This window comes from Sorex araneus, chromosome X, assembly GCF_027595985.1.
Source record: "Sorex araneus isolate mSorAra2 chromosome X, mSorAra2.pri, whole genome shotgun sequence".
Taxonomy (NCBI): domain Eukaryota; kingdom Metazoa; phylum Chordata; class Mammalia; order Eulipotyphla; family Soricidae; genus Sorex; species Sorex araneus.
Window position 1 is genome coordinate 205,561,746 of NC_073313.1, and position 144,179 is coordinate 205,705,924.

At 39.7% G+C, this 144,179-nt stretch overlaps 2 protein-coding genes across 13 annotated transcripts in view; one reads left to right on the forward strand and one right to left on the reverse strand.

Moving 5' to 3' along the window:
* The first annotated feature begins 11,490 nt into the window (after positions 1-11,490).
* On the forward strand, positions 11,491-68,070 carry DYNC1I2 (dynein cytoplasmic 1 intermediate chain 2). Of its 9 annotated transcripts, none has more exons than XM_055121963.1 (18): positions 11,491-11,639; positions 13,525-13,641; positions 19,479-19,596; positions 27,769-27,786; positions 28,514-28,604; positions 35,365-35,424; positions 37,760-37,875; positions 49,477-49,566; positions 49,773-49,935; positions 50,040-50,139; positions 50,566-50,691; positions 51,728-51,874; positions 52,224-52,337; positions 52,767-52,900; positions 53,921-54,065; positions 62,866-63,006; positions 65,063-65,188; positions 67,428-68,070. In XM_055121963.1, exons 2-18 carry the CDS (start codon positions 13,534-13,536, stop codon positions 67,539-67,541), a joined length of 1,911 nt encoding a protein of 636 aa, XP_054977938.1. In that variant the 5' UTR covers positions 11,491-11,639; positions 13,525-13,533; the 3' UTR covers positions 67,542-68,070. The 9 variants fall into 9 exon arrangements, with proteins under 9 accessions (XP_054977938.1, XP_054977945.1, XP_054977937.1 ...); XM_055121962.1 differs by lacking the exon at positions 11,491-11,639 and adding an exon at positions 11,736-11,890; XM_055121964.1 differs by lacking the exon at positions 11,491-11,639 and adding an exon at positions 11,736-11,890 and having other exon boundaries at positions 67,431-68,070.
* Positions 68,071-84,117: 16,047 nt separating this feature from the next.
* Positions 84,118-144,179, reverse strand: part of SLC25A12 (solute carrier family 25 member 12) — a 201,645-nt gene continuing 141,583 nt past the window's right edge. For 3 of the 4 annotated variants that reach the window (XM_055120201.1, XM_004601148.2, XM_055120202.1), the window contains exons 5-18: positions 136,537-136,676; positions 132,299-132,445; positions 129,218-129,356; positions 128,504-128,597; positions 125,153-125,237; positions 114,530-114,611; positions 112,147-112,305; positions 108,017-108,069; positions 107,715-107,795; positions 93,161-93,301; positions 90,677-90,815; positions 87,516-87,674; positions 87,286-87,376; positions 84,118-85,192 (exon numbers count right to left, since the gene is read on the reverse strand). In XM_055120201.1, coding sequence (XP_054976176.1) covers positions 84,991-85,192; positions 87,286-87,376; positions 87,516-87,674; positions 90,677-90,815; positions 93,161-93,301; positions 107,715-107,795; positions 108,017-108,069; positions 112,147-112,305; positions 114,530-114,611; positions 125,153-125,237; positions 128,504-128,597; positions 129,218-129,356; positions 132,299-132,445; positions 136,537-136,676 — 1,712 coding nt within the window. In that variant the 3' untranslated portion in view covers positions 84,118-84,990. Of the gene's footprint in view, positions 85,193-87,285; positions 87,377-87,515; positions 87,675-90,676; positions 90,816-93,160; positions 93,302-107,714; positions 107,796-108,016; positions 108,070-112,146; positions 112,306-114,529; positions 114,612-125,152; positions 125,238-128,503; positions 128,598-129,217; positions 129,357-132,298; positions 132,446-136,536; positions 136,677-140,355; positions 140,460-144,179 lie in introns of all 4 variants that reach the window. The other variant, XM_055120203.1, reaches the window with a different exon arrangement.

A 144,179-nucleotide genomic window follows, 5' to 3' on the forward strand; every position in this document is an offset into this window, starting at 1 on the left:
CATATAATTGGTAATTGACAGGAACTAAAGAAAATTCCTATCTGGTTTAGTTTAAAGTATGCAATCATTCCACCTCTCCTTAGTGTCTCAGAACAGAGCAGGCCTTAGAATTCCTCGGCACAGCACAGAGGTAACACCAGGTGAACACCAGGTAAACCTTCAGCCCTGGCCTGGAGACATACTGACCACAGTAGTGACACATCTAACTGATCAGGTCTTGTGAACTGAGGGTTCTGATAAAAACTTCAGTGCATTTCCTGTTCTCATATGGACAGACAGATGCTAACTCTGGCGCTTGCCTGATTCATCGTGGAAATCACCCACTTTTCTTCTTCCTCACTAGTTTCAGTCTCTTTGTTGTTGTTGTTTTTCTCAATTCTTCAAACACTCCAAGTTCTTTCATCCTCTCCCACTGTAGGACTTTTGTACATGCCTGTACCTGCTGTTTTCACCTGTACCTACAATGTTCTCCCGTATCGTAATTCCGTATCTCCTCCTACCTCTTTCACACCCTGAGGGATTCGTAGTCGGAATTGAAGCCTCTGAGAAGTGTATTGGAGCATATTGGGTTGCTCATAGGATTTCCAGGAGAGAATAGCTAGTTTGAAAAATAGAAAGGAACTAAGCAAAGACAAGCAGACAGAATTTCAGGCCAAATCCCACCTAGAACCAGTCCAATGACACCCCATGGCCTTTAATACAGATGACAAGTTCTCTCTGAACAAGGAGATCCTGGATGCACGTCTCCAGAAACAGAACACAGCTGCCCAGTCTGCGCCACTTAAGCATTTCTGCTCGACATTTAGGTATCCCTGACTTCTGGGAAGGTCACTCTTAATTGTGGGAACCTGGATCACATGACCCAAGCTTGAGAATATAGGAGGCTAGGAAGCAGGACTTGGAGAAATCTGCCTCCTACAAGATTCCTGGAGCAGCACAATCCTCCAAACAGGAAAGAAATCCAGATGCTAAGCAGTCCCAAATTCCCATTTTCCCCTTGCTGGCCATTTTATGATTCATATTCTTATTGAACCAAGTTCCCAGAGGCTTTTCCTTATCCACCCAGTCTTAGAAGAATTTTGGTCCATAATTATCTGCGTAGAGTTTGTTCCTTCACAGCACATGTCACAGCTAATCAGTATTTATTTGAATTACACAGTTCATGAGTACTGGAACCTTGAATAGATTCTTTCCATTTTTCTTTTCAGTACCCACGGTCATGTGTTGCAGAAAGTGCTAATTGTCACTGAATGAATGAATGAATAAATGCAGAAATACCTAGAATGCAAAGACTCTGCTTAATTTTCATTAGGTTAAATGCAGCTGTACATTGAAGTGGGGGATTCCACAAATTAGGCTGAGAATTTACCAAATCATTTTGTAGCTATGGTTATAGTCTTATCACCACATGCAATTTAATATTACATAAAATTTTCCATCTATCTTTCTTATTAGATATATAATATTTATCCAACAACTATGTTTTTATACTATAGACCTTCACACAATAGTTACTGCTCCTACTTGGTCAATTTCTCTTATCTAAAAACATAGAAGTTTAAAAATATTTGTAGGGTCAAGGAGATATCTCAAGTGGTAGAGCACATGACTAGCATTGCAAAGCCCTGAGTTTAATCCTCAGTACTATATGCTACCCCCAACTTCTTCAAGAGCAGTCCTGGTCCCTCAAGCACCATTAAGAGTGGCCCCCTTTTAAAACTTGCTTTAGTAAAGGTACGTATTACTCCCTATAACAAGTCAGATACAGTCTTGTACACTGTTTCATGCAAGTGTTTTTTAATGGAGAACTTCATGCTAAGGATCCAGAAATGGCATTGATGTCTAATTTCTTTCCATATAAGTCAGAATCTACAGTAAATATGTCTTTTATTCACCATCAGCTTTACAGTAATAAGTGTAGTCTCTCACCACTTCTTTTTTTTTTTTTTTTTTTGCTTTTTGGGTCACACCCAGAGATACTCAGGGGTTACTCCTGGTTTTGCACTCAGGAATTACTCCTGGCAGTGCTTGGGGACCATATGGGATGCCGGGGATCGAACCAGTGTCGGCCGCGTGCAAGGCAAACGCCCTACCCGCTGTGCTATCGCTCCGGCCCCCATCTCACCACTTCTAAGCAAACTGGTTGCTGGTCCTGTACCTCCAAATTTTGAACGTTACTCTGGTCTGGTATTCTACCATAACAATCTGAAACCCTGAAGGCTGGGTCTTGGCATGTTTTACCATAACTAAGTCTTTGAATTTTATATAGATCAATATAAGTATATTTATTTATATGTTATATATTTAAATATATGAAACAATATATTATACATTTATAGTAGTGATTTAAAAATCATGTCAATAATAACAACATTTATTAGATGCTTATCTATCATAGTTTCTAAATACTTTTCAAATATTTTTTCACCCTGAAACTCTGAGATAAACAGACTAATCAAAAACCAAAATTTTTAAAAACAGGGGTCAGAGAGATAACAGGTAAGTTGCTTACCTTGCATGTGGCCTCTTAGCATCTCATGTTCTATTGTGAGAATCTCATATGTTCCCCTGAGCACTTCAAGGAATAACTCTTGAGCAGAGAGTCAGGGGTCAGCCCTGAGCACAGTTAAGTGTGGTCAAACATACACACACAGGCACAGATATATTTTGGCATGAACCTTGTTATTCTTTTAAGTCTTTTGGGTTTTGCTTGCAGATCTGTTTACTATGTATATATGTATTTCTTTTCATTTTTCCTTAACTAGAATTCAATATAGTATTGAAGTTTAAATTTGAAATAGCACATCTCAGTTTGGTTTTGTTGAGAAATTGGATGCACCAGATCATTAATTTTTCAATTAGCTGGTGATTTCATTCAATTAGCTGTTAATTAATATAATAAGGTATTAATAAATATCATATTTATATAGGTTTAAACAATTAATTATATATTTGGTAAAATATACATGGTTATCATTCTAGAAAATATTGCCATTAATTTATGAAAACCAACCAAACATTCTCACTCTCTAATTTCCATTGAAATTTTGTAATATGTACCTTTGTTGAGATGCATTATTATTTGCCTGAAGCCAGAAATTGCAGCTAGTTGAAACCCAAAACTTGATGGATAATACAAGAGCTTTATTCTATTATCTGAAGCAAAATTTCTTTATGGGGACAGAGGTTACAATGCATATGTCCAACCCCAGTTGGAGTAATAAATGCATCCTGGGCTCTAGCATTCAGTGTCTGGACAAGTTTGTCATGAATCACCAAGAGTTACCCCCCAGGCCTCTTAAGATGCCTTATTCCTATTTTCTAACTCAGGAGGCAAATCTTCTGGATAGTCTTCTGTATGCCCCGGTTTCTTTCTAGTTGGGTTTGGCCAGTGGGCAACGCCAGGAGGAAATGAGAGGGACAGTAGCTTCGTGGAGCGTATTTACTGCTGGTTCTCTAAAGGATTATCCTGAGATGCTGCTTTTCACCTTCTCCTCGTCATTTAAGCCTCAGCTGCTGGGTTCCGAGATTCATTTGTGTGTCTCTGGGATCATGACTATTAAGTAGCTTAAGAAGCAGCCAGAGGGGCCATGTCCGCAGATGGCATCTGATGAACACGTGTTTAAGTTTGATTGCTGTAGATTTGATCTCATGCTCTCAGTGTTGTTGACTCTATGGTTTGGATATATAGCTATGCCATTCATCTACACCACCAAGCCCCTGCCTTCATCCTCTGCCCTACCCTGTTACCAGCAACTACTTCTTATTTCCCCTCTCAATTATTTTCCTTCTCTATTCTTCTCCTTCCTATACTCTGAGGTCAAGGGTGATCCAGGCATTCCCCACTTTAATACCTTGCATTTCCTCATTCAGTTATTCTATATACCAGATGAAAGCGAGATCATCCTGTGTTTGTTCTTTTTCTGCCTTACTTAACATGAAGTAACCTCCAGTTTCATTCAAATTGCTGTGAAGTGCATGCTTTCATCATTTCTTGCAGCTGTATAGTATTTCATTGCATATGCATCTGTGCGTGCATGTGTGCGTGTGTGCGTGCGTGCGTGCGTGCGTGCGTGTGTGTGTGTGTGTGTGTGTGTGTGTGTGTGTGTGTGTGTGTGCGCGCACCATGACTTCATTATTCACTCATCCATCATTGGACACCTAAGTTGATTCCATTTCCTAGCTAGCGTGTAACGTTCTGTCATGAATAATGGTGTGCATATGTCATTTTTAATGAGTGTTTTTGTATCCTAGGGGACAGATACCCAACAGTAGAATTACTGTGTTATATAACAGCTCAATTCTTACTTTTTTTTTTTTTTTTGGTCATTTGAGTTTCTTTTTTTTTTTTTTTTATTGTGGAAAGTTACAAAGTTACAAAGTTTTCAGGTTTAAATCTCAGTTATACAATGCTCGAATTCAATTCTTACTTTACTGAGAAATCTTCCTACTGTTTTCCATAGGGGTTGAACAAGGAGCAAAACATGACAACAGCTAAATGCTTGACACAAGTACCGTTCTCTTGAAATTATATTATTATCTTTCAAGTCACCCTAAGTGCTGGTCCAGTTATTACCTTAAATTTGTAGCAACTGATTCATTTTACAGACTATGTATGACCAGTCCCTGGTTATTACCCCAATTCTATCCTTCACCTTCTGTATCAATCCTTATCTTCCCCTTAACATTACTTATTTTTCCTCCTAATGTAACAGTTCTTTGAGACTGGGGCTATCTTGGTTGAACTTTAGCATGAATAGTACCCAGTGTCTGGATTCTCATTTCCTGCTGCCACCTTTCTCTCCTGAAGATTTCTGTTGGATCTAGTCTAGCAGGAGTCGTGCCTGGCTCCTACAGCCAGGTTAGTGCTAGAAATGATCTGGGAAATATGAAATCTGAAATGGGATGATTTTTTGAGTGGTAGCTTAGATGGATGAAGGCATAATGATTTGCTCATTGGCTGGAAGAGGGGAAGAGCAGGCTTGCTAGGAAGATGAGAGTTCAGTTTTGGACATGCTGAATTTGAGTTGTTGGTGGAATCTCCCAGAGATACCTAAAGAAGATAAAGTTACATTATATAAACAGTCTCAACATGCAAAAATATATGTTCTGGTGGATAGATATTTGTCTGTATATTTAAATATAAAAATGCTCATAAAATATATATTCATAAGTGACATTGTAAAAAATTGTTCATAAGTATTTAGGTGTGTACAGATGCAGATATATTAGAAAATAAAACCTTTTATAAACCAAATAGCTTAATATGTTGGAATATGCGGTCTGGTGTGGTGGAGCCCTGGGTTCAATCCTTAGCTCTGTACAGTCTCCTGAACACTTCCAGGAGTGACTCTCTAAGCACTAACCTAGGAGTAGCCCCTGGGCATCTCTAGGTAACTCTTAAGAACCAAAAAACATTTTTTAAATGGAAACCAAGCATCTTCCAATCAACATCTTCCAATGCTGATCACTGAGAAAACAAAAGTTCTTTTTCCATTATGCAAATATGGACTTCTTGTCAACCAACAATTCACTCATTAGAACCTCATGTCTAGAGGAACTAGTAGATCTTGACCACTAAGAAATTTTCCTGCAGTCTATAGGGCCAAATGTTCACTATTTATTCAGAGATTAATATTACAGGCTAGTGGTTCTAAACTGAAAATTTATCAGTCTGGGTCTAACTTGGTCTTTGCATGTGAGTCATGGTTGTTTAACTGTGCTTCTCCTGGCGATTAAGTAATTGTTATTTTCTTCCCCTATATTTGAAACACAATACATTGATTGGTGGACCATTTTTTAAAATGAGAAAAATTCTCTTCTACCACAAGAACTCAATCAATACCAGAAATTCTGAGGGAGAAAGAGATATCTCCCTAACACATGGCAGGGGGTGTATAGAGTCCTTTAATGGAGCACTCATAATTCCCATTACAGTTAATGGGAGTTTGGTGTGTGGAGCAAGAAGCACACAGTCTTCCTGTCTCTATCAGAAAAGGATTCCTTTTGTGTTGATCTCCCAGCTGTGTTTTCATTCTACCTTTTAAAACCATTACACCTAACAGAGTTTGGAGTGCATTATAGGTAACTTTAAGAAGCCATTCATTATCTCCTCTCTCTTAACCACATAATAGAGTGTAGAAAAGTGAGAGCACAGTATCCACACCATGCTGAGGAGAAGAAACTTGCCTTGAATTTTTGAACCTTCAGCCTATTTTCTGTAATGTTCAGTGGTGAATCACTCTTAAGTGCTCCATCATTCACTAGGATATGTGCTTCCTGCCAAAGGTTACCAGATTACAAAAGTATCCTCAGCTCAGAAGGGACACATAATTCACCATCACCTTATTTTGACACTAAGAGAGAAAATATGTGCATCAAGACAAGTAGAGGAAATAACGGGGGAAAAACCATATTAAGTTAACAATGCAGCAAACACTCCAAAGGTAAAAATGCAGGCTAGAACAGTAATAAGGATAATAGAGAAGTAATGCTGTTAAATTATGAGGAGAAAAATTTTTTGGTTAGATCACGAACACTCCCTAAAGTGAGGATAGTTTCCTAAACAGCTTCCTTCGGTATGAGAAGAAATGGGAAAGTTAAGATAGTTCCCAAAGTTGCAAGAACATAGGGATCCTTGTGTTTCTAAAAAAAACAAGGTATTTCCTAAAGATGAAATGATGGTATCCAGAAAATAATTAAAAGCATAACAATATAAACTTGCAGGGAATTAATATGCTAAAGATGAGTCCATCTATCCCAGCCCCAGAAAACCACCAATTTGCTTATTGTCATTTATAGTTCTGCCTTTCTCATATTTTACACAAATGCAATCACACTATGTGAAAAAATCATTTACGTCTGTCTTCCAATAAACAATTTTTCCTCAAGACTTGCTCCTAATATTTCTAAGACCCAGGAAAGGGTACAAATGGAAGATCACAAAATGTAGAGATATATTAAACAATTAGAAACTGGGTTGACTATGTGATCTGTACTCTTACTCCACTCATCATCCTTATATACATAGCATCTTCTACCTACTTGCTCTGTTTCAATCTCCCATTATTTACTTGCCTTTTTTTTTTATATCTAAAACTAGAGTTGCAGTAATAGTACAGTGGCTAGTGGTTTGCCTTGCACACAGCTGACCTGGTTCTATCACCAGAGCCACCTTTGAGCCCTGCCAGGAATGAACCTGAGCTCAAAGCCGGGAGTAAGCCATAAATACTGCTGGGTGTTGCCTCCAAACATAAAACCCCCAAACCAAAAAAACTTCTGCTTCAAGTTCTCCACACTTGCTATTCTCATTCAATCATTCAATTCACTGCCCCCTTCCAGAGAATCTTCTCATGCCCTCAAGTGACTGAAGGAAAAAAAACAAAACAAAACATGAATAGTATAGGAACTTGTCATTAATCCAGGCCTTGAAGATTCACATAGGGTGCAGGGAATTGAATGTGGGTCAGTTGAATGCCTGGCAAACACCTTACCCACTGTCCTATTGTTCCAGCCCCAGGAAACCTACTAAGTGCTAACTTCAAACTCCTGTCTATCTTCAGCTACATACTATCTGGCAAGGGCCATCAGGTGTACACTTAGGCACCAACCTGAAAATCCAAATTCCACCCAAAGCCCCACAGAATCTTTTCATGGCAACCATTTATTGTAGTCTGACCTCAGGAGAGAGTACAGGGGAAGCATCCTGCTTAAGAAATTGGACAGAGGCTTGAATCCCTTTGAGCTGGGAATTTCTGAGTCCCGGAAGTGTCTTCACTTTAGGAGTGTCTTCTAGAATGAAAAATGTTGATTCCAAGTTTCTGGCCTTATCCTTAGTCATGCAGATTCCTTGTGGCTGAGGAAGGTCAGAGATGATACCAAAGAATTGGGTCTCTCTTGCCTGGGTAAACAGTATGACTTTCTTTAACTTTGTTTAATTATGTTCAATTAATCCATCAAAATGTCTTATTAGAGTAATTAATTTCTAATTACTGACGTTCCATTTGCTCTCAATGGAACGATCATCTCTGAATGCAGCAGCGATGTGTTCCTGGGTCGAGAACTCAACATGAGAAACGACTTGGCACCAGAACTGCACAGGAGGAAGAGAGCAGCATGGACCACCTTCAAGAGCATCAAAGAAGTGGTTAAGAGGACAAAGAATCTCCGGTTCTGGGCACATCTTTTCGACTCCACTGTTCTTCCTGTTCTAACATACGCCTCAGAGACTGGGCCCTACGCAAACAGGATGAGAATGCTATTAGGGTATCCCAAAGAGGAATCGAAAGAGCTATGCTTGGAGTATCATGTTTCACTCAAGTGAGACACGGAATCCAGAGTTCCAACCTCTGTCTCCTTTGCCAAGGTGTCGAAAATCAAATTGGGGGGACATGTAATGCGATTCAGAGACGACGGCTGGACTAGAGCTGTTACCGACTAGATTCCATGGGACGTCAAAAGACCGAGTGGCCACCCACCAACGAGATGGTCAGACTTCTTCGTCAAAACCCTGAATGAACGATTTGAGGATCTTCCTGTTCCTGGAGAGAGCAGATATCATTTGGCTACACTAGCACCTCAACAGGGACGAATGGAGACATTATTGGCGCCCTCGAGCAAATCAAAGATAAACGGGATGACAAATGATACAAGTGACAAGAATTTCTTAAAATGCCCTCCAGACACTTACTACTGTGTTTGTTTTTCTCATCGTGTATACATGCAAAAATGTCTGAGGTTTTTCTTTCATTCAAAGATTTGGTAAGCAAGAGTAGACTCTTGTTACTTGTTGGAAAATGTATAAGCTTGAGCAACAAAGATCCAGTTGCACATTTAAAACAAAAAAGAATTTCTGAAAGTCTGAAAACTGGAATTCTCAACATATAGAATGCTAAAAGCGCTAGAAAAAAGTAGTCCTTTTTCAAATCTGTTTTTTAAAATCATATTTTAGTCCCCTACCTTTTTTTTCTTAACATGTTGTCACATTTGTTTTAATGTGTTTGGATTGTTGGGAATTCCAAAATATTAAGTCTTGGTCGGTCTTAATTTGCTATCTGCTGCTTTGGTTAGTTGGCTCTTGTTTTGTGGAGCTTTCTTTTTGTGTAAGATTTGTGATTTTTAAGCTTAGGGTTTTTGTTTGTTTGTTTTTATTTTTTTCCATATATGGAATTCTTCAAAGCCTGGAATAAGGATAAATTCCTACATAACATTCGTGCTTGCTACTTAACAGTCACTTGAGGGCATGACAAATCTGGAACAGCTTTATTTATCCTATTATTTACTTGTTTACTTCTCCCCTTCCCTTAGCTGTTGTTGTTGTGATGACTGGTGGCTGCAGTGTTTACTGGGGACTGCACACTTTAAGCTTTGGTGACTCACACACTGGGTTGTGTGAAAGTCACACACTGTTGTGGCACAGGAGGATCCCCAATGCTGGTGCTGCCAAGGATCACACTCAGCATGTGTGTGACCCAGATAGAGCCAGAAGAAATTTATGGCCTTATATTTGCATGCTATCAACTGGACTTATCCCTGGGCCGTTGAGGCAACTTTTAACTAACATTCCATTCTTGTTTCTATGAACCATCCAGATGCTAAATATTTCAAGGTAAAACTTCATATGAAGGCCCATTTGTGCCAGCACATTCACTTGTCTCCTATTTCTACTACACTCAGTACCATCACTGTTGGGCAATTTTCGAGAAGAGGGGTGAATTTGAAACACAAGAATACATTGGAAGGGGCTGCAAGGAGTAATTCCTGAGTGCTGAGCCAGGAGTGACCCCTGTGCATCGCCGGGTGTGACCCAAAAAGAAAAAAAAAAGAATATATTGGGAGGGCCAGAGTGATGGGATAGTGGGTACAGCATTTGCTTTGCACATGGCAGACCCTGTGCATCCTGTAGGGTCCCTGGAGCACTGCCGAGAGTGATCTCTGAGTGCAGAATCTGGAGCAAGTAAGCCATGAGCACTGCTGAGTGTGGCCAAAAATCAGGAAGGAAGAAAGGAAGAAAGGAAGAAAGGAAGGAAGAAAGAAAGAAAGAAAGAAAGAAAGAAAGAAAGAAAGAAAGAAAGAAAGAAAGAAAGAAAGAAAGGAAGGAAGAAAGAAAGAAAGAAAGAAAGAAAGAAAGAAAGAAAGAAAGAAAGAAAGAAAGAAAGGAAGAAAGAAAGAAAGAAAGAAAGAAAGAAAGAAAGAAAGAAAGAAAGAAAGAAAGAAAGAAAGAAAGAAAGAAAGAGAGGGAGGGAGGAAGGAAAAAAAGATTTTATTGAGAGATTTCCTTTCATTTATTTTCAGAGTCCCAGAAGAGGATTTGGGCCACATTCTTCTCTCCTTGAAAACAGAGAGATGCATTTTAGCTATATATATATATAACACTCTGTGTCATTCCTGGCATAGGGTAGGTATTCAATACCATTTTTTTCATTTAAAAAACCAAAAACTAAGTATTAGAAAGGAAGAAATTTTAAAAAGTATATTTACAAGTCTTGGTAATTTCAGATTATAGGGGAAAGTCCTGGAATCTGAAGAATTGTTTCCCTATTTTGTTTATTTATTTCTATTTTGCATACAAGTAAAAAAAGATAAGCAAAAGATGGGATGGAGACTGAAGGACTTAGAATTTGAGTCCTAAAATCTGATCGTCAACATGGGCCATATCCTAGAATATAAGAAAGACATCTTTAATGAGCTCTAATTCTTGTCAAAGTCTGCTTTATTAAAATAAAAATATTTTTGATGTGTATCAAATAATAAAATTCTGACATATTGACATGTAATGACATATTTGCCCTATGAAAAATCTAACAACCATGGAAACCATTCTTAATTAGTTTAGATTTCAATAGCATAAAATGCTGTGCAAGATTTAGGGGAAAATAAAAATGCTCCCTACCACACTGTAACCAAATACTGGGAAGTTATTTTCCAGGCCAAGTAACACATTCTTCTTCAGACTTTGCCTAAGAAGTTACCTAAAACTTTTCTATATATTTTTTCTAAAGCTAGTATATACAGTCTATGATGGTTGGAGGGGCTGCTCCGGATTTGAAACGTGTGCTGAAAGTAAAGGACCAAATATAATGGCCTCGAAGCATCTGTATTGCAAATCATAATGCCCCAAAGTAGAGAGAAAGGAAGAAAGAAATTGCTTGCTATAGAAGCAGGGGAGGGGTGGGATAGAGGGGGTCAGGAGGGATACTGGGGACATTGGTGGTGGAAAATATACACTGGTGTTCTATCATTATAAGTCTAAAACTCACACATGAACACTTTGTAACTGTATCTCACAGTAACTCAATTAAGGAAAAAAAAAGTACAGGGGGAGAGAAAAAATAAAAATATTAAGTGCTAGAATCTTCCCTTTGGAAATCTTGAGGAAAGGCCTCTGGGAACCCAAGACTCTGAAACACTACAAGTCCCAGCATACTTTGCGCTCAGCAGTGACCACAACTCCCAGAGTGCAGTGCTCGCAGCACGCAGTTTCCCTTGGAACTGGGGCTTGTAGTTCTTTCTAGTCACGTCACCCGGTCAGGCCTGGGTGGTGGTTGCTTAACCCGTGCAAGGATATTTAGCTTAGTCTTGCCGTTTTGGGGGGAGTCTTTGGGCTCCTGGGCTCATCGCTCGGCTTCTGCATTGAGCAGGTAAATCGCGCCAGAACTCCCAGTCCTCGGGGGCGGGGGCGAACAGGAGCCCGCCTGGTTTCGAGAGCGGCGGCGTTCGGGGGAAGTCTTTTGTCCCTAAGCTCTCGCCGTAGCGGCCGCCGCCCATCCCTCTTTGTGTGCTTCGGGAAGCCACTAGTGGCGGCGACTGTCGGCACTGGGGGCGAAAGGCGAGGGACGTTCCCGGCAAGTTGCTGGCGGGTGAACTTTTCTCCCATCCCGCCGCCTGACAGGTGGGTTGCCCGCTCAGCTCCGCAGGCCTTGCGCCGCGTCCGCCCCGTCTCGCGCCGCGACTCCGCGGGCGGCGGGGCAGTTCCTGCTGACAGCGCCCCTGGGCCGGGAGCAGGAAGGAGAGGCCGGTGCGGGGACCCTGGCCGGCCGGGCTGGGAGACTCGCACCCCCGCACCCCTGCCTCGCGGCCCGCCCACGGTGCGCCCAGGAGCCTTGTCGGGTGCCCTCTGGACCCCCCACCCCCCGCCACCCACCCCAGCTCCGGGCGCCGCGTCCCGGACCGCACCCTCTTGGCCGGGATCCCAGCGTGATGTGACTTAATTTCGCTTTGCTCCATCTCATAAATAAAAGTCATCACTGGCAGGGCTGGGAGCGTCAATTCCTCACCCTGGGTGTCCACGGGGTCGCGTGGGAAAGAGGGGGAGGGTGATGTTTCCCAACGCGGAGGTTACAGCCCCGCATTCCAGGTGACACAGTTTCCCGGGAGTTTGGAGAAAGTGAACATGTCAGCTCTGGAAGTTCCGGCCTCGGAGGTTGGGGCCCGGGGCCCAGTTGCGGGTCCTGCACGGGACCTGGTGGCTGGGCTTCCACGACGAGTATACTTAACTTTCACCGAAGTGTGTTTGATAGGTAATAAGGGTAGCTTTTGTGTTAACTTTGGGCTTAACATCACTGTCGCTTGGAGCTTGGAGAATTTAAAGGACTTTTCTCTCCCACCTCCTAGTGCTTGTATCAAATTTCTAAGAACAAACGCACGGTGCTGGTAATAGATTTCTTCCTTGTCATGCACCCTAAGAACTGCCAGAGTGCCAGTGAACATCCTCGGTTTGGAGGGCCGCGCTCAGTCTTTTTCTCCAGTGTGCTGGTGTTATCAAAACAAGACTATCAGATTGTTGGGTTAAATGTGAGCTTGTGGAAATTCAGCAGTTCGCTCTGTGCTAGCTGTTCTGTATGCAACTCACAGTACTTTTTTTATTTTTTGGTCTGTTTTGGGGCCACACCCGGCAATACTCAGGGGTTACTCCTGGCGACCATATGGGATGCCGGGCAAGCACCCTATCAGCTGTACTGTTGCTCCGGCCCCTAACTCGGAGTACATAATAATTTAAGAACACTCTAGGTCTTGTAACATATTTCCCATTATTTTAAAAGTAGAGTTTATTTAGTACACCACATTGGCATGGGTGGATGTGATGTAGAAGGCAGCCAACCTCCATGAACGAAATAGAAATACAAAAGGCTTAACCTGTAACAACATCTTAGTAGTCTCTTACATGGGGCTTAATGACTTCATGATGAGGTACAAGAATCTTCACTGACTTTCTTCTAAGGAAACACTTTTTGGTCATTCTGTTAACAAATTTTTGATAACACGCAATATAAAATAAATTATTGAGGGCCTGCTCTGAGGGCAGGTTTAAAGGGTAGTTGGGAAAATTGGAGAGAATGGTGGAGGGAAGGTGTAAGGGTGGTGGGATTGGTGTTGGCATATTGAATGCCTGTAACAAAATAATTAGTTAATTTTTTAAAAAAGTTTATTCTCTATATGTAATTTTGCATTGAGCTACATGGTCTTTACTTTTTTAAAAGCTTTTTTTTAAAAAAGTGTTTTAATTGAGTATATGCTTTTTTTAAGGTCACAAACATGTCGGACAAAAGTGAATTAAAGGCAGAGTTGGAACGGAAGAAGCAGCGGTTGGCCCAAATCAGAGAAGAAAAGAAGAGGAAAGAAGAAGAAAGGAAAAAAAAGGAAGTAAGTTTGATTTTTCCCTCTCTCTCTCCCTCACCTCTCTCTCTCTGTTTTTGGGCCACACCCAGCGATGCTCAGGGGTTACTTCTGGCTCTGTGTGGGATGCTGGGGATTGAACCTTGATTGGCCACATGCAAAGCAAGCACCCTATCTACTGTGCTATTACTCTGGCACTAATTTTATTTTCCTTAAAGTAAACTTAAGGGGCTAGGGACATAGCCTAATCAGGACTGGGCACATGCTTTACATGCAAAAACCGTAAGTGTGAGTCCCAGCACCACAGTAACCCGGCACCATTTGGTGTGGTGTCAAAACCAAAAATCCCTGGTGTGGGGCCCGAGGAGGGATAGTACAGTGGCTAGGGTGTTTGCCTTGCATGTGGCCAACCCTGGTTTGATCTCTAGCATCCCCAAGTACCGCCAAGAGTAGTTCCTGAGTGCAGAGCCAGAAATATCCCCTAAGCATTGCTGAGTATACCCAAAAAGCCAAAAAAAAAAGTCCTTAGTGTAAAATAATTGAATTTTATTTAAAGCTGCTACACCTTTATGTAACACTTTCAAACTAGAGAAAAATACAGTTGTTGAAACCACAAATGTAGCACTGTAAGTAAAGTTTATTAAAGAAATTAGATATGTGAAAATGGCAACTGAGAGACTTTTTATTGAATAGACATAGTTCATGTAAAAATTGATTTATTTCTAGGATTTGATTTATAAAAGTTCGGTTTAGTGTTGACTTTGCCATGTGCTTTAATTTTCTTTTTCTTTTTTATTCTATCCTGGCGATGATGCCAGAATTGAACTCAGGGCCTCACACATATGAGGCAAATGCTCTACCACTGAGCTATATCCCTGGCCCTACTTCAGCTTAGTTTTGATTTATGAAAGTTCAGCTCAGATTTACAAAAGTTCAACTTAATCTAGGATTAAGTTTATTATATAAACTAGGGAATTGTAATAGCTCACTTATAAGACATGGCATAACAGTTTGAATTTTTAACTTTTTAGCAGATATATTAACCTGAACTGCATGTAATTTGTCTGAACAGATAATATTACTGGAAAATAGAAATATATAGTAGACTTATTAGGGCACGTGTTCTTATCTCTGTTATTATTCATATTTTTACTAAATAGTAGGTTTGATACTGCCAGAAAGTTGGATAAGGTATTTCTTTTCTGTTGTTTGACATCATCATTTTGTCCTATTTAACAAATAAGTATTGACCCTGAGCTGGAGATATTTTACTTACTCTGCTATGTTGAACTGAGCTTGCATGTTGGTAAAAAACTAAGGCACGCTGAAGGACGTGTGCACTCGAGGGCTCACCGGGCGGCTCTGTCTCACCGCCCACGTTTGGTGCTCTGGAACCGCTGTGTATGGACTGGATCTGGACAGCCGTTGGCCAAGGACAGACGAAGGAAGAATGAGAACTAAGCTGGTTGCTGATTAGTTACCGTTTATTCAATCTTCCATCTTTCTCATCTCCCGCACTCCTAGCTCCGTCCTCTCTCTGGATCTACTGCCGCACCGTCTCTTGTCTTTCTCCTCCCTTTCTCTCTCTCTCTCTCTCTCTCTCTCTCTCTCTTTCTCGCAAAATCAACATAAGAAAGCCCTTCCTAAGGGTTCAAAGGGAACACAACCTAGGGGAGTTCCAAAGCCCTTCCTGACTCTTAAAGGGTTTTTCTCCTTTCCTTAGTCCAAACACTCATTAACATCTTAATACTAGTTATTTTTGTATGGATATAGCAAGAGATACATTGAGGTTTGCAAGGCAGCTCTCCTGGCAACATCTTGCTAGACTCAGACTACAGCACTCAGGCCAGATTAATCATTCCTAACCCTAGCAGGGTCCGAGTATAGTTATCACTGTTTGGATCATGACAGCATTTGTCCATGATCAAGCTCTTAACTTATAGTTAAGCATTAGGCACTTTGGCCAGGCCCATCTCAATGCCAGGGTAGCACACAACTCACCGCTTGCCCTGGGTCTGTCCTGTCCCTCGTCAGGACCCTGCTTTTGGGGGTGCTAGGAAGTAAGGGCAGCTGAGGTTTAGGTCAAGAGAACAAATGCCCAGGAGGAAAATATCATGCAGAGTTAAATGACTCCCAGGTTACAAAAGCATAGCATTTGCTGTCTTCCTGTGTCTATACAAAAAAGGACATTGCTCTGAAAAAACTATGCAAAGGACTCAAGGAGAAGAGAAAAACAATATTTACAAGTTAACAGAACACTAAGAAAGAAGCTACAAATAAACACAGAGGAATGGGAGCACTGTGACGGAAGTAACCCAATAAACCTAAACTACTTGAGGCTGTGTTATCCTACACGTGTTTTTACATGTTCATATATTTGTAAACTCTTTAGGTGTCATATACCTTACAGATCAGTTTTTTGGAGAATGTGGCCCACCGGAAATTCTTGGCCAGCTGGGCCAGGGCCAAAGGATGCAATGCTGTTAGGGCCCTGCAGAGCCAGGGAGGGTTGATCCACCCCTATGGTGCTAGAGGCCTTCAGAGATCCACCCACAGATGCTCAAGGGACCCTGTGGTGCCAGGAATCAAACCCAAATTGGGCACATGCTAGGCATGTATCCTAACTGCTGTGCTATCTCTTAGCCCTATGATCTATTTTAAATGGCCCTAAGATGGTTTATTTTAAGATGGTTTGTCCTAAGTGTGACATTAGTACCAAATTTTTCTGTATGAAAGCCATAACAATAATCAATACTTTTAAGAGTCTTTTAGAGAAAAAAATCAGTAGCAGAAAAAGTTTAAGTGCTGTTTATTGCAGTATCGCTATTATGCTGTAGAGCCTGGAATTTAAGATATTTCTAGCTAACCTGATCCTTTCTATGATTATTGTAAGATGATTGAAAGTCTAAGTTGCTGTTTGATTAAAAAGTAACTAAAGGACTAGGGAGATAAGCTCAGGCTGGAGTACATGCTTTGCATGTAGGAGGCACAGGTTTTGTCCCCAGGCACTGCATGATTTCCTGAGCATGGCAGGAAGTGACCCCCAAGCATGGAGTGGGAGTAAGTCTCAAGCACTGAGTGTGTGTATGTTTGGCCCAGAAATCAAATAAAAAGTAACTGTAAAAGCATGATTCAGGTTGGCAGAACCATACCACAGTAGAATCAATAGCCTTGAATTCTTCTATGGTGAGAGCATATTTGATGATTGTTTTCGTGTGTGTGTGTGTGTGTGTGTGTGTGTGTGTGTGTGTGTGTGTGTGTGTGTGTGTGTGTGTGTTACCTGGGATCAAACCTAAGGCTTCACACATGCATGGCAAGTGTCATGTGAGCATGACATTGCTGAGCGTGTCCTGGCCCCATTGATAGTTTTTTTTTAACTATGATGTTAAGTGGCATAGTGGCTTCTAATACTATAAAGTGTCGACTTTATAATAAAGTTTTTTGACTATTTTGATGGGATTTTCTGATGATTTAAATTAAATGGTACAAAATATTACTATCAAAATTTACTGTAAAAGTGAGATTGAAATGAGATTACAGCAAATAGAGCTCCTGCCTTGCACGCATCTCATCCAGGTTCGATCCCCAGCACTGAATTTGATCCCCTCAACCTGCCAGGAGTGGTCCTAAGTGCAGAGTCAGCAGTAAGCCCTGAGCACTGCTGGGATGTTCATAACAAAACAGAAATTACTGTAGGGGCTGTGGAACTTTACCTACCTTGAATGTGTGACACCTGGATTAGATCCTTGGCACTATTAAAAAAAAAAAAAGGAAAATAAAATCACGTAAATAATTGTATGAGTAATTGAAGACTTATGTTTCACTTGAGATGTTTTGATGATCTGAGACCATCAAAACTTAGCTGGAAGATTTTTTTTTTCTTTTTGGGTCACACCTGGCGATGCTCAGGGGTTACTCCTGGCGGTGCTTGGGGACCACATGGGATGTTGGGAATTGAACCTAGGTCAGCCTCGTGCAAGGCAAACGCCCTACCTGCTGTGCTATTGCTCCAGCCCTTAGCTGGAAGATTTTGCTAAAACCATGCATAAAACCACCATAAAAAAAAAATTGAGAAAAAAATTTGTTTTGTGATACAGAAGCAGACTTCAATTGTCATTGTCATTGTCATCCCATTGTTCATTTGCTAGAGCGGGCACCAGTAACGTCTCCATGTGAGACTTGTTGTTACTGTTTTTGGCATATTGAATATGCCACGGGTAGTTTGCCAGGCTCTGCCATGTGGGCGAGATACTCTCGGTAGCTTGCCAGGCTCTCTGAGAGGGGCAGAGGAATTGAACCCTGGTCAGCCATGTACAAGGCAAATGCCCTACCACTGTGCTATCACTCCAGCCCAAACTTCAGTTGTACCAAACCCAATTATGTTTTTGTCATGAGAATAAGATCCAAAGTTAAAAAAATTAAAATGAAGTTCTCCTGATAAATTTTTGATAAATGTCCTTGATATAAGGTTTCATAAATAGAAGTTAGGGGTTCTCATACTTTTTTAATAAATCAAACTGCCCTGTTGCTAAAAATCTGTTACCTCAAAAATAATCCTCCCCTGAAGGCAGATGGGATAGAGAAGGAATCACTAAATGATGGCTTGGGCCTGGAGTGATAGCACAGTGGTAAGGCGTTTGCCTTGCACGCAGCCGACCCGTCCGTGTTCGATTCCCAGCATCCCATATGGTCCCCGGAGCACCGCCAGGAGTAATTCCTGAGTGCAAAGCCAGGAGTAAGCCCTGAGCATTGCCAGGTGTGACCCAAAAAGCCAAAAAAAAAAAAAAAAAAAGGTAAATGATGGCTGGAGGAATCAGTTGAGATGGGAAATGTGTGCCAAAAGTAGATAAAGGACCAAACATGATGATCTCTCAGTGTCTGTGTTGCAAGCCATAATGCCCAAAAGTAGAGAGAGAGTATGGGAAATATTGTCTACCATGGAGGCAGGGGGAGGGTGGGAAAGGAGCTGGAGGGTAGGAAAGGGGGGGAGGGCAGGAAAGGGGGGTGTACCAGGGATATTGGTGATGGGGAATGTGCACTGGTGGAGGGATGGGTGTTTGATCATTGTGTGATTGTAACCCAAACACGGTGATTCAATAAAATTTAAAAAAAGTAAAAATTAAATAAAAATTAAAAATTCTTTCCCTTTTTAAAAATCATCATCATCATCATCATCATCATCATCCCTCTTTTTGTAGCCAGGCTCTGTGCCACCAGGGGTCAAGACTTTCACAGTACTAATAAACAGCAATACCACAGAAAATTAGAAGTTGACTATACTTTTTAAATTTAACTATTGAGAATATTTCTGGTTGTCTTTTTATTTTGTTGGTTTTTTATTTTGGACCACACCTGGTGGTGCTCAGTGGCTATTCCAGGCATGGTGCTGGGGACTGAACCTGGGCCTTCGATGTGTAAGGCAGGTGCTCTAGCTTTTGAGCTCTCTTTAAGGAAAAATCATATGGAAGTTCTTGGTTACTTATAAAAATGGATCGATTTTTAGTGTGCACACTTGGAGATTTCTTTTTTATTTTTTGTTTTTTGGGCAATGCCCATGGATACCCAGAGCTTACTCTTGGCTCTGCATTCAGGGATCACTCCTGGCAGTGCTTGGGGACCATGTGGGATTCCGGGGATGGAACCTAGTTTGGCCACTTGTAAGGCAAATGCCCTACCTGCTGTATTTTCACTTCAGCCCCTCATGTAAGGATTTCTTAATAGAACTCTGTTGAGAATGATTTTTGCTTAATAATTTTAATCTATTCAGAACTACTAAGAAAATGAACAGGTACTTTGATTAAAATAGGTTTTTTGCATAGAGTTGTTTCATACTACATGTAAACAAGTTTCTAACTTACATTTAGACTGACCAGAAAAAAGAAGCAACAGCTCCTGTGCAAGAAGAATCAGATCTTGAAAAGAAAAGAAGAGAAGCTGAAGCCTTGCTTCAGAGCATGGGGCTGACTCCAGAATCCCCCATTGGTAAGGATAAGAATACATTCATTTATAAGAGCTAAGCATAAATTCTGTTCAACTCAGAAGTACCTGAGATAAGTGAGTTGACAATATATTTTATGTATTTTTTCCTCTTTGTGTTGCCTTAAAATGTTTACTATTACAGTATTTTGAAATCCCCCTTTCCATTTATGTTAATACATAGTTCATTTGTTTGGAAGAGCTGTGAGATTAATTATATTTATTAGCATGTACCAAATCACCAATTGACTTTCCTTGTAAAGACCATAATTTATTTCAACATTTTTTGAACAACTTTTCTGATCCATCCATCATAAGGCCAAAGATGTCTGTGACTCCTGATCTTAATGCTCTGTTCCTTTTTATAAGGTAGAGCGTTTGCATTAATCACAATTTGAAAGCATATTAACAGATACTGACAGGGACAGAGGGGTAGAAGATGGTATAGGTATGAAGACAAAGCTTACATAGCCTTTTGTTTTCAGTGCTAATAGGGAAATAGTATTGGTAGCTTATTTGGGTAGTGTTTTGACTTAAACTTGTCTTTTTTCCCCATTATTCATTTTGACTAACACTGTTGACCAAAGCACTTGAAATAGTAAAGGTCCCAAGTGTAATTTCTTTCAAATTTTTTAAGATGGTTACTGTTAATAGCATTTTCTGTTGACATGCCTTTGCACCTTAGGGATCCAAAATTTCAGGGTTGATTTGTGGATTGATTCTATCTAGTCTAGGGACAAATACCAGAGATATTAGCTGCATTGTTCTTGTTGTGAAACTGCAATGTAACTGTCCTTAAAGCTGCTATTTCCTAAACATTTCAGTATATAAAAGCAGATTACTCTCATGGTCTTCACTGTTTTAGCTCATTTGCCCTTTCCATGTTTTTAGAATTTGAATATAAAAATGTATTTTATATTTTTAATAAGTGTATCTTGTATTTTGCAATATTTGGGGAGATGGTTTTAGAGCTACTTACAGTTGTGTTCAGGGTTTACTCCTGGTTCTATGTTCAGGGATCACTCCTGACAGGGTTCAGGAACCATATGGGGTGTCAGGGATGGAACCCGGGTTGGCTATGTAGAAGGCAAGTGCCTTACCCACTATGCTGTTACTCCAGCCCCAACATATTATGATTTTAAAAGACGCCAAAATACTATCTTCAACCAAGCTTATTATTATATCTGAATATTTTTCTGAAATACTTTATTATTATTGTTTTTTCTTTTTGGGTCACACCTGGCGATGCACAGGGGTTACTCCTGGCTCATGCACTCAGGAATCACTCCTGGCAGTGCTCAGGGGATCATATGAGATTCTGGGTATCGAACCCGGGTCGACTGCGTGCAAGGCAAATGCCCTACCCGCTGTGCTATCGCTCCAGCCCCTGAAATACTTAATTTTTTTCTGTAGACTTTATTCTTTTAAATTCATTTTTATTGAGATAATATTGGTTTACAAGACTACATGTCTACCACCAAATTCCCAATATTTCTCCTCTGCAACACATACAACCCTTGCCTCTTTATCCCTTCCTTCTTTCTTTTCTTTCTTCTTCCTTTCTTTCTTTCCTTCTTCCTTCCTTTCTTTTTCTCTTTCCTCCCTTTCCTTCTTTCTTTCCTCCTTCCTTCCTTCCTTCCTTCCTTCCTTCCTTCCTTCCTTCCTTCCTTCCTTCCTTCTTCTTCCTCTTTCTTTCTCTCTTTCTTTCTTTCTTTCTCTCTCTCTTTCTTTCTTTCTTTCTTTTTCTTTCTTTCTTTTCTTTCTTTCCTTTCTTTCTTTTCTTTCTTTCTTTCTTTGTCTTTTTCTTTCTTCCTTTTTTCCTTCATTCCTTCTTCCTTCCCTCCCTCCCTCCCTCCTTCCTCTCCTCCCTTCCTTCCTCCCTCCCTCCCCTTCCTTTCCTTCCTTCCGTTCCTTCCTTCCTTCCTTCCTTCCTTCCTTCCTGTCCTTCCTTCTTTCTTTCCTCCTTCCCTTCCTTCTTCTTCTTCTTTCCCTTTCTTTCTTTCTTTCTTTCTTTCTTTCTTTCTTTCTTTCTCTTTCTTTCTTTCTTTTCTTTCTTGTCTTTCTTTCTTTCTTTCTGTCTTTTTTCTTTCTTCCTTTTTTCCTTCATTCCTTCTCCTTCCCTCCCTCCCTCTCTCCTTCCTTCCTCCCTCCCTTCTTCCTTCCTTCCTTCCTTCCTTCCTTCCTTCCTTCCTTCCTTCCTTCCCTTCCTTCCTTCCTTCCTCCCTCCCTCCCTCCCTCCCCTCCCTCCTTCCTTCTCTCCTCTCCTCTTCTTTCTTTCTTTCTTTCTTTCTTTCTTTCTTTTCTTTCTTTCTTTCTTTTCTTTTCTTTCTTTCCTTCTTCTTTTCTTTCTTTCTTTCTTCCTCCTTCCTTCCTTTCTGTGCTTTTTTTTTTTTTAAGAGTTGGGTTTGGGCCACATTCAGTGGTACTGAAGGTAGTGATCAGGAGGCCATATATAGTGCCAGAAATCAAACCAAGGTTGACCAGGTACAAAACGTAAGCGCCATAATCTCTATGCTCTCTCTCTAACCCCTTCCAACCTTTCAACCCATTCACGCTAATACTTTGATAACCTTAGTTCTGCCTGGCCAAGTGAGGGTGTTCTAGGGTCACCAGGACTATACTCAGCAGTGCTGTGGGTGGGAATATAGTACAAGGGATCACAGTGAGAACCTCAGAATCTCAGTATGCTAGGCATGTATGTGACCTACCTCTTGAATTGTCTCCTTGGCCCCAATTATAATAGTCTTATCGGTTCCATGTAGTAGAGATTGAAATTTGAATATTTCATAAAGAGACATGACCTGATTTTCTTGTTGTTGATGATGATGAAATTTAAATGCCCAGAAAATTAATTTCAGGTACAACTTTGGGAGCAGTGGGAGGAGAGTGTTGTGTGGTAGGCAGTGCTGAGAATCAAGCCCAGGCCTCACACATGCAAGGAGAGTAATTTGCCACCATTGGGGGCTCAGTGGGGGTCTCAGGGCACAGCTTTCAAATGTATCACATATCAGATGCGGTAATGGTTGGGGGAAAAGTCTTGTATTATGTAACTGTTGTTTAACCATCTTGTAAAGGAGATGAGAGTACATTATCAGTCAGTCTGTAGCCTGGGTCTGTATCAGGGTATAGTACGTTGATTAGTGTAATAGTAAAGTGTAGCCTGTAGCACTGTAGCACTATAGCACTGTCATCCCGTTGTTTGTGGATTTGCTTAAGCAGGCTCCAGTAACGTCTCCATTGTAAGACTTGTTACTATTTTTGGCATATCTAATACGCCCTGGGTAGCTTGCCAGGCTCTGCCATGCAGGCGGGATACTCTCATGGCTTCCAGGCTCTCCGAGAGGGACGAAGGAATCGAACACGGGTTGGCGGAGTGCAAGCAGATGCCCTACCTGCTGTGCTATAGCTTCAGTCAAAGTGTAGCCTAATTTTAATTAATAATTATTACAGTATTTTGCTAGAATTTTAAATTTGATTAATTAAAAAATTGTTTGGATACTATGGATTTTATTGAAGAGATTAAAGGAAATTAAACATTTTGGGGAGGGGCATTAATCAAGGATGTTTCGACTTCATTATCAAGAGAAGAGACATAGAAGAGGAAGTTCCTTCCACCAGTGGTCTCAGGTTTCCTATCATATGCCCCACCCCCAACCCCTGTATCCTGCCCTCTTGACAGGCACCTTTTAAATTCAGTTGTTAAAGTTTGGGTCACTTGTTTTCAATGTTATTGACTCTGTGGTTTGGATATTTGGCTCTATCATTCCTTAACACCACCTTTGTACCTGAATCCACTTGACCTGCCCCTATTATTTCTCAGGTTTCTTTACCCCTTCCCCTCTACTCTTGAGAAGTTGATTTAAAACCCATTTAAAACTAGATTTTGGGCTGGAGCAATCAAGTAGGGTGCTTGCCTTGCATGTAGCCGACCTTGGCATCCCATATAGACCCCAAGCTTGCCAGTAGTAAGCCCTGAGCACTGCCAGGTGTGGCCCCAAAACAATAAATAAATAAATATAAAATTAAAACTTGAAATTTAGGGCTGGAATGATAGCACAGGGGGTAGGGCGTTTGCCTTGCACTCGGTCGACCCGGGTTTGATTCCCAGCATCCCATATGGTCCCCCAAGCACCGCCAGGAGTAATTCCTGAGTGCATGAGCCAGGAGTAACCCCTGTGCATCTCCGGGTGTGACCCCCCCAAAAAAAACTTGAAATTTAAAGCAACACTTTTCAGAATAGCACTGTAGCACTGTTGTCCTGTTGTTCATCGATTTGCTCGAGCGGGCACCAGTAATGTCTCCATTGTGAGACTTGATACTGTATTTGGCATATCAAATATGCCATGAGGAGCTTGCCAGGCTCTGCCATGCAGGTGGGATACTCTCAGTAGCTTGCCGGGCTCTCCGAGAGGGACAAAGGAATCAAACCAGGTCGGCTGCGTGCAAGGCAAAACCCTACCTGCTATGCTTTTCAGAATAAGGAATGAAAAACTAGTTTAAACATTTACGTTCTAGACTAGGAGTATCTGTGACCACAAGAGGGCATTATTGTATCACAGACTGTACTGAGCACTAAAGATGAGCTAGAACAGAATATACAACTTCGGGCTTTCTGGAAACAGTTTTTCCAATTTATTATCCTTTACCAACACTCCTACCCTGTACATTCACTTTTCTTTTTCTCTCTGAATTTTCTAGGCCCTTCCTGCAGAAGAAAGGACCTAGGAAGGACTTTTTGTGCCCCAGAGGTTTTCTTCTGAAAATAATGGGGCTTTATGCCATTTCATCTTTGAGATTTATGTAGTTCTGTCCATGTAAAACTATTCTAAGTGCGTTTTCAGGCCCTCTGATTGTGGACAGAGACGTGGTGTAGGGGTTAAGGTGTCTGGCCTTGCGTGCCCCTTTGGGATCCCCAGCACCTCTTAGGGTCCCCATAGCACATGGCAGGAGTGACCCCTGAGCACAAAGCTAGGGGATATGGCCCAAACTCTACCCCACCTCCAAGTACTCTACTTATTTCACAGCCCAGAATGGAGCACTGTTAATTTTCTGTTTTAGGGGGTGGAGAGAGTGTATAGGAGGTCAGGTGCTTTCCCTGCTCCTATCTGACCTGGGCTTGATCCCTGAGACCTCATACGGCTCCCTGAGCCCTGCCAGGAGTGATCCCTGAGCACATAGCTAGGAGTAAGCCCTGAGACAGCTGGGTGTTGAGACCAAAAAGAAAAAAGAAAAGTTAGGTCCTTGGAAGCAGAAGATCTAAGCAGGCAGAAAAGGTCTTCTTGGCTGATTTTTTTTTCTTTCTCATAGGACAGAAATTTCCAGTGCTATTTCCCCTTTAAAGAAAAGAGAAAAAAATTACTCAGTGCCCTGCTGGAAATCTACTATTTTTAAATGAACAAACAGAAAGCTTCCTTTCTTCCTCATTTGTGCATGAGGCTAATACCCTTGTCTTTCCAGCATCTCCCACTCAGGGACTTGGGGGGTGGTAGATTTACCCACTTGAGGAAAGACTGAGAATGAGAGTCACAGTCTTACAGTATTATTCACATGCTCCTGAATGCTGGATGCAGATCTTTCTGTTTACTTCATACTTTTTTTACTAAGAAATCTCATTCACAGATATCTGGTGAAAGCTGATTATTAATGGCATGTCATTTTTCAAGCTATTCTCCTTCAACATACTTTAAAAGTGAATCCTAGAATTAGGTATTTTCTGAAATTTGGGGAGAATGTGAGTTTAGTTAGTTTACTCTCTCTGAATGTATGCTTTTACTTATTCTTGAGGTAGTTTGTTGGAATCTGGGAGTATTGTAGTATTTGTTGCCTTATTATGTAATAACTGCATTCATTGATTTTTTTCATGACTAATTGGCTTAAAATATGGTAGTCACCAAATAACATTGCTATTCTCTTTTACCTTATTAACATTCTTCCTTTTTTAAAATTTTTGTTTTGTTTTTTGGGTCACACCCAGCGATGCTCAGGGGTTACTCCTGGCTTTGCACTCAGGAATTACTCCTGGCAGTGCTTGGGGGACCATATGGGATGCCAGGGATCGGACGCGGGTCGACTGCGTGCAAGGCAAATGCCCTACCCACTGTGCTATCGCTCTGGCCCCACCTTCTTCCTTTTTTAATGATAGCAATTTTCTTTCTTAATTTTTTCCCTTGTATATGTTATTCATTATTGTATAATGAAGGTGATGGGCTAGATAATAATTTTATATCCTCTATGAGTTCTCTATCAACTGATTTGAAAACTGTATTTTGGCAGAAAGGATCTAATTCTGAGTCCAAAGAGATAGTGTAGCTGGTAAGGCACTTGCCTTGCATGCAGCCAAACTAGGTTTTATTCTTGGTACCTCATGTGGTCCCCTGAGACACCCCCCTCATGATCCCTGTGCACAGAGCCAGGAATAAGCCCTGAGCACTGCTGGATGTGGCCCCAAAAGAAGGAAAGAAGGAAGAGAAAAGGGAGGAAGAGGAGGGGGAGGAAGGGAGGAAAAAAGGGAGGACAGAAGAAAGAAAAGGAAGGAAGGCAGGAAGGAAGAAAATTCTGGAATGGAGATTTTTTTAAATCTGATTATAAATTTGAAGTTATAACTTACTTTTGTTTCTGACTAAACAACTATTATTATCATCAACCTTTTTTATATTTTTAATATGTGGAATTTTTATTTTGGAATGGGCTAGGTCACTATATCTGCTGACATATATGTGTATGTGTGTATATATGTATATATATATATATTTACTGTTTAACATATTTTGATAAAGAATTTCAAGTACTTGGCCAGAGTAATAGTACAGCTGGCAAAGTGTTTGCCTTGCAGCTGGCCAACCTAGGTTTGTTCCCTAGCACCCCACATGGTGTCCTCCAGGCCCCACCAGAGTGATTCCTGAACGTAGAGTCAGGAGTAAGCCCTGAGCAACACTGGGTGTAGCCCTCAAACAAAGCAAACAAATAAAAACAAATTTGAAGTTAACATTTTAAGAATGTAATCTGAACCAAGCAAGGTACTATTAAACATTTTGATTGCATATTTGAATTGACAGTTCAAGTCATCAAAATGGGGATAAAAACATTAAACTGTAAAAAGAATCCCTTAGTTCAGTACAGATTGACGAGAAAAATCCTTATAATATGTATACTCTGAAAAATTATTTTCCTTAGTTTAGAGTTAGGAATATTATAAAAGTAGCGTGTTTCTGTGAAAATCTATATTCTAAAAACAATACCTCATTATAAAGCAATAGCAAGCCACTGTTAGATAATACTGCTTATCAGTTGGAACTTAAGACAAAGATATGATGTCTTTCACAGTATGAAAGGGACAAAATAATCATAGTAAGCTAAGAGAAATTAGGGGAACAGTATGTTACTTCAAGTACAAGTTATTTTTAGCTACTTTTACCAGTCTAGTGCTAGTCACATATGAACTAGATGAAGGTAATCTCGTCTTATCATTTCTGAGAAATTAGTCTCAAATTAGAAATATTTTGACTATATTGTTATAGTCTTTTGGAATTTATCCTAGGTTTAATTGTATCTCAAGAAACCTTTTAGTTAGAAAATTTTCCTTCTGATTGGTTGTCAGAGAATTTGCCATTGAAAAAGTAAGGGTGATCACTTTTATAACTATGCTTAAGATGTAATTCCATATACTAAATTGTATGTTTTGCTATATTAACAAACTCACTATCTTTACTTCAGCATGTAAACATTTAAACATCATTTTAAGAATTCAGTGAATTGACTGTTCCTCAAAAAGGACTTAAGTACATATTTCTTTAGCTTAGTTCCTATATCTTAGGAACTCACATTATTTTCAGGAAACTCTTAAGAGAAGGACTTGCAACTTAACATAAAATATTTTAGTCACTTAATATTGTGCACTAAAAAATTATTTTAAAAAGATACTGGGATTGGGGACATTTATGGTAAACTTTAACCAGAAGATGGCAGTGATGGTCCTCCTATACTCCCTGCAATGGTAATCAAACGTTTACAAATGAAATAGCATGAATATGCACGTTCAGCTGTTGTTTTATAATGTTTAAAGTGATGATTTAGGGGAAAGCATTTGCTGTTTGTTTTATATACTGTGAAAAATGTATTTTTCTATAAGAAGGGATTAAGAATATTTTGGGTGTCTGTATCTTTGTCTGTACACTTCAGTTTTTTCTGAATACTGGGGTAAGGAAGTTACCATAATCTTGCCTTGTTTCAGTTGCATGCATCACATTATGTTATGCATCATGTTTAAAGGCATGCTGTTTTATGGCCTTGTGTGCATTTTTCACCCAAATTGTTGGAAACTAATGGTTATTTTAAAGGAACCATTCCTTTAGCCATCGTAGTTTCTAAATAACTCCAAATTGGCCCTTTTGGGGGTGGTGTTTTTTGTTCTTGTTTTTGTTTTTGATGGGGGATAATGAAATCACTTGTTACTAATTTTTGTAAGAAAACATTGTTAGAAAAAAATTGACATTTAAAATTAAGTCTTAAAAAATCAGAATCATATTTCTAGAGTTTTAATTTTGGTAACCATAGCATATAATCTGGTGATTTTTTTTTTAAGTGATTCGTTAGGGGAGAAGGAATGATCTCCTTTGAAAATTAGTCTCCACATTTGGTGTTGGCTGAGATGAAGATGCATTCTTCCATAATGCTTTTTGTTTCTAATAGAAAGCCCAAATGCATTTTGCCAAAGAAATTGCATGAGTCTTCTGCATGCATTAATGTTGTCTTTCTCTTTTTCTTTCTGCTGTTTCTTTTCATTCATGTACTTTTTGTATTTTGGTTTGCCATTATTTTTTTTCTTTTTTGTTAATTATTTCATGTTAAATTACTTTTGAAACTTCATAAGCTGAGCAACCTCTCTGTGTAGTAACAGCGGATACCTGTCTGTTTCACTATTTAGTCCCTCCTCCTATGTCTCCATCCTCCAAATCTGTGAGCACGCCAAGCGAAGCTGGAAGCCAAGACTCTGGAGATGGTGCAGTGGGATCGAGGTACAGTAATTTTCTTTCACTGTTTTAGTGTGATAGAATGTACTTAATGCCTAGATACTGTCAGCGCTTTAGGAAGTTTCAAAATAGTTTTTGCCTACAATGCCCAAAAAGGGGGAGGAAATGAGGAGGGGGGAAGGGGGGAGACAGGCAGGGAGGGGAGAGAGATGCAGTATCAAGTAGCTGATGCCCACTGCAGGGAAAAAAATGGGGTCATCAGAAGGAAATAGAGAGAGAGAATGGCGGGGAGGGGGGAGAGAGAGAGAGAGAGAGAGAGAGAAGTGGTGTGGGTGATGGGGGGAATTGGGGACGCTGGTGATGGGAAGTGTACACTGGTGGAGGGATGGTGTTGGAACACGGTATGACTAAAGTCTAATCATGAACAGCTTTGTAAAGGTCTGTCTCACAGTGATTCAGTTAAAAAAGTCTTTTAAAAATGTTTTTCCATTTAAAAATTAGTTTTTGAGTTACTTTAATGATCATACTTGGTGGTTCATTTTGATCATAAGAGTTAGCTTTTGTAAAAATTATTTTATGTTAATATAGGATGCTAAGACTGGAGAGATAGTGCAGAGTTGGTTAAAACACTTGCCTTGTAAGCAGCCATGGTTGAAATTCCAGTACTATGTATGTCCCTCAACACTGCTAGGTGAGGCCCCAGACCAGACCATAGAACTAGGAGTGGCCCTGGGTACAGAGCCAGGCATAGTGATACCAAAATAAACAAAAAAATTAAAACAAGGTACTGATGCATTTTTATTTTTTTCTACGTAAGTAAATTTTATATTGTGTATTTAAATGCTTGGGTATAAACAATATAAAACTTCTCAGCTGTACTTATTATTAATTAAAAGAAATCTAAACTCACTTAAATAGCCTAATTGTGTTCTGCTAATTCATTCCTTATAATTAATATAGAAAATAATGTAGAACAGGAGCAGAGTGCTTCAGTAGGTAGGAGCACATACTTAGCATGCAAGAGACCTGGGTTCTCTTTTTAGCACAGCATGGTCCCACAAGCACCATTGCTCACTAAGAGCAGGAAGCAGGAAGCAGGCCCTGAGCACTGTTGGATGGGGGAATGAAAGGAAAAAGGGAAAGGAGGGAGGGAGAGGAGAAGGAAAGGAGGAAGGGAAAAGGCGAGAGGGAGAGAGGAAAGGAAGGGAGGGGCGAGAGGTGAGAAGAGGGAGGAGAAGGGTAATGCATAAAACATAGAGAATAAGATCTATTGCTAAGGAAACACATGTGAGTGTTATCTCCTAAACTGCTAAGTTTTTATAAACTCAGACCTTGTAAAACTGTTTCAGGTTTTGGGACCTGAGAGATAATACAGTAGGTACAGGGTTGCCTTGCACTGGCTTCCATATCCAGCATCCCAGGTGATTCCTCGAACACCGCCAGGAGTGATTCCTGCATGCAGAGTCAGAAGTAACCCTTGAGTGTTGCCTGGTGTGGCCCAAATAACAGAAACAAACAAACAAAAAAAAACAAGCAAAACCCTGTTTTGTGTCTCTAAGGATCCTCAGGTATATTGGGACTTTCTTTTCAAAACTTCAGTAAGATTTGTACTTCATTTGAAAGGTTATACTAGGAAAGGTATTATAATGTATTCCTCTTATCATACACACATATTTGCACTTGATAGAGGTTTTTATTGAGTATCATAATTTTTTTAGATTTAACGTAGTGAAAATTTGTATTCAGAATCCTACTTTTGAGTCAGAAAGTTAAATGTCATCAGGAGACTTTCTTTATACATTTTTTTAAAAAAAAACCATTTTCTGGGGATGGCTGGGCACCTAGAGGTGCTTGGCAGTTGCTCCCCAAACTCTTGTGTTCATAGGTCACTCCCAGCTGTGCTCCGAGAACCATGTCATGTCATGGCTCGGTGTTGTACCAGGGATGAAGTCTGGGCCTCCTAAAAATAAAGCAGTGCTCAGCCTGTTGGACCATTTATTCCAGCCCACATTACTTTTTTTTTTTTTTTTTAATGTTAGTTTTTGTTGGTAAAGTAGTGTTGAAAGTCACACTGGATGCCAAGTGCTAGGGAATTTTCTTTTTTTTTTTTCCTCGGTTTTTGGGCCACACCCACTGATGCTCAGGAGTATACTCCTGAGTCTGGACTCAGGAATTATGCCTGATGGGACTCAGGGGACATTTGGGGATGCCAGGGATGCAAAGGCAAGTGCCCTACCCTTTGCACTATCTCTCTAGCCCCTCGAGTATTAGACATTTGTTTGTTTGGAATTTGGCTCATAGCTAGCAGTGCCCAGGGACTGCTTCAGACTCTGTGCTCCAGAGACCCTGTGGTCCTGGGAATTGAACTCAGGCCTCTAACATGCAAAGTTGAGCATTCTCTCTAGCCCTTCCACGCAGCTTTTAATGAGACTAAAAGTTGGGATGAGGCAGGGCCACGAGACAGCACAGCAAATAAAGTACTTGCCTTGAACGTGGCACCCCCAGATTTGATTCCAGGCACTGCTTATGGTCCCTGAGCACCTCCAGGAGTAAGCCCTGAGCATTGCTGGTTGTAGCCCCCAACAAAATGTTTTCCCAGCATGGGGCATCACTCCTGGCAGTGCTTGGGAGACTGTTGAGGGAGACTGAATTTTAAGCTCCTACATTCAAAGCTTATGCTCCAGCCCTTTGAGCAATCTCTCTGGCCCCTAAACTAAAATGTTATTTTTTTTTTCTGCCTGAACCTCTCTGATTGAAGTTAGAAATAGTTATTGGGTATTTAAAAGATAAGAAAAAAGAAGTAGTAAGCTAGATAATCTAACCCCAAAAGTCAGTACTAAGACATTCACCATCTTGGATATGATATGTGCTTTATAAAACTGTCCTGTACATAGAGCCAAAATTGCAATTCTAAACTATATTTTTTACTGAAGGTAAATGTTATAACTGTTATTTGAGACAAACCAAAACACTTAAAAACTTGTAAAATAGTATTTATTATGGATTGAGACTAAATTTATGTAGTATGAATTCATTTTAAGGCTGAATTTGCTTCTACACGATGGGCCCTGCAGTGACAATAATTACCTGGGCACCCAGATGGTGTTCGGAGGGGACCTCCAGAGCTTCGCACTTAGTGACGCTTGGGGACCTCTAGGACTGCACCTGGTGAAGCTTGAGGGACCATATGGTGTGGGCTCAGACCAGGCTTGGAGGCACCTTAATCTCTGTACTATCTTTCCAGCCTCAATTTTTTAGTACTAATGGGTTAGTATTGCTTTGCTAAACACTGTTTTCCTTTCTGCAACATTGCCATAGTAAAATCATTCCCCCATATTAAAAAAAAATTAACACGAAATTTATTTGATATTACACATTTTTATGTAGATACTGCTTATTCTAAAATGCTCTGGATTTTGTTGATTTGGGGGCAGGGAGAACGGTTGGGCCACCCCAGGAAGTTCTCAGGGGCTGCTTATGGTTCTATGCTTAGGCTTCACCCCTGGCAATGCTTAGGCGACAGTACAGGTTCTGGGATTAACCCTGGGCTAGCCACATGCAAGGCCTGTGCTGTTTATCTGGCCTAGTGATCTGAATTTTGAATGGGAGTGAAAACTTACTTTCATCCAAAGTCAGCAAGTTTGATTTCAGAAGTACTGTAACACTCGTTTTTATTTTTAATTAATGTGAGTTAAAGCTCCTAAGTTTCATTAGGAAACCTAGAGACTATTAGGGTACCATTAGAAAATTCATTCTGTAAATACCTTTCCTTTGGTCAGGGGCTTCCCACACAGCAGGCCATGGGGCTTCACCCAGTGATACTCAGCTTGACCACAGGCTCCAGTTGGACCCAGGGGTGCTGGAGGCCACCAGGGCTCTTTTGGAGTTGAAGCTCATATACTTCATGTCAGGCATTCTCCCCAGCCCTTTGACTTATGTCCCTAGCCAGAGAATAAATCTTTTTTAAAAGTATTTAAATATAGGTTGCGTATTCTTCAAAATGCCATTTTCATGTTGAGTACTATAGGTGACTATTGAAAGTAATTTCCATGGCCCTTGCCTTTGTGGAACTGACTAAAAACTTCTAATAAAGATTTTTAATAACATAGATTATTAGTTTATTGGGACAGGGGCCAACTTGGCAGTGCTTAGGGCCTACTTCCAGCTCATTGCCTGGGGTCACGCCTGGTGGTGCTTGGTGATCCATACAGTGCCATGGAAGGAATCCTAGCCTTCTGCATGAAAAGCATGCACGCCAGCCCAATGAGCTATCACTCTGGCCAGTGTCATTACTTTAAAGATAATAATTTTATTGAAGACCTTTGAAGATATTGTGCTTTTATTTAAAGTATGGGAATTTTGTTTAGATTTTTAACATGCTGCAAGACAAAACATTGTAATGTCTCTAAGGATACTTTCTCTTATTAGCAAGTGAATTTAAAATTCCTTTCTCATCAGCACAATAGAAAAGAAAGTATCTTCTTTTGCATGAGGTAACCCTGTATCTTCTAAATCGATGTTCATTGTCACCTTTGAGAGTACAGACATTTTCAGGATTGCTGAGTATGTTCATTTATAGGTATTCATATTTAAACACACCAAGAGTGAAAAACTATTCCTCCAAGTCTTCTTTGATTCCATTATTGAGATATTATCAATATATTAATATTAGTACTATTTGGTATCATCTCTTATATTGGTATTCTTTGGCAGTAAAGTGATCACCTTTCTAAATATATAGTTTTTTTTAAAAAATTCTAAACATAAAAATGAATAGTATGAACTTGACTGTGTAAGATGACAAAGAATAGAAAGAAATACCACAGGAAAACACATAAAGATGTTTGACCTACTGATCCAACACATAACTTCATTCTGTTAGCTGACTCTGTGTAAGATTAGCACTCTTGGGGAAAAGGAAAACCTATGTAGACATCACATAACTTCATTCTGTTAGCTGACTCTGTGTAAGATTAGCACTCTTGGGGAAAAGGAAAACCTATGTAGACATTACAGAATAAGATATTGAAATATGTCTGAATCACTAAAAGCCAGAACTTCCTCTTGCACCTGAGCGTAACTTATGACTTATGATATAGAAGATCATGAGAAGACCGGAGAGAGATTGCAGCAGCAGGGGTAAAGTGCTTGCCTTGCCTGCTGCTGGCCCTGATTCCATCCCTGGCACCACATATGGTCCTCCGAGCAGCACCAGGTCCAACCCCGAGCACAGAGCACTGCAGGAATAAGCAAGCCCTGAGCTCTGCTTGGTATGCCCCAACCCCCCTCCCGTGCCCACCACCACCCCCAATAAAAGCCACTTGAAAAAAGTATTTCTTTGACTTTGCAGACTAGGAGATTGCATTTCCTTAGTTTCTAACTCACTTTCTCAGTCACTTCTGTTTCTTAAACTTTAGATAGCAGGTTTTCAATTGGATAATTCATGTGTTAGTTCCTTTTTCTTTCTTTGTCCTGTTTTTGATGAGTTTATCTCTCAGGCTTTTGGATTATACTGGAATTTAACCTTATGTTGCCAGTACATTCCCTTGGTAGAGCCTTACATATTCTATAGTCTGCTTTCAGTACTGCCTGTATTTTGAGGTAAAGTCTTATTTGGTTTTAGACTGAAATGACATCCTCCACAAGGAGCTCTGTGTCATTGGTAACAGATAGGGCTCTCATACTGTAAAGACTGGACAGAACATTGCTTGGAGGGTGTAGAACTGAAACCCTTCTGCTAACAAGGCCTAAGTTTGTTACTGTTGATTGCTCAGTACAAAGCAAATCTTCACTGTGGCTCTTTCTTTGTATTTTTTTTTTTGTAAAGGTTTTCTCTAGTTCAATTAATCTAATTGTTTTTATTGATACATTTATAGACAAGTAAAATATAAAAAACATTTGCTTATTTCAGCAGTTTTAATTGTATAATATATATGAAGAGTATATTCTATAAATATATATATATATATATATATAAAACAATTCCGTTGGGCTAAAGTATCTTTTGTTCTAGTGGTGACTAGATGTGATGTAAGTGTTAACCATCCTGTGTAAGCTATTTAACCATTAGGCAAGGCTAAAACACTACTGAGTATTTATTATTTAAAATTGATAATCTTCAAAAGTTTAATTTGGGGAAATCTTTTGAATATAAAATATTTTTCTCTGGGAAAATTCTATTTTTTCCTTAGAGACAGAAATCTTTAGTTACTTTCTAAGGCAGATGACATGTAAGCCCAAGGCAGTGCTTAACCCATAAATTACAGAAGGGTCACATTTGGGAAACTCTAGCTATTTTGTATCCCAGTGGAATTGTCTTTGGTTTTCTTACCGAAAGGCTTATGTGTTGACTCATTTCCTTTACCAATATGACAATTTCCTACACATGTTTAATGCTTTGGGCAAGATTTCATGTTTAACTAAGATGTTTTTACTAATTTTTTTTTCATTAGGAAGCTTAATTTTAAAGCTATTTTTATTGCTTACTTATTAATTACCTTTCAAAAACAGTAATTTGTTTGGGTTGTTGGCTCTCTTATGTTCTTATCCATTTTATTATGCAATATTAGCTTCCCCAGTCTGAAAAGACTGTCTTTTAACTATTCTGGGTGTATGGTATCTTGAACCCTTTACACTTATTGCATGCACTAGAGCATTCAGTGGTACAGTTTTTTCCATACTAATCCTAACATGTCATTTTTAATTGTGAACAGTATGTTAGCTTTAGCTATTCACAAAATGTATTTGCTTGACTAACTTATGGCCTTTTTCGCTAATGCTTCATGGTTGTCCTACAACCGTTTAGGACGCTGCATTGGGATACAGATCCATCAGTTCTTCAGCTTCACTCAGATTCCGATTTGGGGTATTGAATAGATTTATTACCTTCCCTCTTTTGTAATTAACTTGATTATTTGTGAAAATGTTCTAATTTCATTTTGCTTAAATTTCTAATATGCAGTATATAATTAAAAAATCATATGTGTTTCATTGTGACACCTCATTTATCCTCTCTGCCTGCCTTCAGTGAGAAAATGTGTATCCGATTTTCTAGAAATTCTTAGCCTACTTATTTAAGTATCCAAATTTCTCTTAGTATTTTTGTTGTAAGGATTTCTAAGAAGTATTATAAACTTCCTAGTACATTTTCTAATATGTATTCCACATGTAATCAGACCTTTTGTAGGTTTTTTTTAAGAGCCTTTCCTGGGTTTCATAATAAGAAAGTTATTTTATTTTTCTAAGTTAAAACTTGCTAACAAGGGACCGGAGCGATAGCACAGTGGGTAGGACATTTGCCTTGCACATGGCCGACCCGGGTTCGGTTCCCAGCATCCCATATGGTCCCCCGAGCACCACCAGGAGTAATTCCTGAGTGCATGAGCCAGGAGTAACCCCTGTGCATCGCCGGGTGTGACCCAAATAGCAGAAAACACAAAACAAACCGTGCTAATGATTTCTAAAGTTTTGAGAGCAGCTGTTCTCAACATGATGGCCCCAGATTCCTGGTGACTAATTTATTCTTCCTCATTAATTTTTTCTAGGCTTCCATGTAAATTTTAAATGTTTGCTGCCGCCAATTGTCAGACAGCCCTTTTTCCATTTATAAATTGAATCTTCAAAAAACATGACCAATTTCTTTTGTAGTCATGTCTAAAGTAAACATAAACTTTAGTGAAAAAAGTATAGCACTTCATATAACTGGAAGGCCTTGCTGTTGCCTTGAATTTCCTCCTATCTCTCATTGCTTCCTTATTCTTAGAAAAAACATTTTTTGGATAAGTGAGGTATTACCTCCCTACCCCTTTGCCTTGTAATCTTAGAATATTGTGTTTGTTTAGTACTGTGATTTTAATCTATTAAATTATATATGTGCTTAAAATTAGTAATTTGTTCCTTTTTGCTGTTGGTGTGACCATTTTATCCAGATGTGAATAAACTTTAATTTTATAACTTAAGGATTAAAACATGAAGTTCTTACTTCAACCTTCATTCCTAGAATGCTAGATTAATTCAATTGTATTTACATTTTTCAATTTAATTCTTTTATTATGCCTTTTTTGAAAGGCTGAAGTAGTCCTCAAATATAAACGTATTAAAGATTCATTATGGACCACAGTAGAAAAAATTTTTAAATGTACTAATTTTATTATACTTTTTTGTACAGGATTTTGAGAATGTTCTATGTTTTATAGATATATGTGTATTTATGTGAAAAAATTAAATTAGTAGTGATTTTTTTATATGTCAGATACCTTTCTTGATATTCTGGACCTTTTAGCAGTGTTTTTATTAGATATCCTTTTAAAACAGCTTTAGAATTGACAGTTTCTTTGGGAGTTTAGAAGCAGACTTCATTTTAGAATTTAGACATTTAATATAATAACCAAGAAAAGATCCCTCAGAGATTTAATAAAATATACTTTTATCCTAGTCCTTTTTCTCAGGCATGACTTTCAACTAATTCTAATATATATACATACATGTGTGTGTGTTTACATATACACACATATGTATGTATATATAATATGTACACACACATATTTCCTCAATTTAAAGTGACTTTAGTAGTTTTATGATATTCAGGAGCTCTGTGATGAAAGTATAAAATATTTGCACCGTACTTTTTCCATGTATCAGTCAAGACAGTATTAACCATGCAGATAGAGAGATTTGAGATGTTAAATATTTCACTTTAAAATCTACGTTGACTGCATATCATTTTCAGCAAAAACTAAGTAAAAGAAAATGCTTTAAAAAAATTGATTTTTCAGTCTCAAAAGTCTGAAATGGTGACGGGATCTAAAATGCATGCCATCTGAGAAGATTTATATTCCTGACTTCTCAAAAAAAAGTCTAGAATCATTCTTGCTACATATAGTTCTGAAACCAACTTTATTCTGAGCTACTCTGAGATTTCCTTCCTCTCAACTCTTCTAGTGCCCTGCATTTATTGTAAGATATTAAATTACTTGCCTTTTTAAAGTGAAAAGCATCTTGAATGATTTAGAAGTATCTTTGTTTTTCCTATTTTCTAATCTTTTGTTAATAAAATCAATGCATTGCCATCTAAAATTTTATAAATATAATGGATTTAAAATATAATTTTGGATAAGCAGTGTTTAGTTATTTTCAAAATAATGTTTTTTATAGTTATATCATTTGTTATATTTAAAATCATATGTGTTCACTTTTTTTAGAAGAGGACCTATTAAACTTGGAATGGCTAAAGTTACACAAGTTGACTTTCCTCCCCGAGAAATTGTAACATATACAAAGGAAACTCAAACTCCAGTTATGGCTCAACCCAAAGAAGGTAAGTGAATATTGTTCCTTAATAGGAAGTCATAAGTCTTATATAAAATAAATTAATTCTTTTCTGTTTTGTTTTGACTACTTGAATGATTTCTTTTTTTAGGGAAACATAAAGCTAACACTTAAAGGCTTTTGGGGTTTTTAATAGAGTTTGAATATTTAGGAATAAGTAAAGGTACGGGGCTGGAGTGATAGCACAGTGGGTAGGACGTTTGCCTTGCACAAGGCCGACCGGGGTTCGATTCCCAGCATCCCATATAGTCCCCTGAGCACCGCCAGGGGTAATTCCCGAGTGCAGAGCCAGGAGTGACCCCTGTGCATCGCCAGGTGTGACCCAAAAAGCAAAAAAAAAAAAAAAAAAAGAAGTAAAGGTAGCACTGTAGCACTGTCATCCCATTGTTCATTGATTTGCTCAAGCAGGCGCCAGTAATGTCTCCATTGTGAGTAACATTGTTACTGTTTTTGGCATATCAAATACACTGTGGGTAGCTTGCCAGGCTCTGCTGTGCCAGTGGGATAATCTCGATAGCTTACAGGCTTTCTGAGAGGGACGGAGGAATCGAACTCAGGTCGGCCACGTTCACAAACACCCTACCCACTGTGCTATCGCTCCAGTCCATAAGTAAAGGTATCAGCCTAAAATTATATTCATGTGATTATGTCTTTCAATCTTCATTTTGTCATTTATATCATCATCAAGGCAGAAAACCTTAGAAGTATTGTATGTCTGTATCCATAAGCATAATTCCCCCCCACCCCAAAGAGAGTGTATCCCACAGTAAATAAAAATCATATACCAGGCTTTCTTTATCTGTGTTTTTACTTTTTTTTTGTTTTATTTACCTGTATTCTGTCATGATTTGAATAATTAGATAGAATTATTTGAATAATTAGATATTTTAAGAGTCAGACCACATTCAGATAGCATACATTACAGTGTATAATAGCTATTTTATTTTATTAATAAATTCATCTTGTACTATGTCTAATTTATAATTGAAATTAATAATAACTATATTTGGGGAGAAACTACATAAGGTGTGTTACTGTCTTTGATTTCAGGTGGGTCTTAGAATATATCCCCCCAGGATAAGGGGAACTCCTATTAAGCATTTTTTTGTAGACCATATAATAATAAACTGTCATTATTGCTTATATTAAGGAACAAATAGAGATTCAGTTCTTAAACTTTCTCTTTTAAGAGAACTTTACTATCTTGATTATATGGCAGCCTTTGACTTGTTTTTTAGTGGAGAGGCGTATACGTGGACATGATATTAAAACTGGAGCCTCTTGATTCTTAAATCAGAAGAAGCTACCATTTTCATATTGGGCCTTAATTTTTTAAATCTCATTAGATAGCTAATGGTTAAGCATCGAGTTAATGTGATAGTTTTTATTTTTCCCAGTGAGACTAATAAATTTATGTTACATGTAAAAGAGGTTTACATGAAATCCTTACTACAAATGAGTGGCTTCTTATACAAAACTTTTAGAATCATTAAAATTCAAGTTTTTCAGATTTCAAACAAATAATAAGGCTTGTCATATTTAAATACACAAAAAGTATCTTAGATATTACTATTTCAGCAGCAAATAATTTGATTATTCAAGTAAAAGGATAACTAACCCATAAATAACTATATTTCTGGTTATGTCAGGATTTACCATCAGTGAGTTATGGTTGATAGAGTAGTTGGTTTTTAATTACAAGTCTATAATAAATTACTCTTTAACAGTTTGTGCATAAAGAACATTTTCCTCCTTAGCCAGAAAGTTTACTCCTATATAATTATAGAATAGCAAGTGCAAAGACTTTATAATTTTTTTTTAAGTTTTTCAGTTTTCAATTACCACCTTTCTCTATTAGGAGAAATAGAAATGGAAGCTCAAAGTGATGGAGTACTTGCCTAGCATCAGAGACCCTAAGTTCAGTCCCTGGTATCTCACGTGGCTCTGATTATTCCCAGAACCACTGGACTTAGCTCATATCATAGGTTTGAAGCATTGAACCCTCAGCTCCACACCATGATCTGATTGTTACTAGAAGTGGCCCCCAGATCCTAAGCATCACTGGGAAGCCCCCACCCCACTTTTCAAGGGGGAAAGGGACAAAAGTAATCTTAATTGCAGAAAGCCCAGAAATATAGCTGAGAGGATAGGGGGAGGGCAAAGAGAGTGTACAGCAGTTAAGGCACTTGGATTGCACACGGCTGACGTTGGTTTGATCTCTGGCATCACTGTGGTCCCCTGAACCCCACCAGGAGTGATCTCTGAGTGCAGAGCCAGTTGTAAGACCTGAACTGAACACTGCAGGGTGTGGTGATACAAGGAAGAGAGGGAGGGAGAGAGCGAAATCCTTTAAGTCCCTAGCTATGATCAGATCTTGGAGAGAAGGAGGGAGGGAGGGAGGGAGGGTGTTCTTTAAATTCCTAGCTATTATCAAAGCTATTATTAATTGAAATGTACCTCAAGAAAATGAGGAATACAAATGTGTCCAAGTATTTGTTTTGGTACTTAGTAGTCAAATCATTTGACATCACATATAATTTTTTAAAATAGGGACCATCCCCCCAGTGTGCTGGGAGTGAGGTTTTCACACATGGTGTAGGGATGGACTATAGAATGTTACATATGCTAGGGCTATACTTTGATGAAACACTTGCACTTTTCTGTTTTGGTGTTTGGGCCATACTTGGTGATGCTCTAGGGCTACTTCTCATGGTACTTGGGGGATGATGTGATATGCTGGTATCAAACCCAGGCCTCTTTTATTCAAAGAGTGCACTGAGCCAGTGAGGTATCTCTGCAGTGCAATTTGTAATTTTATTATATTATATACTTCCTTCCTCTAATAGTATAGGAATAAATGCTTTAACTTTTTTTTTTTTTTTTGGGTCACACCCGGCGATGCACAGGGGTTACTCCTGGCTCTTCACTCAGGAATTACCCTTGGCGGTGCTCAAGGGACCATATGGGATGCTGGGATTAGAACCCGGGTCGGCCGAGTGCAAGGCAAACGCCCTACCCGCTGTGCTATCGCTCCAGCCCCAATGCTTTAACTTTTTCCTTTGATTTTTGTTTTGCTTCTGGATATTGGCATTATGTATACAATTAAGATAGGAAATATTTGACAAATAAGGGTAGCATTTTTATTCATTATTTGGGGCCTAGGGCATTATCAGCAATGCTCAGGGACCATTTCTGGCAGTGCTCAGGGAAGCAGATATAATATCATTTTCCCGTACTATCTCTCTTGCATATATGCAGGTATTTTTTACTGCCCATGTAAATGTTTATTTTTCTGCATACTTTTTTTTTTCTTGCTATTGCTTCTCTGTTGTTTGGTAAGATAACTTTCTCTAGGTGCAGAATCCTCATCTTCTCAGAAAAAGTTACCATAGTAAACTTATTTGAGACAACTTGGGGAAAAAAAAATAAGAACTAGCATATTATTTCAAGTATCATAATGTCTATATTTTTTGGTAGCACATCAACTAAATCTGTACACTTGGAAATTAAGCATAACAACCTAAATGAAGGTACTATGGCTAATTTAAAAATAAATTAGATATTTTTTCTTCTAATGATGTGGAGATTTATCTTTAGTTATATCGTCATACTTAGGAAATGCATTTTGGATTGTTTGAAATACAAAGTGTCCTGAGGCTATTTTGGGTAATGCCTATTATACCTATAATTATATTAAATTTGTGAGACTTTTAAAAATGTTTCCTAATTATTATAGTAGTATACCACAGATAACTGGAAAAGTACAGAAAGTCTGTAAAGAGGAAATATTTTTGATACCATCATGTATAGCCATGTTGCTTCATCATATTTATATTCTTTCAAAGACTGTGTGTGTGTCTATAATCCATATGCACAGTTTTAGATCATATTTGAAATTTGCTTTTTGTTTGTTTTGCCTTTGGGAACTGGTGGGCCACTCCCAGCAATATGTGGTCAGTTTAGTGGATCAGTGCTAAAGGATGAGGTATTGGTCAGGCCCTGTAGTGCTGAGAATAACCAGAGTCACCCTGGCAATACTTGGGGTTCTCGAGGGTCATAATGATGCTTGGTAGACCATGCAATGCCCTGGATCAAATCCAGATTATGTGCACATGTGTCCTAACCTTTAAATTACCTCTGGCCCCAAATTCGCATTACTGTTTTTTAAGTTGCATATAAATTTTAAGCACTGTAGCACTATCATCCCGTTGTTCATCGATTTGTTCGAGCAGGCACCAGTAACGTCTTCATTGTGAGACTTGTTACTGTTTTTGGCTTCTCAAATATGCCACAGATAGCTTGCCAGGCTCTGCTGTGCAGGCAGAATACTCTCTGTAGCTTGCCGGGCTCTCAAAGAGGGAGGGAGGAATCAACTCAGGTCGGCCTCGTGCAAGGCAGACGCCCTACCTGCTGTGCTATCGCTCCAGTCCAAAATTTAAAAATGTGAACCTGCTAGCTTTTACTACCTTTGAGGTTATTTGCAATTTGATTTTTTTGGTTTTGGTTTAGTTTTGGGGCTTTGGGGCTTTTTGGGTCATACCCAGTGATGCTCGGGGGTTACTCTTGGCTCTCCACTCAGGAATTACTCCTGGTGGTCCCTGGGGGACCATATGGGTTGCCAGGGATCGAACATGGTTCAGTCGCCTGCAGGACAAAATGCCCTACTTGCTGTACTATCACTCCAGCCCTCTAATTTTCTTTATCCCTAACTTATGAACAAAATCAACCTTTTTCAGATATATTAGCATATTTCAGATAATTTATTTTAGTATTTCTAACAGTTCTTCAGACTTTACTTTTAAATTGGTATTTGAAAAATTTTGACAGCAGAGAGTGCATACTACATATAAGATATAGTGTGAGACAGTTATATTAACTAATCCTTTCACCAAAACTCTTGAATTAAGACATTTGTTCTAGTTGTACATGAAGAAATTGAGGGGTCAGATTCTAATAGCTAAGATTCTAAAGCAACTCTGATTCCAAGTTATATTTTATGTCTTGTGTTGCCATTAAAGCAGTGATTTTATTTTTCTTGTAAACTATAGTAAGAAATTAAATTTGGGATAGGGAACTAGTACGGTGGATATGGAGCTTGCAGCTGACTCGGGTTCGATACCCAGAATTATATATGGTCCTCCAAGCCCTGCAACGAATGATCTCTGAGCACAGAGCCAAGAGTAAGCCCTGAGAATTGTTGAGTGTGGCCCAACCTCTCTCCCCCCAACTAAAAAAAATAAAAAGAAGGAATTAGTTACAATTCAGTACAAACAAACAGATACAGATATATAACTAAAACAGAAGTTTCATCAAACAGTACCTTTCCTCTCCCTCTATTTCATTTAAAAATGTTGATCAAGAGGTACAAAGTTTATTAGTTTGTAAAAGTTACATGTAGCATGATCTAGTTAGCTAATTTATCTGCATCCAATTTTTATTTATTTATTTATTTACTTTGCTTTTTGGGTTACTCCTGACTCTGCACTCAGGAATCACTCCTGGTAGTGCTCAAGGGACAATATGGGATGCTGGGATTCGAACCCGGGTCGGTCACGTGCAAGACAAACAGCCCTACCCGCTGTGCCATTGCTCCAGCCCCTCTGTATCCAAGTTTTTTTTCTATACTGATAACCTACAAGAAATGAATGGCTCTGATCTTCTGTAGTGTTAAATAGGTTTTTTTCTTATTTTCATTGATAAGAAGGTAGAAATGACAAGCTACATAAGCTGAGCCCGCTCTCTAATAGGTGTATCTACATCACTCTTACCCTTTAACTTTTCCTGTGTGAATCTAGATTTTTATAATTGTAGTTATTTCGGGTGGCGTTTCCCAAGTGGTGTTCAGGACACCTGAGCCCCTGCTGCTGATTCCTGGCCAACTAGGGGTTCAGTGTAAGAGCCCGGGGATGTAATGCATCTTGGCCACTGGGGTACCAGAGATACTGCAGGCCTTCAGGGCTACACCTGATGAGTGCCTAGGAGCCTCCAACTTTTTACCAGGGGATGATCAGGGTACTGTGTAGTACAGGGAATCAGTCCAGAATTCATTTGCATCCTCGGATTTTACTCTCTCTCAGCTTTTAGATTTTTATAATTTATTAAACACCTGAATTATTCACTGATTCTACACATTTTTTATGTTTGCTATATATGAAGACACTAGATTATCCTTTGTTTTTGTTTTCAAATGAAGGAGAATGACAGATGTGTTCCTATACGTAAGGAGGGATGCATCCTTAGTCTTTGAAACTATTTATAAAAATGAGATCTAAAAATAAAAATGAGATCATTTCCTTTCTGCATCACTTACAATTATATTAATGTCTTGGGTTGTTACATTGCTTCCTTTCATAATTTGTGAAAGTTTTAGAAAGAGGGAAAGAAAAGGAACCCTGAAATTAAGGTTTTTATATTGAAAATATTTGTACTTAACTATACTTATACATTGCTTTAATCCAGTGTTTTTCAAACTTAGCCGGGTTGGCTCCAGTTTAAGAATTACATAACAAATTCCAAAACTCACCATGAGACAGAATTGCTGAAATGACACTCTTGAGTGTAAAGGACAGTAAATTAAACTTGGGTAGGCAGTGTAATCAGTGCAGAAGTAATAAGAGTTACCAAATTGAAGGTAAAAATTGGTCGCAGATTTAACTCTTCCTTTCCCCCCCTTTTTTTTTAATGGCTGAACCTGTTTTTAAGCTGTAGTTTTTATTCTGCCTTCTATTTCTCTTCTCTAATTCTAGTTATCTTCTCCCTTTCAAGTTTACAGTATAGGTTGGTAGTACTGTCTCTGAACTCAGGTGCTTTTCTGTCTTAAAGTACTGTCTTACCTACTGGGAGTGAAATTGACTAGGACCATGTGACCTCAGTCAATTTTTCTCTCTGCAGGCAAAAAGCATCTTATGGCAGGAGCAGAGTACCCACAGATCTACTGCAGGAAAAGTTGCTTTCTTCCTTTACCTTTAAAAGTTTTTAACTCTTACAAAAAGCATTAATTTTTCTTAGCCATTTTTTCAATCTGGGTTTTGTTGTTACTGTTTTTTTAGAGGCAGATTTTTAAGGGAGGAAGAAATTCTAAAGGAATCATCAAATCTAATCAGTTTGTTTATATCTGAGGAAACTGAGTACCAGGGAAGTTAATTGGTGAGTCCATAAACACAGTGCAAGAGCATACTAGGGCTATGATAGTAACCTGGCTTTTGATTTCCAGTGAGGTGCTATTTTCCTCATATTTTTCCACTCGTTTATCTGTGTGCGGCTTTGTAACAATTTTTAGTATTGGTTTAGTAGCCCGAAATTTTTTCTTAGATACATGTCTAACTTTCATAATGTATAAAACACTTTATGTGACTAGGTCTTAATTTTTAGTTGTATGATCTTAATATCTTCAATCCATCTTTCCTAAGTACATTTAAGTTTGTGAAACTTTTTGTCTAAAATAAACTTTATATTTTTATTTTATTTTGGCTTTGGGGCCACACCCAGTAGATCTTAGGGCTTACTCCTTGCTCTGTGCTGAGGGATCACTCCTGATAGCTCGGGGGATCTTGTGTGGTGCCAGTAATTGAACCCAGGTCAGCTGCTGTCTCTCCAGCCCCAGAATGAATTTTAAAGGACATTTTGGAATACATAACACATTTAATGAACTAGTTTTAGCCCTCAGAATCTATGAATCTTTGAACCTAGATATGATTTCAAATTGAAGCATTTGTTCTTAAACTTATGACCTCAGAAAGATGTAATACTTCTGAGATCATAGGTAACAGAATCTACGTAAATGCTGCCAGTACTCTAAATAAAATATGAATTTTTTTATATTATAAAAAGGACCATGTAGGAGGACAAATTGTGCCAAAGCAAATGGTGTATGGAATTATTCTTTTCTTATTTTTCTCCCAAATTCACATGGGAACTGCATTTGTAGCAAATTAAAAACAACAAATATATTAATGCAATAATGCTGGGATTTGATTTTCATTTCATAATAAGAATTAATTATGAGAAGTATCATTTCTTAGGTTTTTCAGATATCTTGCATATTACCCTTTTAATCTGTTAGATGTTTTAAAATAATTCAAATTGTATTTTGTTGCCTAGTCTTAGTTTAGATGTCTTTTAAATGTAATATGACATAGATAAGAAAACTTGCTCTGAGGACTCTTCCTTCAACTTAACAAAAGCCACCCATTTCACAGATGATTTAACTTTGATTAACCTACTCCATTGTAACAGATTATTCCAACAACTGGAATTTCATTCTTTGGTGTTATTTCTAGGTGCAGTTTAATATACAGAACAGCTTTTCTTTCCATCGCACCAAAATACATCACAATTTTGATGTTAACTCAAAGTAAAAATTCAATGGTTCATTAAACTTAGTCTTAGTATTCATTGACAAGAGATTTGTCATTTTAAAAGTAACTGCTACTTTTATGCATTCTTTACTGCTCAGTTTATAACCTTAGATTCCTTGTCAGAGAAAGCATGGAGTTAACCACTTAGCATATTGCAATGAATATTCATCAAAAAAATTGATGTGACATGGCAGCCCCATTTTTTAGCTTTCTTGCTCTTGCAGTCTTTTTTTTTTTAGTTTTAAAATATAGCCTATCATGTAATAGGAGTTAGCTCTAAAAAATCTTTAGAATTATGTCATTTTTTAGTCAGATAACTAGACCTTTAGAAACTTGCATATTAGTTTATACTAAGAAAAGTGTTTATTTCAGAAGAACATTCCCTAGACTGCTATTGGTATTAGATACTTTTGTCACATATTTGACATAGATAATTGTTGAAGACCAACTTTAAAATATCACATTTGCCATTTTTTCAGAACAGCAGTCATTTTTGTGTTCCTTGAAATTTCTATAAATAGGGCTTAATTATCATACTTATAAAATCCATATCAAGAGGGAAGTTATGTACATTGATTCTAAAATTAGACCTGAAAATATGAATTTAAATAGTTGCTACCTCTCATTGAAGTAAAATTAATATAATTTATATGGATAAATATGCTTGGGAAATGCCTATATAGCAAGCAAATAAAGGGCACTGTCTAGGATAACTCATCTACATTTTAAATTTCCAAATGGAAACATGTCTGTAAACGAGCTTTTTTTGTAAAATATGTAGATTATGAGGTCACTTAGCACTAAAATACTGACCATATGCATTATGACAGCAACGTGACACCTGTCACTGGAAATGGTATCAAGAAGGCCGTATAATGCAACAAAGTTGAGGGAGGAGAATATGATGTGGATAGGAAGCTGTAATTTATAATTCACTGTGTTCAAGAATGACTTGTCCAGGATGAAATCCCTATTTTTTTTAGACTTATAGTGAACCCAATTAATAAAGAAAATTAATTAGGACAACATAATAGCACAGCACAGAAATACATAGTCTCAGACTTAATGTTTTGATTAAGGAAATATTCTATTTTGAAAGTCAGCTTTCAAGTTAAATGTAATTAAGCTTTCTTACTACATTACACCTGTAGGTGATTTTATTTAGAATTTCATCCTAATCTTTGAGTAGTACGGTATGGAATTGTTACCAGTTATACTATTTTGAGATTAATAATCTATTGTATATGAGAATTCATCTAAAAAGGAGTACCGTCTTTCTGTTTCTCTGTGATTATTTTGCTCCCCCCCAAAAAAAGCTTTCTTTTTTTTTTTTTTAAGTAGCACAAAAGCTATAATTGGCATGCTTTGTAAGGAAGTGTCAATGTGCAAGAGAGTGGCGATCACTAAGAATTCTTTTACGTGTTCTTTCCCCTTTGCACTACCGCCTCCTCAGCGGGGTCACTGAGATCACTAGCTTTTCTTGAAATGGCCATTTTCACTGGCAGGTGCATTATACCCTGTATTTTCAGATTGTTTTTCCATTCTGAATGTTTGGCAGGTTGATTGCTCTGGCTGCATTGACGGAGAAAGGGCTGACAAATGCAGTTGGGCTGGCTGAAAAGACAGTGATTACTGTTTTCCTTTGTGGCTGATTGAGGCCCTTGAAAGGAAAAATTTTAACCTTCACCATTTGGTTCAAAAGTATGAGCATATATTGAAATCATTCGTGCCATTTATCCTAGTTCTGTAAACTTGTCAGAACGTAAAAATCGCTCAATTTCAAGTAATGTAGGATTGGCATACGTCATTATCATTTTGATTAAGTTGGAGGTTGTATCATTGTGTGCATTATACAGTGTCATTTAAAGCTTTCTTTCCCACAGGTACAGTTATATTTTTATTGCTTATACTATAGAGTTAGAAAGATTTTCATCACTCTCCAAATCTAACACTATGTGTGTGGTTTGGCAGCTGGTGTGGCCTACAAGCTGCATTTTGTTTGCAGGGTAAAGGCTTATCTGTAGGCCTCCTGGAGTGCGGGTAATTGCACAGGCTCGCCATTGGGAAGAGACAGGATTGGAAGCAGTCAAGCAGAAGAATGTTATGCCATCCCATCGCCACCTTGTAGCAGAAAGACATAGTCCCAGCAGTGCCATCTGGTTGTTGCTATCTAGTCAGCTGGCCTGGCTGCTGGGACCATGACTTGGCAGCTGGTTCCCATCTTTTACCATTCTTTTGTGTTTGTCATATGTATGTGTGTTTTATAATTTTGAACATGGGGAAACGACTACAAGAACTAAAGTCTCCCTATTGAATAGGCTCTCATTACTTAAGATGCGCTCTGCTACTGACGCCTGCTGCCTTTTCCTTATAGACAAATGACACCTCGTCTGTTTAGGCAATAAAAATAAGCATTTTCTTCATAAAAATCCATCTCTGTAGTGAAAGAGCAGAGTAGCAATGACTTGTGTGTTCTATAACACTTTGAAATAAGTGATTTAATGTTTCTTCCTGGTTTGGTGCAATGAGGACATTTAGTAATAAAAAAGAATCATTATAAACATTGTACTATCTATATATTATCTCAATATATATTTTTATGTTATAAGAAAACATTATTTTCAGTACTTACTGCCACATCATACTATAGATAATGAGACTTGCATTTTAAAATGACAGAATGGGAAATGTGGTCTCATAGCTATTATCTTTAAAATCTGCCTCTCAAATAGCAACCTGAGAGTTAATGTAAGCCGTCTTTGTGCCTTATGAAGACCCATTAGACACTGATGGTTTCAGATCACAAGTAAGCAGCAAGCTCTGTAGGCTATTTTAGACATTTGATTTTTCTTCATTCTGCAGCATTAATGTGTCAGCATGCTACATAAAACTATGGTGCAGTTGCATGTTGTTCTGTCTGAAATGGTAAATGCTCACAAGCCTTTAGAGATTTTTCTTGAGAAATTCATTCTATTTTCCTGTAGATTTTATTGCAGTGTGTGTAGTTATAGAATTGGTTGTGAACACTGGTGTGTGTCACACAGATATGAATAAAAACAAAGAGCTTCTACTTTTTAATTATGATAAAATCCCTATAATTTGTCATTTGTATCTGCTCTGTCTTAACGATGATTTACTTTTGGTTTTATCTAAAGAGTTGTGATACTTTCAAAAATAGTTTTCAGTTATTTTGTAAAAATGATTTTCACTTTATTGGTTTTGTTTTTTTCCAGATGAAGAGGAAGAAGATGATGTTGTAACTCCTAAACCACCTATTGAACCTGAAGAAGAGAAAACTTTACAGAAGGATGAAGAAAGTGATGGTAAAAATAACCTTTATCTTTTAAAAAGGCACTAATTTCTCCAGAAGTTTTTTAATTAGCAATATACTGATATAGAATAAAGTGCTGTACATCAAAGAAATGGATCTGGCTGAAGAAGAAGATGTGGTATTCGTTGATCCAAATTGTGTGAGTTGACACGATTAGACTGACACGAATCAGACTTCAAAAAAGCATTTATTTTCCAGCAACCCCTCATGAGCTGACTGAAGAAGAGAAGCAGCAAATTTTGCACTGTGAGGAATTTTTAAGTTTCTTTGACCATACTACAAGAATTGTAGAAAGAGCTCTTTCTGAGCAGATTAACATCTTCTTTGACTACAGTGGAAGAGATCTGGAAGACAAAGAAGGGTAAAGTTTAATTACCAAAATTATGACTTACAGAATGTTAAATTATTTTAAAATTTAGAGTGACAAGTTATAACACCACATTTGGGGTTTGTTTGTTTCTGTAGAGAGATCCAAGCAGGTGCTAAACTATCATTAAATCGACAGTTTTTTGATGAACGTTGGTCAAAACATCGTGTTGTTAGTTGTTTGGATTGGTCATCTCAGGTAAATTATAACAGTTGAATGTTGTGTCCTCATTTTTTTAATTATAATTCATAGATAACTTTAATTTTGTAACTTGGTATAATTAAATTTGTCACTTAAAATGATTGTTCTGTTATATTAATTTTGTCTAGTGTCCTTTGAAAGAAAATACTGGAAATAGACTATTTTAAAACCTACCAGTTTACTTATGGTACAATCCAGTTTTACTAATTTCAGTTATTCATGAAATCTTTTAAATAAAATTATAATATGTATTTTAGATAACTAACTTCTTAAGATACTAATTTAAATTTAATTTTAAATTGTGTTAATATCCCAGTGAGTGTAATTCTAAGTATTTTCAGAATAATCCCAAAGACAGTTAACTAAGGATGTAATACAGTTCTTATGCAGAGCATTTTTCCTCCACTTGATTTTTGCATCTAGTATCCAGAGTTACTTGTGGCCTCCTATAATAACAATGAAGATGCTCCTCATGAACCTGACGGTGTGGCCCTTGTTTGGAATATGAAATACAAAAAAACTACCCCTGAGTATGTGTTTCACTGCCAGGTAAGATGGTCTCTTAACAGTCTCCCCAAGTTTAAGAATTCATTAATGAATGTAGACAAGTGCCTTTTTTCTTTACTTGTCAACATAATGATTTCATTGGATTGGCATTTACTAAACCACCCCATATTTGCAAACAGATGTTAACAGAAAACTGAAGACTTTTCAGTTCAACATGATCTGCCTTTTGTAGCTTTTCTGACATCTCATATAATGTTTAATCACACCTAAAGTCCTTTGCAGTTGTGATTTTCTGTTATTATGATTGATTGTATAAAAGGAATCTTTCATAAAATGTCTTTTCTACAGGGAATTTCTCAGGAACTTATTTGCTGAATATACAATTAGACGGTTGGCCCACTGAATTACTTATACATGGCCTGAGGAGTTGGAACTAGATAGTTTTAAGTAGAAACATATGTTTGAAGTAGGAAACAGATGCAGATTTTTAAAGTGGATTTAGTAGAAGATTAGAATTTGCAAGCCTTTTCTGATTTCATAACTTATCTCTTCCTCATACAGTTCTGTAAAAAACTCTTAACTGAGTCTCAACTAGTATATATTCTGTTATTACATTGATCATGGAGGCTAATGCAGAGCCAGTTGTCTTCTGGTTAAGTACTGTACTCATGATAATTTTGTGCTTACTTTGATAAACTGCTTATGTATATTTCTGTAAACACACATTGCATTTGACTTTTAAGCTGTTCTGAAGCAATTCTTTTCTACTTTTTATTTTCTTCCTTATTTTGGTCTTGGGCCACACCTGGCAGTGTTTAGGGCTTACTTCTGGCTCTGCACTCAGGGATCACTCCTGGCGGGTCTCATGGAGGGCCTACTATGTGAAAGGCAAGCACCTTACCTGCTGTATTGTTTCTCCGGTCCTAGAACAGTAAATTGTTTAATGAATTTATTAACCTGTTTTTATAGTATCTAATATCTTACAATACAGGAGAAAATGTTTGGGATAATAAATTAATTTTAGTAATTTGTCAGGCTTTAGTAACTTGAACCTTAAATACAAAATTCTTACTTACAGTCAGCTGTGATGTCTGCTACATTTGCAAAATTTCATCCAAATCTGGTCGTTGGTGGTACATATTCAGGCCAAATTGTGCTGTGGGATAACCGTAGCAATAAAAGAACTCCAGTGCAAAGAACTCCATTGTCAGCTGCTGCACATACAGTAAGTTAAAAATAAGGTTATTTCCATTAGACATCTGTGTTCCTTTACCATTATATACTTAGTAGTATCCACTAGCATAGTCACAATGTTTCTTTAATATATGAATTCCCCATGATGTAGTAACCAAGAACAAAGCCCTTTTTTTCAGTATTTTTTGTAAATCTGCTTTTTTGACACTCCTCTTTTTTCTGAGACCTTTTGTTAATCAACAAAATAGCTTTATACTTTAGGTTTTAGAAAACCCTCAAGAGATCATCTTGTAATATGAAATAATATCTGTATTTATACAGTAAGATTTACTTCATTTTCTGACAAGATAATCTTTGAAAACTTTAATATCTTTTCATAGCATCCTGTATATTGTGTAAATGTTGTTGGCACGCAAAATGCTCACAATCTGATTAGCATCTCTACTGATGGAAAAATTTGTTCGTGGAGTCTGGACATGCTTTCCCATCCACAGGTAGGTTAAACTTCAAAAACAAACTTGGGGGCACTGTTATTATTTTTAAAAAATCTTTATATGATCATTTTTAATAAACTTATAGTTGTATTATTTCAACTAGTATGACAGTTTATAAATCAAAATATGTTAATACAGTTTACTATTTTTTTATTTAAACATAATTATCAAGGTGAATTTACATTATTAGGGCCAGAGCAATAGTAGTACAGCAGGTATGGCTTTTGCCTTGTATATGACTGGCCCAGATTCAATCCCTAGCACCTAATATGGTACCCCTGAGTATTGCTGGGTATGGCCCAAAAACCAAAAATAAATAAATTTACATAGTTATAATTCTTTGCAAAGCAAACACAAACAGAAATTTTTCTACAAAAATAAAAAATGTCAAGCTACTGAATGATTTCCCTGATATATTTTTCTATGTAGGATAGTATGGAACTGGTTCATAAACAGTCAAAGGCAGTAGCTGTAACATCCATGTCCTTCCCTGTTGGAGATGTCAACAACTTTGTTGTTGGGAGTGAAGAAGGTTCTGTGTATACAGCATGTCGTCATGGCAGGTAAATCTGAAGTTGGAATTATTTAAAATCCTTCCATTCGGGTAAGAGAGATCATGTAGGAGTTAAGGTACTTGGCTTGCATGTGACTGACCCCCGTTCTGATCCTTCAATGCCCCGAGGAGTGACCCCTGTGAGCACAACCAGGAGTAACTCATGAGCACTGCTGGGTATAACCTGAACACAAAACAAAGCAAAAATTTTTCCCTTGAGTAATCTCATTAAAACAAATTGCCCTTGTTTTAAGTTTAAATCTGTCTTGGATCCAACTTATTACTTGTGACAAATTATTTGACTTCAGGTATTTAAAGTTAAATACATAAATACTTTTTCAAACTAAGGGGTTATTTAGATTATATTGTATTCTTCATTTCATAGGTTATAATGTATTATGATTTCGTGTGTTTCTGCACTCATAAAAGCTATTGGTAGGATCTAGCACTCAGTAATTACAAATATGATTATGTTACATACTGACATTTAAGTTATAAATAAGATTTTCAGATGTTTATCCACTTCAATTTATTTTGACTTCAAGCTTTAGTTCAGTCTTACTGATAATTGTACAGTAATGTCACGTACACGTTTTAAATTGGCTAGTATTTCTCCTGCTGTTCAATCTGTTTTGAAATTGTCTAGCTGTACCTTATCAATTGCTTCCTTAAAAAATTGAGTGTCCAGATGTCATCTCAAATACAGATCACATTCCCTGCAAAGCTTTTGATTTAAAAGTAGCCTAGCTTTCTCCCTTACATTTAGTCTTCATTTGTCGCTGTCCCACAACCACAGTTATTGGGCTTTGGAGCTTGGCTGTATGGTTCCAAAATGTTCTTAGTGTATTAGTAGTGTCGTCATATTTACATAGAGATGTTTACTCAACATAATTTATTCTGATGTGGTATAAACTCTGAGTGGAGTTTGTTGAAATTATTTCAAAATCTGAGATTTAGATCCATAATAAAATGTATTTAATGTGTCCTACATATAAGAGATTTCCCTAATATTTTCATATTTATGTCACAGCAAAGCTGGAATAAGTGAGATGTTTGAGGGTCATCAAGGACCAATCACTGGGATCCATTGTCATGCAGCTGTTGGAGCAGTGGACTTCTCACATCTTTTTGTCACTTCATCATTTGACTGGACAGTAAAACTTTGGACAACTAAGGTATCTCAAAATTGGCGTCTGTTCAATTTGCTCCAGTTTCTGACACAAGGTGGTGCTCTAATACTATACAGGAAAAACCAAGTGCTTTCTAATAACAAAAAATACACTGATAGAGCAAACTTGGTAACAAGTTACAAAGGTTCAGAGAATTATTACAAGGGTTAAGGCAGTTGCCTTGCTGGCAGCTGACCCCAGTTTGGACCCTATTCTGCATATGGTCCCTTGAGCACACTGGTATGCTGAATCCTCCTCCCTTACCTCAAAAGTTACACAGAACATGAATGAATTACCATAGATCGTTTTCATAGAAATGTACTAGCAGATACATTAACCCTACATATACCCAAAGACCAGTCTTCCGCCTACTTCAGGCTTTAGTAGTAGTACTGCTCTGTCGTCCCTTTGTTCATTGATTTGCTCGAGCGGGCACCAGTAACGTCTCCATTGTGAGACTTGTTACTGTTTTTGGCATATTGAATATGCCACGGGTAGCTTGCCAGGCTCTGCCGTGCGGGCGGGATACCCTCGGTAGCTTGCTGGGCTCTCCGAGAGGGATGGAGGAATTGAACCCGGGTTGGCCCCCTGCAAGGCAAACACACTACTTGCTGTGCTGTCGGTCCTATTAAGCAAACAACAACCACCACAAAAAAAGCAAACAGAATGGGAGAACCCACAACTGCTTCTTTGTGACAGGCAGGTGTTAGATTGGTCCTTATACGTGGCACCAGCACCCAGCACCCATCTGGCATTCAATCCCCCCCACCTTCTCCCCTGCTGTCCCTTGCCTTTGTTGTAATTTCAGTGATGGGAGATGGCATACAACTGGTTGTGGTACGGGCACACCGGGATGCAGTGCTCACCAGGGGCTTTGCTGTAATGCCAGAATCACAGAGGGTGGTGTGGCAGGGAGAGCACCTGGCCTACCGGCAGTGCCCAGGCTGCAGCCTAGTAATAGGCCCCAACCTGGACCCTCAGGCATGTTTTAACCAGAAATAAAGATTTTCAAATTTCAGGGGCTGGAGAGATAGCACAGCGGGTAGGGTGTTTGCCTTGCATGCGGCCAACCCGGGTTCAAATCCCAGCATCCCACATGGTCCCCTGAGCACGGCCAGGGGTAATTCCTGAGTGCAGAGCCAGGAGTAACCCCTGTGCATCACCAGGTGTGACCCAAAAAGCGAAAAAGAAAAAAAAAAAAGATTTTCAAATGTCATAGGTTATCCTGATCCCCACAGTACCTCATTCGATAAACTCTAACAGAAATTAAAGAAAATAGTGCAAAGTACTTCAGCCTGTTTAAAACCCAATAATACTTTAGACGTAGGTGGTACAAACCAAATTAAAACTGAGTTACTCTGAGAGTTTCTGTTTTGTTTGCACACACCACCTGAGATCTGAGATTCAAATTACACAATTGTCACAGGCTCAGCTGAAGTGTTCCTGCAAGTTTGTTCTACATTTGGGAAGTCCTGGCTATAAAAAGAGCAGAAAAGTTCATTGCTTAAATTTATTAGGAGTTTTTCACATCTCCAAAGGCAGGAAATATATTCATGTCTCTTTAAGATAGAAAAAGGTGGGTTTTTATTTTTTGCGGCGGGGGCGGGGTGGAGGGAGTGGGCACTGTTGTTTGTTTTGCTTTAAAAAGCAAATTCTTGAGGCTGGAGTGATAGCACAGCGGGTAGGGCATTTGCCTTGCACATGGCCAACCCGGGTTCGATTCCCAGCATCCCATATGATCCCCTGAGCACTGCCAAGAGTAATTCCTGCGTGCATGAGCCAGGAGTAACCCCTGAGCATCACCGGGTGTGACCCAAAAACAAAAAAAAACAACAAAGGCTTTAGTAGTACAGAAATTTTTTACCCTGAACAAGATTTTCGGATGGGTGCAGAGTATCTAAATAGCACCTCACATAATAAGTCATCACAGAAGACAGACATTTGCTCTTGGAAAGTTTGTTGTTCAGAAAGGCCACATTATACATTGCATCTTAGGCCTCTAATAATTCCAGATAAATATATCATAACTCTAGACCATTGAAAGTTAGTTTCAAGGCAGTTCTAGGGAAAAAAGCTTCCTGTGATTTACTATGATAGGTATCATTTGACCCCATTTTAATATCAGACCACATTGGCTTTACTGTCCTCTTTTCCTGCAGTATTACTTTGTTGCTAGCATTGTTGCTTAATCAGAGTAATAGAAATTCTATAAATTCATTTGTAAGCTATATTTTCATGTTTCCATCTACTTTATTCTCAGTATTAATTTTTTGAGTAATTCATAATGAGGCAAAGTTTAGAGACTTTATTTGTTTTTTCAGTGTCTTTGAGAAAACCAAGTAGTCTTAAGAGAGCTCTTCACTATTAGAATGAGCTCATGTTTATTTATCAAATTCTGGACACAGAAATTCTTGTTCCTTTCTTTTTTTCTTGTTCCTTTTTTTTTTAATGGTTTCTTTCATCTAGTTTTAAGTTAGAAAATTTTGCCTCTAAAAATTGCATGTTTTGAGTATTTTCGGGTTTGATATTATTAGAGATTTTTAAAAGCACATTCCTAAGATCTAAAGAAGGGGACAGAGAAGTTCTAAACACCATGTCTAGCTTGTAATAGTTATTTGACCGTGTTTGGTTCCTTCTCGTCCCCTTCATGGTAATACCTAGCACTGCAGGCCTCAAGCAGCGCCTCATCCTCAGGCCATCACGATGAACCACCAGCCTGAGTTGCTGCTTGGGAGCCCTCACTGAGTTAAAAAACAGCAGCGCACAGAAAATTTTGAGAACTTATTTCCTAGTCTTCTAAGAAAAGTGTGTAAGCCAAAGAGATAGTACAGGATTTAAGGCACTTTCGTGCCTCCAGCCCTAGTTTGATTCCCAAAATATGTCTCCCAAAACAATCTCCAAAACATGCCCAGGAATGATCCCTGAGAGCACTGAATCAGGAGTAAGCCCTTAGCACAGTCAGGTGTAACTCACAAACCAAAAAGAAAGGTGTGGGGGCTAGGGATGTAGCTGAAGTTAGCAGAGCACATGTCCCACATGTGTGAGGCCTTGATTTCAATTCCAGGCACTGCATGGTCCACTGAATACAGGTTTCTGAACATGTTATCATCACCTTTGTAGTCCTTTAGACACAGGAGACATTATGTCTTTGTTAAAGTTGTTGGACAATTTTCTTTTTTTGGTAGTTGGAAAGAATCTTTTATATTTTTTATTTATTCTTATTTTTAATACCATAGCGCTTTAGTTAGCCTGTCTTCTTATATCTTTAGGATTGATGTTTCCATCTTTACATATAATACCAGACAGATTGGGAAATGAAGGGTTCATCTTGCCTAAACATGAACAAAACTTACACTATGATAGGAGGCTGATTGATGTTTGCTTTTGTGGTCCTGCACAGCTGGTTGATTGGTGGCTGGTATTTTTTGTTCTTGTGTTTTTTGCTGTATTTCAACATAGAACAGCCTCGGAATAAGAATGATGGACTGCATATCTTTATCTTTGCTAATTAAGCTAGATATTTCTTCTTCTATGAGCATCATAGTGAAAACTTATTCCGTTGATGTATGTATGCATTTCTTTCAACCCTCTCACCGCCCATCTTTTTCATTGCTAATGGCCAAAGGATGGACCATCATAGAACACAGTACCTTCTTTATTGTAGTTAAGTATGTAATACAGTGTGCAATAGTGTTAACGTTCATGCTTTCGATGTACAAACTTACTGCACCTCAATCACCATTGAAGTACCAAAGACACTCTCTATAGGTCTCTGCTAGTCTGCCTCTTCCATCCTCCTCAGACTCCATCCTCCTTCCAGTTGGTGACCTCAGTTTTGTAGTTAAAGTCCATAGGTCTGTTACTACTAGAGACTGTCCATTCCCTTGCTCTGTTTTACTATGTACCACATAGGAGTTTATCCAGTATTTGTCCTTCTCACTCAGACTTATTTTGCTTAATATGACACACCCCAGTTTCACCTATATATTGTAGCAAAAGGTGAATTTCATCTTTTCTTAATAGTCGAGTCGTAGTCCATTGTGTATATGCCACAGTTTCATTATCCAATCAGCTGTCATTGGACATTTGTGTTATTTATCTATCTCGGCTATTATACATAGCAATGCAATGAGCATAAGTATGCATATATTTATTTTTAAACCATTTTTATTGAAGTACCAGGATTTACCATACTGTTCAGTATGCTATTCATACATTTAATTCCAGTACCATACTCATAACCAGAGTGCCCACTTCACTCCACCAGCATCCCAAGAGCCCCTTCTAGCCACCTTTCCTCCCATAAAATTTCAAATCTGGGGCCAGAGAGATAGTACAATTGGTAAGGTGCTTGCCTTGCATGTAGCTGACCAGGTTCAATCTCCGGCACCCCATATGGTTTCCCAGGTCCACCAGATATGATCTTGAGTGCAGACCCAGGAATAGGCCCTGAGCGTAGCCAGGTGTGACGTACCAAAAAAAGTTCAGTTCTGTGGACAAAAATCTCTCAGTTCCTGGAGTTCTAGGGAACCCACTGTTGAGCCTTGCTGTACTCGAGCCACCAGGGCCTACCTCCAGCATTGCCCGTGGGGCCATGGCAGTGCTGAGACAGAACTGAGTGTCTTGTATGTGCTTGGCATATGCTCTTCTTCTTGAACTCTCTCCCTGCACTCCCCCACACCTCCAAAATGAATGTTTTCCAACTTTCCCTGCATGTAAATAGTTCTCTACTCAGTGAAGGATAGAGACGCAATAGTTTGCTAAGTAAATATTTTTATATCATTTTGCCTTTTCAAGGGATCCCAGTATCATTGTTTTGATCATGAAGTTTTACTTCACAGTTAGTTGTTAGCACAGTTGTTGCAAGCTATATAGTAGCAACGCAATGCTTCTGCCGCTGTGTTTGCTAAAAAACTTGTGCCACTGTGCTCACCAAAGCAATGATAACGAATAACTGTTTTTAAAAACAAACTTTTCTCTTTTTTAAATTGAATCACCATGAGACACACATATTTACAAAGTTGTTCATGATTGATTTTAGTCATACAGTAACCCAGCCCTTCAACAGTGTACATTTCCCAGCACCAGAAAACAATCTCTTTTTTAAAATATTGTTTCTATTCCATTTTGAGCTTTTAAAGTCAGTTTCACATTTATGAATAGATTTTTTGTTTAAGGCTTTGCTTCTCTTTTTAATGCTTTTCGATTCTAGAAATAGAACTGCATGGGGCCAGAGAAAAGTAGTACAGCAGGTGGCATGCTTGCGCTGCATGTAGCTGACCCTGGTTCAATTCCCAGCACCCCATATGGTCCCTCAAGCCTGCCAGTAGGTCAGTAGTGATCCTTGAGCACAGAGGAAAGAGTGAGCCCTGAGCACTGCTGGGTGTGGCCCCAAACAAAAAAAATAATTAATTAATTGAACCTTCATAAACTAGAAGTGTGACTCACTAGATATCTTTGTGTTCATCAAGATTTGACACTGTCAGGGCTGGAGTGATAGCATAGCGGGTAGGGCATTTGTCTTGCACACAGCCAACCAGGTTTGATTCCCAGCATCCCATATGGTCCCCCGAACAATGCCAGGAGTAATTCCTGAGTGCATGAGCCAGGAGTAACCTCTGTGCATCACCTGGTATGAACCAAAAAGCCAAAAAAAAAAAAAAAAGAGAGAGATTTGACACTGTCTTGGTAGCAAAACGATTTTTTTCTTTTTCATGTTTTCTATAAGGCTCTAAAAAAGTTTCTAGAAATCTCACTTTGGCGCTGCCTCAGATTTAGTTTAATATTTCTATAGCTGTTTTCTAGTTTTTGCCATATCAAGAATTTCTAAGGTACTTCAGAGTTCTGGGTTGTCAAATTGTTTTCATTACTGTTTTGAACTTAGCTAATTTTACTAAAAGGACAAAGATAGATAATTTTCTCCTTTGAATACTCAAGTTTTAACCAACTAAGACTATTTCTCATGTATTTGAAGTACACAGTTAAACTTTCAAAATTTGAAGTTTCACAGCAGAAGCACTTTGGTGAGCCTAAAAAATGGTAGCTTGTATGTGAGCTTGTAATTAACAACCCAGAGTTTAAGAATGCAAGTGCCAAAGTTAAAACCATCAATGTAATTTCTTTGAATCAATTTTCAGACTTTCAGAATCTAAATTTTTTTCTCCACAGTCTCTGATGTCTTAAGGTCTCTCCTTATATTAACAGCTTACCTGTTTAACTCTCAGATGCCGGCATTAATAGGGTTCAAGAAGCCTCTTGTTCAGAGAGCTAGAGCATGTGCTTGATATGCATAGGTCCTGGGAATCAAACCACCAGTCTTCCCTCCCCCCTACTCTATGCGGCCTCCCATCACTGTTCGACAGAGCCCTCATGACCCCCTGCACCACTGGGGACCCCCCTCCCACCCTCAAGAAATCTTAGTACTTGTTATAGAGATTATATACATAGTAGACCATTAACACAAGCAAATACTTTGCACTTGTGTGTTTCTTGGGGAAAACTGGCTGACCATCCAGACCAGTGTCCCATGGAGGCATTTATCTCTGTAACTTGTTAGGGGCCAGAGTCCAACTTGCCCGTTGCACATTTAGGGTCTGTTCTGTCAGTCTACTGGAGTTGATTAGCTAGGGAATGCTGACTGGAACGAAGAGTGTTCTAAGATACTGATACATTAAAGAAGGTCAATTTATTAACTTACAATGGGAAACAACTATCAGAAAACCCATGCTGGCCCGACCAGCTCATTATTTCCTTATAGACAATCCACATAGGAAGCCAAATTATAATCAGAAGATTGCTTAGTGAGCAAGGGATTGGAATGAAAGTAGTTTTCTAATTTGAATGTTTAATGGCATCAAGCAAAGATGACCTAATTCACTCATCTTCACATAGAGATGGCCTTGCTGTGGGTGGTAATTCTCAGAATCATGGGCAGAGATTGTCAGGGGCAGTGCTTGAATTGGGCACTATCTTCACTTTCTTGTAGGACTCTCTTTTGTATTGCCATTTTTTTTTCTTTTTGGGTCACATTGGCCATGCTCAGTGGTTACTCCTGGCTCTGCGCTCAGGAATCACTCCTGGCGATGCTTGGGGGACCATATGGGATGCCGGGGATCGAACCCGGCTCGGCAGCATGCAAGACAAATGCCTTACCTGCTGTACTATTGCTCTGGCCCCAAAATTTTTAATAGATCCCTTCTCAAAAAATTAGTACCTTCACTTGGATTTTATTGGAAGGTGTTTCTGATCTTGAAATTATTTCCTTTTTTGAAGAGAGCTTGTTGATTTTCCCATTTGATCCAGATAAAGATATACTGCTCACATATCTAAAGCCACCTTCCTGTTAGCTTTCTGTATTTATCAATAAGGAACCTTGGTTATTAGCTTGGAATTCTTAAATTACCACAGAAGAATATCAGATTGCTAGATTCATTTCCAGAGGCTTCTACAGCAAATTGCTGCGAACCGAGTGACTTTCAACAACAGAATATTTTTTCTTAGTGCCAGAGAGATAGTACAGGGGTTAAGTAAGGCCTCTTTACTTTTACATGTGGCTGACCCCGATTTGATCCCCTGCTCTGCATATCCCCAGGCACCAGCAGAACTGATTCCGAGCCAGGAGTAACCCTGAGCCTTGCCAAACATGGCCCCAAAACTGACCCAAATAATTTCTTTCTCAGAGTTCTGGGGTTTAGAAGTTTAAAAGCAAACTGTTGACAACTTCCATTATTTTTTTAAGGTTCTGAGGGAGAATCTGATCTTTTGTCTTGTGCCTCTTTCGAAACTTCTGGTGATTGCCTGGTGCTCCTTGCCCTCCAGCTTTGCTTGTGGCGTCACATGGAGTGCTCCTTGTTTGTCACTGTCTCAAAATTTTCACTCTTCTAGCACAGCATCACACTCTATTAAGGGTTCTCTGTAATGTAGAATGACTTCAGCATAACTTGATTGCATATGAAATGATCCTATTTCTAGATAACACCTTTAACTTCCTGGTGCACAGAAATTTGGATGGGAACACAATTTAACCAATATGTAACCACAGAAAAGGGGGCAGAGGTGGATGGGGTGTGTGTGTGTGTGTGTGTGTGTGTGTGTGTGTGTGTGTGTTTGTGTGTGATTGAGACAGATGGTTGAAAGAGCCAGTGTGCATGCTCTGCCTGCGGGAACCCCAGGTTCAGTCTACAGTGTGTTCCCTTAAGCACCATTGGGAGTGATCCCCTGAGAATCATGCTAGGAATAGCAAATGTATGGCAAATGCATCTGTATGACCCAAAAACATACATATATACATGACTTCTTGACTATAGTTTGTACTGTTACCACTGTACCAAGTGGACTATGTTGCTTATTGGAATGTTTTCCAGCATTCTAAAAAGCCTCTTTTGCTTCATTCTTTTGGCAAGTATATTTGCAAATCATGTATGTGTAATAATTTTAGACCTGCTTTAAGTATTATCTAAGGATTGGGAAAATAACTCCACTAGGAGAAAGAAGCCTCACCTAGGCTGTGAGGTCCTGGGATTAACCACAGCACCATGTGGCCCTCGGCACCACTAGGCTAAGTTGGATATTAAAAATGTTGCCCACTGAAAACTGGGGACATTGGTGGAAGAAAGTGGACACTGGTGAAGGGATTGGTGTTGGAACATTGTATGCCTGAAACCCAATCGTGATTAACTTTGTAAATCACAGTACCTCAATTTAAATACACATACACACACACACACACACACACACACATACACATATGGTGTATTGAATATTTGTTATATTTTGACTGTGCTAAGAATCTTCTTTTCCCTTTCAGAATAACAAGCCTTTGTACTCCTTTGAAGATAATTCAGACTATGTCTATGATGTCATGTGGTCACCCACACACCCAGCCCTGTTTGCCTGTGTGGATGGCATGGGGAGGCTGGATTTGTGGAATCTCAATAATGACACAGAGGTGAGCAGAAAAATAACAAAAATTGCACAGAAAAACAGAAAATTGGAGATTTATTGAATAATTTGTGAAATTTCTTTATCCCAAGGAATGTAAACGGGCTGTGTGATTGTGGCTTCATCACAAAGAAGCCAAATAAGCTTTGTATCCTAAATAATAAACAGCATGCTGTGCAGAGCTGAAGGGAGAATAATGTTGCCAAGAACACTGGGGCATTTCTTTTAACTTCTGAAAAGCACTATCATGTCTCTAATATCCTGGCGAAGTCTCATTCATAAAGCAACTAAGATATTTTTCATTCAGTAGGTTTAGAAAGCAAATATTTTTAGGCTGTTCAAGTCTACCCATCTTTATTGTGGATTTCTAAACGACCTCTTGAAAGAATTAAATATCATCCGTGAACATTTGTCTTCATATGACTTATTTGAATGAAGGAAAAACTCATTTTCGTTTTCATGAAGAATTGAAAACAAAATGTTATGGTACTAAAATGTAAATATATAAACCACCAAACCATTTCCCAAATGCTATACTAAAATTACTTCTTGTCAATGAAATTTAAGTGCCACTTTTATTTTTAGCCATAGATATTTGTGCCAGCTTAGGGAAGCTTAAAGTGTTTCCGGAATTCTATATTACTGTGAGCTAGTAAGAAGCAATGTGTCAGGGCTGGAGCAATAGTACAGAGGAAAGGGTACCTTATATGCATGCCACCTACTGGAATTTGATCCCCAGCACCATATATTGTCCACTTCCCGCCCCCCAGCCTCACCAGGAGTGAATCTAAGCACAGAGCCAGGAGTAATCTCTGAGCATCATCAGGTGTGCCCCCGCCCCCCAAAAAAAGGAGTTTGTCACAATTCTATCAGTAACAGTTTCTGAAGTAAAAGTCTTGGTGTGTATTCCCTTTACCCCTTTCTTCCACATCTCTTTTTGTTTTTTAAGGCATCTTTCCAAATCATTTGAAAATGGCTAGTTATATAAGGCAAAGAAGTTGTATACTTGTATTGTAAGAATTTCAACTGTATGTTAGCTGCTTGTTTAACAATTTGAGAAACATTTAAATATTGTTAGGAAAAAGTATTTCTTTTTGGATAATTGGACTTACCTCACTATACATTATAGTTGCCTAGAATTGCACCAGTTTTAATTTCTTAGCCTGGGTTTTGATGTTGAAGATTTGTGGTTACAATTAAATTTATATCTTTCCTAGATCATAAACTCAGTGAATCTGGGTAAAAATTTTTTCTATAATGATTTCATCATTCTGAGGGATTAAAATCACTTGGGTATCACTAATGTTAGAGAATTGTTATTTATCAGATTTCAAAATAATGTGTTATATTTTTAATCTTAGTCAAACACTGAGTATTTTCTTTTTGTGTACAAAATATCTGCAGCTTAAGGAGATATAGGCAGATTCCAAAAAGTTGGTACCATTGTATTGGTGCCATCGTCTTGCTCTATGCCAGGCAATTCATGAGAACTAGAGGCTCGGGAAAGACCTATACTGCACCTTCAAATATGAACTGTTTCTGGGGACAGTGGCTCAAATCACAGTTTTTAACTAGAGATGCGAGCTACAAAAGTAATTCCTATCTGCTAAAATTGAACTGTAAACTGTTTATGGGGTTTTTTGAAATTTTTTTTAATGGGTTTTTAGCCATCTGTTTTCAAATAGCTTGACTTCTTAAAGAAGTTAAAACAACAAAGAACCCTTTATCAAAGAAAAGTTCTTTCAAAATGATGTACCAAGTCATATGTGAGAATTTTTTATATAAGAATTTGAGTTATTTTCCCAAACCATTTTCAAGAATTGACTATAATGTCATTCATAATGTATCATTGAAGAGGAAGAAAGTTGGGGGAATTCTTTTCTTCTCTATTCTTTTCTTTCCTTTCCTTTTTTTTTTCTCTTTGCCTCCCACAGTTCGAAATTCCTTATTTTAATTTGTGTTTTTTGGAACATATATTGGAAGGAAGACTAATTACTTTCTTACACGTTGATAGAAATCCTGATGAAACTTTTAACATTGTACTATATTTTAAATGATTCTAGGTACCAACTGCCAGCATTTCTGTGGAGGGTAATCCTGCTCTCAATCGTGTTCGATGGACCCATTCTGGAAGAGAGATTGCCGTGGGAGATTCTGAAGGGCAGATTGTTATATATGATGTGGGAGAGGTATGAGGCTCATTTGTGTAATTTTGATACATCTCTAGCATTCACCACATTGGAGGGACAGTATCTTTGAGGCTAAAACTAGTCTTTGAGGTTCACAAATTGTATGAACCATATGTTTATGAAGATAAAACAATTTTCATCAGTGAAGTAGCTCTTGAGGTTACTTGTGTCCACATGCAACAGATCTTGAGAGCAGTTTGATATATAAGAAGTTGATGTTCTTTGAAGCATGCCTTGCTGGAAACTTAAAGGTTTTTATTTAAATATTATTTTATTGCTTATTTATCTTTGGAAACTTAATTTTTTTTTTTTTTGCTTTTTGGGTTACACCCCACATTGCACAGGGGTTACTCCTAGCTCATGCGCTTAGGAATTACTCCTCGCGGTGCTCAGGGGACCATATGGGATACTGGGAATCGAACCCAGGTCGGCCAAGTGTAAGGCAAACACTGTACCCACTGTGCTATTGCTCCAGCCCCTGGAAAATTAAAATTGTTAAGGTTGAAGAAAAAGTTTGGTGTTATAGTTAGACTTTGGGGCTTTACAGAATTGATACTAACATAAAATTTTAATTTCTTCTCTTCAGAGACATACTGGGGCAAAGCAGTAGAAATCAAAACTGATTACTTGGGAGACATGACTATGGGATATATGAATCTTGACTCAAGCCTTGTTACGAGCCATTATCATTTAATCCAATAGGATGAGTTACAAGTCTCATCTTCAGTGCTTGGGTCAGCTATACACAAACAAGTATCAGTTCTTTATTTTCTCCTTTTTAGCTCTGACTAGTGGGTTAGTCACTCTGTCACTGTGGTTTATGATTTCGCATCTTTTCTTGACACTGAATGATTTCTGGCTACCAGATCTTGAGGAGAGGAAGGTAGAGTAAATCATTTAGAACAGTCCGTTGGACTCTGCGCACATGGAAATGCTCTTTCTGCACTGGTTCCCATCTGGTCATTTCTAGAAACATAATATCTAGGGAGCACTTGAAAAGTGTCTAGTACAATGAAGAACTAAATTTAAAATAATTTAAGTATTTTTTTTTAATTTGAAGTAATTTGAATGTAAATTATCATGTGTGGCTCATAGCTTCCATATTAAATATCACTATCCTTGATCTAGTCTAATGGGATATAATTTGGAAGCAGCCACAATCTTTTTTTTTTTTTTTTTTGCTTTTTGGGTCACACCCAGCAATGCTCAGGGGTTACTCCTGGCTTTGCACTCAGGAATTGCTCCTGGCAGTGCTTGGGGGACCATATGGGATGCCGGGGATCGAACCCGGGTCAGCCGCGTTCAAGGCAAACGCCCTACCCGCTGTGCTATCGCTCCGGCCCCAACAGCCACAATCTTATCCCACAGAGGTTTGTGTCATAAGGACAATTTTAGATTTTTTCCACTATTATAGTTTTGGTCATTGGACTGCTCTAGTGAGGAAAAAATACTAAAAGCCTCCTTTTTCTTTTGCTGTTGCTACCTCACTAAGGTGATATTTAATGGGAGTGGACAGAGAGATAGTACAGTGGGTAAGACACTTGCTGTTGGCCCAGGTTTAATCCTTGGCACCACCTGTGGTCCCCTGAACATCTGCCAGGACAAAGCCAGCCATGTGTGGCCAAAATAAAAAAAGAAAAAGTTTTTTTAAAAAGGTGGCATACCTCTGTGTGTGTGTGTGTGTGTGTGTGTGTGTGTGTGTGTGTGTGTGTGTGTGTGTGTGTGTGTGAGACTCAGGGCTTCAGAAATGCAGATCAGGTACTCTACCACTGAGCTACAGCCCTGATTCTACAATATACTCTTTGATGAAGCTACTAAGATACCAAAAAAGATTGTCTTATGCTAATGCCTCCCCCAAAGAAACCAGCTGTTATGAACCGTGACGCTTCAACTGTCTTATACTAGGAGTGCTGCAAGAAGTAGAAGTAGAATTTTTTAAGTTATTCCTCCCACCAGCAAAATTCATGAGGATTTAGTCTTAGAAAGTATCACTGTTATTCTCCCTTGCACTGAGGGAGATAATGGCAAAATCATTTCAATGGCAGTCAAAACACCCTTCACAGACACCACCTTTTGTTTAAAAATGTTGTGAATCAGTGTTAGTTCCTCTAATTATGGAAAGGTTATTCGGGTCAGTTATTACTTTTTAATGAAAAAATTACTTTAAAAACAACTGAATAATAGTGGGTAAGATGATTCTTCTCTCCGGGTACATAATACCATGCCTTCCTTCCAACAGCAGATTGCTGTGCCCCGGAATGATGAATGGGCACGATTCGGACGAACACTTGCAGAAATCAATGCCAACCGAGCTGATGCGGAGGAGGAGGCAGCCACCCGAATACCTGCTTAAGCTCTTGAAAGGGGTCGTGTAACTTTAGTGGGTGGGGCAGACTCCAAGTAGATCATAAAAGTACTTGCATGCTTCTGTTTAAATGCTAACTAAAAGGAAATTTCATGGATTAACTGTGGGTTTAATGCAGCAAGCAAATCTTACAATGTCCCTTTTTATATAACTTCTTGTTCTTTGAATTTGTGTCATTTTTAATACAGCTGATTGCCTTTGCAGTGTGAAGCCTTTTCAGATTCTTATATACAGGTGTTTATTTGGTATTAGTTATCTTTTTGAATTCTTTTCAACTTTTGACACTATAACTATTATTTTTAAAGCATATACTGAATAAGTTCTGCATATTTTTAAATAATCACAAATTCCTGTTATACTGATGTTTCACTAACCATAATATGTAGGAATGTTGTTTATTCTTAGCTATAGCATGCATACAGTTATCCAGACTCCATTCTAATATTCTTTTTCTGATTTGTAATTCATGAAATGATAGCTACCTATAAATAAAAACAAATATGCTTTAACTTTTAAATTTTCGGTTTGATAATTTTTCTTACAGTCTTAATGTTTCTACTCTCTTACAAAGCGTCTTATTTTTCATTTCTTTCTTTAAGCATCTATTCCAAATAACAAGTATCAATCTCATAAAGCTTTCTACCTGAAAGCACAACAGATAGTATACTGTAGCTTTCCCATTATATAAACTGATGTGTAGATAGATAATTGCTCAGTGAAAAAATTTCTCTCTGATCAACTTTCACTCTACTCCCATATTTTATATCCAAAATATACTTAGTATAAAGAATAAGTGGAAAGTTTTCTTTTGTTTTTAAGCATTAAATATTATAATCTTATTAGCTTCCTGTTATTTTCAGTAATTGAAATTACTGTGTGCATGAACTAAGAGTTAAAAATCTCCTTTAAGAGAAATCAGGGGGCTGGAGTGATAGTACAGTGGGTAGGGCGCTTGCCTTGCACGCGGCTCACCTGGGTTCAATTCCTAGCATCCCATATGGTCCCCTGAGCACCAACAGGAGTAATTCCTGAATGCATGAGCCAGTAATAACTCCTGTGCATCGCCGGGTGCGACCCAAAAAGCAAGCAAGCAAATAAATAAATAAATAAATAATAAAGGTTAAAAAAGAGAGAGAGAAATCATGATTGCAATGGGAGTGAAGGAAAACTGCTAAAATGAAATTTGCCTTTGATCAGCTGCATCTTGAGACCCATCCCACAGCCTTGTCTATAAGCCTGAAAAGTAAATGATAGATATCTAAGTACCAGTGTTGAAATCAGCATATTTCAGGACTAGAGGAAGGACAACGATCAGACACTGAGTTTGCTTAAGTATCTCATCATTATCAAATTTTTTAAATCTTTCCCCTATCCCTTGCCTTGATTTTGACTGTTGTCCTTTTAAAGATTTGTTGTTGTTTTTGTTGTTCATCTGTTTTTAGGCCACACCTGACTCTGTGCTCAGGAGTCATTTCTGAAAATGTTCATGGAACCATATATGGTACTGGGAATCAAAGCAATGTCAGTAGCTTGCAAGGAAATTGCTCTAGTCTTTGTACTGGCTCTCTGGCCTTGTTCTTTTAAAGTTTTAAACCAGAAAAGATGGAAAATTAGAAATAATTTGAATTTGAACATTTTTGTTTTATTTCCTATTTTTTTTGTTTGTTTTAGAACCACACCTGGCAGTGCTCAGGGATTACTCCTGGAAATGCACACAGGGATCACTCCTGACAGTGTTTAGGGGACTATATTTGGTGCCGGGGATTGAACCCAGGTCAGCCGTATACAAAGCAAGCACTCTTATCACTGTACTATCTCCCCTGCCTCATTTCTTTTTAAAGTAATTCTATAGAACCAGAGAGATAGTAAGACAGCAAGGCGCTTACTTTGCTTGCAGCCCACCCAGGTTCTGTCCCCAGCACCACATTATGGTTCCCTAAGCACCTTCAGGAGTGATACCTGAGTGAAAAGCCAAGAATAGCCCTGAGCACAACCAGATGTGGCCCCCTCAGGAACAAACAAAAAAAGATAAATTCCAAATAATAAAACTACCTTTGAGTATTCCTCCATTCCTCTTGGAGAGCCCGGCAAGCTACTGAGAGTATCCTGCCTGCACAGCAGAGCCTGGCAAGCTACCCATGGCATATTCGATATGCCCAAAACAGCCACAATTCAATATGCCCAAAGCAGCCACAATGGAGACGGTACTGGTGCCCGCTCAAACAAATCAATGAACAATGGGGTGACAATGCTACAGTGCTACCTTTGAGTATTATCATAGTATAAGAAATAATTAGGTAGGCATATTGGACTTAATGCTAGTTCTAGCTCAGATACTCAAGAATGTTATTATCCCAAATTTTCCATCTCCTTGCCTCATTCTTTTGGTCTCAGAATCAAGTTTGGATTCAGTGATTCTAAATTTTTTCCAGCTTTTAAATTACTAACTATAGTTACTCCAAGCAGATTTCCATTTCTATATATTCCGCCTTCATAAGTTGGCACCCCATAGTATCTGAGAGTGAATTTTTTTCTATCAGCAGGCAGATATCTCAGGGTCACTATGTTTGTGAGTCCAAAATTTGATTTTAACAGCAAACACCCAAGGGAACAGCAACTGAGATCTGGTCTTTAGTAGGAAGCTGACCACAGGGGAGAAGGAGATAGAACTGGATTGGTCTAGGGATCAAGGGTACACTGGACAATAGTGGACAGAAGGGGATGTGCTGATGGACGACATGGTGCTGGGAATGTATTATGCATGAAACCTCATCATTTACAATATTGTAAACTACAGTGCCTAAAATATTTTTTAAAAGATTTGGTTTCATGACCTGGAGCAATAGTACTGCAGGTAGCCCACATCCCTAACATGCTAACTAAAAGGAAATAGATCTGAATTCAGTCACTGGCACCGCATGTGACCCCCTGGAGCCCACCAACAGTGATCCCTGAGCACAGTGCCAGGAGTAAGCCCTGAGCACCACCGGGTGTGGCTCCAAAACCAAAAGAATATTTTTGATTTAATTAGGATGCCACTGTTTTTGTATTATAAGCAGTCATCCCATGACACTAATAGTTTATGTACTTCAGTTCTCAGTTTGCAATAATAACTTAAAAATGGAGAAACATAATTAAAACCAAGGTTGGAAATCAAGAGATGTGATGAATCAGATGCTTCTTTGTGTGTGTACATGCTTTGGACATACCCAGCAATGCTCAGGGTTTACTCCTGAACACAGAGGACCATTTGTGGTGCCAGAGATCAAACCAGGGTCAGCCACTTGCAGAGCAAGTGCCTTCCCCTGTACTATCTCTCAGGCCCCATGTAATGTATGAACTTTAAAATTTTTCTTTCTATAAGACATTTAGGGAAGGGGGCCAGAGGCCAAACTCCAGGAGTCACTCCTGGCAATACTTGACCCAGCTGTTTAAAAAAGATTTGGTACTCAGGTCAGTGATGCAGTGGTGCTTTGAGTGGAATCATCTAATACCAAGATTGAACTTGGGGTCACTAAACTATCACCCAAGCCTTAGAATAATGGCATTTATTTTTGATGGGTGGGATGGTTTGCACACCCAGTGATGCTCTGTTCAGGGATCATTCCTGGCAGGGCTTAAGAAACCATATGGGGTGAAAGAGTTCAACCTAGGCCAGGTGCATGCGAGGCAAGCGTCCTACCCTACTAATCTCCAGCTCCAGAGCAATAGAATTTTAAACGTTTCCACGACCTTGAAATTGCAATTTTGCTGTTATTTTCTAAATAGGAAAAAAACTGTAAAATTAAGATATATATCAAAGCAAGTAGAGCTCTCCAATTATAGCCCTGTGGCTGTGATAAAAATGAGCTGTGTCAAACATATTAAAATCAAAGGTGGCAATGTCATGATCAGTCTTGGATACTTAGGAGTTAAGAACCCAGGGGTGGCCTCTCCTTGCTCTGGAGAAGTCTTGAACCCCTTCCCCCATCCCACCCCCTCTCAATTTCTTTCAATAGTACTATTTTTTTTTAATATACTTTACCTTGGTTGATGATTCAGTGATGAATTCCCATTGAGTTGTTTTTGCCTTCTCCAACTACTTGGGAGGCCAGAAAGAAATTTTTGCTTTCCTGCCATCTTCTTGGTTTGGGTAACATCTCTGGGAATCTGATTTTTGTTTTGTTTTGTTTTGTTTTGTTTTGGGGCCACAGCCAAAACTGTTCACAGAGCTTACTCTTGACTTTGTGCTCAGGGATCATTCCTGGTGGTGATTGGGAAACCATATATGGTGAATCTGATGTTCAACTTTCTTTTTTTTAATTGGGAAATTATTTACTGATAAGTGGATTTCGTGATTTTTTGTGTATGTGCATTGAAAGAAAGTCTCAAATGTGAAAATAAAAACACAACCCACATTCAGTATTTCCTTTAAAGGGGCTAGAGAGATAGTACAGCGGGTAGGATGCTTGCTTTACATATCACCAACCCAGGTTTGACCCTTGGCATCACATATGAGCACTGCCAGAAGTGATTCCTAGAATGCAGAGCCAGAAGTAAGATCTGAGCACAAAGACCTAAAATAAAAAAAATGTCCTTTGAAGTAGAGGGTTATAATTAAAAACATTCTTAACTCTTTCTTCTTCCCCCCCCCAAAAGGTAATTAACGTGCATGTACTTATTGTATTAAATTTTTTAAATTTTTCTTACACAGAAGTAATACACTTTAGTAAAAGATCCTGCAAACCTAGCTAGGATGCCAGCTGCAAGATTGTGAATAGTCGAGTTGTAATGCTTTCTCAACGGGTGATATTCTCAGACCTTTTGTTGAACTTCAGGGTGTACGTATTCTCTTTCTGCTTGCCACATTCACAGTTCCCAACTTCTTAGTGTTCGAATAGATTTTAGGTATTTAAGTTTTCAGTATGAAGCTTCTAGCCACAGATAGTTTCAGCATAGCCAATCAGCAGTCTTTTACAAACTTTTCTAAAATTGCAGTATTTTGTGTTGTTAGTTTCATAGCAGGAATCTCGGGTTTGGCTTCTTAATATTCCATTACCAGTTCCCAGTCGGAGGATGGAACAGCTTGCACTCGGGTAAGCTTTCAGAAAGGTCTGTTTCATTTTGTGAGGTCACTTATTCAGGTCTCTAGTAATGTATTATCCTGCTTCTCTTTTAATGTACTTGATTTGGGCAGAAAGCTGTGGGGCAGTGATTGTACGGGGTGTCGATCCCACCCACGCCGCGCTGAGCCTGCAGAGACCCGACTGTGCCTCGAGAAATCAGGTGTACCACTGGCAAGGCTGTGATGATAAGTCGTTTGATCTTTTGTGAATTCTATACTGAATTTTTAAAAAACTTTCTGAACAAAGTAGTAGAAATGCTTTGGAGCAAAGTCGCCTATATTTAAGGGCAGCCTTGTATCTTAAGAAAAATAACATTGGCCTAAAAAGATGCAAGTTCTATTCCTGGTTCCCCTATTACCAGCAGGGTTACCTGAGCCATGTATCAATATTCTCATCTACTAAGTTGGGGGGAAGGCATGAATCATAAAGTATCATACAAATAGGGGATTTAAATATATATGTGTACAAATATATATTTATATATGAATAAATATATATCTATACACAAACACACTTTGGGGCCATCTGAGCTGTGTAACAACAGCTTATTCTCTAAGAATTAATTGGCTTGGCTTGGTTTCCAAGAAAAATTCTTTTAATTCTAAGAAATTACCTGACAAACCCTGAGAACTCGCAGATGTTTAGAAGTAGCAGTGAACTGAGGGCAAAATATTAATTGCCCTCAATCAAAGATAGTCTCCTTACAGGTTATTTTCTCTTACTCCATTCTAAGGCAAAACTATAGCTTATGTTAATAGAAGAAAATGACCCACTCTTTGGGGGCTGGAGAGATAGCACAGCGGGTAGGGCATTTGCCTTGCACGCGGCCGACCCAGGTTCGATTCCCAGCATCCCATATGGTCCCCTGAGAACCACCAGGGGTAATTCCTGAGTGCAGAGCCAAGAGTGATCCCTGTGTATCGCCAGGTGTGACCCAAGAAAAACCAAAAAAAAAAAAAAAAGAAAAAAAGAAAATGACCCACTCTAAATTTCCATTTTGCACTCTGCCATGACTTCTATGTTCATTATGTATAAAACAAGGATTGTGATATTGAGGGGCTTAGAAAAGAGTAGGTGGAGCTCTTGATTCAAATTGAAGGAATGAGCAGAAAAATGCATGTGACTACACAGCTACAAAGTAGCAGAACTGAAATGAGTCACTTCTACTACCAGGATCTGCCCTAAGACACGTCTTCAAGTGTTACAAGTTACCTTTTCTCTTCTCTTAGGTCAGGGCCCTTGGAAGTAACACATGGTCACTGTTGACAGCCAGTGAATAGGAGGAGTGACGTGCCACTTGGGAACCTGCCTATGGCCTTCAGGCTTAGCGGAAGCCCTCAGATTACTTGTACAGGAACAGCTTTTATCTAACACTTCTAGATTGGCAGATACCCACTGGTTCATTGTATCCAAAACAGGATTTCCAGAAACAAGTCAAAACGTGACTTGGTAATGAATATCAATTGGGGAAAAAAAAAACTTGGTAAAATTACTAGCTCCCCTTCCTAATGGGTCTTATTTCCTATCGTGTGTGATAGAATCATGAATTTGTCAGTGCATTGAGGGTCATCGGCTGGATTTGGAGGACCCTTCATCGTCCACAGGCAAAAGAAATGCCCTTAGCTCTCCTAAAACTCAGGAGCTACTTCAGTAGAATTTATATCAATTGAGAAAAGAAGCTTTTGTGTTGAAAATCAGAAAAGTAGTACAGTGTAATATGAAAGAAGACTGCCACTACCTTCTCTGCTCATCTTACTTCATCTCTAAACTTTCATGCTGCAATAGGAACGGTGTTGTAAGACATTAATTGGGGAACACATCCACAGAACTCAAAAGCCCTGAGAGTTTCATTGAATATCAAGGCTTTGTGCTTCAGTAGGAATGAGATAAACTGAGAGGAGACACTTGACTACCAAACTGTAAGCTTGGTCGATGCCTTAACTTTTAAAACATGGTAGTCCTGAGCTTTCTATTTGCCTTAGAGTCTCAGATGTGGAGTCAACTTGTGTTGAAACTGTTAACCATGCCTTTGAGCAAATGGCTTTACTTCTCTAAACATATTTCCTTGTCTGCCACTTTATAGGACAGTTATAGAAGTAAGTCAAAAAAGTAGGTGAAGATGCAAGCTAAACTGTAAAGCTCTGTGCAAATGAAGGATTGCTTTGGTGATAGGTAACCTTCCACAGATTATAAATAAATTTATAGGTTCTTAGCTGCTAGAGGTTAAAAATAGGCTCTCACAACTTCAGAAAATTTTGCTATCATGTCTGCTTAACACCATAAAAGACTTTGTAGCATGACCGGTTTAAGAACAAATTGGCTCTATGTGTGCATATCCTATTGGCCCAAGATTCTGTGCCCCAAGAAGAGGCATGGGGGCGTCAAGAACATTAAGTGGCAGAGATTGAACTCAAGGCTCCTGCACATAATGCATTTGAGCCAGCCCCCTGTGCCATTTCCCGGCCCAGCAGAGCTCTGTTGTATTACTCTGACACTCCTGCACGCATTGCAATGCTGGGATCTAGCCTAATTCAGCTAGAGACCAAGCAGCTGGGAGGGCAGAGGTTATGGTTGGGGTGCCCATGAATTCTCGGTTGTCAGGGAGCTGTTTGCATCCAGCCTTGGAGGGGATGAGGTTGGGTATGAGACTTGCGTGCACGCGCGCACACATGTGCGCGCACACACACACGTGCATGTGCGTGCACTAGGCTGTGCTTTTTAGAATCTTTAATTTATTTTTTAATTGAATTCCTATGAGATAGACCCTTACAAAGCTGCTCATGATTAGGTTTCAATCAGTGTTCCATACAGTTTCTTCATCAGTGTACATTTCCTAGCACCAGTGACCCGTTTCCCTCCCATCTTCCCTCCCTCCCTCTCTCTTTCTCTTCCTCACATCCTCCCTCCCTCCCTTTCTCTCTTTCTGTCTCTCTCCCTCCCTCCCTCCCTCCCTCCCTCCCTTGATCCTGCCCTCCATCCCCCCTCCTCCCCCTTTTTGGTAGGCTAGGCTGCTTCAGTGCAGGCTTTCCCAGTCACTTCAGGGTATCAGTTATCTTACCCATGGTCTAGGTCTGATCCGTTGGTTCTGCCAGTTTCATGGGAGTTCAGGCAGGAGGAGCCACCTAGGAGCTGCAGGTAGAGCTGAAGCAGCTAGGGCTCGGGTGAGGAGGTGGGGGGAGGGCCTGCCGCCCCCCAGGGGAGATACCCAGGGCTGCAGAGTAGGAGGAGGCCACAGGCACTGCACCTGCAGCTCCTTCCCACCAGCTCCCAACAGGTAGGGGGAGGAGGCACCAACTCCAACTTAGCTGCGTTCCAAAAGGCCCCTCCCCAAGACAGTGGCCAACCTGGCACCCACAGAACTTCAGAGGTTGTCTCAGACACCCCAGCAGCATGGAGCACAGCTCCCCCCCCACACACACACACCCCTGATCAGTCCTGGCTCTTCAGCTGTTCATCTTCTGGTGACTGTGGCAGCCAACATGTCTGCACTGCAGGCTGGGCTCGGCTCCTCTGAGCTGCCCAGCTGAGTGGCAGTGACAGGCAGGGACTCTTGACAGATCTTATTTATAGTTCTTTCTACCCTCTCTGGCTTCCTCCTCTCCCTGGGAGGGCTCTGCTCTCCACCAGCTGGTGCAATACCTGGTTTCACTCCATGAATTGTTTCCCTGGAAATGTGTGGCTGAAAGGACTGAGTGCAAGCATCGTATATGGGAGCCCTAGATTCAATCTCCAGCAGCACATGCCCCCCCAAGCCCCCCAGGCTTTGTAGAATTATCCTGATCACTACCAGGTTGTTTTGTTGGAGTGTGTGTGTGTGTGTGTGTGTGTGTGTGTGTGTGTGTGTATGTAGTGATCTCCCAAGCAGTGCTCAGGAGGCCCACTGGGCAACCCTGATACTAGTAATAATTGGCCCACCAGACTGGGGGTTCTGTGTGAGAGCCCAAGGAAGTGGTGCTGCTTGGGCCCTGACATGTCAGGGATTACATGAGTTGTCACTGTGTTATGGGGGGAAGGAAGGGCTCTTCAGGACTGGTGATTCACCGTGTGTTTTGGGAATCAAACCCAGACCAGCCACATGCAAGGCACATGCCATAATCCCCTTACTAACCCCCGGCCAGTGGCACTTTGCAGTACAGTTGGGTACAATTGGATTTATTTATTTACTTATTTGCTATTATAAAACAAAACGTTTATTAATATTCTGAATAAGTTCAGCAATTACTGAAATTGGAACTTTCTAAACTTAAATTAAAACATAGGGCTAGAATGCAGAGTGCATTAGTGGGCACTAGAAACGCATGGCTGAAAATGAATTAACAGCCACCCTTCAGGCGCAGGACCGACCCTTTTTGAATGTTGTAGTCAGAGTGTGGCCACCTGCCAGTTAGTTGCTTGCTAGAAAAATCAGTCTCTGCTGGTCAAGGAAGATGCTTTCCTTCTCCTACATCTTGTTCTTCACATTCTTGATGGTGTTGAAGGGTTCCACCTCCAGGGTGATGGTCTTGCCTCTCAAGGTCTTCACAAAGGTCTGCATTTTGACCTGTCAGTGAAAGTGAAGATTCTGCAAATTGCCAATCATGCAGACTCAATGCAGTGGTAAGACCACCTACCAATGCCAGTTGCCTCTGGACTTGTACAGTGTGAACTCAGGGCATATGATACCTTTTTTCTTCTTCTTGTGGTTACAAATAAGTTATATGATTTTCTTCTTTTGTGAAAAATGCTGTTAAGGGGGCTGGAGCGATAGCATAGCTGGTAGGACGTTTGCCTGGCACGTGGCCAACTCAGGTTTGATTCCCAGCATCCCATATGGTCCCCTGAGCACTGCCAGGAGTAATTTCTGAGAGCAGAGCCAGGAGTAACCCCTGTGCATTGCCGGGTGTGACCCCAAAAGCATAAATAAATAAATAAATAAATGCTGTTAAGATTTACATCTGTGTTATTCAGAGATACTCATTTATAGTTTTCTGCTTGGAATCAGAATAATGTAGGCTTCATAGGCTTGTTTAAAAATTGTCCCCTCTTTCCATTTTTGGATGAATCTGAAAAGAACAGGTACAAAAGATAATAACAGGTAATAAATACAAGATGAGGTCTGTCTTACCTCGTCTTTTGTTTAGGTCTTTTGTTTCCTTTATTTCACCTTCTTGGTTAAATTCTTTGGAAGTTTGCTAGAATTCACTGGTAAAGCCATTTATTTCTGAGCATTTGTTTTGAGGAGGCTTTCATTATTATAGCAGTTTCTTCATTGTGATAAATATGTTCACACTTTCTGTTTCTTCCTGATTATCTTAGAATATTTTATTTCTAAAAACTTGTCCGTTGCTTCCAGAATTGCTCCAGAGAAGCATTCATGTTACTCATAATCTTTTGTATTTCCTGTTGTTGTTTTCTGTCTTTGGCTAAAATGTAATCTTTTCCAAGTAACAGCTCTTGATTTTAGTGTTCTTTTTAATTATCTTTTTGATATCTATTTATTTCTGCACTAATTTTTTATTTTTAAACTCCTGCTTTTAGGTTTTGTGTCTAGGGTCTTGGGGCCTTAGAAGTGTAGGTTTTGGTTTCTTTTTTTTTTTTTTTTCCTTTTTGGGTCACACCCGGCGATGCACAGGAGTTACTCCTGGCTCTGCACTCAGGAATCACCCCTGGCGGTGCTCAGGGGACCATATGGGATGCTGGGATTTGAACCCGGGTCGGTCGCGTGCAAGGCAAACGCCCTACCCGCTGTGCTATCACTCCAGCCCCTTGGTTTCTGGTTTATCTTTTCTGTTTGTTTTTATTTGGGGGGCCGCACTGGCATGCTCAGGGGTTACTCCTGGCTCTGCACTCACGAATCACTCCTGGCAGTACTCAGAGGACCGTTGTATGTGGGAATCAAACCCAGATCCGCCACATGCATGGCAAGCGCCCTCCCTGCTGTGCTACTTCTCTCACCCCATTTTTCTTACTCTCTGAAATAGGTTCATGAGCTATAAACTTCTCACCCAGTGCTACTTTGGCTTAATCCTAAGGGTTCTGGTTAGTCATGTCTAAATTTTCATTTGTCTCCAAATGTTTAACATTTATGATATCTTTGTTAACTCAGAAGTTTTTTATGGATATGTTTATTCTCTACACATTTGTGATCTTCCCCTCTTTATTCTTTTGGTTCATTTTCTACTTTCACGCACTTGTGATCTGAAAAAGATGCTTGGTGTGATTATTTTTTTTTTGCTTTTGGGGTCACACCTGGCAATGCACAGGGGTTACTCCTGGCTCTGCACTCAGGAATCACCCCTGGCTATGCTCAGGGGACCATATCGGATGCTGGGAATTGAACCCGGGTCAGCCGCTTGCAAGGCAAACGCCTTACCCGCTGTGCTACCGCTCCAGCCCCTGGTGTGATTTTAATCTTAAATTTACTGAGACTGGTTTTGTGGTTCAACAGACAGTATATGCTCAAAAGTTCTACAAATATTTGAAAAGAACAGAATTGTATGGGAGTAGGAAGTGTTGAGATCGTCTCCTAGGTCTGTCTCTCTTCATCTTTTTTTAGATGTATTATTATTTCCTTTACTTCATCTTCTTGGTTAAATTTATTCCAAAGTATTTACGTATCTGATGCAAATTTCAGTGGACTTGTTTTCCAGATTTTATTATGATAGTTCATTATTTGGTATTTGGATGATGTTACTATATCACCCTTTAGGTATATTACTATTAGCTTTACATATATTGGTGCTTCTGGGTTGGGTAGATATATATTAAAAACTGTTTTATCTTCCTTTTGTATTGATGCCCTTATAAAACATCAATCTTTGCCTCTTGTACCTTTTTTTGGTAAGAAGTCTGTTTTATCTGATTGATAAGAAGTTCCTGTTTTTGTTTGTTTGTTTGTTTGTTTTTTGGCATAGCGTATTTACCTTCAAGAGAAGAGAATGAAAATACTGGCATAGCCTCAAGTGGTACCACACACCCCACCCCACCACTATCATCACGACCTTTGCTAAACAGAACAACATCCATGAAGAGGCTTCAGATATAACAATGGGCAACTAAGCAAATGAACAATTTATAACTGAATCACCAAAATATTCCCAGAAAACCAATAATGTAAGAGGGCCAAGCAACACTTTAAAAATACAGAAAGACAATAAATGTATAACCTGGGGGTGGGGGTGGAGTGACCTCCCAAGTGGTGCTCAGGGCTTCAGGGATCACTCACAGCAAAACTCAGCCCACTGAACCAGCGGGTCAATGTGAGAGACAGGGGATGTGATACTCGCAGGCTCTGTGGTGCTGGGGGTTATTAGGTTACCCCAACAGTGCATGAGGATATTCAGGACCACACCTGGTTGTAGTTGGGGACCAAGTGGTGCAGGGATGAAACCTAGTTAACCTTGTACTCTCTCCCCAGCCTCAAGGATATTTAGTAACCCAAGAGTAAAGACTATTATTATCATAAAATAAATACAGGTTTTCACATAAGACTACAGTCTAATCTTTGGTATTAAAATTACGATTATTCATTTTAGTTTGGGGCAACACCTGGCAGTGTTTGGGGGTTACTCCTGGCTCTGCACTCAGTAATCACTCCTGGCAGGCTCAGGGGACTATAAGGGATGCTGGAGATTGAACCTGGGTTGACTGTGTGCAAGGCAAGCACCCTACCTACTGTACTATTGCTCCAGCCTAGATTATTCAATTTTATTTTTAAAGACTGGATAGTGAAGTAATGGTTCAAGATCAAAGCTCTGAAGAGGAAGATCAATTGTAAGGCAAGTTTCCCATTACTCAACATAGAAGTATAGATAGAGGAAGTAACACATGAAGTTTTAAGTACAAGGATAGGGTCAGAATTTCCAGGATCTCAATAGAAAGGTGATAAAAGGGGATGTAGAGGCATAAATATAACTTGGATTTAGGGGCTGGAGCAATAGCACAGCAGGTAGGGCGTTTGCCTTGCATGCGGCCGACCTGGGTTCAATTCCCAGCATCCCATGTGGTCCCCCGAGCACCACCAGGAGTAATTCCTGAGTGCATGAGCCAGGAATAACCCCTGTGAATCGCCGGGTGGGACCCAAAAAGAAAAAAAAAAAAAGAAAGAAAATGGATTTAGCTTAAATCTAAAAAGTATATAGACTGATACTACGGCTCATATCTCTACTTAGTAGAGAACCAGTTACCAGTTAATTTTTAAAATCCAAACTTTCAAACTAACCAAAGACAAATCCAAACAAGTGTCAGAGGCAAAAAAATTGGTTCAATAGAAAATGGGAAGAAAGCAGTTTTCAGGGATTAGAGAGATAGTACAGAGATTAAGGTGATTGCCTTGCATGCAGCTGACCTCCACCAGGAGTGACCCTGAGCACAAGCCAGGATTAGCTTCTATGGGCCAATCGGTGTGGCAAAAAATGCCCACCTGCAAAATAAGTATTTTTAGTTGAGTGCTAGGACAATAGAATAACTATACAATGAAAATATTCTTATATTTACAAACATGGACTGGAGTGATTGCACAGCGGGTAGGGCATTTGCCTTGCACATGGCGGACCCGGGTTCAGTTCCTTCATCCCTCTCAGAGAGCCCGGCAAGCTACCGAGAGTATCCTGCCCACGTGGCAGAGCCTGGCAAGCTACCCATGTTGTATTTGATATGCCAAAAACAGTAACAAGTCTCACAATGGAGATGTTACTGGTATCCGCTTGAGCAAATCGATGAGCAATGGGATGACAGTGATACAGTGATACTGTGATATTATATACCAAGGCAATTCCAAATAAGGCCAAATCTCAATATGAGAGGCAAAACTAAAGGAAACTATTAAGGGCCAGAGAAATAGTATAGGAGTTATGATGCTCACCTAAGAGCTGACCCAGGTTCTAGCCCTGACATTAGATGATCCCCCAAGCACTGCCAAGAATGATCCCTGAAAACAGACCCCAGAGTACATCTAGAAATGGTTCAATCCCTTCTCCCCCCAGTAAAAGAAAATAATAACAACAGTTTTAGTCTGAAGAATAATTTTTTGTAGAGAGACTCCATTCAGCAGTTCTAAGGGGAGGCAGGACCAGGGACTGAATATAGGTCCTTGTACATGCCAGGCTCTACCCCCTGAGCCTCTGGGGGAAATTGAAAATGATATATAAAGCATGCTAATCATCAAAGCGTGATCTATTTGAACATATGATATGTCACTGTCATCCCGTTGCTCATCGATTTGTTTGAGCAGGCACTAGTAACTGTCTCTCATTGAGAGACTTATTGTTACTGTTTTTGGCATATCCAATACGCACGGGTAGCTTGCCAGGCTCTGTCGTGCGGGCTTGATATTCTCGGTAGCTTGCCGGGCTCTCCGAGAGGGGCGGAGGAATCGAACACGGGTTGGCGGCGTGAAAGGCGAAAGCCCCCTTTTGAACATATGAAAAACTGAAATGTCAATATATCAAAAATACAAAAAAGACAAGTAACATAATTTTGTAACACTATTCTCAAAGTGTTGTATTCACAAACATAAAGACCCCCCTGGAGGGGTCAGAGCAATAATGCAGTGGGAGGGCACTTGCCTTGCACGTGGCCAACCAGGTCCAATCCCCAGCATCCCATATGGTTCCCCAAACATCTCCAGGAGTAACCCCTGCGCATTGCCAATCATGGCCCTCAAATCACACATACTCACCGAAGATGATATTCAAATAGCTAACAAAAATCACATCTGATATAAGGAAAAAAGCTACTGAAAACCGCAATGAGGTATCACATGCTTGAAGCTAATACACTCTTGAGGGACCATAAATTAGAAACTGGGAAACAATTGGCAAAATTAAATGCAAGGAAACTTGTGTCTTTGAAGTTGAACCAGAGCTCAGTGGTAGAACTGGCCTCAGAGACCTGGGGCTGAGTCTGACCCCAGCACCGCCCCATGTACTGAGCGTGATCCCCCCCATCCCGGCCGCTGAGCGTGATCCTTGTATCCCATCTGCTGAGCTCAGTGATGCCAGCATCAGTGCCTTTTGTGATTCCCAGAAACAATCCTCTGCAGTCTCCTGCACACTGGAGTGATAGCACAGCGGGTGGGGCATTTGCCTTGCACTCGGCTGACCCAGGGACCCAGGTTCAATTCCTCCAACCCTTTTGGAGAGCCCGGCAAGCTACCAAGAGTATCCTGCCCGCACAGCAAAGCCTGGCAAGCTACCCGTAGTGTATTCGATATGCCAAAAACACTAACAACAAGTCTCACAATGGAGGTGTTACTGGTGCCCACTTGAGCAAATCGATGACAGTGACAGTGACAATAGGAGAGCAGATTAATAAAACCTTTTTGAAGTGGTGATGTATGTGTGAAAACAAATTCATATATTTCTTGATTATTCCAATACTAAATACCTACCTAATGAAATATTACTACATGCTCTCAGATATGTATGAAATCTTTCCCATTTACTTTAGCATTATCTGTAATAGTTTTAAAAAAATGAATCAAAGTCAATAAAGGAGAATGTATAAAGAGTTATCATAATCCATAAAATGGAATGCTATGTAACTGCTAAGGAAACTTTTATGTTTGAACTGTCATAAAGTGTTCTCAAAGACATAGTAACTGAACCAAAAATAAGTAGTATAACATACACGTAGCATAACCCTAAGTTTTAGATATAAATATGTACACAAACATAGAGATGTATGGAAAACATTACAAATGTGCATTAATCTGCTAGCTGAGGTTAGCTTGGAGGGAGGGTGTGCTAAGGCAGAAGGCCCAGCAAAGTGGACTCTTACTGTTTTACATGTGTGATATAAATCTTTTGTAAGAACATACCCATAGAGGCGTACTTCTGTATTTTTAACAGGAGGTAACAGCAGAACAACTGGATTGCTATTTGTTCCATTCCAGTGAGAACCACCTAATATACTTGGAAATAACTTGCTTTCAAAGCTAATTTTTTTATTCCCAGAGAACCCTGAGTGAGTCTGTAACTGTGTTACCGGGCTGTCAGCCATCAGTTGATGAGTGCTATGTAGGATATACTAAGTGACTCAGTCCCTCTCCAAGCTTGCCCCTTGAAAGTATTTGCATACATTCTCATATCCCAGCTCATTGGCAATTGCAATGTTTTCGCAAAGCACTTTGCTAAAGTAAATAAATTCTGATGCTACCCATCAAAGCACAACCATGGCAAAGTGCTGATGTGGCTGTCAAGAAGCATGTTTAGTTCCCAATTAGTAATCACACCCTTGTCGAGTGACTTTTGGAATAAGTCATTTGCATTTGGATTCATATGGAAAAACCTAGGCCCCACTAAGTCAAGCTTTTTCATTTCCTTCTTCCCTCCCCTCACCCCACTAGAGCCCCTTTACAGATCAAACTCTTTCCCATGGAAATGGAAGGGGGGAAGCCGCATCATGAATTATTTGGTATCAGCAGTAAATCAACATTAAAAGCACTATACGCTTACTTAGGAAGAAAATCCAACTACATGTTTCAATTTTGGTGTGCATTTTATTTTGACTGGAATCATAGCCATATGAAGGAAAATTGCCAAAGTGTTCCTTAATCCTTGTAGGCCAGATCCTTGCCTTCATATGTCAAGGGAAGGGAAAAGCCAGTGTGATGCTGGAGTCTCCAGCCTGCTTCCACGCGCACGCTGATAGGACAGGAACTGTCTAGAAAGTGCCTTTTGATGAAGATCTCCACATAGTACAAACATAGCATCATCACCCACAACTGTCAGCCTGGTCCTCTGCGTCCACTGGCATATGCATTTTATTTTCCAAAAGATCTTCTCCTCAGTGATGTCAGTGCTAGGTCTCATCACGCCTCAGCAGCAAATACCCCCTTTATTTCCAGAATGCAAAACAAGCTAGGAAGTCAATACATCCAGGATTGATGCTTTCTTTCCATAAGTCACCAAGAAGAGAATGAATTTCATTTTGATACATTTATTTTTATGTGATTCTTAATAAAACACTTTCAAAACATTCTGTACATCTCAAGCCACTCAAGAACTGCATTACGTTCTATAAATGTGATTTGTTGGGATGAGGTGCCAAGATGTCTCTGTACAAAGATGTACAATATGTACAGTCACGGTTAAGTGCGAGCTGTGCAAAGCAGTCTAGAACACTAACTCATGCCAAGGCTTAGAAAACATTTCAACACATAAGACTAAAGCTTGAAACTGCGCTGTGTTTTTTCATTTTTTTTTTTTCCTGGGCAGGTGATTACCTTATAAACAAATATATGTATATGTCATATAGAAAGAGTACTCTGACTCCTCAGCTCAGGGGGCGCCGTGCAGCTGACTGGATGGTTACAGAGCTGCTCTGAGCCTTGACACTCAAGGGTCGTCTCGTCACTGAGCTGTTGCTGCTGCCACCTTTGGGTGGGACCCAGCGACACTAGGGGTTTTAAATTTGGGAAGATAAAGGCCAAACTTGTTCTCAATGCCAGCAATAGTGGCTGTGGCGAGTCTGTATCCACCAATGTGATCAGGACTGGCAGGAGGAAGGTCGGAAATGCGTGATTTAGGTGTTGGTTCTGAGCCGGAGGGTTTGCTATAGAGAGGAGAGAGGGGGAAAAAAAAAACAGTGGTTAGCTCCCCCAAGACCTGTGAAGAGGGCAGGCAGCGGTGATTTCAGTAGGACTGCCTGTGCCACGTCGAGTCTCCTTACCCTCTGTGCTGTTTGTCATGATTTGCTGCTGCTGTGAAATCAATGCATGTGTACATTTATTTGGCTTAAAAGAGCAAGGCCGGGGGGGGGGGGGGCTGGAGTGATAGCACAACAAGGAGGGCGTTTGCCTTGCACACAGCCAAGCCGGGTTCGATCCCCAGCATCCCATATGGTCCCCTGAGCACCACCAGGGGTGATTCCTGAGTGCAAAGCCAGGAATAACCCCTGCGCATCGCCGGGTGTGACACAAAAAGCAAAAAGCAAAAAAAAAAAAAAAGAGCAAGGCCTCAATTTCAATGCTCATATATAGAGATATATATGAGAAAGATCAGAAGAAAATGATTAATCTACAAAGATTAATGCCTTCTGGGAAGCAAGTTTATGGGGGTGGGGGGTAGTTCTCTTTTCTAAATCATCCACACTAAGTATAAACTATTGGAAATTTCAAATGTTATTTATTTGGGGGCCACACTTAGCAATGTTCAGGGGTTACTCCTAGCTGTGCACTCAGGAATCACTCCTGGCAGTGCTCTGGGGACTGTAAGCAAAGCTGGGATCTGAACCTGGTTGGGCTTGTGTGCAAGGTAAGTGCCCTACCCGCTGTATGATCTCTCCAGCCCCTATTTTATTTTGACATAATTGAAAATCCAACTTTTAAAACAGAACCTAAAGGTTAATACTGAAATTATTTAAGGATTTAAGTCTCGGTTTTATTACTAAATGTGGAAAATAGAAGTGCCTAAATGGTACTATCCTTAGTGTAAGACCCCTTTTTATTTAAGTAACAACTGAGCTGATTTTGTGAAACAAACCCAAATCACCTTTGTTTTCTTTTCTTTTCTTTTCCTATTGGTTTTGAGGTCACACTTGGCAATGCTCAGGGCTTACTCCTGGTTCTGCACTCAGAAACTGCTTCTGGTGGTACTCAGTGGACCATACATGGTGCCAGGGATAGAACCCAGATTGGCCACATGCAAGGCAAGAGCCCTACTTCTACATTGTCTCTCTGGCTGCAGAGACCTCACTTTTTTATTCAAAAGCATATTGTCCACTCAGTCTTTAAGCAGAAATAGGGTTCACAGGTTTATGGGCTGTGTGGTGAAGACTCAACTGTGGGATTTGATCCTCTCTTGAAGGCCAATTATTACCTGCTCTGGGTGGAACCTTTCCCATCCATCAAATTCAGTAATTTCTCTTCTTCCAGTGCGAGCTTCAAGTGGCCCAGTTTCTGACTAGAACTCACCAGTGACCATGACCATAACCACTCTTTAAACTTCTTTTGTATGTGATGGGGACTTTCTAAATTTTCCTTTTGGTGGTTCTGGAGCCATACTAGATGATGCTCAGGAGCTACTCCTGGCTTGGTACTCAGCGGTATTCAGAGGACCAAGTGGTGCCAAGCACTGATTGAACCCAGACCTCCTGCATACAAAGTACGTGCTCTAGCTCATTAAACTGTATCTCCACCCTCCCTTTTCTTTTGTGTTTTTCAATAAAGTAGCTCTAAGCACATCTACAAACTACCTAATAAATTACAAAGAGTAATGTAATTTGGAAGGTATTAAAAAAGGCTTGACTAGGGAACTAGAGTGGTAGTACAGGTAGGGATGCTTGCCTTGCTTGTGGCTGACCCAGATTATAGTCCTAGAACCCCATATGCTCCCTTGAGCCCCATCAGGAGTGATCCTCAAGCTCAGAGGCAGGATAAGACACACCTCAGGTGTGACCTAGCCCCGTACCCCCACCAAAAAAAAAAAAAAAGCCAATTATTTTCATACCTTTAAACTTTACCCAAGTAGCTGCTTGGTGCTCAGAATGATGTTCCCTGCCCACATCTTACTCTCCTGGTGCCACAGCATCCCATACTTACTGTTGTTGCAAAATACACTGATCTCATACGTGGTCCCCGAAGCCCTGTGTTGACTGCACAAAGAGGGGGCACTTTCTCTAGAAAGGAACTGCACAGCTGTACTTACTGGCCTCCAAAATCAAGGTAAAACCACCGCTGGAGAAGTTCATAGGTAACCAGGGTAACACCAAACTGGGGAGAGGACCGGAACACTCGAGCTGCACAAGAGAGAGAAGGTGTAGGGGACACCAGGATGTGTGTGAGTGCCCGGATGGCCATGGCAAAGCCAAACAATGAGCAATAGGAGCAGGACCCTGATGATGCCAGGCCGCCCTTCCAGATGGCCTTTGTGCCTACCTGCAGTCCCTTTCCAGAAGGCCGAGGGCCCTTCCTCCCGGAGTATCTTCCTGAAACAGTCGATGACCCCAGTGTAGGTGGTCTGGCCAGCACGGGCAGCCACTTGCAGTCTGGTCTTGATGACATCAGCAGGGGTCACCAGAGAAGCAGCAGGCACACCTTCCAGGAGAAAGGCACACACACTCAGCCCAGGGGCCTCAGAGCGACAGAAGCCCTGCTAACAGCCAACAACAGAGCTCACAGCTCCAATGCTCTGACTCCGCGCTTGTGAAACAGAAGCCTGTGCAGCAGTGAAAACGGCAAACACTGCTCAGTGCAGGAAGACCAAAACGCTTTTGTTTTTCTTTCCAAATTAGGAAAATCACTCTTTATTGCATAATCCCAACGCACTGTGAGAGAGAAAAGGGCAGCAAAGGACTCAGACAGTCCCCAAGTGTTCCTTAGCCCTTTTGGGTTTCAATTCCTTCACAACTTACTTTCTCTTAAGACAGGAATCTTTCTTTTCAGGTACAGTGAGAAAGATAATGTCAACTTAACAAGCCAGTAGATGGGTTGACACCAAACCACAGAGCTTGGTGCTAATGTCTGTCCCCTCGCTGTGTGGCTGAGTGTCACTGCCCATGTTCACCCACCTGTTGGAGGGCTAATCTGAAGAGGGAACTTGGAGGCCTTTCAGCAAGCATGGCTTTGTCAAGCACACATGACAAAGCCATTACCAGTGGCGCAGAGGCTCGGCTGAGTATAAAGGAACCACAGGGGAACGGAGCATCCATCTCCCAGCCCGAGTTCCCTGGGGTCATGGTGAAACTGACCAGCAGCAGAACAGAGACCAATTTCATAACCATTTATGAAACCAGACAGAGAACAAAGGAGCAACATAACCTCCCCGAGGATAGAAATTCCATTTGGGCTGAGCAGCTTGGAATCACAACCGGGCAGACGGAGCTCGAGGAGCACCCTCCCGGCCTGTGACTCTGAACCTCATTCAGATGGAATCAGGAAATTGCTTGCCTCTAGGCTGCTCTGAATTCTAACGTTCTAGGTGCTGCCTGCCAAGCTTTACTGGTCTAAAATTCACCTCTGCAGGCCAACATGAAGCATCTCTGGCAGCAAGCTTTGTTGGTGCTGGCATTTCCTTGGAAATGCTTTCTTCGTCTTGTCAACAACTGGCAAAATACCTATCCATGACTGGGCTGATCTTTTGCTGGTTTTTTCTTCTGACTGGGAAATGTTGAAGGCAACATTTTCTGGTTACCATTGAAAAGCTGAGAGACTATTGGGGCCAGAGTGCTAGTACAGTGGGTAAGGGCATTTGCCTTGCACATGGCCAACCCAGGTTTGACCTCTAGAATCCCATAGGGTTCTCCTAGCACCACCAAGAGTGATTCTTAAGCACACAGCCAAGAGAAACCCCTAAGCATCACTGGGTGTGTGACCCAGAAACCAAATAAATAAATAAAAGAATTTTCTGTTTCCTGGGAGAGTTTTTTTTCTTTTTTCTTTTCTTTTCTTTTCTTTTCCTTTCTTTTCTTTCTTTCTTCTCTTTCTTTCTCTTTCTCTCTTCCTTCCTTCCTTCCTTCCCTTTTCTCTTTTCTTTCCTTTTCTTTTCTTTTCTTTTCTTTTCTTTTCTTTTCTTTTCTTTTCTTTTCTTTTCTTTTCTTTTCTTTTCTTGTCACATCCAGAGATGTTCAGGGGTTACTGCCGGTGCTGCACTCAGGAGTTACTTCGACGGTGCTTGGGGGACCATATGGGATGCCAGGGATCGAACCCAGGTTGACCACATGCAAGGCCCTACCTGCTGTACTATCACTCTGGCCTGCTTGAGTTTCTTAATTATTGTAAGCCATTCCCTGCCATCACAAGGGAGAAGAGTGTGGCCCACCCCAACATCCTTGGAGCCAAGGTTTGCTACCATCTTCCACCCCCCCACCACTCACACACACCCCACACTTCACAAAGTACCCCAGTGGTCTGCTGTGCTTTGCCAGAAGAATGAACCCAAGGAGAGCTACAGAATGCCCAAACCCAGACAGTTAGAACCCAGTGAGCAGTACAGGGACAGAGTATGGGTTTGGGTTCCCCTCTTCCATTCCTACTAGTGATGTGCTGCAATGGGAAGCCTTTTCCTTCCTGTCATTTCTGTGTGCGGGTGCAACCAAGGACACGCAGTCCTCCATTCTACTGCATGCCAGTTCCTTCATACCTCCAGAGAAAGGTTAGACTGTCAGAGCAGATGGAATGTCTCCTGTGCCTAACTGCCTAATTTGGACTAGATGAAGGTTTCCATTTGTTCCACTGACATTTACTGAGCTCCTGTTAGTCTCCTGCTGGTCAGGCAGGAAAGGTAAGGATGAAGACACTGGAGTCCTGCCCACAATAAGCTCCCAGTCTAGTTCGGAGGATAAAACTTAAGCAAACAACCATGAATCAAGACATAGTGTGAGCAAGAGGTGTTTACCTTGCACACAGCCAACCCTGGTTTGATCTCCGAGTACCCCCTAGGGTACCTAAGTCCCATCAGGAGTGATCCTTAAGCACAGAGCCAGGAATAAGTCATGAGCACCACTGGGTGTGCCCCCAAAACCAAATGAAAACAAACAAACAAAATAGACAAGTGTGAGGGAGAGAAGAGATGTGAATGAGCCCTTCCAGCCATGAATGGCTCGCTGGGGTCTGATGCAGCAGACAGGAGGAAGGGCAGCTTCATGAAGAAAGCTCGATATTGCCGCAGACAGTGTGGCTTCCAACACAGAGAATCAGAAAGTAATGATCAGCATGAGGTACAGAGAGAGCAAGTGATTTCAAAGTGAACTTTTCTATCTCAATGCTTAGCGGGGCTACACCCAAGGTTCCAGGGGCTCATGGGGCTAAGAAACATGTTAATGATGAAAGCCCAATTTAGATGGGCAGATCTAATTTGGCTCCGAGTTGCTAAGCTGCATTAAGCTGTTTATCCACATTATGCAAATGTAATTAACTCTCATCAGGATTACAGCACATCCCACAAAGGAGAGAAAGTGATCATATTTAATTTAAGTCAGATACAAACAATAACCCTTTCAGAAAGAAAGGGAAAGAATACACAGAAATTTTGTATTTGTTAACGAGAACAGAGGGGCGGGCTCTTGGGGTTAGGAAAAAAAAACCAAAATTGTATTTACCTGCCATGGCTCCAGCTGTAAGGAGATTTAAACCTCCCACACGTCCGTTTTCATCAGCCAGAAGTAGTTTGCAGTGAGCATAAACAGGAAAATAGATTGCGGAGAAGGGAATGTCTCGGAGGAAACACGCTTTGGCACCCTGTCACACAGTGAGGAAATAGCACAAAACAGTTGTATAAACACGTGTGAATGCCCCAGAGAGCTCCAGGGTGGCAGCTGAGCTGTCCCTGAAACAGCTACTGGAGTGAAACAGAAGAGAAAAGGGAGAGTCCTGGCAGGGCACAGCGACAGGCTCCAAGCCCGAGAAAGAGGTGCATTCCGGAGTCCTGAGTTATTAACTGCGGAGTGATGTTAGCCTGACAACCAGGAATTGTCTGGCATTTCTAGTACAGATCCAGTATTCAGGTTTCCTGAAAATCCAATTCTCACACCTCCAGACTGCTTATTCGACTTGGATTCTGGTGGGTGTAAGAGGGAGAGGGAGGGGGATAGACTTGGAATTGCCAAAATAATAGCTTGATTCCAATACAGCCAACAGAGGCAGCCCCCAGATGAACAAGGTGTTAATTCAACCCCAACTAGCATGAAGCCTGAAGTACAAGGGATGAAGCTATGGATGGGGGCGGTAGGAGGAAGATATACAGGAAGGGAAAAAAGGAGCCACTTTTTCCTTCTTGTCCCATTTCTATAAAGCAGAGACTCTGGGGCACCTGCTAGCCCACCCCCAGAGGGTTTGTCTCGTGACTCGCCCCGTCAGTGGCTTCCCCAGCCAGCAGGGCAGCCCTCGCTGCTCACTGAGGAGCCTCTCCCAGCCAGAACAGTACTCCGGGCCAGGGACTCTATTTTTTAAAAGCCAAACCCCAGCTTTTAAAAAAGAAGACAGGAGGAGACTCTCTGGTGTCGTTATAGAAAGAAAGAATAGTAACTCCCTCTTATAGGGAATTTGGAAAGGGAATGTGTACAAAATTCGCTCAAGATGGGAATTCTTGGTTTACTGGTCTCCTAAGAACCCTGTAGGTGTGATTCCAATTGAGAGACACTCTAATTTCTAATTTGCAGTTGTGGAAGTCAATTTACACATTCCTATAGCGATGGATCTATAAATAAAACAGATGCTGTGGAAACACAGTTGCCTATAGGAGCAACATTTATGTATTACCCCCACCACTTATACCAAGTAAAAGAATGGGGAAAAAAAAGACTAGTTCTTGTTTAAGAGAAATAATAGCTTCTGCTCCATTACATCTGATCTGTAATGACGGGAGTAAGTATGCCTGCAGGGAAGGAATCTGTTGACTGGCATTTTGCTAAAGTACAGTACACTGGGGGTTTTGTTTGGTGTTTTCTGGTTTTGTTTTGCATTTTATTTTTGAAATTTTTTGGTTTTGGTTTGTTTTTTTGTTTTGTTTTGTTTTAGGGCGACACACAGAGGTGCTCAGGGCTTACTCCTGATTCAGTGCTCAGGAATCACTCCTGCTGGGCTCAGGGAACCACAGCTGGATGCCAGGGATAGACCCTGTGTGACTGTGTGCAAGGCAAGCGCCCTACCTTCTGTACTGTAGCTCCAGCCACTGGCTTTTGTCTTTTTATTTTTTTTTTAGGCATTCATTGCTGATAAATCCTACCACTTCGTTTATTAAAAACTTGAATCTTAGGGGCTGGAGCAATAGCACAGCAGGTAGGGCATTTGCCTTGCATGCGGCTGACCCGGGTTCGATTCCCAGCATCCCACATGGTCCCCTGAGCACCGCCAGGAGTGATTCCTGAGTGCAGAGCCAGGAGTAACCCCTGTGCAGAGCCAGGTGTGACCCAAAAAGAAAACAAAAACAAAAACAAAAAAAAACTTGAATCTTACCAAACTCAACTACCATCTCACTGTGGTCAAGTAATGAAGACAAAGAGAAGCTCCTTTGGGTAGATAACGAGAGACACTCAGACTCAAAGTAATATAAGACAAGTTTGAAGTCTTAGAGGAGCCTAATGGGAGAACCATGAAATGGAGGCATCCCAGCCTGAGATAAAGACCTGAACCTATAGATGTGGGGCTATCAGCCCTGCAAGTGTGAGGGGCCACTGTCCTTGCTGGCAACTTCATAACTAAGGGAGGATGACCGCTGATAAAGATATTTGGGTATCCTACTCCCTCTCACAGAAGTGCCCCGAGTTTTGCTTTTTTTTTTTTTCCTTTTTGGATCACATGTGGCAATACACAGGGGTTACTCCTGGCTCTGCACTCAGGAATTACTCCTGGCGGTGTTTGAGGGACCATATGGGATGCTGGGGATCGAACCCGGGTCGGCCGCATGCAAGGCAAACGTCCTACCCACTGTGTTATCACTCCAGCCCCTGAGTTTTGCTATTTTGTTTGATTTTCTACCCTACGAATTACCCTGACTGACAAGACAATCCTCCGGAGTGTGGCGAAGAGTCTGGTTGCCACATCCTTTCACTGAGCTCCACTGAGCGACGCGGGGCTCTACCCACCTTATACAGACCAAACAGGCCCAGGTCCCGCAGCACATTCAGGGCGCTGACTCTGGGCCCCGTGGTGATCTCCCCAGCTACTTGCAGGCGAATCTTTACGATTTCCAGGGGGTTGGTAAAGATGACCTGAGAGCCGCCAGCCTGCAGGCAGAGACAGACAGAAGCAGATTTTTACATCAGAGTGGGCCAGGTCTCTGAGCAAGGACAAACCAGAAGCGCCTCCCAGTTGTTGCTCATTCACACCTCCCCCTTCCCTGAACAGCTGCTCTGTCACACGCTGGGTGCTCCTTACAAGTCTGGTATTCTCAGGTCCCTCCCACCCCCAGCCACACCCAGAGTTAATCAGCTCCCTTGGGGAAAAGTGAAGCCAGATATGGCAAGAGGGAGCTCCAGATAAGGCAAAGAGACTAGATGGCAGAAAGCTGGCTGACATCTTTATTTTTTTTAACCATTTTGATTGGGGTACTGAGATTTATAATACATTGTACTCTTCACGCATATGTTATTCCATCACCATACCCATTATTTTGGAAGAGGCTGGCAAGCTCCCCGTGGCATATTCAATATGCCAAATACAGTACCAATAACAGGTCTCATCCCCCTCACCCTGAAAGAACCTTCAATTGTTGGGAAAGATGAGTCAAGGGAAGGCTGTTAAAATCTCAGGGCTGAGATGAATGGAGACATTACTGGCGCCTGCTCCAGCAAATCGATGAACAATGGAATGACAGTGATACAGTGATACCCATCATTTACAAGCTGGACCTACAATGGCTCCCTTCTCCCTCTGAGCAAGCATTTGCTCCAGCTCCCCACCACTCCTTGGAGAAATATTACAGCAGGAAGGGTGCTTTCCTTGCACATAGCCAACCCAGGTTTGGTCCCCAACACAACAAACATACAGTGCCCTGAGCATTACCAGGAGTGATCCCTAAGTGCAGAGCCAGGAGTAAGCCCTGAGAATAGCTGGGTGTGCTCCCTCCTGCAACTTTTAAAAATAATATTAATAATAATGATGATGATCACTGTCACTGTCATCCCGTTGCTCACTGATTTGTTCGAGTGGGCACCAGTAACGTCTCTCATTGAGAGACTTATTGTTACTGTTTTTGGCATATCCAATATGCACGGGTAGCTTGCCAGGCTCTGCCGTGCGGGCTCCATACTCTCGGTAGCTTGCTGGCTCTCAGAGAGGGGCGGAGGAATCGAACACGGGTTGGCCACATGAAAGGCAAACGCCCAACCACTGTGCTATCGCTCCAGCCCCAATTATGATGATGATGATGATGATGATGATAATAACAATAGTAATAATAATAATAATAATAATAATAATAATGAGAGCAAGAGGGCTGAAAGCACTGGAGCACATGCTTTGCACGCAGAAGGCCCAGGTTCAACCTCCCACTCAAATGGTCCCCAGAATACCTCTATGGGTCATCCCTGAGCACAACCCTGAGTACTGCTGGGTATAACCCCCAAACAAACAAAAGTATCCATTCCCCTTCTAAATAATTTTCATTTGCATATCCTCATGTCAACTGTAGTTGAAACACTATATTCATCTGCACGAAATCCTAATTATATTATGTGATCCTAATGTCACTTCAACAGCCTGTCGCATGTGAAATAGGAGATGTGCCACGCCTGCATAGTACAGAAAGACTATAGTCAACATCCACGCAACTCCCGGCGGCATTCAATGACATGTCAACACTTTACCTTTACCCTTATTCATGTCCTCAAACCCACAGTCACCCTAGACCCCCTTCCAGGGGGGTAGAGACAAGCCTCAACCCACTCTCCTGATAGTCCTGAGGCTATCGATACCTATCTCCAATGGTTCCAATCCTGCCCCTTTATGCCCATCAGCAGGCACATCTGCCAGCACTGGCACAAGAGTCCTTTCCTCTTCGTGCGAATCTTAGCATCCTTGATTCCCCAGGAGGTAGATTTTGTTTGTGTCCACTAAGCTTGGGGGTGCTGTACCTCTCTGAATTTTTTTGCAGGCTCACTCATGACACAATCCAGACCACGGCATATACGGGTCCCCAAATGACTCAATTTCACATATTGATTCACCTACTCTTGTTCTCATTCTCTCTCTCTCATTCTCTCTCCTCCTTTCTCTCATTCTGTCTCTCTCTCTCTCTCTCTCTTGCACTGCAGGGCAAGAGAAAGCATGTCAGTGTTTCAATCTAAGCAAACAATACTTTCAAAAGGACTGCTGGGAAAAAAATTATGTTAAAATGATAATCCAAGTACTTGCTCCCTGAGCTCATATTAAAGATCAAAGCAATTGAAAAAAAGTTTACTATGACCCTGAAACCTCTTATGAAGATAATGTTTGCAAAGACTATCTTTGGGAAAGTATGCTCTTGTTCTAAATAAAAGCAGATTCAGAAAAAAAAAAAGAATCAGATTTTATTATCTCCCAAATTTGCCACCACCAGACAACACAAGCCCCTAATGCCACTCATTAAGTTGGATATTATGATTAAATAAAACCAAATTTCTTTTGTGTTCCATAATCATTAGTAAATCAGTACTCACACAGAACTGGAGTCTCCTGACCCCGCTTCACAGCCCCTCCTCCCTCTTCTCTTTTGGGAATAACAGCTTTTACTGAGACTTGTATTCTTTTAATAAGTCCTCACAAATCTTTCTGAGTATAAGGAACAGGCTTTCCCTTTAAAAAGTAGAACTAGGGGCCGGGGACACAGTACAGTGGGCAGGGTGCTTGCCTTACATGTGGCCGACCCCGGCAATCAATCCCCGGCATCCCATACGGTCTCTCAAGCACAGCCAGGAGTGATCCCTGAGTGCAGAGCCAGGAGTAACTTCTGAGCACTGCCACATTTGGCTCCAAAACCAAAATGCCCTATGGCAGACAATTTCCTTCCTTCTTACTCTCTATCTCTACTTTTGGGATTATGGTTTGCAATACAGATACTGAGAGGCCATCATATTTAGTCCTTTATCTACCTTCAGCACCCATATCCCATCCTGAGCAATCCGGCCAACCATCTACATGTTGATTTTAATGATGCACCCCTGAGGCTAGAATGATAGTAGGCGTTTTCCTTGCATGCGGCTAACCTGGGTTCAATCTCTGGCATCACATCCCTGAGCAACACCAGGAGTAATTCCTGAGTGCAGTAACAGGAGTAGCCCCTGAGCATCCCTGGGAGTGGCCTCCTAACCAAAAACAAAACAAAACAAAAAGATGCATCCCTGAACATGTTATAACACAGGCAATGAAAGACAAAAATTATACATTTTAAAAAATCAGAATATGCCTAGGAATATGTAGATAAGTACTTGTCAGATACACTAAACTTAGGGAAAAAATAAAGATTACTATTTAAGTTGTCTAAAATATTGATGTAATACAGCACTTACAAAGAAACAGACATGGCAAATACATGAGCTTTAACTTAATTTTTTTACTTGTTTGGGCTTTTTTAGGCCACCCCCAGTAGTGCTCAGTGCTCACTCTTGGCAGCATCATGGGACCATATGCGGAGATCAAATGGGAGTGAAGTGCTTGCAAAGCGGCACATTAACCTCTATCTTGTCTCTCTGCTCCCATGATGACATTTTTTAAACTCTGAGGTTGGCCACTAAGACCATTCATGTTAAACTAGGGACAAAAATGTGCAATAAATTCAGTCACAAATGAAGAAATATCTACTGACACAGAATGAGGATTATGATGTTATCACATTTTAAGCATTTTCATTTTAAGAAACAAATACAGAAAAATAACATTTTTTCTTTATAAATTTTATCACTAATGTAATAATAGTTGGCATTTTCCACTTTGGAGAAGCCCATGTTTACTCTTGAACACACATCTCTTGCATGCCGAAAGTAGATAATGGACCAAACACAGTGTCTATGTTGTAAGCCTTAATGCCCAGAAGTAAAGAGAGTATGGGGAATATTGTCTGCCATGGAGGCAGGGGGAGGGAGGGAAAGGAGGGAAAGAAGGAGTTTACCCGGGATATTGGTGGTGGGGAATGTGCACTTGGTGGAGGGATGGGTGTTTGATCACTGTGTGATTGTAACCCAAACATGAAAGCTTGTAACTATGTCATGGTGATTCAATAAAATTAATTTTAAAAAAGGTAATAAATAGTTCATATAATCTGTTCAATAAAAGACTAAAGCAAGACCTAAAAAAAAAAAAGAACACACATCTCTTTCTCTCCCCTCACACTTCTCTAAATCTCTTTCAATAAAAAATGTTTTGCTTTAGAAAAAGTAATAGTGTTTTACAGGGAAAAATATTGCTTACAATAAGTATAAGCAATGAATACAAGCATGTTAAAAGTATAAAGTTGTGAAATAAAAATATGGGAAAACTTCTCAATTTAAAAAAGCTCCTGGGGCCAGAGCAATAGTACAGCAGGTCAGGTGTTTGCTTTGCATAAGGCCAACCCAGGTTAGACCCCTAGCATCTATAATGTACCCAACATCCCCAGCAGAGATTCCTGAGTACAGAGCCAGGAGAAATACCTGAGCACCGAATTTCACTATACCTTTTATCACAAATTCATCAAAATTTACATAGTGAGGGGCTGGAGCAATAGCACAGCAGGAAGGTCATTTGCCTTGCATGCAGCTGACCTGGGTTCGACTTCCAGCATCCCCCGGGCACCGCCAGGAGTAATTCCTGAGTGCATGAGCCAGGAGTAACCCCTGTGCATGGCCGAGGTTAAGAAAAAAAAAATTACCTAGTGATCCTAAAACAATGAGTTATGTATGGGTTAGAGAGATGGTGAAACAGGTAAGATTCTTGCCTTACACCACCCAATCTGGGTTCATCTCTGTCATTCCATATCATCCCCGAGTCCCCACCAGGAGTAATCCCTGAGCACAGATCCAAGAGTAAGCATTGAGCACAGTCAGGTGTGGCCCCAAACAAACAAAGCCCCACAAATTCCTTATAGACTACTGTCCCATTGTAAATTTTGCAAATTAAATATTTGTTCTTGCTGTTTTGGGGCCTTACCTGGGCTGTGCTCGAGGTTGACTCCCAGCTCTGCACTCGGGATCACTCCTGGTGAGCTCAGGGTACCATATGGAGCACCAGGGAGTGAACCTGGGTCAAATACATGCCAAGCAGGCACCCTACCTGCTGTATTATCTTTCCAGAGTTAAGGGCATTTTTAGAAAAACTAGTTAACATAATTATCTGTGGATATAAAATTTTTAAAAGGCTTATTTGCTTATGTACATTTGAACATAAAAACAGAGCTCACCAAATATAGCTAATAATCTGAAATCATAGAGAACTGAATGTGCACATTTTCTAATTAAACCAACTGTTTCATTTGTCATCTTGCTGCTGCTTATACTGATGCTTCTATCGGGTAACACTCTTTTTAATACCTTTGGTAAATTTTGTTTCGTTTTCTTACCAAAGTAAGAAAATTGGCTTCGAATCCTCTAATAGATTTCCCTCTTTGAATCTGATGCTCTATTTTGATGATATCTTTTTGTTTGGGGTCCACAGCCAGCTGTGTTTAGGGCTAACTCCTTGCTCTGCACTCAGGGATCCATGTGTGGTGTTGGGAGACAAACCCAGGTCAGCCATGTGCAAGGCAAACACTTTACCTGCTGAACTATCTTTCTAGCCCTGCTTAATTTTTTAAAGGAAGGTAAGCATTTATATAAAAAACTTCCATGCCTTCTGTTTTCAGAATTGTTATTCCTTTGTACAAGAGCTGAATTACAAAGACTCACTGAGAGGGAACAAATCTCATTTTGAACAAGAGTTACCCATATGCAGCAAAAGTGGAAAAACTTCCATGTAATATTGTGTCAGACACATTTGGGGGAGAGGGGCACACACCGGGCAGTGCTTAGGGGCCACTTCTTGCTCTGAGCTCAGGGGTCACCCTTGACAGTGCTTGGGGACTGAATCAGGCGTGGCCATGTGCAAGACAAATGCCTTTACCCCTCTACTATCTCTCCAGTCCTCACATACACTTTAAAAATTGAGAATAAACCAACGAACACTGACATCCAAGGTTAGAAGAAACAGATGCAATATTGCCATGTCCCCTTCCTCTCGGCAGAGGAGGCCACGGGACGGCAAGGGGATTAGGGCTGTCCAGCCTCCTCTCCTCATTATCCTCCCCCGGGGCAGAAGTCACCAAGAGCCGGAGCCAAGTCTCTCTTTCCTTCCTTCTTTGATCTATTGTCTCCAGGGCAGCAAACTATTTCCCTCCAACCACAAAATGTCCAAATTCTGAACAATTCACTATAAAGCCTTCCCTTACAGAGATTAATGAAAATCTAATTTCAATTTTGCGCCACTGCAGCTCTTTGAACAGACGTATAAAAAATGTGCATTTAAAATGTGCATTTAAAATGACCAGATTAATGAAGGCTACATTGTTGTCACTAGGGCTGACTGAGAAGAAACAGAAAAGGACAGTCACTATGTTTCACATATTATCAAATAGTCTTAAATATTTTACAAAGCCATGGAAAATACTATGTTTCTTTCTAAGATGTTCTAGGATATTTATTTTATTTTATTTTATTTTATTGAATCACCATGAGATAGAGCTATCCATGGTGGATAGCTAGCCACAGCTATCCATTACAAAGCTATCCATGATTGGGTTTCAGTCATACAATGTTTCAATACCCATCAACACCAGTGTAATTTCACAGCACCAGTGTCCCAGTTTCCCTCCCACTTCTAACTTTCTACCACCGCAGCCTGCTTCTGTGGCAGGCCTCTCTCTCTCTCTCCCCCTCTCCCTCCCTCCTTCCTCTCTCTCTCTCTCTCTCTCTCTCTCTCTCTCTCTCTCTTGCACCCCTCCCTTTTGCAGTATGGTTTGCAATACAGATGCTGAAAGGTTATCACATTCCTTTACCTACTTTCAAAATCCAGTTCTTGTCGAGTGATTTCCAACTATAGTTGCCATACTGGATTCTCCTCTACCTTAAATACCATCCGCCCCTCCCCACCCCCAACCCCCCACCACTGACCAGTCCTCCTGACCCCCGTTTTCCCTGGCCTTGGATATTAATCTCATACTATTTTTTTTAATACTAGGATATTTTTTAAATGGGGGTCCGGGGCTCAGCCCAGTGGGCTAAGCACAGGTCTTACAAGTGTGTGGCTGTGGATTTGATCCCTGGAGCTGCCCCCCAGGGGCCCTGTGCCAAGCAAGGACCTAGCGGCTCTGCTGTTTGTGCGTGTGGTCTCGGGCACAAGGCAGCCAGGTCTGTGTGAGCACCACAACTAGAAAGTGTAAGACCCCCCCAATCCAGTGATTCCACTTCATGGCATCGATTCCCAAAAAACAAAAACGCTAATTTGAAAGGATATACACACACCCATTTTCATCGCAGCATTCAGCCAAGACATGCAGACAATCCAAAAGCCCAATTACAGATAAATATATCAAGAAATTGTGGTATATATATATATATATACACAGTAGAATGCCATGCAGCTCTAAGAAAGAATAAAAGCCCGCAATTTATGCAACATGGACATCATGCCAAGTGAACTCAGAAGGAAAGGGGCAGATACAGAATGATCTCTCTCATATGTGTATAAAGATACACAGCAAGGTAGCAACACAGGGTCAAAGGCAACACAATGGGAGAAATGATCCAGAAAACTGAAGGGGGGCATGGGAGGAAGGGGGTTTGGGGTCTTTGGGAGAGTCAGGGGCCATGGGGAGGGGGAGGGACTACAGTGGTGATGGGTGTGGGCTGGAATCATGCGCAAGAGAAACCATTATTAATAACATTGTAAACCACAGAAGCAATCAAGTGTATAATCCCCAGGCAAGTGTAACTAAAGAGCTTTAAACGCCCCTGTCCAGTGTGCAACACACAGCAGGCATGAGCTTGAGTGCCACAACTGAAGTGCTGTGAGCGCTGGTGAGCAATACAACGAGAATGAGCATACCCATCCCACCTGGGCGTGCACCCCCCAGAGGGCAGCAAACCAGAATGCCCAAAATGAGTGAGTGAGTGAGTGAGAGAGTGAGAGAGAGAGAGAGAGAGAGGGAGAGAGAGAGGGAGAGAGAGAGGGAGAGAGAGAGAGAGGGAGAGAGAGAGAGAGAGAGGGAGAGAGAGAGAGAGAGAGAGGGAGGGAGAGAGAGAGAGAGAGAGAGAGAAGTGCCTGGCATAGAGGCAGGCTGGGGTCCCAGCCTTGCAGCTGAGTGTACAACCCTAGAGATCTGTGACTGAGTGTGCAAGCATCCGAGCCAAGTGTGTGTGCCAACTCTCTCATCAAAGTAACAACGGAAGGAAAGGGAAAAGAGGATAAACGGCACATTTCTGTTTCTCAGTGATGATACAAATCTATTAGGATTAGGGTCTGAATATATCATATATAAAACAGAATGCTAATGAGGGTCCTGGGAAGAATCAAAATCTCTACATGCCTATTGTAATTCCTTTTTGACATAAATATTTAAGAGTTTTTAACTAGTATGCTTATGTTTGTTCATAAAGTTAGAACCACACTGACTCCTGGAGACAGGACTTGGAGAAGCTATTTCCAAATGACTCATTAAAAAGATGCAAGTTGTAACTGCTGAGGATGACACTACTTAAGGAGCTATTACTAGATTCTTTACTCCCCAAATTAGTACATGCTCTGATACATGGGCCTCTTGTTATACGCGTGTGTTGGGGGGAGGGGGGCCACACACAGGCATACATACACTGAAGGGAGGATGCAGGTTTATAAGAGCGAAATGATTCTAGGTTTGGAAGGATGTTGACTATGCCAATAATTTTGTTATCTTAGACAGTCATCACTTTTTTATATCTTGGTTTCCTTAGATGACACCAGGGACAACCCCTACCTAGCATTCCACTGTGAGCATGTGCATGCGCAAACATACACACACCCACGCACATTCACACGGTCACACACACACACAGGTTACTACCACATGCCTTTGTCCACTCTTTTTTTTTTTTGCTTTTTGGGTCACATTCAGCGATACACAGGGTTACTCCTGGTTCTACACTCAGGAATTACTCCTGGTATTGCTGGGGGACCATATGGGATGCTGGGAACCGAACCCGGGTCGGCTGCGTGCAAGGCAAATGCCCTACCCGCTGTGCTATCACTCCAGCCCCATTGTCCACTCATTTTTTTGTGGCACTTAGACTCCCTCCAGTGCTGGACTGTTGTAAATAGTACAGTGATGGTAACTGGGAACACATATCTATCTTTGTATTTTTTATTTCAGTTTGTAAGTAAATATACAGAAGAGGAACTACTGTTTCTTATGGCAAGTCTATTTCTTTTTAAATTTTTTAAATTTTTACATGAGTCACCGTGAGGTACAGTTTCAGACTTTCATGCTTACGTTTCAGTCATACAATGATCGTGTACCCATCCCTCCACCAGGTCTATTTTTAATTTTTTGAGGCATACGCTATTTTATATAGTGGTTGAACTGATTTACATTTCAACTACAGGGCACAGATGTTTCCTTCTCTCTATGTACTGTAAATACTTGCTGTTTCTTTTAAGAAGTGGGGGGAGGCAGAAAGAGATTGTACAGCAAAGGTGTTTGCCTTGCACTTGGCTGGACCGGGTTCAATCCCAAGCATCCCATATGGTTCCTTGAGCACCTCAAGAAGTAATTCCTGAATTCCTGAGTACAGAGCCAGGAGTAACTCCTGAGCATCACGAGGTGTTGGCCTCCCCACTGCCCCCAAATTTTAAAAAATAAATACATACTGCATTTTTGTCTTTTTGATAATTCACATTCTTTTTTTGGGAGGTGGGGAGGGATGCATACCTGGCTGTGCTCAGGGTTTACATTTGACTCTGCACTCAGAGATCACTCTTGGTGGACTCAAGAGACCATATGGAATGCCAGGGGTTGAACCCGGGTCAACCATATGCAAGGCAGAGCTTTGCTTACAACTATACATACTATTGGTCGATTTCCTGATAATTCACATTCTATCAAAATACAAAGTTACCATAATTCTATTAGGTTAGGACTGCTAAGTATATATCTAAGAACAATGAGAACGTAAGTCCATCCACACAAAATTTTATCAATGAGTGCTTACTGCAAAATTATTCATAACTGTCAAGGAAAGAAAGAAACCAAGATTAACAACTGATGAATGAATAAACAAAATATGGAACACCTATTGATGGAATATTACATGAAGTACTGATAATAAAAAGCATGAAGTACTGATAATTCTACAATATGGATGAACCTTGAAAACATTATGCAAAGTGAAAGAACCTAGTCACAAAAGATCACACACTGATTATTCCATTACATAAAATGCCCAGAAGTGGTGTCTCTATAGAAATACAAAGGGTTTATTTTTTTGGTGGGGGTTGGGGGGGCCTGGTGGCTGTTTGGTAGGTTTTTTGGGTCATATCCAGCAGTGCTCAGAGCTCACCCCTGGTGGTGCTAGGGGGGAGCTCTATGGAGTGCCAGGGATCAAACTGGGGCCAGCCACATGCAAGGCAAGTGCCTTACCTGCTGCACTAACTTTCTGACCCATTGAAATAAAAAGCTGATTAGTCATTGAGCAAGGGGAGAAGGAGAAAACTGATATGGATGACTAAAGAATACCATGCTTCTTTTGCTGAGTAAAAAAGCTTTATAGTGTTGAGGTAAAAGTTTCACAATTTTATTTTTTATAAAACATTAAATATAAGCTTTATGCGGGGAATACTGTATGTTACATAATTTATGTATCAATATAACAGTAAATTTTTTCTTAAACACAGCAGGCACTCAATTAATAAGAATGAATAAATGAAAAAATAAAAAATGAAAGAGAGAAAGAAAGAAAGAAAGAAAGAAAGAAAGAAAGGAAGGAAGGAAGGAAGGAAGGAAGGAAGGAAGGAAGGAAGGAAGGAAGGAAGGAAGGAAGGAAGGAAGGAAGAAGGGAGAGAGGGAGGGAGGGAGGAAGGGAGGAAGGAAGGAAGGAAGGAAGGAAGGAAGGAAGGAAGGAAGGAAGGAAGGAAGGAAGGAAGGAAGGAAGGAAGGAAGGAAGGAAGGAAGAAGTTTGACTAAAATGGTTTGAATTTCAGTATTTTCCATCAACCAAGTACTGATACTACTGAGCTTTTAGTTTCTTCAAATCTAGTTTGGAATAATAATGAGTTAATGTCTACCAAGTGTTCATCCCAGTACAAGATGCTCAAGAAATGGTAGCTATTATGATTAATTATAATCATAAGCACATATTTTCTTTGGTGATATGTAGAAATGAAGCAAATCATGATAAGGAATTCTACACTCAAATTACACAGTGGAATATGATTGCATTTACGATTAAGTTTCATCTGGTAAGAATAATCAAGAACTATCCTTTTTCTCTGTGAGATATAAACACATCCACATTCTGGTTCTCCACACAGAAAGATAGGATCTCTAAACTCTTTACAGCTTTGATAGGTTGTTGAGTCAAATAATGAATGTACAAAAGAGTGAGTGAATGAAAGATAGCAAATATGAACCCATATGAACTTGGAGAGCAAAGTAGCCCGAATTGGCAGTTTTTGGCTATTTACTAAGTACTGGTTCTCACTGTAGTTTTATTTACTTTCACTCCGATTGAAAATATTGAGATAGTAACTATAGGATGTTCATCCCAGTTATGAGTCCCAACTGCTCGTTAGCAATCTAGCAAATTAGTTACATTAAAAACAAAAACCAGGAGTGAGGGAAATGGCACAAAGGGTTGGGAAGCAGACAGGCCTCAGGGTCCTTCTTCCCACCTCACTGGGAGTGACTGCTGAGCACTACCCAATGTAGCCTCCACACCCAAACCAAAAAGAATGACTAATAAAACAAAAGTGAAAACCAGGGGCTGGGGAGATAGCTCAAAGGGGCAGAGCAGATGCAGACCCTGGATTCAATCCCTGGCACTTCAAGGCCCTCAAAGCAACATCCAGTGTAATCATGGTGGCCTCCCTGTAACACTGCATCACTTGGGACCCTCCCCAATAATAAAAAAAGAGGTAAAAAAAATGTTAATGATATTATTAATATTTTAGTTGAGTGGATGGATCTAATATTCATTTTATTATGATATAATTATTATCAGTCTACTATTTTTGCATGTATCAAGTATCAGATTCTTTTTCTTTATTTTTTGTTTTTTGGGCCGCACCCGGCTATGCTCAGTGTTAATACCTGACTCAGGGATCACTCTTGGCAGGGCTCAGGGATAAAAACCCAGGTCAGCAAAGTGCAAGGCAAGTGCCCTACCTGCTGACTCTCACTCCGGCCCCTCAAACATCAGATACTTTCAAAACCAGCATTAAACAGAACAACAGAAAAAGCCTGCAATGCCTAAGAACAAAATGTATTATTATCTATCTAGTGGAATAAAAAAGGTAAAGTGCTGATACATAAGGACCACACATTTTTTTTTTCTTTCTTGGTTACTTCAAGATCTAGTGACTGTCCATCATTTTCCCTACAACGGCAGAGACATTTCAGAGCAGCATAATTTCCCTCACATACACAGGGAACTCGGGCACAGATCCTCGTTGGTCCTCTACTGGGGAAAACACTCCCGCAAAGTGGCAACACTGGCCACTAAGTTTGAACCATTTAGTTAATTGACCTGCATTAGATGACTATGTTAGGTAGACCACCTTTGATGGAGAGTTGTTTTTTTTTTTTTTTTTTGCAAGAACAGCAGCATTCTTCTTACTTGCTAGCACTGAGAACCCTCAAGCAAACAGGGCCATTGGACACTGCATTTCACACCATCACCACCCCTGGGTGGGGAGATGAGCTTCACAGTAGACCCTCTTCCCAGTGTTTCTCTGGCGGCCGCTTACCAGGATTCGTTCAGGAAATGGAGCATTCCTACCATAGTGCCCAATATTTTACAGATACATCTTTTCACTTAGGCTTCATTCTCTATGGACTTCTGGGAGAAGTAGCAGGTGATACTCTACTGATCATGCACACATAGTGTGACTGGACTAAGTGAGAAGAAACTCAATCATTACAATATATTTTATCTCTCTGAATGATGAGATTTAGGAAGAGAGAAGCAGAAAATGTTTGAGGTGAAGAAATGCAGGCTACCGAGTCATTCTGCTTAGTGTCCAGAATGATCTATTTTCACGCTGTCGATTTCTAGACAATTCATCAAAGCTTCCAGTAATGAGTCATAATTAAGAAAGAGATTTAGAGTGTCAACATAAACCTCAAAGCTCCTCAGACTTCAATAGAAACCCCCAAAGTTCAAACTCTAAAGAGGATTCATACCTGGAGAGAAGAAAAGCACCAAATATCTGACTATGATTTAACACTTAGGTTACATATCAGACACAGGAATGAGCAAAAACCTTCACCAATGAAACAAATAATTAGCCACAGGGAACCCAGAGAGCACACCAGCATATTTCTGGAAAAGATATGCCTATACGCTAGTAAAACTGAATTTAAAAATGTAACCAAACTGAAAGTAAATTCCTTAAATATTTGAGTGGCAAAAACAAAAGAGTTCTCTCATTAGACAAGAAATAATGACAGCATTTAAACTCCTCTCTCTCTCTCTCTCTCTCTCTCTCTCTCTCTCTCTCTCTCTCTCTCTCCTCTCTCCCCCACCTCCCTCTCTCCCCTTTCTCCCTCTCTCCCTCTTCCGTAAGAACTCTGGTTGTAGAAAAGTCAGGACCCAGGTATGTGCCAGGGCTGACAAATCTCATCAAGAGGAATCCAGAGCAGTTTCTCTCTCTCTGACCCTCGGGCCATCTTCTCTGATTTAAAAGCCTCAGAGGTCACTGACCTCATCACCTCAAGTTCCATACAACTGAGAAGGGTTTAGCCAGGACTGTCAGCCAGCTCAACTGGAAGTTATTAAGGGTTTTAAGAACAATCTGGAGTAAGTAAGATTTAAATAAATTGCTTATTACCACATGTGAAATGGACACCACAAATAAATTAGTTGAGCTGAAAACTTACATCTAAATCATACTCCATTTAAAGACAGAGATTGCTCTAATCTCTCTAACTAAATATAATTAAAGTAAATCCCCGTGTTAAGAATTATCTGTTATCTTCAATATAGTTATGGCTGTTACTTATACTTCCTGGTCTCTACTGAAGGAAAATTACAATTTTATCACAATGGTTTGTTCAGTCCTACACCTAAAATACAAGGGACCAATATTAATTTATTAGCCCAATACTAATATTCACACACAAAGTTAAAATTCCAGCTAATATATAACTTCACACACTACATTACTGGTTTTTTTTTATATTTTCAAAATATATTTTATATTTTTTTTATATTTTCAAAATATATTTTATATTTTCACATTAGAACTTTTAATGTGTAGAGGAAACCAAGCTGATAAAAATACCACCACTTTTCTGAAGTCAAAACCAATTAGATTATGCAATGAAACTTAAAAATCATTCCATATGGTTGTTGAGAATATCTTAGAATTCCCGAGTTCAGATGGAATGTCACTCAGATAGTAGATCTATATGCAGAGAACTAAAGGAGCATGTTTTCCATGAGAAACACCCAAATTAATACTTACACAACCTCCAGCAAGGATTTCTGCATAAAGTGGAATGGAGCCATCTCTTTTGGTGAATTTGTCTCGAACAAAATCATTAACCTAAATTAGAAAGACAATAGTGGTTAACCAGAATTCCCAACAATTTGCTCTACTGTTTTTCCAAGTGAACAAAATATCTTGTGATAAAAATTAAAATTATCCAGTATATACATATAACTCTAAAATACGACTAATGTCTTGATAGTCTGCCAGTCTCAAAGATGCCATTTTAATGTTTGGCTTAATGACAATTTAAACAACAAAATCAATGACAAACTTACAGTCAGTTTAATGGCCTTTTCTGGAGCAACCCCTATAAGCTGTGGTATCAGACCTGGATAAACAAAGAGAATTGTTAGCAATACAAATAAATCACACATAAATACAAGGAAAGGATTTCTTCATATTATGTATGCATTCAAACACTTTACAGTTTTCATTAAAAGGAAGAAAAAGCCGAAAGCAGACTATAGAACGAACATGAAGGCCACTCAATACTTCTATTGCAAACTACAACACCCAAAAGGAGAGAGAACAAAAGGAAATGCCCTGCCGCAGAGGCAGGGTGGGGTGGTGGGGGCTGAGGTGGGGGTGAGTGGGAGGGATACTGGGAACACTGGTGGAGGAGAATGGGCACTGGTGAAGGGATATAAACGATCACTTTATGACTGAAATGCAAACATGAAAGTCCATAATGTGGACTTTATGTGAATGTACCTCACAGTGATTCACTAATAAAAAATTTTAAAATAAATAAATAAATACATAAAATGGTGACTCTAGCTTGTACCAAAAAAAATTTTTAAATAAAATAAATAAATAAAATGAAGAAAAAGTGGGGCTGGAGCAATAGCACAGCAGGTAGGGTGTTTGCCTTGCACACGGCTGACCCGGGTTCAATTCCCAGCATCTCATATGGTCCCCCGAGCACTGCCAAGAGTGATTCCTGAGTGCAGAGCCAGGAGTAACCCCTGTGCATCACCGGGTGTGACCAAAAAGCAAAAAAGAAAAAAAGAAGAAAAAGAAAAGACATTGGGGTAGAAGAGACTGTACAGTGGGCAGTGTATTTGTTTCGTATGCATCCGACCCGGGTTCTATCCCTGATACCACATGTGGTCCACCAAGCCCACCACACTTGACAGTCCTCTTTGATCCCTGGGCACAGAGCCAGGACTAAGCTCTAAGCACCACAGAATATGGCCCCCAAACAAAACAAAACAAATAAAATTTCTTAAAAATTACAAAAAAATAAAATGGAAAAATTATTATTCTAAACACTGTTTATATTTATATATATAATTACTTATGCTCAATATAACATTAGGCTTTCTTGAGACTATATCCATTTCTTCCATTTCTTAACAATGCTTCTTTTTAGGACTTAGTTTTCCAATGAGTTGATTATTATAGAACACCAACTCCCATAATTTTCTCCTTAGAGAAACCCAGAATTCAGTACTCATTTACAAGGAAGCTCAACTGCAAATTAAAAAAGTCGGTTCTAACTATCATTTAAAAGAATCTCTGAAAGGTATAGGCCCATTGTATTTTTGTATACTAATGTTTGTCAAACTTAAGACATTTCAAAACCATCCCCTAAAACAAGGGAAATTATTATTTTACTTAGAAAGTTAAATTTCCCAGGCGGCAAACTGGAAAAATATATGTACATATTAAAAATGCAGCATCTGTAGATATTCATAGGGCTCAGCTCTCTAAAGCACACAAATTATCCAAATTGTTAGCATACTTTTTTTGCATACATTTTATACACTGCTAACAATAAACATTTTCTATCCCTTAAATCACCCAGCCAAGGGGGTTAGGTATGTGTTTGCACACTCACTGCTGATCTTAAGCCTACTTTGAGGATACTGCTGAGTGATTTTCTGTGAGTTGAGAGCCAGCAAGTAATTTCATACATACAGGCTACTGTCAGTCAAAATGAATTATCAATGACAAACACAAATCCACACATACCTTTAATGGGTAGATGACTGATTTAAAAGAACACATCAGCAGATGGCAGTCTTAACTCTCTAACCCTCATCATTATCAAGGTCTATTACTTTTAATCTAATTCCCATACAACTATGTCAGCATGAATATGTGTTTCACAACTTGCCTCAGTAAGGCTCATGGGAATTTAATAAAATACTGATTTATGTCATTTTATCATTGTTGCGCCTGTAAGGAAATTTAAGCTAATCTGTCAACAATCTTGTCAATCATTTGACAGAATAATGGGCCAGTTCTAAGCAAAATATAACAATCTCAATAATCATAGTATTTACATACAGAACTTCTACCATCTTCTCCTAATACAAGAATCCAACTCAAAAAAAAAAAACAAACAAACCCTGATTTTATCTGCTCTCATCCTGAATAAACCTAACTATCTCTCCACCTTCTGCACCAATGTGCTATATTACTATATTGTGTTACTTAATTAACATGGCATTCATGTTCGTTTTGTTTGTGGCCACACTTGACAGTCCTCTGGGCTTACTCCTGGGTCTATGCTTAAAGATCTCTCCTGGAGGTGCTTAGGGGATGACATGGGGCACCAAGGATTGAACCTGGGTCAGCTGTGTAAAAGGCAAGCATCCTGCCTTCTATACTATCTGCGTAGCCCGTAATTAATACAATATTCTTAAGTGAATATCTGTAAGCATCCATCACTAAAATGGCTAAACTGTGCTATATCTGGATTCCTTCTAGTAGAGGTCATTCCCTTTAGAACAACACACACACACACACACACACACACACACACACACACAATGATTCAACAAAGAAAGATTTAAAATGGCGGGGGCGGGGGTGAAGGTCTTAGCTCCCCTCAACCCTCAGCTTCCTTTTAAATATGAAATATACAGATTTCAACACAGTTTCAAGTATTCACATGCACCCACCGGCATTAGGGACTGTGCCTACCTCTTCCCACAGAGCATATGCAATATAGCTAAAATGTAGGAAGGCCACCGTTTCGAATAAATGAATACAATTAATACTTTCATTCTTAGCAAAATAGTACATGAGCCTAGCTTGATTTCAGGGTGACTCTCTTCTTATTCTACATATAAATGCCCAAATAGAAATATCCTCAAAATCTTTTATTGAAATACAATTGTTATAATTCTCTTGAGTATTTTTCCCTTGACTCTCTACACATTATGTTTTTATCCTATCCATGAGAATAAAGCCTTGCTCAGGCCCTATCTTTCTGTCCTAGGAAGAAGTTCTAAGCCAAACAATTCAACAGAGCTCGAATGAGCGAAGGATTAATGAGACCGTGTGTGCAAACAAACAAGTACAGTAAATTACATAAATGCTCTGGACTTGAGTGTGTAGAGAGTATTTTCAAAAAATTCCAAGTGGCGCCCACAGGGATTAAAAAATTAATCTCCTTCGCAAAAGGAAACCCCAAATTCTAATGTGAAAACATGTACATGAAAGTCATTCCCTTTCCAAAGAGACAAGTTCCTACAGGGCCGAGGGGGGTGGGGAGAATCCTGCATGCGGCCGGGGCCTTTGACAACGTATGCTAAACCTAGGGTTGGTGGTAATGTTCCAGCCAAAGAAAATCTGTCTGTTTCAATTCAGGACCCCCCGGAACTAAGGGGAGGAAAGGAGGAAGAATGGGACTTGAAATGAGTGGTTTTCTTTTTCTTTCTTTTTCCTTATTTTGTTTTGTTTAGTTTTAGGGTCATATCCAGGAGTACTCAGGGCTTAATCCTGGCTCTGTGCTCAGGGATTACTCCTGGCAGGGCTCAAGAAACCGTATGTGGTACCAGGGATTGAACCCAGGTTAGTGGTATGTAAGACAAGCATCCTACCCACGGGAATATCACTCCAGTCCCAAGAAAGCTTTAAATGGCTGTGAGTAATTAATTGTATTTCTTTTCTTCCCTTTTTTTTTTTTTGAAACTTCAGATGACTCACTGGACGAGGCTTATGAATGGTCACCTTAGAAAAGAGACAAGAACATAATATTTCTGTAGTGGCTAGAGGGGAAAGTCAATTTCAACCAGCAGCCTGGTTTCTATTTCATAAAGGAGTGTATATCTTCTTTTAGAAAAGAAGCTCTTTTTACTCAGCTGTCTCCTTGCATTCCCCCTGCAGACACGTGCCTCAGTTTCTAAGATCATGGGCACCACAGACCCGTTGGGGCAAGTGTAGGATTTGGATTCCAAGAAATATAAACAGTAGAAAGAAGGAATGACTGCCTTGTTTATAGACTAATATCAGTCTTTACCAGCAAGAATGGTAAAAAGGAGATGAGAAAATATAGAGAAGGCCTGAGTCTGACTGGGCCAGCAAGGCATTAATTTTTCCTTTTAAGTGACTTAAAATCCGTGGCTGGGAAGATCAAAGCACAAACAGGAACAGTTGAGATTCACTTACTCACCCCGGTACAGTCCGAAGAAACCCTCATAGCGCAAGACTTTCTTAAAACAGTCAATGCTGTTTTTGTACATCAGCTCCCCCACTACAGAGCCAGTGCCGCGCTGGTTCTGCATGCGGGTCTTCACCAGGTCGATGGGATAGACTGCAGTGGCTCCCACAGCTACCAAGAAAACAATTTTTAGGCTTAAAAAGGAACACAATTAGCAGGACAATAAATCTCATCTCAAAGCAGCAGAAGATAAAACAGAGCAACTACTCTCAAAAAGGAGACTGTGTTTAGATAAAGGATCCCTGGCATCTCTGGGATCTAGAAATACAGCTGCTTCTGCAGACAAATAAATCATCAACAACACTAGATAACCAACAGTTGACTTTCTAAGCAAGTGAACTATTACCTATAATGAATGTCTTTACTCCCATCAGATGCCTAAATTCATACTTGTTTCCCCATAAAAAATATATATATACATATATATATAGGTATACAAAGGGGGTTGCAATATTTCAGAGGTGCTGGGGATAAAACCCAGGCCCTGACCCCTGTGAACATATACTGAAACAATGAACTACATTTCAGGCTCCTGAAAAATGTTAATTTCAGTTAACATTTTATAAATTAGCCTTAGTAACAACCCTAATTTTAGAACAAAGATCAACATATATTTTGCTTTGTTTTAAAAAGGCCATGCAGGGGCTGGAGTGATAGCACAGCGGGTAGGGCATTTGCCTTGCACGTGGCCAACCCGGGTTCGATTCCCAGCATCTCATACGGTCCCCTGAACACGGCCAGGGGTACTTCCTGAGTACAGAGCCAGGAGTGACTCCTGAGCATCGCTGAGTGTGACCCAAAAAGCACAAAAAATAAAAAAATTAAAAATAATAAAATAAAAAAATAAAAAATAAAAAGGCCATGCATTAGAATTTCTCAGGAACTAAAAAACATGAACTTTAATATATTTTTCAACTGCAGAAAATCAAACTATACCTTGCGCTTTCTAAAACTAAGACTGAAAATTTAAAAATATATGTCAACAGCTTAGACTTGTTTTGTTTAATTCATAAATTCCTTAAACTTCGGGTCATACCACCAGTACTCAGGGCTTACTCCTGGCTCTGTGCTTAGGAATCACTCCTGGCAGTGCTCAGAGAATCATATGGGGTGCCAGGTATGGAACCTGGGTCAGCCACATCTAAAACAAGCGCCTTAACTGCTGTACTATCTCTTTGGCCCAATCATAAGTATTTTAATCACGTCTTTAGGTTCTCAACAAAACAACTTCACAATCTATACATTTTCTATCACTGTATCACTGTCATCCTACTGTTCATTGATTTACTCGAGCAGGCACCAGTAATGTCTCCATTTATCCCAGCCCTGTGATTTTAGCAGCCTCTCCTTACTCGTTTTTCCCAATAATTGGAGGCTCTTTCAGGGTCAGGGGAATGAGACCTGTTATTGTTACTGTTTTTGGCATATGGTATATGCCACAGGGAGCTTGCCAGGCTCTGCCATGCAGGCAGGATACTCTCAATAGCTTGCCAGGCTCTCTGAGAAATATATATATATATATTTCCCTCTATGATTTTATGGAAAATGGGTAGGGAGTGTCTTACGATGTGTCGTGCGGCACTCTCTATTTTCTATAGAGAGTATTAAAACAAAAAAAAGACTCTCAAATTCTGGCTAGGAGCAGGGAGGAGAGGTTAATTGTAAAAAAATGAACGACCAGTCTAAACATTCTTCAAACAGTGGAAGGGGGAGGTGGGTGGAAAAGAGAAATATAAGAAGAAACATAAAAGCAAGTCACTTCGAGGGGTTGTTTCATTTCATAATAAAGTTGTACCTCAAATTCTGATTTCCTTCTAGTCCCCACCCCCAACTCCACAAACACAGTTTAATTCTCCATTTTACTGGCTATAACCAGTAGAATTAAAGTGAGTGTAGCACTGAATTCAAGACTGTCACAGGGGCTGGAGCGATAGTGCAGTGGGTGGGGCATTTGCCTTGCACGCGGCCGACCCACGTTTGATTCTCAGCATCCCTGAGCACGGCCAGGAGTAATTCCTGAGTGCATGAGCCAGGAGTTACCCCTGTGAATCACTGGGTGTGACCCAAAGAGCAAAAAAAAAAAAAAAAAAAAAAAAGACTGTCACAGTAGTGCAGAGGCTGGTCCTGAAGACAGACTGGAGCCCACGGGCCAAGGCCACACTGTGATAAGCCCTCTTGCCCTCTTGATCATAGGCAAAACATAAATACCCTTCCAAAAGCCTGATATTCCTGTCCTTCGGGAACCATGCACTGCACCTCTGCTGATTTGTGTTAGCCTCGTGAGATAATATAACATTTACACAAGCTTGGAACAGCACAGAGACATGTCACTCACCTCCAGCAACGGAGCCCAGAGTGAACCTGTACGCCGACTCGGCGATCTGGAGCCACACAGGCCTGCCGAGACCATGAGATTGCTGTGGGGGAGAGAGCACGTAAAAGCACTTTTGAAAAAGCGTATGGAAACTGAAGAGAAGGAGCAATCTGGCTATTTTACGATTTTAAAATAGATACCATTATTTTTAGCTTTCAGAAACCATACTCAGAGCTGGGGAGATAACTCAAAAGACAGGAGTACATGCTCTCTGTGTAGCAGAGCTGGGTGCAAGCCCTTGCACCACATGGTCCCTTGGGCATGACATAAGGAACTCGCAAACTGTTGTGCTTTTCTCATTTAAAAAAAAAAAATTATTGAATCACCGTGAGATAGTTACAAGCTTTCATGTTTGGGTTACAATCACACAATGATCAAGCACCCATCCCTCCACCAGTGCACATTCCCTACCACCAATATCCCCAGTATATCCCCCCTTTCCCACCCTCTCATTTATTTTTAAAAACAAAACATTGCCTCATTTTTCTACTACCACTACTGAATACACTATCATTCTATAATTGTGAGTCATCTAGATAAACATGTCAAGTGTAAACTCTTTCCCATGTCTCAACTTCAATCAACTTAAAAATTAAAATATCTTTCCAAAGACTACAAGAACTATTTTGGTTCTTTTATTGAAGAATACTGACCATAATACACCATGTCTTGTGGCAAAAAGTCATTGCTTTTATGTCTATCAGTTACTTTGCTTTGAGACCTAACGCGGTTGCTTATGTTGACAACTATGACTAACCAACAGCCCACAACTTGCATTTTTCCTCTCATCTATAAGACCACAGAAATCCTATGACTAGAATGACTAAGATTATACGGAAAGTAAGGTCAAGGGCTTCTCTTTGGGCTAAATACTATTTAATAAATATTTAATATTTAATAAGTAAATAAATTAAAATAAATATTTAATAAATACTATTACTTCAAGGTTTTAGAAACTCTACTAAAACTTTTATTTCTGGCATTGCAATTTAACAACCAAGAATGATTTTTCTGACACATATTGCTGTGCCTTTGCTCCCTTAGACCAGTGTACTCCCAACTGTCTCTACGCAAAGGAAACACCTGATGGGCTTTAAAGAATAAACCTCGGGCTGGAGTGATAGCACAGCAGGTAGGGCGTTTGCCTTGCACGCGGCTGACCCGGGTTTGATTCCCAGCATCCCATATGGTCCCCCGAGCACCGCCAGGAGTAATTCCTGAGTGCATGAGCCAGGAGTAACCCCTGTGCATCGCCAGGTGTGACCCCAAAACGAAAGAAAGAAAGAAAGAAAGAAAGAAAGAAAGAAAGAAAGAAAGAAAGAAAGAAAGAAAGAAAGAAAGAAAGAAAGAAAGAAAGAAAGAAAGAAAAAGAAAGAAAGAGAGAGAGAGAAAAAGAAAGAAAGAAAGAAAGAAAGAAAGAAAGAAAGAAAGAAAGAAAGAAAGAAAGAAAGAAAGAAAGAAAGAAAGAGAGAAAGAGAGAAAGAAAGAGAGAGAAAGAGAGAAAGAAAGAGAGAGAAAGAGAAAGAAAGAAGGAAAGAAAGAAAGAAAGAGAGAGAGAAAGAGAGAGAAAGAAAGAAAGAAAGAAAGAAAGAAAGAAAGAAAGAAAGAAAGAAAGAAAGAAAGAAAGAAAGAAAGAAAGAAAGAAAGAAAGAAAGAAAGAAAGAAAGAAAGAAAGAGGGGGCTGGAGCAATAGCACAGCGGGTAGGGCGTTTGCCTTGCATGCAGCCGATCCGGGTTCAAATCCCAGCATCCCATATAGTCCCCTGAGCACCGCCAGGAGTAACCCCTGTGCATCGCCAGGTGTGACCCAAAAACCAAAAAAAAAAAGAAAGAAAGAGAGAAAGAGAAAGAGAAAGAGAAAGAGAAAGAGAGAAGGAAGGAAGGAAGGAAGGAAGGAAGGAAGGAAGGAAGGAAGGAAGGAAGGAAGGAAGGAAGGAAGGAAGGAAGGAAGGAAGGAAGGAAGGAAGGAAGGAAGGAAGGAAGGAAGGAAGGAAGGAAGGAAGAACCTCTGGGACTGGGGCTTGTTTTTAAAAGGCTTCCAATCATGGGTGAGAGCAATAGTACAGAGGGTAGGGTGCTTGCCTTGCATGCAGCTGATCAAGGTTCAATCCCTCCCTGGTCCCCAATATTCCCCCAAGCCCCATCAGGAGTGATCTCTGAGCACAGAGACAAGAGCAAGCCCTGAGTACTGCTGGTGTGATCCAAAAACAAAAAGGAAAAGGGCTTCCAATTATTCTGCTGTGTAGTTAGGTTGAAAGCCACTGTTCTAGATTCATAACATAGATTTATACTTCTAACATAAAGTCTGGGGTGAGAGAAAAGCAAAGGAAAAATCCCACTGTGATATAGAACACTTTTTGTGGGTAGTCATCCTGTAGCAAAAGGATCCAAAATAATATGTGCCATTCTAGTTCCTGTTCATTATGAAAATATCAGCTATGCAATGTATACAGTCTAAATTAAAGGAATAAAATATTTACTTTATCATAAATACTAAAAGAAGGAAAAATAATCTACTCTGATTTGCTTTTATCTATACAACCTCTTCAAAGCTCAGATAATCAAATTAAATATGGCAAAGTCAGATATTTACAATTTGAGAAGCAGAAAGGTTTTATCTACTTTATTTTGTAAATGTTAAACAATAAGCATTTGTTTTAATCAAAACACTCAATCTAAATGTTTAATTGACTTCAATAGGCAGGGTCATTTTATATTTATTATTATTTAATATTAGAAGTGTTTTGTGCATGGCACCCTTCCAAGAATAGGGCTCTATGAGATTCCAAAGAACACATTCCTAAAAATACAGCCCTGAATCCAAGGTAACATGCTGACAGATATTTATATTATTAGATACCATTTATCTTTAATTTCCTTTCATCTCTTTCCTTAGTTTCATCTTATCTCTTATAACCTTGGTACTTTTGGAGATTTTTAAACCAGTTATTTGGTGAATGTCCTTAAATTTGGGTTTTGCTGATGTTTTTTCAGATGAAAAAAAAATTTGGTAGAACTACCAGAGTCGATATTATGTAACCACCTCTTATCATGTTGGGAACTATCTGTCTTGCTCAATGACTGATTTTGTGAACTTTAATGACGGTGGTATCTGACAGTTCTCTTCCTAGGGGAGATGCTTTTCCTCACTTACAATCAGTAAGTGCAATGCAGGAAGATAGTAACTATATCATTTCTCATTAAAAAAAAGTCTTGTGTCTTTATTTAAAAGTTTGATAATATTCTGTGACCAGAAATATGCCATAGGAATGTAACTTTTTTTAAAATTGAGTAAACTTTTTTTTTAAATTCTCAAATCATTTTTTACTGAGGTATCAGAGTTTACAATGATACGGATACTATTTGTTTATGCTTGTAGTGCTGTGACACCATGTTCACCATCAGAGTGTCACAATCCGGAGGCCATTACTTCAGGTCCCACTCTCCCGTCTCAGCACCCTCTCAGTTCACAGCTCTTACGAAGAGACCTCTAAAGCTCATTGTGCTTGCCTAGAATTGTGATGCTTAACATTGTGACAATTTTAAATTCTGGAGTTTAAAAATAAAAAACCAGGGGCCAAAGCAATAGTACAGGGGTAGGGCACCTGGCTAGCATGAAGCCAGTCATATAGTGCCCCAAGACCCACAAGGAGAGACCCCTGAGCACAGAGCCAGGAGTAAGCTGTGTCCCACTGGGTGTGGCCTCAAAACAAATAAATATGTGATGAAAAGTCAATACAAAATTTTAGAAACACAACTTTAAATATTATCATAATGCTTGATAAATCTCAGCTATCCTAATACAACAGCATATTATAACTCAATTAAGTAAAAATCACAGCTCTATTACATCTAAAATTGAATTGAATACTGGGGAAAAAATGAACGTAAAAATATAACACAGTGAGATATTATCATGATCTTATAATATTTTTACCCTATCAAATTAATTCAGCAACTATATAGTTAAGCATTATGTTTGGTCTCTGTTCTATAACAAAAGTTAGCCACTAATAATGAGGCTGCTGTTTTTATTTGAAATCTAGTAAGGAATAAATAAGATATTTTAATATAACTTTGAGTATAAGTCTAATTAGCTTTTGGTCTATAGCTGGCAATGGTCAGGGGCTGTTTCCAGCTCAGTACTCTGGGTTGATCCCAGCAGTGCTCAGGGAACCATTTGGTGCCTAGGAGTGAACCTGGAACTCCCACAAGTTAAGTCACCCCTTGAAACCCCCCCTCCACCCAAACCTGTCCCCAAACCTAAGCCTAATTTTCAATCATGCACACAACAAACACTATGCCGAAAAGACAACTACTTCTGGTTCTGCTGGCACAGTGCTCTACAACTATAAAATATTATAAGGGCCAGAGACATAGTATAAGGCTTAAGGTTCTTGTCTTCCACACACTGCTGCTGAATCCCCAGCACCACCAGGAGTGTCCCTGACCAAAGGACCAGGACTGATCCCTGAGTACCTTGACAGTGGCCACCAAGTACCCCAGCCCACCCTCAATAAAAATGAAAGGGCTTGATTCAAGAATAATAATAATAATTTTAGACCTTTTAGAGAGTTGCTGTTTCCCAGAGGAAAAAAGTACTTTACCAGGGACTCAAGGCCTGTACACTCATGCGATCTTCAAGAGTCTGATGTGTTTCAACCTTCTACTAACAAGGTCTCTGTGATACCATTACAAGGATGCTGACTCAGCAAATTATAAACACAATGAGACCACAATGTATTAAACATCAGTCCCTCCACAGTACCTACAAAGATAAGATGGTCACACTATGGACAGGACAGGTGGACAGGTGACTTGACAAAGATCTCACTGTGAGGTAAGAAAGTATCTCTGGCATCTCCTTTGTACCTTTCATCATTCCTAAAGTCATCCATTTATAGGAAATCACTGTTTGTTTTGGTTTTGTTGTTATTTTGGTGTTTGGGCCACACCTAGCAGTACTAAGGGCTTATTCCTGGCTCAATGCTCAGGCATCACTCCTGTGGTGTTCAGGGAGCCATGCGGGTACCAGAGATTGAAGCTGGGTCAGCCACACGCAAAGCAAGAAGCCCTACCCACTGTACTATGTCTCAGGCACCAAGAAATCCCTGTGTGTGATGGCACAATCCTGCCAAAGATTTTAAGTATCTAATCTCATTCTTTGATTTCAGTTATAATTAATTATACACATATACATCTAAATATATTATAAACATATATACATCTAAATATATTATAAACTGGGGCTGGAGAGATAGCACAGCGGGTAGGGCGTTTGCCTTGCACGCGGCCGACCCAGGTTCAAATCCCAGCATCCCATATGGTCCCCTGAGCACGGCCAGGGGTAATTCCTGAGTGCAGAGCTAGGAGTAACCCCTGTGCATCGCCAGGTGTGACCCAAAAAGCAAAAATAAATAAATAAATAAATAAATAAATAAATATATTATAAACTTACATATAATATATATTTAAAGAAAATAGAAATTACAAAAGAATGGACTGGAGCGATAGCAAAGCAGGTAAGGTGCTTGCCTTGCACGAGGCCAACCCGGGTTCGATTTCTCCGTCCCTCTGAGAGAGCCCGGCAAGCTACAGAGAGTATCCTACCCACAGGGCAGAGCCTGGCAAGCTACCCGTGGCATATTCAATATGCCAAAAACGGTAATAACAAGTCTCACAATGGAGATACTTGATTCTCCATTGTTACTGGTGCCCGCTCAACAGTGCTACAGAGCAGTGCTACAAAAGAATGAGATAAAAAAAAATAATCTTAAAAGTTTTACTAAAGCCAAAAAAAAGGTTTTTGTCAGGACTGGGGATGAAACCTGTGTGAGACATATGCTCTCCCACTCGTTCACAGCCCCAGCCCTGAAAAAACTCTGGTATCACTTCATCAAACATTATATTGATCTGTTCATAACTGATATGCTCATTCGCTTTTTTTTTTCCCCCGCGCTCCCCACTCATTCGCTTTTTAAATGTTGGTTGAACACACTGGAGTTAACACCTCTGCTTTAAAGACAATAGAGTTGAAAACAAACAAAATCTTTATCTTTCATGCAGAGATGATCTTAGTATCATTTTTTTTGTGGGGCGCAGGAGGAAGGCTGAGCCACAGCTCAGTGGGGCTGAGGTGATATTATTCGTTTAGTACTCTCAGTTCATTGCTGGCATGCTCCAGGGACCTCCTGTATGAAAAGCACTTGCTCCAGTCTGCTGGGTGCTATCTCTTCAGCCAACCTATAGTTTACTTTAAAAAAAAAAAAATTTCTTTTCGGCTTGCAAGTAGTGCTCAGGAGGCCCGGGGTGGTGGGGGTGGGGGTGGGAAAGTCCCACCAGCAACTCTTAGGTTCAGCCTAAGGGGCTAAGGATGCAATGCTGCTCAGGACCTGCAGTCAGGGCCACTCTAGTGGAGTGGGGGGGGCTCAGAGACTGCACCCAGCAATACTTAGGGGACCCCTGTTTCCAGGAGTCCATCCCAGGCTACTGTACTATCTCCCAGCACCCCAGACACATTTTAAGAAAAGTCAAGACAAGCATTTTGGCTTAAATATTTTAATCTTTTAAAATCAATGTGGCTGCTATCCTATTAAATGTAACATATTTTTAACTTCTGAAAACACATATAAACTTTATTGCATAAATTGGAATTTCTCAACTATATAAAACTGGGTGAAAACAAACCTCTCATTGACTATGAATTATTTTCAATCATGACTTCTTACAAAAGAACATGTCAAATTAAGACTCACTGAATAAAAGGGCTATGAGCCCAACTAAGAATCATGTAAGCACTAATTCCCTTATTCATAGGAAAGGTTTCATTTGTGTTCAACCACATATATTTTCTTTATGCTTTCTTCCTTTAAATAATGTTTATAAATCCTACAAAATCCCAAGAAAGCTAAAGGATTATAGTGTGCTTGAATTCTTAGCTAAAAATAGCTTTAAAATATCTTAAATACCTTTTGAAAGAAATGTCACCTCCACCCTTATTAAATAGCATTAATTTTTTAAAAATACAATATACGGTTACGGAAGGTTCTTTTTTTTTAGGCTTTGCTATCACTATAACTTATGGTTCACTTGTATTCAGGTATGCAAATTAATGTAATTAATGCTATGGATTTCACCTCATGAATATTCATAAGTTGAATGCGCCTCTCGCTGTCATCCCTATTAATGACTATGTACTGAATTTTCAGCATTTAGGCTGAAAGAAAATACTCAGCACTAAGAAGATCGCCTGCCGTGAGCAAATGGGCCAAAGGAAAAGGCACACTTTCCCCTAAGGTTATGATTATGATCATGAAGGTGATATTTAACAAGATTAATTAAGTGTTTTTCAAAGCAAAACAAGAATCGAGAGTCGAATGATTTTTAACCTATTCCCTAAGTACATGAGTATGATAGGCCATGACTTGAGATTTCATCTGGAGAGAAGTTCGTTTTTGTTGTTAAATAGGCCTTGTCCGATGAGTAAGAATTATTAAATTAGACAAGATCATGTCAGTAGGCAAGTCAAGAACCTGCCCTGACCAGGCTGCCTCATGCAGCAATTCGTCAATAAAGAGAACCAGCTCTTCCAAAGGCACAGCAGGCATGGAGAAAAAAAGAGAAGGAGGGAACAGTTGAACTCGGATCACCATGGGTAAAGGGAAAATTTGAAGGTTACATGTTATACCAAATCAAATGAATAATTGAGAATGGAAAAATAAAGCTAGGGAAACTAAAATTCTCTTATCTACTGTTCACATTTCTGATTTATTTTTTATTTCTATTACTATTATTATTATTTTTTGCTTTTTGGGTCACACCCAGCGATGCTCAGGGGTGACTCCTCGCTCGGCACTCAGGAATTTCCCCTAGCGGTGCTCAGGGGACCGTATGGGATGCTGGGAATCGAAACCGGGTCAGCTGCGTGCAAGGCAAATGCCCTACCCGCTGTGCTATCACTCCAGCCCTACATTTCTGATTTTTATGGCAGGACAAGAATTCAATATTCTTGACCTTATAAAACAAAACTAAAACCCTAAGCTTTGGAAGTATGAACTGGGAATCTGGGAGCAGGCAGCTGAAGAGACAATACAGTGAGTGGAGGGTACTTGCTCTGCACACAGTCATCGCAGGTTCAATTCTGGCATTCCATATGGTCCCCTGAGCACAGCCAGGAGTAATTCCTGAATGCAAAATCAGGAGTAACCCCTCTGCACTACAGGGTGTGGCTCCAAAACAAAATAAAAACAAATAAAAATGAAATATAGAAGCTGGGGTAAGGAAAATCAAAGTACATCTATCTCTTTAATGTTAAACAATATACACTTTTATCTCAGAAAAGGCGGTATTAAATTGTTAGAAACTGTAATGAGTATTGAATCTAATGATTTAACTAAAGAAATAGTATATATGTAAGGAAACTCAGATGTATAAACTCAAGTTCCCCCTTTTCAAGATAGATTTTCATTTACAATAAAACTATAACAGAGTAACAAATGTAAAACATTCCCCCCCCACACACAGGAGACAGCAGTGAGTGGTGAGTGGATTGTACTGGGATTTTGTCAGGAATCCAAAGTCTAAATATAGTCCAAGGGAATGCAAACTACACAAAAGAAACAAAGTTTCTTATCTAAGGCGCTGTATATGAACTAAAATAGAAAAATCACTTTAATCATGTGTTGGGAGAACCCAACCCAGCTTGTTTTCTAATACTTCTCTGTGAGTGGTCAACAGCTTGTATATACTTTTCAATAGAAACAAAACGATTTCTCAAGTTCCAAATTTTTGGTTTGGAAGGACTTCCAGTGGTTCCCAGTAAACCAATTCTAAATACATAAATATTCAAAAAGGTCCATCATAGGTAATTTATCCCACACAGTTGAAAAAAAAAATATGTGATCTACAGTAAAGGCTATTTTTCAAAAAAATTCTTCACTGCCTTGCACACAGCCAATGTGGGTTTCTCCCCAGTAAAAGATATGGTCCAATGAGTCTTACCAGGAGTAATCCTTGAGTGCAGAGCCAGGAATAGGCCCTGAACACCACTGGGTGTGACCCCCAAACCAAAAATAAATAAATAAAATAAAAGATTATCGCCCATTCTGTCATAGGGCCAAGTTGACTTGCTTATTATAATTTTTTTAAGTATGGGTGCCAGAGATCAAACATGTAAAGCTAGCAATTTTAACCTGACTTTAACCTCAGACATGCTCCATGTTAAAAAAAAATGCATTTTAATCTATAAAAAAAGTTTTATCACACACCCAGCAAAAGACCAATATGAGATATAAAAGCAGTATTTCTTTTACGTTTTCAATTTGCTTCAACCTGACATCAAAGTTCTTATTTATTATATCAAGTAGAAGTTGAAATTGTAACTTATTCTAATTCCAATTTGTTTTAAAAGCAGAATTATCATTCCATGGGCCTCAAGTAGAAGAAAATTTTTGCAGAGCTCTGCCTAAGTTACTGATGTTTTAATAACTATCCTTAATATTTAAAAAGATTATTCTTTTAGGGACTAAAATCACAGCACAAGGGGTTTAGCCCTGGCATGACATGGCCTCCTGAGAATCACCAGGTATAATCCTAAAGGCTCCTGAACAACACTGGCTATGGCCTGGTGGCCCCCAAGCACCACAGGGATGACGCTGGTGGTATCCAGCACTGCAGGGCCCAAGCAGCACCGTATAACATCAGACACTACGGCTGAATTGTTGGGACTCACTGGCTGAGTATCTGGGAACGGTCCCCAGGTCTCCTGAGTAGCACTTTAGAGACACCTGCCCCCGCTCCCCCCCCCAAAAAAAAAAACCCTCACGGTCTCATCTCCCTTTCCTCCCTTCCCCTCCCCTTCCCTCCCCTCCCCTCTCTCCCTCTCCTCTCTCCTGTCCTCCCATTCTTTCCCCTCCACCTCCCCTCTTCTCCCCTCCCCCTTCCTTTCTTCTTTATTTCTTTCCTTCATTCTTTGTTTTTGGGCCATATCCAGTGGTTATGGATACCGATATAGCTCAGGAGCTCTTCCTGACGCTATGCTCAGGAGTTACCCCTGATGTTGCTCCAGGGACCATATTTGGTGCTGGGGACTGAACTAGAACTGGCTGAGTTGCACGGCAAGTGCCTTTACCCTGGAACTATTCTTAGGCCCCAGTTGTTGCTTTTTCAAAATTATAACCTATTAGGCATAAATAATCAAAGAGTTATTTCATTACAATATTATGTTAGAAACCATATAAGCAGGTTTGATGATACAAAGTGAACTTAACTATAATCTTTACACGTGACTAAAAAAATGAAAAGACTACTAATTCCAGGATGAAGATAGCCAAATCCATATATATTTCCACTCATCTTTGTCTTATTAATAGAATAAAAGAAAATAACACAGACATAAGTATAGAAATCCTATAAAAATACTGGAGTGTGAAGGTAAAAGTACTTCCACAAAGATAATCTTTGAACTACATTATTTTTCTGAAAGTAGTTTTAAATAATCATAGATGCCAGAAGTTCTAGGCTATCAAAAGTTGTACTTATTACTATTCCCATATTTCTGAAGGTGTCTATTTATGAGACTCCTACCTGTCTCTGAAGTTCTGCCAGGTTGTAAGGTAAGGCCCCCTCAGCCAATGGGGCTATTCTCTCAATATCTGCCAGAGTTAAGCGCCTTCAGGCAAAAATAAGAGAAGAAAAAAATTGTTACACACTGATAAACTCCACATACCAAGATCATCTTCCAAAAAAAAAAATGTCAGAGAATTCTGATTTAAACTTTTCATTTTCCTATTAACAAATAATTTCAGGGAGAAATAACACACACAATGACTCAGAGAAATAAAGTGTAATGTATGAATTTAGTAAGACTCCATAACAGAGTAAAAGTGAAGAGATCACTTTTGCCAGAAGCAAAGTTCTGAGAGTTCATACTTACTAGATGTATTAACTTAGTATACATACATAAATGTGTAGGTGCAAAGTATCTCAAGAAGGATAAAGGGAAAATTAAGAAATACTGATTGCCTTTGGGAAAAGGCAGAATATCAGGGAGATTTTTTATAGTATACTCTTAAATTGTGAGTTTTGGACCCTGTGAATGTACTCTTTCAAAAAAATTTTAACTTGGGGCTGGATCGATAGCACATCAGGTAGGGCATTTGCCTTGCACACGGCTGACCTGGGTTCCATTCCCAGCATCCGATATGGTCCCCTGAGCACCGCCAGGGGTAATTCCTGAGTGCAGAGCCAGGAGTGACCCTGTGCATCGCCTGGTGTGACCGAAGAAGCAAAAAAAAAAAAAAAAATTTTTTTTTACTTAAAAGTAAGCATATCCCAACCAACAAAATAATGAAAAAAAAAATCAAAAAACGTGGAGAGGAAATGAACTTCTGAGAAAGATCAACAGATGGTCAACAGGCACATGTGCACATACACACACAAACACACACACACACACACACACAAATGCTCATCATCACTTATTATTAGGGAAATCCAAATCAAGACAAGATATCTTAACCAGTGAGAATGGTACAGATCAAAAATGCTGGGAACAATATATGTTGGTGGGAATGTGGTGAAAACTCTCATCCAATGCTGGTAGGAATGTTGTCTAGTTCAACCACTGTCAAAAATAGTATAGAGGATTCTTAGTAACTTAAAATTGAGCTGCCATATGACCCAAAAATTCCACTACAGAGATCTACCACCAGGACAGAAAAATCATTCATTCAAAAGAACATATGCACACTGTTATTTATTACAGCAATCAATACAATCACTAAGATTTGGAATCAACCTAGATGTTGAACAACAGATAAGTGGATCGTGAAGATTTGGTATATATACAAAATGGAATACTATATAGCTGAAAGGAATGGTGAAATCATGCAATTTGCTGTGACATGAATAGGACTGGAAGAGAATATGTTAAATAAAGTAAGCCAAAAGAAAAAGGCCAAACACAAGCTGGTATCACTTAGAAGTATGTGCTATTTAAAATACCTGGATGAGCAAATGCAATGGTTTTAAGAAGGGTGTGCCTAGATCACCCCTTGGCTCCCAGAGTACAGGGAGTAAAAGGAAAGAAATCAAGTGGTGGAGATGTGTGAGGGGGGGTCAAGGGGGCGCAAGTATATAGGTGGTGTTAAGAAATGATAAAGCTAGGGGCTGGAGCGATAGCACAGCGGGTAGGGTGTTTGCCTTGCACGCGGCCGACCCAGGTTCGATTCCCAGCATCCCATATGGTCCCCTGAGCACAGACAGGGGTGGTTCCTGAGTGCAGAGCCAGGAGTAACCCCTGTGCATCGCCAGGTGTGACCCAAAAAGCAAAAAAAAAAAAAAAAGAAGAAAGAAATGATAAAGCTAAATATCCAAACCAGAGTCAACAATACTGAAATAACAAAACTAAACTTTAACAACCAAACTTAAAAAAAGGTGCCTGTGAAGATGGCAGGCTGGGATGGGGTCAAGGTGTAGGAGAGGGAACCAGGAAACACTGGAAGAAGGAAATTGACAGTGGTAGATTGGTGCTGGAACACTGTAAGTCCAAACCCAACCATGAGTAACTTTGTAAAGCATGGTGCTTTAATAAAATAACTTATTTTTTTCAAGTGAGCACAACCCAGGAAGCAGGCAGAAGGTGACTTCAGATCCATTTTAGAGAAACACTATTTGAAAGCACAGCGGGTAGGGCGTTCACCTTGCACACGGCTGACCCAGGTTTGATTCCTACGTACCTCTCGGAGAGCCTGGCAAGCTATCGAGAGTATCCCGCCCGCACGGCAGAGCCTGGCAAGCTCCCCGTGGTGTATTTGATAAGCCAAAAACAGTAACAAGTCTCACAATGGATATGTTACTGGTGCCTGCTTGAGCAAATCAATGAACAATGGGACGATGATGCTCTAATGCTCCAGTGCTCTTTTTAATGAAGGAGTATCAAAACCTTACCTAACAATGTGAATTCTATATGGAGAAGACATGTCCTGATATTTCATGCCAATCACCAAAGACTGGATAGTATATAATTATCATTTCTAGTTCAACAATTCATTATGTAGCATGAAAACAGTAAATTACCCACGTATATTCAACTTTTTTAGTTCTCAGTTCTAGGGATACAATATAGTTCTAATTTCATATATTTCTACTAAAAGCAACTAAAAAATAGATAATGACATATTATAAATCCTCTATTCCAGAGGTCCTGATGGATCCTGCAGAAAAAGGCATTTTTCTTTTGGATCTGGTGTAAGACTTAGAAAATTCAATAGTCTCCATATGCTTTAGTTATCTAAGTCTATAAAACAGAAACATAAAACATTTGAGCTTTTCTGTGATAGTAACTATTGTGATAATATCATGGCCATAGCTCATGAAAATACTATTCTCCAACACAAAGTGCTCAAGATACCAATCAATTAGTGATCTTTCACAATGAACTATAAGATTTTGAACATGCAACCTCAGTTAATTTTACAAATTCAGGCAAATTTTCACAAATATTTCAAAATTATAACCCTCTCCCAGAGAACTCAGGTTATATCACTGTTTTCATCTCTCCTTTTATCACTTCCTTTCCTTTCTCTCATTTTTCTCCCTTCCTCCATTTTCCTCTTCTGGTCCTCAACCCCAGTAAAGTCCCTAACTTTACTTCTCTCCATTCACCACTTTCCTGCCCCTTATTTCCTTCTTCCATGCCACTGTCTCCCCCCCCCCACTCTTACTCCGTGTCTACCTCCTCCCCTGTTTCTCATATCTGCCTGTCCCTTGTTCTAAAAATTTAGATACCAAATAAACTATTGTCAAAAAGTACTTAAAAAAAATACTGAAAGCATATCACTGCTTTACATGTTAAGAGACCCATCCCAAAATAAACAACAAAGAATTATTTCTTTCATAATCAAATAATTATTTGTAATTGTAAGGAATAGTTACCCTGTAGCATTATATAAGTCTGCAAGCTGATACAGGATATCAATTTCCAGTGGGGTGACTTGTCCATAGCGAATGGCACTCTGGGCAAATTCCTCTATAAAAGAGAAAATATTTTAAAATCTTAAAGAGACTTTTATTCTCCAACATCTTATATCTTAGCCAACTACAATTTTAAAACTAAAGACATTTCAGCATTTTTAATCTAAATACCTAATATAAAAATAACAACTTATGAACACTGGCAAAAGATAAAATGTTAAGATGATAAAACATCAAAGAAAAAGAGATAAAGAAAAATGAACTTCAAAGATGAAACAATCTCTTTAGGATCCTCTCCTGTTTATTTACTTTGGTCTCCAGTGTTACAAGACAAAATAACTGGTTGCTCTACAGCCACCTAAAGGAGCAGGCTTGCCATCCTTTTTGTGGAACTCCTTTTCTTAGCACAAACAAGCTACTGCCACTGAGCCACTGACCTGTTTGACAGACTGGGCCAAGGTTCTTTTCAAAACTGTCAAAGCCACTTTTCTATTCCTGACCTCAGCATTCCATTAAATCCACCTGGATTTTTGAGGCCAGTCTTCCCAGTGAAATATACAGAGATATGGTAGCATCATTTCTAGAGCTGCAAATTTAGCTCAACCTCATCCATTTAAACCCTAAGCAAAAATGCTGAGATTCATATCTGCATATATTCATAGAGCTACATCTTACCCTTTGTGACTTCCACATCTTTCCTTGTGCCAGCTAGCGTGCTGTATATCTTACGAACAAGCTCCATGTTATTCAGTAAAGAGTTAAATGCATTGAAGTAGGAGAAGCTAACCTGGTGTGATATACTTCCTCCAGCTGCCTAGGAAACGACAACACAAAAAGTTTGAGAACAAAACCACAAGACACATTTGTGAACATTGCACAGTTTCCAAAGAAGATCTAAGGAATCTTGAGTATTAAAATGACTAGGCACCAGTCCATAAACACAAGGAAAATAGGGTACGAAAATGCTCAGTGCATCTGATGCCCTCAGGGAAGTCTACGCAATTTAGGTTTTAAGGAAGAAAGCAACATCTGGAAGTTGGACTTTACGGTTCATCTACCTATAGGGTCAGAAACAACAAATATAATTAACATAGATCAAAAATAATGGTTAGTTAAACAGGATTTGCAAGACCCTCAATTGCAAAACTCCTGCTGGTCTTGGATAAGCCAAACATCAATGTATAATAAAAAGTACATTTTCAAAACCTGCTTTTTTTCATCCTACGCATACACAGAAACCAGTAGTCTCCCTAAATTTTAGGACAATTTCACAACATTAGCTTTCTTAATCGGTTAGGGCTGTTTAGGTCAATGTTACACTGTTAGCACATTATTTCAATCTATGCTGGTCCTTAAATTTGTAGCTGAAAGTGTTCTATCTGCCAAATACTTCAAAACTCTAAAAAGAAAATGTAGAAAGACTTTATTACCATAAATCTGCCTTCAATGGAACAGCACAAAAGGGGCTTTTTTCTGCCTGGGAAGGGTTGGGAGGAAGGTGGCCTTACACACCTCTGGAGAGTGAGAAGCTCTTGCCCATTACGTGAACTTAAACTCAAAACCAGTTTTCACAGTTTCAAAAAAGTCAGATTTTCAAGTCAAGAGTTAGAGGAATGCATATGATTAGATATCTTATATATTCAAAATACAAAGAAATCTTTATGGTTTGTGTTTATCCGTGTAACAATTATTTGCTTATTCATTTGGGGGTCACGCCTGTCTGTACTCAGAGCTTACTCCTGGCTGCATGGTCAGGGATCACTCCTGGCCATGCTCAGGCGACCACACGGGGTGCCAGGGATAGAACCCATTAAATACATGCAAGGCCAGTGCCTTGCCCACTATACTATCTCTCCAACCCACCAGTGCAACCATCATAATCACAAAAGCTTATTATTAATAGAGTCGCCACCTAAGAACTGATGGATCCGAGTACTGAATCAGATTGGCCAAGCATCAGTGGGAGTAGTCCCAGGATCCCTGAGTACTGCTTGGGAGACCCCCTCCACCCCCAAGAAAACAACAGTGTAGTTAATGATGGGCAAATGTACCCACCCCTCAATACATGACTTAACCCAAATACAGATGGTATTTGTTTTTGTCCTGAAGCTGGATACCAGTAATCAAAAAGTAGGGCTCAAACTAGTTAATAATTCCTCTCAGGACTGAAATGGAATTTGGTAAATTGAGGCTATAATAGGTCTGCCTGACCCAGTTGGAAAAAATTACATGGTCGCCTTACCCCAAGGCACTGAGCAAATCCTCTTCAGAATTTTCTTTCCTTATTCCCTCCCTCTCTACCTTTCTTTTTCCTCCCTCCTTTCATTATTTTGCTGGGGTCTGGTGTGAGGGTAGAAAAGCGGGAGATGGGTGGCAAGGAGGTGAACTGTGCCGGAGCAAGTGACATGCTCCATGTTCAAAGTCAGAGAAGAAAAAGACCAGAGGTTGATCTTTCTACCCCCGTCTAAATCAGGGATAATGATCCTCAGCTGAAACAACAAAAGCATTCACTGGCTTCCCTCCACTTAAAACAAGCAACGATCCAAAACTTATACGTAAGTACAACACATAAACAAGAAAACTGGTAAGTGAGGAAAGTTTCTCCATCCTGTGTGAGGAAGTGGATGACATCAGTTTGCCATTGGTCCAAATGATTACTTTAAAGGTCAACAGCTTGACAGCACACACACACACACACACACACACACACACACACACACACACACGTGTCCAGCTGATGCAGACTGAATGCACAGGGGAAGGGGCAGAGAGAGGAGTGAGCCACGGAGGCTGATGCCCACATCGTCCCTCCACACTTTCTACCACACCTGTGGTTATCTAAATGGGGTAGAGGCCACTGAGGTAGAGGCCCTCTAGCAAATACAACTTTCTGTGCAGGTGAAAAAAGGAAGAAGCAATCCTTACAGCCAGACTTCCGGAGCCTGGCTTGCTCTTCGTGCCCGTGCTCTCCTCTGAATGTGTCTCTCACTTGCTTGTCTCAATGTTCCTTTGCTTGACTCGTTCCACCTTGGAGAAGCCTATGTTCTCTCTCATACATGTACTTCTCCCTCTCTCTTCCCTCACATCTTTCTGAATAAGTCTCAATAAAACCTATCTTCTTCATCATGATGCCCAAAAGGGGGGGGAGAGAGAAAGAGAGAGAGAGAGAGAGAGAGAGAGAGAGAGAACAAAAGTGCCTGCCATAGAGGCAGAGTGAGGGTGAGGAGTGGAAGGAGAGAAACTAGAGATACTGGTGTTGGGAAATTACACTAGTGTTGGAACATTGTATAACTGAAACCTAATCATGAAAATTTTGTAACTGTGTATTTCACAGTGATTTAATTGTAGTAATAATAATAATAAATTGATTTTTAAAAAAGTACTTCACTAATAACGATGCACACACGAATACACACACACATTTTTTAAAATTTATTAATTTTTGGAGCCTGATAGAGTGGAAAGACAGTAGTACCCGGAAGAGTCACTGCCCACTGAAGAAGTTAGTACACCCTTGTCTGTAAACATCTTCATTCCTTTGATGGGACTCTAAATGGAAATAAACTAGAAAATATGGGTGCAAGATGGTGGCACTGATAGTGGCACTGAACAAAACCACAATGGAGGAAAGAGTTACGATTACACCACATCCCTTACACACACCATTGTACCTTCTACCAACGAAGCATAAAGTTAAAGAATAGTCGAGCGTCATATAGATCCAGAGAAGCAAGTTAGGATTCTATTTTTACTTACTGAAACTAAGTTCTCTTCCACGAAAGGAGTAAGCATGTGAGACCGAATAGTAACCATGATGTCACTGAAATCCAGACCAGAAATCATGCCACTTTTGCTTTTGTCTTTCAGTGCAAAGGCTTGTCTTGCATGTTCCAGTTGTAGCTCCTGGAGGGAAGAGTCAGGAATAGGCGCCGTGTGGTGAGTATGTTGTGGAAAGGACTGACACTTTTATCCTAAGTGCACTTAGAGACATAAATGCCTCTGAATTTACAATAAATTAAAATTTCTTTTAAAAAGCATGTTTTCTGAAACTGTGACACCCATTAGTTCTCAGGAAGAATCACTGCATGGCAATAAGAAAAAGCAGAAGGAGAAAAATTTTCCTGTCTTACTTGAAAGTTTTCATCATCGAAAACAGAAGGGTTTTGGTGCTTTTAAAGTATTAATTTATTCTCTCCCAGTCATCCAAGAATATAAAACTAAAAGTTTTGATTCATTTTAAGTTAAAAACATTAAATGGCAAAGCCTGTTTCTCCATTAGATTGTTTTTCAAACATTGTTTTTTTTAAAAAAAAAAAATGACCCAGTGAGAAACTCTAGTGACCTGAAGGACAATATTTAGTAATGTTACATGAAATGATGAAATAACTAGCGGTCAGCTATCTCTCTCTGCCTGGCTTGGGCACAGTTACTCATAGACTATAAACATTCAGAGTATCTTTGAACTTCTGAACTATTGAGAAACCAAATTTTTTAGTAAGTCATAATAAAAACACAAAAGTGCTGGCGAGATAGCTTAAGGGCTGGCAGGCTAGAGACTCAGGTTCCCTGTTCCCACAACCATCTGGCAGTTGCGATCCCTAAGTATCAGACTTGGAGAGGCCCCAGAACACTATCAGATGTGTCCCCAAAACAAAAAAAGTCACAAAACCAAAAAAAAAAAAAAAGTGTTTGTAAAACCAGCAGTAGCACTGTAACACTGTCATCCTATTGTTCATCAATTTGCTCAAGCGGGCACCAGTAATGTCTCCATTGTGAGACTTGTTACTGTTTTTGGCATATCGAATATGCCATGATAGCTTGCCAGGCTCTGCCGTGTGGGTGGGATACTCTCAAGTAGCTTGCTGGGCTTTCCGAGAGGGACGGAGGAATTGAACCCAGCTCAGCCTCGTGCAAGGCAAATGCCCTACCCGCTGTGCTAACCAGCAGTACTAAATAAAATTCAAAATAGGAGCAGTTCTGTCAGGGGGGCTGGATGACAGTACAGCAAGTAAGGCATTTGGCCTTGCATATAACCATCCTTAGCTTGATCCCTGGAACCACATATAGTCCCTGACCCCCACCAGGAGTGATCCCTGAGCAAGAGCCAGGAGTAAGCCCTGAGCATCACCAGGTGTGGCTCAAAAGCAAACAAGCAAAGGAAAAAATAAAGAGCAGTTCTGCCTTGGAGACCTATAGCATAATACAAATCAACCTGTTGTCACAATGTAACAACGTAGCAATGATACCATCGGATGTGATTTCACACTATCTGCAGCTCTGAAAATAATATCCACACAAACTATATTAATATTGTAATTATTAACAGGTAAGATTATATATTACATTTTTATTATCACTTACCAATGTTACTTTCTCTTGTTTTTGTGTGTGGTAGCAAGGATTGAACCCAAGGCCTCACACCTGTGAGGAATGCATTCTACTGCTGAACCACATTCTCATTACTGTCACTGTCACTGTCATCCCGTTGCTCATTGATTTGCTCAAGCGGGCACTAGTAACATCTCCACTGTGAAACTTGTTACTGTTTTTCACATATTGAATATGCCACAGGTAGCTTGCCAGGCTCTGCGCTGTGAGAGGGATACTCTCAGTAGCTTGCCGGGCTCTTCAAAAGGGGCAGAGGAATCGAACCCAGGTTGGCTTCATGCAAAGCAAACTCCCTATCCACTGTGCTATCACTCCACCCCCACATTCTCATACTTAAAATATTTTAAATAAATTTTAATAAAGTCTCACCATTTATTAATTTTAAATTCTTATAGACTTTGTGGTATCTCAATGGCAGTATTTTTCTTTTTTTAATTTTGGGCCACACCCAGCAGTGCAAAGCTTACTCCCGGTTCTGTGTTCAGGAATCACTCAGTAGACCACATGAAATGCAGAGGATTAAGCCCACGCCAGCCACTTGTAAGCAAGCACCTTACCATTGTACTCTTTCTGCCTCCCCACTCCTCCTGGCCTCATGGCAATTTAAAGGATATTAAAATTGCTTTAGTATGAGTTTGTCTTCTAAAATTCATTTGTATACATATTTGTTTCACAATTTTCTTTATGTGTATAATGTCAAATAATAAAACAAGGCCATTTTGAGAATCATATAACTCCCAAAATGGAATCAGGAGGAAAGAGAAAATCTGAGCAGACCAGTGAGCATTAAGGAAACTGAACAATAAAACAAAAATACCAAAATAAAAAGTCCAGGTCCAAAAAATATGAAGACAGTGCATTCCTAACTTTAATTTAAACTTGAAATAGTTACTGCAATTTGTATTAATTAAACCACATTCATATGAGTCACCAGTGGCAGACATAGGCATCAATGTGTTCAACTAAATTATAAAGCTACAGAAATAAGAACTGTGTGGTACTAGAGTAAAATCAGTCTCTCACACCACGGAATAGAACTGGGTGCAGAAGTAAACCTCAGATCTATCAGCAGTTAATTTATTACAAAAAGTTAAATATTTTTCCTTTTAATAGAGATTTTTCTTATTTCATTTTATAAACATTTAATACCTTCTACTTAATATTAAAAAAATTCAGAGAGCTGGGCTTGGAAGAAGGTGTGGGAATGGAAAATTAAGAAAAGGATGAAAAGCCATAAGGAATTGCTATTTCTTAAAATAAATAATTTAATTAAACTAAAGAAGAATGAGCTTTTGGACCCGGCTGTGGAAGGAGCATGATGGAGGGGCCCGAGGGAGCGCCCTCGGACCCCAAGCAGCCCACTGAACTAATTCCGGCATGGGACCAGAGACCCCACGGCGTGCTGAAGCTGTGGGACCCGGGCATCCCCCAATTCTTTTAACCTGTCTCTCTCTCAACTCCTCCCTCCTGAACACAGCGCAGGGGCCGCGGTTTTCCTGAGCGCAAAACGGAGACGCCGAGCCTCTCTCTAGGTTTCTCCATCTTATGAGCACCATAAAAGGGTAAAAGTTTATAGTGATGTTATTTCTGGTTGTACTTTCCCTGGACTTTATACAGAAACCCAAAACCGCGCGGCCGCTGCCGCGGCCGCGCGACTTAATGTCATCTTAGTATGAGCAATATGTAATGGTTCCTTTCTAATGGGGCGGACTTTTGTGGGAGATCCTAATAGTAAGTCTGTTGCTGAAATATTGAAGGCAATCAAAGTGGTAGCCATCTCACTAGACTGAACTAAGCTATATCCCCACGCCGGCTGAGAAGAAATTTTCTTCTTTCTCGGGAAGAAACGAGGTGTGTCATCAACTACAGTGTGATGTCCATTAAGCAAACAGACCTGGTGGCGTGGGAATGGGATATAAGGGGAAAAATTATGTACAAGGAACAGCGGGACGCTGGTGTAATCTCGAGCCGGAGCCGACACCAGCGCAAGACCGTCGGTTCCAGAGACTGCTTGCAGATACTCTACAAGTCTATCAACTAAGCCAGAGCCCCACGCCTGCTGATGATGGGAAATAACCATCCTTTTCGGTTTTTTTTTTTTCCCTTGTCAGGCAGCGTGGCGATTACTAAAACAGGCGTGAACTCGGTGGCGCGGGGCAAGGGGGAAAAAGAAAAACTATGTAACAAACAGCGGGACTTAATATCTCTATATTCTTAGCAATGGAGAACTATCAAATGCCTCCTTGGCAATAGGACTGCTTTTCTTTTTTGGGGGAAACCCCAACAACGGTAGTGAGTTGTATGTTGAAACATGGAATGTAATCGAAATAAGGCGTAAACGAAGTGAAACATATCATGTGCAAGGGTTGGGACTGGGGAGGTGGGAGGGGGCGGCAGGTATACTGGGGGGGTTGGTGATGGAAGATGGGCACTGGTGAAGTGAAGGGTGTTTGAGAACTGTATAACCGACATAATCCTGAGAACTATGTAACCCTCCACATGGTGATTCAATAAAATTTAAAAAAAAAAAAAAAAAAAAAAAAAAAAATAAAGAAGAATGAGTTGGAGGAACGGCATATATTTACAGTTATGAAAAGTAAGCTCACCTGGAGAAACTGTGTGAATTCCGTGTAGTTAAGATGCTTCTTTCGATTATGCCCAAAATGTAGTCGGATAAATTCACAGTCCCAGTTAAAAGGGATATGATGATGAATAATAGTCTGTCCAAAAATCTCTTTGACATTTTCTTAAAAGGGAAAAATAAATAAATAAATTATTTCTGAAATAAGTAGTATATTCCACTGCAATGTTCCTACAGAAAAAAATTAAGAGAAATTTTAAAAGTCAATATTATCTGCTTCTATTAAGATTAACTGGAATTTTTTTTTGTGCCCACAGACCCATGCACAGGAACACAATTGATACAAAATATAATTTTACATTTAAGATTGTGTACCATTACATATAAGGCCATGAGAGTCTTAATTTCTCTTTATTTAATTTTAATTAGAAAGTGATTTCTATCTTATACTATAAATGGCTGCTACTTTGCATTCCAGTATAAAATCAATAGTGTTTTCCCAGTTCCTCAAGGAGTCGAATTAAGCCCTTTATCAGAAGCATGAATGCCTAAATTACAGTATAATGCAATATTTGTCATACTAAGTATGGTTTGATTGAGGCTTGATTATTACATTCACACTAGCCTGAATATATCTATTGAAGATAGGTATAAGAAATACTACCAAAAGCATATCATTAGCTCAGCAGCAAGCACCTTATTAAAAGCTTCTGATATTGTCAAAAATATGGTCTTGACACAAAGCTTCAAAATCCCCATTAAAAAACATGATTATTAGTTTCAACTATTAAAATATTTTAAGATAAGTGAAATTAGTGATTTACTTTTAAATAAAGGACTAAACACAGTATACTAACTTTTAGTAGGAACCAGTCACACAGTGTAATACACAACCAAAATCCTCTGACAGTTTGTCTTCATGCACTAAGGATGTCATTCACTACCTTACACAGTTGTACACTTTACTAAAAAAGTCAATTCACAAATGACTGGTACTTTAACAAGCATAGACTGGATAGACTAATTTAGAAGCTCATGCCAAAAAAAAAAAAATCATTAAGAAAGTTAAGAAAGCAGGAAGCCTATCTTAAGAACAAAATTATTTTCAAATTTAAGCCAATTATATTAGTGAAAGTGTTTTAACATCAACTAGTTATGAATTATACTAGAGAAGTAGCAAACACAAGTTTAATGTTTTCTAATATCCTCCAAACTATGGTATTTTCTCTAATTTCAACAAATTCTTTGAAGATATAGATCTCAAGTTTTAAATGGCTTAATGGATTCCCTTTAGTTTTACATATACATATATATATATATATTTTCTTTCTTTCTAAAAGTTTTGCTAATGGAGGAGAGTGGGCTGAGGTGGAGGAGAATCTGGAAATCCTATTAGTCTGGACTCACTCTAACAGCCCTGAATAGGTCACAATAATCAAGTAAGTAGGAAGAAGGCAATGGATGTCACTGGGGAGATGGGATTCTCTTTTCTTGCAAATGGAATGTAGCACCTATTTATGCCCTAAGTAGCAACAGCATTTCAAAGTTTTCAAATCATGTCAAATTATTTTCACCTACCATAAACACAGGTAGGGTGTTCGTCTTGCAGGTTGCTAATCAGGGTTCGATCCCCAGCACACCACAGGGTACCCCAAACCCACCAGGAGTGATCTCTGAGCGCAGAGCCCTGAGCACTGCCAGGTGTGGCCCCAAAACCAAAAATAAGTGAATAAAATTTTTAAATATGGGTTTGATTTCTAAAAACAAGAATTAACTCAGTAGCAATTCATGGAAGCCTGGCTTCTCACTCACACAAAAGATACCTTTTAATCTATACAAAATCCAGGTCCAGAGAGATATAGTATAGCGGGTAAGGCACTTGCCTTGCATGTACCAAACCAGGTTCAATCCCTAGCATCCCATATGGTCCCCTGGCCACCAGGAGAAATTCCTGAGCACAGAGCCAGAAGTAACTCTTGGGCATCACTGGGTGTGGCCCCAAAATAAAAACAAACCAAAAAATCTATACAAAATCCAAGTTTATAAAATATGTTAACATTTATAAGATAATTAAAATTTTTAGAATTGCAAAAATGTCAGAACTAAAAGCATTATGGATGATCATCAAAGATCTTTTAGGACCCTTCGAATTTAATTAATTAGCTTTTTCTATTCCCAAATTAGTTGATTTCTGGTTTTTAAAGGTCTAACAAAGTTTTAAACTTAGGAAACATGAACAAATTAATAGAAAACAAAACAGGGTGGCTTAAATTACTATATATATTTAAGTAATATTACAATTACTAAAGGAAACAAATTATTTCATACTAACCTTCACTTTAAAAGTCCCAACTCCCCAAACTCAACTATTTAGTAAGAAATGTACATATTGCCAAATATATGCTTTATATAATGGTGCAATAATATAATTCCCATTATATGATGAGAAAAATTAGTGTATAAAAACTCTATCAAAGTCATAAAATTCAAAAACTTTCAAACTATGCTTTCCATATCACAAAACAGATGTTTATAACTAAAGTTACAATGTCTATTTTGATCTTTAAAGTAGCTGTAAAACAAAAACTTTATAATCTAATTTTATAAGCTTTTTAGCAACCTGAGTAAAATCCTAACTATCTTTGAAACAATTAAGATAATGGTATGATTACTCATACTAATCTCCTTAAATATTGAAGTGTCATTGTCTCAGAGTATTTACTTGGACGTTTCTGACATCTCCTAAAGTGGTCATTCGACAGCTTTGACTATAGTTTTATTGTGATCCTTATTAACTATTCTCAGACACTTCATAATTTCAGCATGTCACAGGCTACAACTAGTCACACCAAGACTGACAAACTTTCAAAACTACTCTGGCATCTCTTGATCCCCTTCCCTTCAGTTATTATTTCCGCTACAAACTGTCTGAGGCTAATTCAGGAAGTTTGCAGAAATAATTAGTACAGCTATTGTTTTAAAATCCAATTCAAAATGTCTATTTTTACCAATATGTGTTTAGCCAAGCAAAAAACAAAAAAAATACAAAAGTTCCAGAACTTGGAGAGCTTATATTTGTGTGAGGAAACTGCTAATGTTCCTATTTTATCTGGTTTTATAAGGTTTGGCATGATATGAGAGGGCACACCAATAATCTCAACTATGCCCCAAACTCCAAAATTGAAACTGCATCCAGTTTTCCCCTCAGAGAGAATCCCGTCTTTCCAGTGGCAAACCAGGGTATTTAGTCCTAACCAGCACTCCTGAGAATGCTGTTTCAGTAGTCATAGCTCTGAGCTGGATTTGAAAGGGAGACTAGAGTCACAACTCACTGACCACAGATAAGATCTAGTGTTTTATACTAGGCAGGTAACCCTAAGGGAACTAGGAATCCATTTGTTTTCTGACATATAGAAAACAATAGACAACTTTTTTTTTTTTACTTCCTGCAAAGCATGGGCTTATAAAAGAGATGGTTTCTGATTCCTTTGAGAAGGGAATTGGGACCAGATACAAAAGTAGCCTATCATTATCTTCTCTTTGCTCAAAGGAGAAGAGCACAATGATTTGTGAGGAGAGCAGGTAATGGTGGTAACTGTGATTAAGTAAAAATGTTCACAGACATATTACATTAGTCAGTTTAGCTGTATCAGTCACTTATGATGATTGGACTAGATGAAATACACATTGAAGCATATAAATTATGTATATATGTCTTAACAGAGATTCTCATTTCCCCAGAGACCCACACTGTGTCTCCCCCTCTCATCCACCCACATCCCTCCCCTGGTCCTTATGGGAGCTTCCTACTGGTCTTGTTCACCTTTCTGCAGTACAAAATTACCTCTGACCGGGGCTGGCACTCTTCTCCAAGACTGCCGCCATGCCTGTTCCATGAATGAGCCTGGAAGGAGCTGCTGTACCAACGGTGTGGCCAGAGAACTCCTCCTGTAGGTATACAAGCCATCAGCCCTGTGACACAGCCCACCTACCATCAGCCCAACGACATCCTGATTCCAAGGATTTCAGCCCAGCAGGAGCCACTGCTTCCAACTTACAGGCTGGAGACCAAACATTTTTTTATTGTCAGGGGGTGGGGGGGAAAGTGCTCAATAGCTGATTTTCACCTGGATGGTTCTTAAAGTGAAGTCAGAGAAGCTTTTAGAAGAACTCCCACCACGAATAACGCGTATCCTCGAGTATAACTGAACAAAAACAATAGCAAGACTTGTGGAAGTAGAATTTTTCAATGAAGGAAAACTTGGGGAGAGGAGGGAGAAGAGGAACAACTAGGAGACCAAAAAGGAAAACAAAACAAAAAAAAAAAACAAAGGACAACAACAAAAAGATCAACAACAGGAACTTGTAGAGGAAGTCCCAACATGGCGAGTTGACTCAGTCCCGAACTTCTAGTTCTACTTTCTAGGAGAGTCTATAGTTTCCTGAGTGATCTCCCCTTTGTGCTGGGAGAAAGTACTTCTATGAACTCTTTACCTACCTCCAGAGGAACTACTGCGCAATCAGTCAACGGGTAGTCCTGCTGTCATATGTATGTAAACATCTATTTTTCAGGAAAGATGAATTTACGTTTAAAAAGCATCTATTACTATAAAACTTAGATGCTTCAACAGTTAACAACTAAGTGGAATAACTACTAATAGCATCAGACCCCCATTTTAAACTTCAAACTCTAAGCTACTCAACTAGCCCTGAGTGTTAATATAACCTACTCTGAGATCATCTGAAAAGGGTCTCAAAATTTATTCCTGAATTAATTAAACACCCAATGCGAACACTTCTTATAAGATTAAACCAAGGTATTTTTTACACGTAGAATTTCATATCATTCCATGCCAGTACCTTTGTTTCCCCTGAAAGAGGGTACAATTTTCACATCTAGAATTTTCCCTCCTGAATGTTTTTAATAGTAGTCATACTGGTTATGCCTGAACAACTCCACTCCATTCTTCTCTTAAAGTGAAAAGGGTTCATTTGAGAGGCACAAATGAAATAGACTTGAGTATTCCTGAACATAACGAAGCTGGACATACTGATGGTCAAACAGTACAAAATCAGGAGCAGGAAAGACATGCCCTTGGAAAGGCTGATACTGGATCGTTCTCATTCCTAGGCAAACACTTTGGAATACACTGTAGATGCAATTTTAATAGAAAACTTAGAATGCATACATGTTTTGTATTCCCTTATTAGTCAATAGGTAAGAGTTTTTGGTGGGTTCTTAGAATAACTACATCTTTGTCAAAGAAACAGGCCTTTATTTAAGTTGGGACAGATGCATGGCAGTTACCGAAAACACAGTGTAGTATAAAACTGTAATATCTATCCTCACCGCAATTCTGTGAAATAGAACATTCAGTGCACTACTGGGTAATAGTGAGACTAAGGCAAGTTAAAGCTGCATCTAACACACACCAGTCATGCAATGGTCTTTACAAGGCTCAAGTCACCAGGTAGTAATAGATATGCAAGCCACTAAATAATTACCATAGCATGCATTAGAAGTTTTATTAAAGGAATATCAAAAAGAAAACAATGATCTATAGGTTTTCTTCACTCTTCTAAAATTTCCAAACCCTTCCCCTATACTTGCACATTCTGTATCAGATTACCCAGGTCTCAGTGTGAATCACCTCTCCCAGAGTAGATTCATCTCTAACAATTAAAACAAAACAAAAATCTCCAGCACTCAGGAAAATGTTACACAATATTGTTATTTATAGAAAACTTTGCAGATATACACAACTTAAGCATATGAGCTGATGCAAATAAAACATCTCTTAAAAAGCATAGATGAGAACAGTATGTACAAGTACAGATAACATCATCATCATAATCCACGAGAGACAGAAATGATCTAACAGTCTTTCCCTACTCCATTGAGCCTTACATCCAGTACACTTTCCCACCTTCCTCTCAGAATATAGAAAAGAGCAAACTATACTTAAATAAACTGCAAACAAGAAAACATAGGCCGTTTGGTGAAAACAATTTAGAATTAGGATGGTCCTAAAATTTCCTTTTATCTAAACATGTGTCTATAAACATACAGTACAGTTCTTTCCATTAAGTAAATACAGATATGAAAACTGACCTTATTATAGATCCAAAATCCTATAAAAATAAACTCCAAGTTTATTATTTCCAAATGCTGAAATTCTATAGCCCTGAATACAATCTGAACTGAGTGGGCCTCAGAAATTACATTAAGAGGTGTTTGCTAGTTTGGAAGAGTTTCCTTTTAAGAATATGTAATTAAATGTTTTATTCTTCATTACGAGTACTTTCATTTACTTTTGAATATTTTCCTTAAAATGGAATGTCAACTAGAGACACAGGACAGAAAGGAAAAAATGGCCTTAGAAAAGCCCCACGGTGCCATCAGAAGAACTACCCAGCTGACCAGGGTAACCCAGAACAATGTCAAAAGTGGACTGAACTTTCTGTTATTTCATAAGAATCTCTCTAACTCTAGATTGTGGAGTAGGAAAGTAAGAGCTGAATTCTAGATGCTTATATGTTCTTATAGGCACACACACAAAAAAATTTTTAAATAATTTGTTTTGCTTCTAATCCCAATTATATTTTCTTGAAATCCTAACTCACAAATCATAGTCTGAGGGAAAAACAGAAGAATTACTAAGCAGTAAAGTTGGATTCTAATAATCACATGCATTCAGCTGCATAAACTCTCTGTTTTTATTTTGGGTGCAGGGGATGATTTGAGGCCATACCTGGCAGCGCTTTGGGTGCATATACTAAAATAAAGATAAAAATTTGAAAGGTAATCAAAAGGAGGAGACATAGAACCATGAGATCACAGTAGGAGGGACAAAATAATAAGCTGGTTTAGAAAATATAATTCTCAAATAATGAGTATATGATGGAAGCATAAGTTATACTGTCACTAACTCAGATATTTATATCAAGTTATTTCCCAAATGTTTCTATATAATTGGATGTGTGATGTGTGTGATAACTACTAGAAACAGAAACGTACCATTATCAGGGTTAATGCTGGATAATAGAGGTTATAAGATTTAAACTTCAGAATCTAGGCATTTCTGAAGAAAGTCAATGTACTTTAGGAGGCATAATAGTCAGACCTTGCTCCAAAGTAGGAAGAATGCCAAGATAAATACGGAGACCTAAAGCACTCCACGTAGGTATTTATTTGGGAAGGTCTTATCATGTAAGAGACAATGGGGTCAGTGGGCAGAAGGAAGGAGCTAATCGGTACCAATTTAGGAAATGTGCCAACAAAAATCACAGGGAAGCTACCAGTGCGCCTTCTGAGTATCTTGTCTTTTCTTACTATTTTTCCCATACCAGTGAATCTTCTTCCCTTAAATTTAACCAGAGGGTATTTGTTCTATAACCAGTATTGCAGTGAATAAATATTAACACTGTCGCTCAAGGAAAGTTTGTTTTTCAAGAATTTTCTCCCATACATGGATGGCAAATCCATACAATACCAGCGCGTCAAATTTAGCTCTATAAGAAAAAAATGTAGGAATTGACTTTTTCTTATAATAACATGAATGTACTTAATGCTACTGAACTGTACATTTAAAGATAGTTAAGATGGCACGTTTTATTTTTATGTATTGCTCTTACACATAAAAATAAATCAAGTATTTTTTTAAATGG

Excerpts from the sequence above, each read along its gene's own strand:
- DYNC1I2 (XM_055121963.1), top strand. The coding sequence starts at position 13,534 with ATGTCGGACAAAAGTGAATTAAAGGCAGAGTTGGAACGGAAGAAGCAG. Across the intron at positions 28,605-35,364 it reads GATGGTGCAGTGGGATCGAG|GACGCTGCATTGGGATACAG; the intron begins GTACAGTAATTT and ends ACAACCGTTTAG. Across the intron at positions 65,189-67,427 it reads TTATATATGATGTGGGAGAG|CAGATTGCTGTGCCCCGGAA; the intron begins GTATGAGGCTCA and ends TCCTTCCAACAG.